At 38.6% G+C, this 144179-nt stretch overlaps 1 protein-coding gene across 1 annotated transcript; it reads left to right on the forward strand.

Annotated features, from left to right (window-relative positions):
- Positions 1-3144: 3144 nt before the first annotated feature.
- TTC21B (tetratricopeptide repeat domain 21B) lies at positions 3145-81227 on the forward strand. Its single transcript, XM_055308265.1, has 29 exons — positions 3145-3262; positions 7414-7543; positions 7633-7743; positions 10872-11038; positions 13375-13497; positions 16260-16417; positions 21206-21290; positions 23153-23251; positions 24907-25099; positions 25554-25651; positions 25970-26170; positions 29821-29950; positions 33334-33491; positions 34964-35188; positions 36731-36969; positions 38311-38383; positions 38854-38964; positions 39901-40039; positions 44808-44914; positions 51258-51446; positions 53279-53389; positions 54590-54671; positions 62519-62669; positions 62875-63036; positions 65056-65251; positions 68428-68652; positions 74523-74643; positions 78745-78812; positions 79999-81227. The coding sequence occupies exons 1-29, from the start codon at positions 3242-3244 to the stop codon at positions 80074-80076; spliced, it is 3951 nt and encodes a 1316-aa protein (XP_055164240.1). The 5' UTR covers positions 3145-3241; the 3' UTR covers positions 80077-81227.
- Positions 81228-144179: the final 62952 nt, after the last annotated feature.

Below are 144179 nucleotides of genomic sequence, written 5' to 3' on the forward strand. Positions count from 1 at the left end.
TCCTTTAACTTCTAGTTTATATAATGAAATAATGTAGATACAAGTAGCTTAGTTTAAGAATGGGAAAGAAGAAAGCCAAACAGACGCAATTGTAGAGCCCCAACAGTCCTGTAAGATTTACTAAATGCTTACAGAATCAATACCATATTCTATACTTGGAGAAGTTGGGAGTACAAATAATTAGAGGTTAAAGTTATTCAATGCTTACCATATACCTAACACTGCTGTATCCATTAAATATTAACTAATTTAATCTTCTTAACTTTCTGAGGTATTAGTTTCAGTTTACAGCTGAAACACAGAGAGGCTACGTAATTTTTCCCAATGAACAACTAGTAAATAATAGTATTAGGATATGATCTCAGATGATCTATCTCGAGGGACTAAGCTCTTACCGACTACACTACATGCCTGGCTTTAAGGAGCTCACCATATAATAGATAAGATTAAATTTAACAAAGAGTACACCAAAACCAGAGTACAAGGAACACGTGAGTGCTGCAGGTCGTGCAGAGCACTATGCGTTTAATGGGAATTACTGGTTGTAGAATGACTATTATATGTTAGGAAATTTCCATGTGTGTTAGGTGTTTAGTTTTTTCAGTTATTGAAGAAACTAAGGCTCAGGAAATTGCTTCTTCCTAAGTCACAATCGTAAACAGGTAAGAGTTCTACTTTAGGTCTGGGAGACCATATTCTTGCTACCATTCCACGCAACTTCTCATATCCATCCAGTTATGGTAATCCTAAAGCCTTCATACAGAATGAGATTTGAGATGAACTCTGAAGAAAGAGATTTTTTTCAGATGAAGATCGAGCCCAGAGTAGGGGAAAGCATTCCTAGAAGAAAGAATGGTTGTCCCATTTGCCTAAAATACAGGCTCTGGGGAGGGTGAAGCACGTTTAAGAAGACGATGAAGTGAAGAGTCTTAGATGCCACACTCAGAAGTTGGTAGGCAAAGGTGAGCCAATAGAAATGTTTGAGCTGAGGAACGCATGCCTTGGTTTTTTAGGGAAGACAGTTTTTCCTGGCCTGGGATCCAAAAGAAACTTCTTACCTTATACGGAGAACATCAAGTTCCCAGCCTCGGCGAAGAAAATTTCTAAAGTAGATTTAATCCAACAGACACTCGTGGAGTGCCAGGGATGGTGTTTTGTGTTACATAATTTAATCATCGAACAAAACTCAATGAAGGAAGTTCTATAAAGGGCTAAATTAACGTGGTCCAAGCATGCAGCCTTCCAATGGTCTGATTGATGGTCCAAGTTTAGACTTTAAAGTTCTCAGAACAGTAGCTGGATCACCTGTGCCTTTAACCACATCCTTAAATATTTTCTTTCCAATGAACTTTTAACTTAGAACCAGAACCAAGGAGTTCAAGATCCTGCACTTTGATGAGCACCATGACTTATAAGTGCAAATTATACTACAGGCTTTGAGATTCAGACCAGCACTTACACGTTGTCCATCAGCGCAGTTGTCTAGTTTCGACTATAAATACTGGAAACAAAAAAATAATCCTCATGAAAACAATATGCGACTTTGGGTGGAGCAATCTTTATACATAAACCAATGAAGAATGTTACCCAGCCATGGAGTCTGAGAAAGTAACCACTTTTTCCTTCTCGATTGTCATTACCTAACCTACTAGCATGGAGAAAAGCTAATGTTCATTGCCTCCTCAGCAGATTTTTTTTTAATATTTATTTTTTGGAGAGAGAGAGTGTGTGTAAGTGAGCATGAGTGAGCATGAGTGGGATGGGCAGAGGGAGAGAGAATCTGAAGCCGGCTGCCTTGAGTACCAGCCAGACACTGGGCTTGACCTCAGGACCCTGATCTCAGGACCTGAGCAGAAAGCTCAGCAGAGGGAGCCCCTTAGGCCCCCTTCCTCTTCAACGAATGTAAAATCTGATTATGGCATCTTCCAAACATATCAACTAAAGTAAGATTACTAATGATGGGATGGAAATTTATAATCTACCAAGAAAAACCCACTTAAACCTCAAATCTTTACCACCGTTTTCAAAGTAACTGTAAGCTGAAACAGGAAATGTCTTAATTCATCATATTTACATTTTTCCGACCTAAAGAAATCTGTGAGCAGCTGTCAGAGTTGCCCGATGGGTACAAACATAAACATCCGCAGAGGAGTTAATTCTTTGAAGTGATTTCTAGCCGCGATGTGGGCGCAGAACTGAGGACTGAGAGCAAGAGTCGGAGGCTCCAGGACCGAGCCAGCCGGGCGCCTGCCTGCCCCGTGCACGGGAATTCAGCTCGCTGGCAGCTTAAACTCAGCAGTGCATCATTAAAATAAAATCCTGGGGAAAAAAAAACAAAAAACAAAAAAACAAACAAAAAAACTTCCATCAGTGTCGGAGCTCGTAGAGACAAGAAGTGATCCAATGCGCATTTATTCTGACAGCAAACACGGGATTGCAGCAACGCGTGCACAGAGGTGAGCTCCCGGAGCTCCGCGCCGGTGAAGAACCGACTCTTCTGCGCCACCTGGCGGCGGCCACGCAACTACGTGAAAGCCCAAGGTTTTTTTTTTCTTTTTCAGGATTTTATTTATTCGTGAGACACACAGAGAGACAGCTTTTTTTTTTTTTAAGATTTTATTTATTTATTCATGAGACACAGAGAGACAGAGAGAGAGAGGGAGAGGCAGAGACACAGGCAGAGGGAGAAGCAGGCTCCACGCAGGAGCCCGTTGCAGGACTCGATCCCCGCACTGGGGCCACGCCCTGGGCCAAGGGCAGATGCTCAGCCGCGGGGCCACGCAGGCGGCCGCGCCCCAGGTCCTCCTCGGCGCCGTCAGGCCTCCCAACACCGCGTCGCGGGCAGCGGCCTCCGCACCGCCGCGCAGATGGTGTCTCCCTGTGGCCGGACGGGAAGCACCGGGCCGTGCTATTTCCTTCGCTCCTTCCTCCCCGAGGCTCGGCCCGCCCCGAGCCCTCCCTCCGTCCGCACCCGCAGGGCGCCGGCCCCGGCCTCTCCCGGGTCCTCGCAGCACCGCCCCCCGCCCCCGCCCCAGCCAATCCCCGCGCTGAGGACCCGCCCCCGCCGCCGGCAGCCAATGGCAGCGCAGCCACGCCCCTGCCACGCCCCTGCCACGCCCCCCGCGTCCCGGAGCGCGAGCCGCCGGCTGGGCCTGGGCTGCGCGGCGCTGAGCCCGGGGCTCCGGGGCTGAGCTGCAGCGGCGGTGGGTCTCGGAGGCCGCGATCCAGCCCCGGGGGAGCCATGGATTCGCAGGGGCTGAAGGTGAGCGGGGCCGGGGGAGCACCGGGCAGGCGGGGGCGTCGCTCCGCGGCAGTGCCCTTGCAGCCGCGCTGCGCCAGGTGCCCGGCGGGGCGTGCGGGCCGCAGCTGCACCGCCTGGGCTGCACCGCGGGGCTGCACCGCGATGGGCCCTGCCTCGCGATCCCGGGTCGCGGCCGCCCGCGCGCACGGCTGCCGGCGAATCGCCGTCCGTGTGCTTGTCCCCCCCTCCCCCTTGTGCTGTTTACTTGGACTTTGCGTCCCGTAGGCTGGGACAGCCGGGGTCGACGGATAACCCCTCCTGCGCCTCCCGGGGCGAGCGTCCAGGCCTTCGTTAAGCCAACTGGGGCCGGTAAACCTGGCGGATGGAAGGGACTTTTGCAGAGATTCCGTGAAAACAAAGAGGCTTGGAAATGGAAGCGTCTTCGTTTTGGGGTGGTGGTCCCCGATTCATCTGTTAAGCAAATCTTTTAGCACCGACCACTTAGGAAATGATCTAAAAACAGGGACACGAGGCTTGGGAATTCAGAGTTTCTTCGCCAGCACATGTTGATGGGGGAGGGGGGGGCTCGCTGGGTGTCCCCTGGAAGCTGGAGATAGTGATGAGAAGTGAACAGCCCCTGCCTTCACCGACTTTGCAGTCTACTGCTGGGCAAAAACCTACACTCGGTAAAGAGCTGTTGATAAGCAAACATAGATATTTAAAAAAAAATTTTTTTATTGGAGTTCAGTTTGCCAACATATAGCATAACACCCAGTGCTCATCCCCGCCAAGTGCCCCATTGAGAGCGCGCTCTACTGCTGGCCCTGTCCTAAGCCCTGAAGAGGAGAAGCCCTGGATATCAAAACCAAGAAAAATTCTCCCAGGCTTGGAGCTTGCCTTTGAGTAGGAGTCAGATACGAAGTACTATGTTAGATGATGGTAAGTGGAGGAAGGACAGTTTGGCAGTGAGAGGGACTGCTTGCTGCAAGGTCTTTTGCTTTTTTTTTTTTTTTTTTGGCCTGAGTTACATTATTTTCTGAAATCTTTTCCCATCTCTTTATTTTTTTCCATCACTTTAAGTTATCCTTTGCATGACCACCCACATGAACTTTTTAATAAAAACACTTTCGTGCTGGGGATCCTTGGGTGGCTCAGAGGTTTGGTGCCTGCCTTTGGCCCAGGGTGCAATCCTGGAGTCCTGGGATCGAGTCCCACGTCGGGCTCCCTGCAGGGAGCCTGCTTCTCCCTCTGCCTGTGTCTCTGCCTCATTCTCTGTCTCTGTGTGAGTCTCATGAAAGAATAAATAAAATCTTAAAAAAAAAAAAAACCACTTTCGCACCAAATAGTTAACCTGGTGCCTCATTGATACAAGAGAGCTTGGTTCTTGTCTCACGGAGTCAAAGAAATTAATCTCGTGGACACAGCAGAGTGAGCAAAGCGATCGAAGTTTACTAGGCCGAGATACAGAGGAAGCTCTCGGAAGTGACAGGGGTCCCGATGGGGTTGCCACTGAGGGCTTTTAGTGGCCGTCTTCTATTGAGAACCTAGCAGGGGAGCCCATGGCCTTGAGATTCTTGTGCTGTCTTGGTTTGAGCAGGGACTATTGATAACACCTTAATGATCTATTTCTTTGCAGTCTGATGAGTTTCTGTGATTACTTGGTAGCCGATAAAGGGAGATACTCCCTAACATTTTGGAGCTAGGGTGCCGAGTTTATTATTTTCTCTGGTTTTACTGTCTTATCTCTGTTTTCTTGGGATAGTTAGGAGCCTGACTCGGCCTTTCCTTATCTTTCCTTGCCTAGTCCCATCTGCCCCTAACTCATCCCTACATCATCCTCACTTAGTCTAGAGGAGCAAATCCAGGTCCTTAATATGAGTGAGGCCTTGCTCGATCCTACCTTTCTCTCCAACCTCCTCACCCTGTAATCTCTGTCCTAAGACTCTAAAACAAGGAATGACCAACTTTCTCTATAAAAATAGTACATTATCTTGGGTTTTTCAGGCCAAAGTGTCTGGCATCTAATCTGCCATTGCAGCTTGAAAGCAGCCCTAGACATACTTAAATGAGCATGGCCCTGTTCCAATTAAACTTTATTCATGGACATTGAAATTTGAATTTCTTAAAATTTTCATGTTGTGTTTTTTTCTTTTTTTTTTTTTCTTGAAGGGGCCCTGCCCCTTTCAACCATTTGAAAATGTACAAACCATTCTTACTTTGCTGACTGTACAAAAAGAGGTGGCAGGCCATAGTTTTTTGCCAGTTCCTGCTCTACAATCTAGAATGACTTTCAGACTTCCCCGTCCCCACTCCATCCTTGTAAAATCATTGCTGATTTCTCATGTCTGTTGTTGCGGTTCCTCTGCCTGGCTAACTCCTCTGCCTTCCTCAAGGATCATGAAAGGAAAGTAGGGAGAAAGTGTATGTGTGAAGGGGGGGTGAGGCATTCACCAGGTAGGAGGCAGTTCTGAAGTCCCCCAGGAGACTCTTTCCCTTGATTTTATTCTTTCGTCCTCCCACACCCCAACCTCATTCTTCTACGTCTCCAAAGCACTTTATAAGCTTTTTTTCCTGCTTGTATTTCCTGAATTGTATTGGTTAGTCTGTAGATTCTTAGTCTCAGTTGTAGAATTTAAGCTGGGTCAGAAACCATGTCTTCTCCATCTTCACATCTAGCCCAGTGCCTGGCACTAGTAGTCAGTAAACGTTTGTTGGACCGAACAAACCAAGGAATGAGAAGGTATGAAGAGTAGGAAGTGGGCTAGAGGAGCCGAAGAGCCTTACTGACTGGTTAGAATCAGGGGGACTGGGCAAACTGGAAGGGAGGATGCCATGACTTGATTTCTGGCTTGGGGCAAATAAATGGAAAGGTGAATCTGGAGCTTAGATGAGAGGTCTTGGCTGAATGCTACATTTTTTACTTCATCAATGTATGGGGTTCAGAGGAACTTTTTTTTAGGAGTTTTACAGTATGATGTTACAATTAATCCTCACAATGATCTGTAAGTGATTAGCAACATTGTACAAATGAGCAAACTAAGGTACCCTAAGATGGACCAAAATTTTGAAATCTTTCCACCTTTAAATCCAAGTCCTTTTTATGTTACCTTTCCGGAGAGTTATGGGTGCTTAAATGCTGAACAGAGGTCCTTAGTTGTGGCAAACTAAGAGGTTATCTGCGATCTTAGGAGAAAAACTGCACTTTACTAAAGTGTGTTGTGGGCATCCCAGGAACCAGAGGGTGGTAACCACAAGGAGGTAAGTGGAATAAAAGTTAGGAATGTTTGCCTAACTGTTCTAGAGAAGCATGGGGACTGTAGCCCCCCAGAAATAACAGGCTGTAAAAAAAAAAAAGAGCTAAACAGACACTCATATTTCAATCCTGTCGGTCGCTGCTTCATCCCTACTTCTCGCTCCTGCTATCCCAGCTGCAGAGTCAGAGTAGGTGAGTATGGGATGGCCCACATTGGTCAGTGGAGGGAAGTCAGGTGTATCACAGCCGTAGTGAAGGTGGCTTCCCTCTTTGCTGAGGTTAGCAGCTAAGCCTTGGATGTGATCCTGAGAAAAAGCTGTAAAGCATAGACCCAATTAATCATAAGTTAGTATCTCTTGATACTCGTTTTCTGCTGTGTAAATCTAAATAATACAGTTTTGAAAAAAGCTTACAGATAGTAATTTCCACTAAAAAACAGTTTAGCACATTTGTTGCTACTGACAGTTATTTGTTGTAGAACTCAGAAAACAAGACAGCATTTGACAATGAATTGCTGAATTTGATTTGTCATTACTTTGTAATGCTTTAAAAACAAAATAGAAGCAAGATTTTTTTTTTTTTAAAGAATCCTCTGGTCTGGCAATGGAAGGTCCTTCTTCCTGTTTTTTGTCTGTTCTCCCATCTTCTAAAACCTTTAATAAAATGTGGGCAAAAGAAGGGCAAGAGGTGAAAGTAGCCTAATTTCAGCAGTGTTAACAAATATGTTAGAAAAAGGCTGAAATTATTAGAAAACATTGAGTTGTCCCAAAAATTTTGTGTTCATTGTGTTTTGCATACCTTAATGTTAAGCTTTAGCCTTTAACAATATTTTCAGGAGCTTGGAAGAAAAAAAATCATGTTATCTGACTTTAGATTATTCAAGATTTTAGATTAATATCTGTTTCTTATTTCCTTTTAGACTTTGATTCATTACTATTGTCAAGAGAGATATTTCCATCATGTGTTACTTATTGCCAGTGAAGGAGTTAAGAGGTATGGTAATGACCCAGTGTTCAGGTTTTATCATGCCTATGGTACATTAATGGAAGGTACGTGCTAATTATTAAACATGTTCTATACGTTTTAAATTCTTGTTTTGTACTATGACAGTGTTTCACCTTGTACTTTTGATTTTCAGGTAAAACTCAAGACGCTCTTCGTGAATTTGAGGCTATTAAAAATAAACAAGATGTATCCCTTTGTTCTCTGATTGCACTGATGTATGCCCATAAAATGAGTCCTAATCCAGGTATAGTATTTAAGTACAGTGCTTAGGACAATTTTTCTACTCATTTCATTTATTTTTCTCAATTACCACAGCATTTAGTCTGATAATGTTTTATTATAATTTCCTGTAATTATTATTTTATCAGTTTGTTTTATCTGCCTGGCAAGGTTACAGATTTATCAAGCACAAGAAATATATGTCTTAAATCCCTTTCATATTCCTTATATCCTAAGATAGAAGTTCCATTAATATATAGGGATCATTTAAATTAATATCAAGTGGAATGTATATTAGCAATTATTAAACAAAGGACAGCCCAGAAGAAGTATATACATAAAGTGCTCTGCAGCAGCCAACTCTGTAGTTTATGTGCAAAGCTGTAGCTACGTGCAGTTTATCTCTTCCACTATATCTTAAGCTTCTTAAAGGCCTGTACACATCCGCACAAGGGGGTTGCTAACTCTTGGAAGATATTCAGTAAATTTCTATCTAGTGATAGGCTGGGAAATATGAGTCGATTATGGAAAGAACTTTATGCATAAACCAGCAATTAAAATTGTGTGAACTGTCAGTATATGATGATTCTTAATGGCGGAAGCAGAATATCATAATTATAGGTAATAAAGAGGAAATAGTACTGTATTCTTTTATATATATTCAGTAACAGCTAATAGCATTATAAATATAGATCATGTTTCAAATAATTAGACAAAAATCAGATGTTACAACTTTCTATAATATTAGAAAATTTTTTTCCTAAGCAAAGTATCATATACCTCCTTCACCCCACACGCGCTTGCACAGATCAGCAAAAAAGTTAAAGCGTTAATATGTTTAACAAGTAAACAAGTCTAATGACTAGACTAATGCTTACTATCTGCAAGGGACCACATCAAGTATGTTAAGAATACAAAAGAATTGTAAGAAGTGATCCATGACATCAAGTTTATAGTCTCGTGAAGAAAAGAAAATGTAAAACCCACAAAGGTTAAATTCTAATGTTACTATTAAATAAAATTATGAGAAAACAAATGAGTCCAAAATGAACTGAAAATGGTATGAACTGCTAATCCATAGAAGAAATGGTATGTACTGTTAATTCATAGAACATGTGAAGGTTTTGGGGAAGATGGGGCCTTTAATCTGGTCTTTGAAGGACAAGTAGGATTTAAATATATAGCAACTTGTCAGGATCAATCGATGGGCAAATATGTGAAGTGGTTCAGGATTAGGCTCCTTTTATGGATCTCTGTGATCCAGCAGGAGTGTGTTTAGGTGGAGCAGAGGATTTTCACAGAGAGATATAGCCAGTAAATCTAAAAAACACAAATTAGTGTAAAACATTTTCCTTTTAGGATCAAGTTTTCACTTAATTGATTATTCTCAAGAGTGTTAGTTCTGTTTCCAGGACACCAAAAAAGATGGAGACAGAAATATTGTTTAGAAACACCTAAGTACTGACTCTACTTTCTACCATAGATGATTCTGAGTGGGTTTAAGCTCAGAAGGGACCCAGATATCCATAGAAAGGGCCTCGGCCATTCATGTCCATTCTTAAATGCTGACATAAGCCCTGATCAGAAAAGGACTTTGGTGCGTTAAGAACTTGAGCTGATATCTGGAAAGAGCCAGCTTTGAGCAGATGGTGTCACAGCTAACATATCCCCCACTTGGGATTTGATGGGCATCTGGCAGGAAACTGCAGATCCTTCCCTGCCCTGATAAGTTCTGTTTCTATAGAGCTCTGTCTCTATACCATGACTACTTAATGAAAACTTATGAAGGTGTTCAAGTGGGTGTATTGGAGGGTCTTCTTGCCAAGCAATCTGTAGCCTTCCAGAAACAGTTTTGTTTTGTGAACTCATAAAGTTGTGCCTTGGTGGTTCCACAATTAAGTTTAAGTTGATATCATTAGAGATAAAAGGAAGAGACAATACCTTTTTCTGGATGGCCATTTCCAGAAAGGTCATTGGTTAGAATCACAGCCTTCAACTTTGATATTTCTTGTAACTTATTGCATAGTTGATCCATATTCTGATTCAATTCAGGTTTTGGATATAATCAGCATTTGTGGCCTAAGCACACACGTAATAGATTTAATGGTTAGAGTTATTACAGGTAGACCATCTTTTTAAGGGAGCTGCCAAGCAGCTGGTATTAAACCATGCAAATAATAGTAATTGTATTCCCTTTCACTGGCCTATGACAACAGCCAGTAATGTTTACATATTTTAGAATTGGATTAAGGAGTTGGGTAATTTGGGTACTAGTCCTTGATTTACCTCTAATAATTTTAGAATCATTGCTAGTTTTTTCAAGTTACTTACTGTTTAAAAAAATTGCCTATTTAGCCTTTATCTTGAGAATGACATAAACTGTAGAACTACTGTACATTATAGTGGTCATTAATCACATGTGGCTGTTGAGTATTTGAAATGTATCTAGCTTGAGAAACTGAATTTTAAATTTAATTCTAATTAATTTAAAACTGCTATTTGATTCAGTTATTAGAAAAGTTATGTTTGGAACAATGAATATATGAATCTGCTGTTTTCAGCTATAAATTTTATGGAATCTAAGTACAAATCAAGTATTTTTTTATTAAAGACTTTATTTACTTATTTATTTGCTAGAGAGTGAGCATGAACAGGGGTGGAGGGATGGGCAGAGGGAGACCCAAACTCCTCACTGAGCAGGAAGCCAAACAAAGGGCCCAGGCCCCTGAGATCTTGACCTGAGCCAAGGTAGACACTTAACTGACTGAGCCACCCAGGTGCGCCCAAATCAAGTATTTTTGGAGAAAGTTTAGCATCATAGTTGAGATGTATTTTGTATAAAATACATATCAGATTTTAAAAATTTAGTAAGAAAAAAGTATCTCAATAATTTTCATGTCAATTTTGTGTGGGAATGATAACTCGGATATATTAAGTTAAATAAAATATATTATTAAAATCAATTTTACTTGTTTTTTTTTGCTTCTTTGATGTGACTACTAGGAAATTTTAAATTACATATGTGGCTTGTATTTTATTTCTATTAGACAGTGGCGCTATAGGGAGGACTATATTCTGTGCTCTGTTAATTGATCCATTATGAACACTTGGTCTAGAATTTAATTTTCATTTAATGCCTTTTTCCCCTCCTAGATAGAGAAGCTATTCTGGAATCAGATGCCAGAATGAAGGAGCAACGTAAAGGAGCTGGGCCAAAAGCTTTGTACCATGCAGGCTTATTTTTATGGCACATTGGCCGTCTTGACAAAGCGAGAGAATATATTGACAGAATGATCAAAATGTCAAATGGCAGTAAAGAGGTAGTTGGGTTTCTTATTTTGAAATAGGTATACTACTGAAGCTTATATTCAGTAGTATTCTTTGTTATTCTGCTCTTTTATCACTTTGTAAAGAGCAGCTTTATTTTAATATTATTTTATAAAATTGTGGTTGTCTAAGGTTGTTTACTCTTATGCTATTTATTAACTCTTGGAACTCTTTGGTTCCTTCCCTCCCTTCTCTCCTTTTCTCTGTCCTTCCCTCTCATTCTCCTTATTGAGCTGCTCTAGATACAAGGCACCAATATTTGCACTGTTAATAAAACAAAGATGAGGAATATACATAAACTTTACTACATAGATGGATCAATCCAATAGTGTCATAGAGCACATACCCAGCTAATGTTGTGAGACCATTTATCAGTGGTATGAGAGACATGTGGTTAAAGTATAAATAATTAATAGTTCTTCCTCACTTTGTGCTAGGTACTATTCTGAGGACTTAAGGAGAGCTTGCATCTGTAAATGTTAGGAGAATGAGGAAGAATTTCTTGAAGGAAGTAGCGTTTTAAGCTTAAACCTGACAGATGGATACAGTTTCCAAATGCAAAGATGAAGGGAAAGGGAAACAGGTACTCCCAAGGTGGGAAATAATAAATGGGATGAGAAAAACAAGGAGACGTGTTGGTTCCAGGTATAGTGAGAAGCTCACATTTGATGGAAACACTGGGTACACAGATGAAGAAGGTGGAAGGAAAGCTTAGAGAGGTCAGTTGGGACAAAGTGAAGGGCCTTGGCTGCTAGCTACATGCGTATATTTATATCTAATGTGGAGATTAGGCGTGGAGAGGTCATTGAGGTTTTTAATCGTGATGGTGGTATTATTAGAGCGCAAATTCACAAGACTGAACGATGGTTTATAGGATAAACTGACCCTGGGCAGAGTGCAGCCCCCAAAATGGTAGTATATACTTTCTGGCAGAAGGTTTTGAGGGCCTACAACTAAAATATTGTACTATGGTATGAGTTTGAGAATATTTAATACCCACAAGAGCTGCCAACTGATTATAAGTGGCGGGGGCAAAATTTTGAGGTGTCAGATATCAAGAATGTCTCTCTGAGGTCTTAAACCTGGACAGTTTCAGAGACTGGTTAACATAGAGAATATGTTGGGATGAGAAGGTAATCGTGGAGGGGGTAGGTGATATATTTGGTTCCAGGCATGCTATGTTTCTGGTTTCTGTCTCTGGTGGAACAGTGAGATGGAGATAGTAGATGAGCTCTTGGGGAAAAAAAAAGTTTAAGAGGTATTGGACTAGAAATAAAGACTAGGAATCATCCATGTAGAGGCAATAGTTGAAATGATTCAAATGCAGACATTGACCTAGTGAGTAGAGATTGGATTGTTTTAGGAGTGCCTGGGTGACTCCGTCGGTTCATTATCTGCTTTTACTCAGATCATGATCTCAGGGTCCTCTAGATTAAGCCCTGCATCTGGATCCTTGCTCAGCGGGGAGTCTGCATCCCCTCTTCTGCCCTTCCTCCCACCTCCTACCCTCATGCCTGGGCTCTCTTTCTCTCTCTTTCTCTCAAATAAATAAACTCCTTAAAAGAAAAAAGAAATAGTGTTGTTTTAGTATTTATATACGTCTTTTCAGGTGAGATAGAGGGAGATAAATATAATCCTGAAGACTTATAAGTCTATGAATTGGCCTAGAAATTTTTTGATAGAAGAACAGATTTTACAATTTTTTATTTGACAATGAAAAGTAAATTAACCTGTATCTATCTTCTTTTTAATCCTATAAACCTTATAAGCCACTGACTCACTAACATTTCTGAAAGTAAACATCTGTGATTTCTTCAGCCTTTGAGTTCTGAGGCATTGATCTTTTCATTTGAAACGCACTGGACTATCACAAGGATTAAGATAGTTGTCAGATTATCTTAATTTTTAATATGTATCAAGCAAGACACTGATGTTTTTCCACCTTAGTTCACATGGTCTGTTTGCCCAGAAAAGAGGTAACAGATTCTTGTTTGTGTGTTGAGTTACATATTTAACAATTATGATTAATGATTTATTAGCAAAGTCCCAGATAAGAATATTGTTTATTTAGGATTCATGGAATATTTGACAAATTTTTTAATATTGAACACGTTATAACCGTAAAGGCTGAAAATACCTAACAGTTCACAAGATTCTAGGCTGGAAAAGATTTGAAAACAGTTTAACTGAACACTTTTATAATTTGTAACATTTTTTGACATTCTTTACTAATCACAAAAAAAGGACGTCAGGTCTACCTCTTTCATCTATACTTATTTCTTTCATTTCCAATAAAATGGATGTGTGATTAGAATTGTTCATCCTACAGGGACAGATTTTGAAAGCATGGCTTGACCTCACAAAGGGAAAAGAACCTTACACTAAAAAAGCACTGAAATGTTTTGAAGAGGAATTACAAGATGGAAATGATATTTTTGCTCTGCTGGGTAAGGTGAGTTGGAGTTAGGGTAAATCATGTTTTAAAATGTATTCATAATATATTTGAAGCCCAACAAACCTGAATAACTCAAGAAAGATAATAATTGTCTTGTTACTTTTTTCAGCTCTCAACTATAGGAGGGACTTGGATTTTGTTTGTGTAGGTCAGTGAATGACAAACCAGAGGAATGTATTCCTTACCAACTTCCTGAATCTAGATTGGTTTTGTTTTTGTTGGTGGTGGTATTGGTTCCTATATTAGTTACTCACTAAACATTCATAGTTTGTCTAACACGTGCAAAGCATCATTCTAGATACCAGGGATACCCTGAAGTAAAATAAAATTTCTTGCTTTTAAGGAGGTTGTACTCTGTTATTGGAGACAGACAAAAAAAATAAGTAAATTACATAGTATAGAAGAAGATGGTAAGTGCAGTGGAAAAATAAATGTGGTAAAGGGGGAGACGTAGAGCTGGGGTACGAATTTACAGGTTTAAATGATGTGGTCAGAGAAAGTGACATTTGATCCAATACTTCTAGGATGTGAGAGTTAAAGTTCTGTGGGCACCTGCAGGAAGCATTACAAATAGAGGAGATAACAAGTTGAAATACTTTAAGTCGTGTTCTAGGCATTGCTGGGAGGCCAGGAGATGAACATGGAATGAGCAAGGTGGAGGATAGAAGTGGAGGCTGGAGGAAAAGAAGGTGGGGTGGGGGCAGGTGGGCATGGGGGTAATGAAGAGAGGCAGGGTTAATTGTATAAAGCCTTTGGCCTTTAATTTGAACCAGATAGATAGGCAGCCAGTGACCTTACATTGTGAGGGATCAGCAATTAATTGGCAGAGTCATTAGAAATCATTGGTAGGTAGGAATGTATTATTCAGACCTTTTTCTTTAGTTCCATTGATGCCTTCAGAATGCCTTAAAATTTTTTAAATTTTTGGTTTAGCAACAGGAAATTAAAATTATACGTTAGGAGAACAGCTTGTTAGATAAGTAGTAATATGGGGGGGGGGATAAAAAAGAAGAGGAGAGGATTATTAGTGTCTTGACTGTTAATATCCCCAACTCGCTCTTGCCCATTTCTCTGGCTACTGAACTTGTTCAGAAATTTGCCTTTGGTGCCACCACTAGTTCTCTAGGTGATTGGAGTCAAGTGTTAACTAACGTCACTGCTAGAGAAATTGAGTTTTATCGAGTTTTTCTTATCATTTCACCTCCTCCCTATTCCTTAAAGAAAAGCTAGTTGATAATCTTCTAAGGTGGACCTCTTTCAGGTGTTAACATAGTTTAGGAGGGATTTACCTTTTTCCTCCAATACTTAAGATTGGTTTAAATTCTTTTTCTGATACCACCCACCCCAGTTATGTGTTTATTTTTCAATTAATTCAAGAGGATGTTTGCATTAGCCTAATTCCAACTTGTAATAACATGAACCAAATACACAGGAAATTTAGTTTCATTTAATATATGTGGCATCATATGGGAAGTGACGGTCTAAGGAAGTAATAGATGTGGTCTTTTAGCATGATTTTCTTTTTTTTACATTGCCAGGTAGAGTCTAAAGATCTATGTAATTTGAAAAAATTCTCTGCATTAATCTTTCTCAGTTACTCTGAAATTTTAATGATTTATTTTGACATAGTGTCATCTTTGGATGGTCTCAGACTTTCTTTTAATTATATGGGAATATAATTATATGGGAATATTACATGATATAATTTCAAACAGATTTTAGGATTATATTGCAATTATATATCTTTTGAAATGGTTGTTCATTTTGAATTGAGATATTCCAGGACTAGATTTATTCCTAATGGAGATCTTGAAGAAAATTTTTAAAAATCTGATATGTGATATCATTCATAAAGTGCTAACTCTATAGCTTTATTTTTTTACTATGAAAGTAATACATAGACGTAAAAATATTCAAATTCAGTAATATCTGAATTAAGAAAAAATATTACCATTAGAGATAACCAGTTAAACTATTATATTAAATGACATCTCTTCATTTCAGTAAATACAGATCTATAAATCTACATAGCCATCTAAAATTTGGTTAAATAGGTATGCTATAATTTAATCCAGAATGGACATTTTGGATTTTTTTCTATTATATTTATTATAGGGACGCCTGGGTGACACAGTGGTTGAGCACTGAGCTCCTTGCAAGGAGTCTGCTTCTCCCTCTGCCTATGTCTCTGCCTCTCTCTGTGTGTGTCTCATGAATAAATAAATAGAATTTAAAAAATTTTTTGGATTTATTATAAATCTGTCATGAGTATAATGTACTATTTTAATGCATGTTCTTATTCAGTTATTTCCTTAAGATACTTCCTAGAATTGAAAATGTTGAGCTAGAATGAGTTGCTTGGATTTTATTTGGCTTATTCTTTAAAGTCTTATCTTCTGTAGCCAGAAAGTAATTAAAAAAAAAAAAAAAGATACAGAATCTTCATTTTGGATACTATTTGCAAATATCCTGGAAATATTTTATTCTGAATGATAATCTTTCTGTTCTAGTTATTAGGGTTTTATAACAAAGCCACTTACATAAAATATTTTTTGTTCTCAAGTTTTAACATTTTAATTTCTTAAAAACTTATTTTGTATTCCTCATTATAAAAATGATAACTGTTCCTTACGGAAAAGTCAGAAAAAAAAATACAGAACATGTTAAACACTAGTATTCTATGTATCCCAGGATAACTGCTGTGAGAAGCTTGGCGTACGTGATCACAGTTTTGATGTCATGTTTTTTTCTCCCATTAGGCACAATGCCTTGAGATGCACCAGAATTATTCCAGTGCTCTGGAGGCTGTGAACCAGATAATAGTGAACTTTCCAAGTTTCCTTCCAGCTTTTGTAAAGAAAATGAAACTACAACTCGCCTTACAGGATTGGGACCAGACTGTTGAAACAGCACAGAGGTTAAGTAAAAAAAGATAATACAAATACCTTGAATGTGGTTATATAATTTCCATTAAAAAAAAAAATCTGCGTGTATTTTTTTATCGTATTTGAAGTTTGATTTTTTCAAACAATAGAGAATTGAAGAAGACCTTAACACTGCATTATTTTTTAAAAACTGAATTTATTGATTTACATAAATATCTGAAGAGCTGTTCTAAGACACTCTTATGCAAATACCCCTGCCCTTGGGAAGCTGATATTCGAATGAGAGGTACCATATAATAAGCAGAACAAATAAGAGGTTATGTAGTATGTTAGAGAGCTCTGAGTGCTGTGGAGAAAAGAGAAAGCTGGAAATTGAGATAGGGATTGGGGAGAGGGATTCAGTTTTATGGGATGACAGTTGAACTAAGGGAACAAGCCATGCAGATATCTGGGGGAAGACTTTGCAGAAAGAAGGGAAAGCAAGTGCAAAGACCTAGAGGCAATAGTTTGGGTCATATTTTTAAGGAGTGGGAGGGGATAAAACGGCTGGGCAGCAAAGTCAGCAGAAGGTGGACAGGGGAGCCAGCATGTGCAGGGTCTCGGTTACCTTAAGGATTTGGATTTTTCTTCTGCAGTGTGAAGTCATTGGAGGAATCCTTTTCTCCTCCTGCCCCTCCTCCTTTTCCTTCTTTCTCTCTCCACTTGCCCTCTCACTTCTCCACCTTTTTGTTGCTGTTGTTAAGAAACCAGCCTTTTATCCTGTCAGTTTTCTGTAAGAATTCTATTGATTACATGCCACATTATCTATATAACTTGTTGCTTATCCTCTGAAGTTCCTATAAATTGGTACTGGATATAAAGACTTGGTTAGGTACATGTTCAATTTTTTTTTTTTTTTTGCAGTTACTTTGTAAGTGGTGATGTGTTCTTTCATCAAAGGGACATAATCTTTCCTTGTCTTTTTGTGGTATTAGTAGATTTTTTTTTTTTTTTTAAAGAGAGGTAGTGCGGGGAGGAGCAGAGGTAGAAGTAGAGATAGAATCCCAAGCAGGCTCCACACCTACTGTGGAGCTTGAGCTCAACAGTCCCAAGACCCTCACCTAAGCCAAAATCAAGAGTTGGACACTTAACTGACTGAGCCACCCAGGCACCTCATTAGCAGAAATTTGTGCTAACTACATAGGTGCTTTAGAATTATAATAGGGTTATGTTATTCTTTCTTCATTTCTTAGCTGGAATACTATAAAAAAAAAACCTTCTAATCTGGTTGGTTATTTGGTGTTATGGTTCATATAAGAAAAATTAAATGAATGCTTCAGTCTTTTATTTCTGGGTTTCAAAAAAGAAAAAAAAATTAAAAATTCTGTGGCATCCTGCAATGGTGACTGATTAGTCGCTTGGATTTGTTTGTATGACATGGATTTATTAACTTGTGTGTTTCTAAACATTTCGGTTATTTTAGGTGCTCACATTGTTTCATCTTTGGCTGTTAGTAGCCTCTTAAAATTAGTTCTTAGGTTCTTTTCATATGATCCTAGTAGTCTTTCGTAGTTTCCTTGCTATTTTGGTGGATAGCAAGATATACCTGGGTCAATTTGGATATTTACTGCCCCAAACAAGTATTAGCCATTGTGGAATACAATCTAATCCCTTTTAGTGGGAAATGATATTTGGAGGCCACAATTTGGGCATTGGTAACTCTTTGATGTTTAGATTTTTCTAGGTTTCTTTTCTGGGCACTGTGTGAGTGAAGGGGTTAGGAGGGGTATCAATATAATATATAAGAAATATATTTTGAGGGATGTGTGTAAAAAAATAGACTTGTTATATAGTTTTTAAACTTGATTTTTCTTTTTTTTTAAAGATTTGTTTTAGAGAGAGAGAGAGAGTTCACAAGGGGTGGGGGGAGAGGTAGAGGGAGAAAGAAACTCAAGTCGATTCAGTGCTGAGTGTGGAGCCAATGTGGGATTCAGTCTTAAAATTCTGAGATCATTACCTTAGCTGAAACTGAGAGTTGGACACTTAGCCAACTGCACCACTCAGGTGCCCCTAAACTTGATTTTTCTTTAGTGTTTTGTGGATATTCTTTTATATCCATTCACACAGATATACATAATTATTTTTAACAATAAAAATATCTATAAAATAAACATACAGATAGTTGATTTTTTTCCCATTGATAGACATTTAGGCCTACACACACACACACACACACCCCTCTATGCACATATAGGTGTATTTCTGGAAGATTGCTTCCCAAATGCTTTAAAGGGAATCATATTTGTTAGGGTGGGCTAAGATCCTATAAAGAACAGGTCTAAATACATAATTTTTTTTTCTTGTCATATGTAACTATTTTGAGTGGACGTAAATCTCAATGAAGCAGCCGTCCTCCACACTGTCATTGAGGGACCTGGTCCCTTTCTGTCTGTGATTCTTCTCATCCTAAAACCTCATACCATTGGTATCCAGCTGGTGCAAAGGGAAAGAGAGTGTGGAGGGTTCATTCTATTTTTCTTAAAAGTCCAGGCCCAGGCATGGCAGGCATAGCTTTGTCTCCTGCGGGCCGCATCTAATTCCAAAGGTGGCAGGAAAATGTAGACCAGCTGTGTGCTCGAGCCAATGGGGAGATAGTAGATTTGAGGAGACAGTTTGCAATCTCAACCTCAGGAATGCATTTGAATCTTTGGAAGACCTACCAAGTTGTTCTCCTAAGAAGTTATACTAATTTGTACTCCTATCAGTAGCCTGTGTAATGCCCCCTCCCTCCTCCTTATCAATTCTGGCTATTATCGGTGTGGTTTTCTGTTTTTGTTTTTAACAATTTTGATAGAATAGTAGTAGTAGAATCTGGTAAAATAAAACCTTATTTTTATTTTCATTTCTCTGATTATGTTGAGATTGAGCATCTTTTTTTTTTTTAATATTTTATTTATTTATTCATGAGAGACACAGGCAGAGGGAAAAGCAAGCTCCATGCAGGGAACTTGATTTAGAACTTGATCCTGGGACTTCGGGATCATGCCCTGAGCCAAAGGCAGATGGAGATTGAGCATCTTTTTAATCCTAAAAGCTATTTTTCCCCCTGTATAGTGACTGGTCCTTTTTTTTTTTTTTTTTTTTAACTGGGTCAATTCTTTCTTATATTTCAAATGGATTTTTGTATTTTTTAGGGAAAGGTCTCTATCATGTTTCTTTTTTGATAGTTTTCTTGGCTCTTTTGCACTCGATTAACTAATCAAGTTAAAAAAAATAGAAACCTTATGATTTTGGTTTGAATTGCATTAAATCTATAGATTATTTAGGAAAAAAAATTTTTTAACCAAAAATGAGTATTATCATGTGGCAGCTATTGAGGCATAGCAAACAGCTACAGATCTCAGGGCATATGATGGTAAGCACTCATTTCTCATTTTGGTGGGGATCCTCTGACCTCCACAGGCTTGCCTGGTGTTCTGCTTCAAATTTTAGATCCAGCTGGGTGGGGAGGCACCTCATTGCAGTTTGGTCTCTGGTCAGCTCTGAGGGTGTTCTTCTCTGGGTGCAAGCCAGAGAGCACCAGCTACCCAGAGGAAGCTCTGCTCATGGTGATAGCAGAGATGTAAGGGACAGCCAGAAATATTCAGTGCCTCTGAAACTTTGGTGTGGCACACTGCCACTCCTACTCACATTCCATTGATCAATATAAGGAAGATGTCCAGGGTCACAGCCAAGAAGCAGTAAAGTACAAGTCAGCATTCATAGGAGCAGTGGCTCACTTTCATGGCAGAAAGCATGTATTAATGGAAAGTGGGAAAATTAAAGCTAATAATTCAGCGTACCACACCATTCATGATAAGAAAACCTAAGTGTGTTAGTTACCCCATTTGTTCAGTTTCTTTTTTAAATGTTTTTGCGTAAAGTTTAGGAATTTATATATCGTTTACATATTTTTTTTTTACTAAGTTTGTATCTTTTTGGGGGAAGGGGAGCTGTTCCTATTACTAATAAGGTATTTTTCCATAATATTTTCTGATGTGTTTTTATCACATAGAAATCTGTTTTCAGGTTGTGAACTACATTAACAGATTTTTAAATGTTTAACCCATCTTTTCATTCCTGAAATTCTTGTAATAAATCTTCCTGGTCAAGGTGAATTCTTTTTTGTGAGAAGGAGAGGGTGGTGGAAGGAGGAAGAGAGAGTCTTAAGCAGGCTCCACATCCCACACGGAGCCTGACGTGGGGCTCCATCTCACAACAATGAGATTATGACCTGAGCCGAAATCAAGAGTAGAATGCTTAACTGAGCTATCCAGGTGCCCCAAGTTCTTCTTCTTTTTTCGTTATTTTATTTATTTGAGAAAGAGAGTGCACGAGTGAGCGAACATGAGCTGGGGAAGGGAGAGGGAGAAGCAGACTCCCCACTGACCAGGGTCCCTGACATAGGGCTACATCCAAGGACCCTGGGGATCATGACCTGAGCAGACACTTAACCAACTAAGCCGTCCAGGTGCTCCCAAATTATTCTCTTAATATACTGTTTTATATGGTAAACTAATACTTTATTTAGGATCGCCAAAGGATTTAAAGAGACTGATACAATCTATTCATATCTTTTTTTTTATTCATATCTTTTTAAAACTAATATTAAAGATTAATATTCAGAGGTATTTTTTAGCTTAAATAATGAGGTTGGTAATCTTAATAAGATATATTATTTTACTAATTAAAATTACTATTTAGACAGTGGAATAGTCAGATCAGAAAACTGACTCTTCAAACCCTCATGAAAGAAAGCACATTAAGCTATTTAAACATTAAGCGAAACGTTATTTCTGCAGGTTAATGCTTCAAGATAATCAAAATGTGGAAGCGCTAAGAATCCTGGCTCTTTACTATTTGTGCAGGGAGGGGGATATAGAGAAGGTAAGTTGTATTGTACTATTTAAGTTTCCTGTATTAAAAAAATATGTAGTTACACCCACATCTGCACATACAGTAGAACCTTGAAGAGCTCTTTCAGAATGTGTGCCATGGGGATCCCTGGGTGGCGCAGCGGTTTGGCGCCTGCCTTTGGCCCAGGGCGCGATCCTGGAGACCCGAATCGAATCCCACGTCGGGCTCCCAGTGCATGGGGCCTGCTTCTCCCTCTGCCTGTGTCTCTGCCTCTCTCTCTCTCCCTCTCTGTGACTGTCATAAATAAATAAATAAATATTTAAATAACAATAAAAATAAATAAATAAAAAAGTTATTTAAAAAAAAAAAAAGAATGTGTGCCATGGTAGGTTTTACTTGATTCCTAGAAATATACTTGAACATATTGATGAGCTTCTTAAATCAACTAATAAAGCAAAATAATGGAATAGTTAAAATACCTTGAAAATTCCTTAAATCATTAAAGCATAAGTGGTTTTCTACATTAAAACTCACATCCAGTAGTCTACATGATTAATGTAACTGGTAATGCTAGGTATGAAAGAATGTGTATACAAAATATAATTCATAGTATTTTTACAGTTTAACTGAGTTTGCATCATTTAAATGGGCTTAGGATGACATCCCACTGGACCTTATAATAAGATACACATTTTTCTAGTAATGAGCATGTTGATTATGTACTGCATTATGGAATGCCAAAACCCAGTCTGAAGCAAACAGTGTCACAAAATAGTAGTATAACAGTAGTAGATTTGAATTGTGTTTAGTCTGGTTAAATTGTTAAATGTGACAGCAACTAACTAAGAAGTTCTTCAGTAAATACTAGAGGAATTTTACCAGGGGCAACTCTTCAGTAAATTTTCCAGGCATTAAAATTACTTACAGTGTCATAATGATTTTTCTGTTCTAGAGAATATTTTAATATAAGCCAGAATATATAGTTAATCCAAAATCTGATCTCATATAATACCAATGTTTATATGTTGTTGTGGATATCTCATGTGTGTCATGAAGTAATTATTGAAGAGGGATCTTGGCATATATAGTTAATTGAGCATTATGGATATCTTTGCCTACCCAAAGGTTTCCATTCAATAACAAATATTTTAAAAACACATAGGGTTATTTTATTTTATTTTTTTTCAAGTTTTATTTATTTAAGTAATTTCTCTACCCAAAGTGGAACTCATGACCCTGAGACCAAGAGTTGCATGCTCTTCTGACTAAGCAAGCCAGGGACCCCTAAAAGACACATTTTATTTTATTTTATTTTATTTATTTTATTTTATTTTATTATTTTATTTTATTTAAAAATTTTTTTTATTGAAGTTCAATTTGCCAACATATAGCATAACACCCAGTGCTCATGCCCCTCTCAGTGCCCATCACCCAGTCACCCCAGCCCCCCTGCCCACCTCCCCTTCCACCACCCCTTGTTCATTTCCCAGAGTTAGGTGTCTCTCATGTTTTGTCACCCTCACTGATATTTTCACTCATTTTCTCTCCTTTCCCTTTATTCCGTTTCACTATTTTTTATATTTCCCAAATGAATGAGACCATATAATGTTTGTCCTTTTCCGATTTACTTATTTCACTCAGCATAATACCCTCCAGGTCCATCCATGTCAAAGCAAATGGTAAAAGACACATTTTAAAACTCAATTCCTTATTCATAATTCTTGAACTTTTTAAAAGAACTTTTAATACATTTCGCAGCATAGAAGATTTCACTGGACAAGAGGGAATTTATAAAAGCAAAGATTTTTTAATATTAACATTTATTAGTGTATATGTCATATATTCATTTTATCATAGTTTGTTTTAAAATTATCCTGATACTTTTGTTTTAGGCTGCCACCAAGCTGGAAAACTTAGAAAGTGCATTGGATGCCATGGAACCACAGAATGGTCAACTTTTTTATAAGATCACATTAGCCTTCAGCAGAACTGTAAGAACGCCTGATATGGAACAGCTCTGTTATCTGTGGCTGGGAATATAAAATAAGTCACAAAGGTTGAGGTATCAAAGAGCCTTTGGACCAGAATGAAAATATCATACATATATAAGTGTGTGATACACTTCTTAAAAAGTCAGTTCAGAGGAGATATGATTTTCAACCACAAGAAGGCATCATGGAGGCTTGTTGAGCCTTTAAGAATAGGGAAATGGGAAATTCCAAAGAAAATGGAAAGTCATTTATTTTATTCAGAGCATAGGATTTATAACTAGGATTATTCTTTGTTTTGTTTTTTGAAACTACAGTCAACCCTTGAACAGCACAGGTTTGAACTGTGTGAATCCACTGAATGCAGGTGTTTTCAGTCAAGACAGTACAGTACTGTAAATGTATTTTTCATATGATTTTCTTTTCTCTAACTTTATCGTAAGAATATATAATATACAAAATATGTGTTAGTAGACTGTTTATGTTATCAAGAAGGTGTGGTTAGTGGTAGGCTATTAAGTGTTTGGGCATGCAGATTTTCAACAGTGAGGGAAGAGGTGGTATGTGGGTGATAGCACCCTACCCTGCATTATTCAAGGGTCAGTTGTATTTGAAAAGAAGTTTGGTGGGGCAAATCGTTGGGATCTTGTTCTTTTAAAAAATATACAATAGTAAAGAAATGTTTTTATTACAACATCCAATAAGAAGATAATCAGGAATGGAATAGGAGACTTTCAAAACCAATACAAGGAATGAGAGGTTTGGAAAGTTCTTAATTAAACTAGGAAAAAAATAAGGAAAACAGTACACACAAGTAGGTAAAATACTAAATATATAATTGAAAGAAGAAAGGATCTTTATTTTTTTATTGTTTAAATTTTTTTAAAGTTTTAATTTATTCATGAAAGAAACAGAGAGAGAGAGAGAGAGAGAGACAGGCAGAGGGAGAAGCAGGCTCCATGCAGGGAGCCCGACTTGGGTCCCGATCCCGGATCTCCAGGATCACGTCCCGGGCCCAAGACAGTGCTAAACCACTGAGCCACTGGGGCTGCCCTAGTATTTTAGTCTTAAAAGTTATTATGTTAGGACATTGCATACTTCCTTTAGCAGAGTAGCCATTTCTGGAAACATATTTGAAGCTTTTTTCACAAAAATTCTAACGTGATCTTTTAAAATATTTTCCCTGGTGGCGTATCTTCTCCTTAGGGGGAAAACAAATCCTTGTCCTGTATTTTGATTAGAGTTATGGATAGATAGTTTTAGATATAGATATAGATATAGATTTATATGTGTAAAAATATATAAACACACACACATATGTATAAACTTAAAGTAACAATTTTCTTGTCTAATTTGTAAAACAATCATGAGACAGTGCTAAAAAATATACTTGTGCAGCAACATCATTAGAGTATACTTTTCAAAAAGCTATTGTTTAAAAGCACTGCTCATTAGGACTTTCATCCTGATGGGATATAAACTTTCTTGCTGTTATGTACTGTCTAGATAGTAAATAGAGAAGTTTTAGGTTTTTATTATTAAATAATTTTAAGTCTATTTCTATGAAATACAAATAATTCGTTATCTTTAGGAAAAAATAATCCTCCCACCTGAGTAGAAATGTTTGACTTTCTAGTCTAAAACTTTTTTCTTTTTAGTGTGGGCGAAGTCAACTCATTCTTCAAAAAATTCAGACATTACTGGAAAGAGCTTTTAGTTTAACCCCTCAGCAATCAGAATTTGCTACAGAACTTGGATATCAAATGATTTTACAAGGAAAAGTTAAAGAGGCACTGAAGTGGTATAAGACGGCCCTAACACTTGATGAAACTAGTATTCCTGCGCTAACTGGTATGACAGCTGTTTATAAATGTTCTTCAGATAGGTGCAAGTAACAATTCCTCTTAAAACCTGCTGTTAAAAAAAAACGATGTATGTTGTGGATTTCTAAAATTAGACTGTCCTTCATTATCCACAATAGAAAAAAAAACCCACAGATCTTTAAAACTAAAGTTTTTATTTCTTAAGTAATATCTTGAGAGAATATATTTTTATGGGATAGTTCCTATAAATTCTGAATTTCTTACTACCTGATTTTAATTTGCATACAAAGCTGCCCATTTTCTTTTCATTCTTCTTTTTCCTTTTTTAAGAATCTGAGGTAGTACTACTTTAATGTATTATAGTTTATGATAATGTATTAATACTTTAATATATTATGGGGGAAATGTGTTTTATTAATGTTTGAAGTGTACAAGGCTGAATTGATGTGGACTTTGACTATTTTTGTCCTGTTTGGTTTTAGGGTTTATCCGATGTCAATTAATAGAAGGACAGTTACAGGACGCAGATCAGCAGCTAGAGTTCCTTAGTGAAATTCAGCAGTCTATTGGAAAATCTCCGGTACAGTATTTTATTTTATCAGATGGTAGATCCTAGCTACTGTTTATAAAATACGAGATTTTAAATTTTAGTACTAGTAATGGATTTAAGGACTAATATATACAAATTTTAATATATAATTGCATTTACTAACTTACCTCCATGCACAATTAGACTTTAAATATTCTCGTGTAAGATTCTTAAAGTTTGTTCAAGCTACTACTTGAATTTGAACAAATATTTCACATAAATAGCACTTCATATACCTTTGAAATATAAGTAGAAATAAACGGCTTTGCAACTGAATGGGATAATTAATGACAACTACTTAATTTCTAGGAATTAACCTATTTACGTGCGATTCTTGCAATGAAGAAAAATAAACCACGAGAAGAAGTTATTAATTTGTTAAACGATGTTCTGGACACTCATTTTTCACAGCTAGAAGATTTACCACTTGGCATACAGTATTTTGAGAGCTTAAATCCTGATTTCTTGCTGGAAATTATTACAGAATATCTGAATTTCTGTCCAATGCAGGTAATTCTGGGACTTATTTTCAGTGAAAATATTTACAACATCATTTACATGGTGTCTTTTAAAACATGCTAATAAATTGTCTTTCACATGTTAGATTGTATCAGCATTTGACAGTGGCAGTATTGGTATCTGTATTAGTTGAAATAGTTTTAAAATCAGAATGTTTATACCAATGACTCCTATCAAATAATAAATGTATTTGTTTACAAATATTCACACGTAGTTCATAAAATCTTAAAATCCTAAGTTCAGAAAAAATATTAGAAGTCTTTTAATTCAGATGTGCTTGCAATACTTGAATGTGCTGCATAATATCCACATCAAATCCCCATCCAGCCTCTGAGTACACTAAAAAATGCAGTTCTTACTGTATGACTATGACTGTTACACTGTAGTTCCTATGTTGCCAGACTCAACTTTGTCTTATAAAAAAAATTCACCCTTTTCTTGGTAGTCCTGGTCTCTGAGGTGGCACAGAGCAAGTTGTTACTTCGCCAAAGCAAGAATTATTCCTCATTCATAAAACAGACTTTTGGATTTTAGAAATTAGTTTTCATGTTCCCCCCAAACAATTCCAGGCTTTTAGCTATTTATTTTTTATGTGACATAATTAGAACCCTGGTGGTGAGCCTGAGGGTAGCCTTCATTTTGTTAGTCAAGTCTCAGTAAGCTCACGCGCTGTTGCGTATACAGGTTTGACCTTGGCAGATCCTCTGCCTCCCTGATTCTGGATGTTTCTCTAGCTTTTTTCTGTGAATCATTATCAACCCCTGTAGAATTAATAGTTAATGTAAGTCCTAGGTCTATTATTCATACAATTTAGGACCCACATGTAGACTGTATATTTATCCCTATGAAATTTTATCTCCTCAGATTCATCTTGTAACTCCAGGTTACCATATTCTTTTAGATCCTGATTATCATCTATTTATATGATCTTTATTGTCATCTGCCATCTGCCTTATCTACCTCTGAGTAGAACTGAGAATGGGTCCTTTTATTCTACTATCAGAGACTTCAGTTGAAATTTATGTAGATAGTTAGCACTCTTATTACAGACAGTAAGCAGACGCCTTAACGTTACTATACTCAGCTCACAGTTCGGCACAGGAATATCATAACGGTAGTATCAAATAGTTCATTGTTAAAAGCATAGTATTCTTAGCATTTTCCCTGATTTACAGCTTCCATAAAGGTGTTAACAAGGATGAGGATAATGGCCTTTCTTTAGGGAAGCCATGTTGCTTTTTTGAGCACCATGTCCTTTTCCAGACTTTCATCTTCTGTTTTAAATTAACCCTTCTTAAGAATAGAGAACAGATGGAGGGGTTGCTGAAGGGAGATGGGCAGGGGATGGGCTAAATGGGTGATGGGGTTTAAGGAGGGCACTTGTTGTGAAGAGCATTGGGTGTTACATGTAAGTGATGAACCACTAAATCCTGTTCCTGAAACCCTATTGTACAGTATGTTAACTAAGTAGAATTTAAATAAATACTTGAAAAGAAAGAAAAATAAATTAACCCTTCTGGAATAACACCTAAGATTGATCCCAGGCTCCCCTGTTATGATCTGTTTTCGGTTGCTTAGAGTTGGAATTCATTTTTCACTATTTGTGCAGCCTTCAGAATTCACTCAACAAATGCTTGTAGAGTACCCAGGCCTCTGCCTGGAGCTGGGGAGGTGGTTGTGTAGGAGTAAACCACAGCCTTTGCCCTCTTGAAGCATATATATCTAGTAGGAGCAGACAGATAATATAATCAAGTCAATTATATAATGGAAAATAACAGAATGGGTTGGAGGTTGGTAATTTTAGGTAAGATGGTCTGGCTAGGCCTCGTTGAGATGCTTAAAGGTGAACAAAAACCTGAAGAGTTCAGGTAGAAATATGGTGTACATTGTCTCAGGCACAGAAACAGTTGCACAGCGGCCCAAAGGGACTCATGGAGACTAATGTGACCGGGATGGAGTAAGGAGGAGGTCACAGCAGAGGACAGCAGACCATGTAGGGCCTTAGAGGTTGTTGTTGTCGGTCCCCTGGCCTCAATTTGATTTCTAGCATGATCTGACTCAGCAATTTAAAAGGATTTCCCTGGCAGCTATGCTAAAAATTAATTGTAGGTGGAGCAAGAAATAATGTATTAAGTGCCAATTGTGTCCCTAGTCTAAAACATTCTGTGTTCCTACAATATAACCTTTGTCAGCATGATGACATCTAATTAGTATTTATCATGTCATTTTCATGGGGAAATATCGGAAAGACAGACTTGTCTCTCCAGCTCTGTTCCTTGGCGCTTTTATATATATATATATTTTTTTTTTTAATCAAACAGCTATTAGCTTAGGGATTGTCCACAATCAGCCCCCCTGAAAGTGTTTACAGTAAAAAATGATGATGGTTCTCTAATAAAATAATATTTTTTCAATAAGTAATTCTTAGCAGATGGCAAAGAACCTTAACCTCACTATCACCTATACTTTCACTATTTTCAAGTACACTGAAAAAATAATTTACTCCGTACTCATTACTGTGTGAAAATGTGTAAAATTCCAATCTTCAAGGCACATTAAAGATCCTAGCCCTGTAAAAGAAGCAGAACAAACTGTGAAACTACTATGGAGTTGTATAAGATATTATAGAACGCTCAATTTTATTACATAGATTAAAAGTGCTGTGGAAATTTAAAGAAGTTGAGGTGTTCTAGGCACCATTGAAATTCCTTTTGAGCATGCATTTTTTCGTGCTTCAATGTAGTGAAGAGATGAGGCACTTTCTTGTCAGAAACAACATCGCGTTATAGACTGTCAGTAAGAGACCATACTCTAGCTAACAGTTTGTATTTGTGGGGTGCAGGAGGACAGTGGGGAAGATTGCTTTTCAGGTAAGGGAATCAGCATTGGTAGGGCAAAGCCAGGAGAAGGAGGATTTGACACTTAAACTTTAAGATCACATTCGTAGCTTGTGAGTTTGTATCCATTGGGTACAGCTTGGTTGGGTAGACAGCCACTAAAACAATAAATGTCCTAATACTGATTCAGTTATCATATTCACTGCGTATTAATAAAAAGAGAAAGAAAAAAAAAACTTTTGTGGGCCTTCAGCATGCCCGGCAGAAAAGCAGAGTGTGTAGGTATGAGATAGTAAAGCACGTATGAAGTGTACTACAGAAATCTACCTTCTCATTTCTACTAGGGGGAAAGAAAAGAATTTTCTAGAAACTAATCTTATAGTACTCCAGGGGGTGATGTAAGTCACCGAACTGAATAAATCACAGGGCAGGTCTACACTTAGAATTCACATTGCCTTGACCCTCAATTCCAGCAAGAAATTCTACTTCTCAATTATCTTTACTTTGAATATGTTTCCTTCACAATGAACAAACATGCTCCTTTTGTGTTAATCAAATTAGTGTAATAATTTCATGACTATTTTGCTGAATAGAAGCCATTATTTACATGATCTGTTCACAGATCCCAGGGAGATAACATAGTATTAGTTACATTATAATTAAGATACTGTGCAAAAAGGAATAACAGAAATTTTGGAAAAATACCTAGTTTTGCCCGTTATACTAAAATTTAATACGTGTGTTCACTCTTAGCTCAATACTACAATAAACGCATAAAATAATATGCTAATTTGTTTTGTTTAGCCTGCAAGTCCTGGGCAACCTCTTTCTCCACTTCTAAGACGTTGTACCTCAGTCCTGGAGACTATAGTAAGAACTGTACCAGGTCTTCAGCAAGCTGTCTTCCTAATAGCAAAAGTGAAATATTTGTCAGGTAGGATATACCTTAAAAACTTAAAAAAACCTTTTTATTCTGATGTTGACAAAAACAAGGGTAAATAAACTTTTTTTTTTTTAAGGATAAATAAACTTAATTACTCCACATATATGGAGAAAAGTCCCATGAAATGCATTTTACTTGTGGACAAATAAATCATTTTAATCCAAAATAAAAGTGCATAATAATCTTTTCTATTTAATTCTTTAAAAATTACTATAAACTTTTGTTGTTTTAGTGAATTGCTGGGGAAATGCAGTTTTACCACCCACAAAAAAGTCTGTCAGGTGATACTTAGATGACAATGAGAATTTATAGTCTTTAGTCTATAGTTAGTAACTCATTGGCATAGCCAGATGCAAAGTTTTACCAGGTTTTGGGTCTTTGTGAAATGTATTGATTAATTCCTGTCTAGTTTCTGTGATTATGTATAGCTAAAAAATTAATTCCAGATATATAACCTTAGTCTTTTAGGACACAAACATGCGTGCGACTGTTACATAATAGACCAACCTTTGGGGCTTATATTTATGTACCTTTTCTAGATGAATGCCACACAAAGTAAATTAAGTAAGGGGGTAGAAACCAATTTAAAAGTATCATCCAAAAAAAAAATAAAGTATCATCCTAAACAACTATTTCTTATATGTAATGGAGAGAATTAAAAGACTGACTTTGCTAAGTTTTTGGACCTCGATTTTAACTGTTAGAAAAAAAAAAAAAACCTAGATGATCTTAAAAGCTTGTATCAATAAAAAACCTCTAGTTATAAAATGGCTCTATACTACCTTCTTCTGGTTAGGTTCTGTTGAGCCACATAGTATTCCTACTTTCCTCTCAGTTGAAATGGTATTATCTACTAGGTAATTAAACTGGGACTTTGAGTTCTGTGATTAATCTGTTGGACATCTGTTATTTTGAAAATTGATAAAAATCAGTCTCAATATAGTTAATTCTTAATTGCCAAAGTCTCTGGAAATGAAAGTCTTGTATGTTGACCCCATTTTTAAAAACAGCAGCGTTGATTCATTTGAAATAGTGCTGGCATATGTCCGAATAGCAGTATCCTGATAAGATGGCAATTGCAATGACTTCCAACCCAGAACTACCTGGAGTTGGACCAGAGTTCATAGGCTAAGGGTGCAGACAGGAGCCGCAAGTTCTGGGGTTGCCAAGGCCATATGAACTTCTGACTGGCTGACTACAAATTTGGGGTTTCTATGAACCCTCACATTCAAAGTCACTAGAATGACTCCTAGAACTCAGGAAATCACTATTTACAATTAGAGTTGTAGTATAGTAGAAGGATACTAATCCAAACCAGCAAAAGGGACAGATGCACAGGGCGAAGCCCTAGGAGGGTCCCAAATGTGAAGCTGTCTGTAGAGTCAGTACACATCAACTCTCCAACACAACTGTATATGACAGTACATAGAGAGCATTAACAACCTGGGAAGCTCACCCCAGGCTTAGAGTTTTTATTAGAGATTCAGTATATAGGCATGGATTGAATCATTGGGCAAAGATTGATCCCCAGGGTCCTGCACCCCAGTTCAGGTAGATAGCATGTGGTTCAGGCCCCAACCCTCTACATGGTTGGTCTTTCTGGCATGGCTAGTCCCCATTGAGTCACATTCTTAACATAAGCTATCTAGGGCTTATCATTCATCTTTTCACTTACGTAAATGATCAGAGCCAACCTCAAACGGCAAAGATATTCCTCTCACTCAGGAAATTCTCCCAGGAACCTGGGACAAAGGCCAGCCAAATTCTGTGTTACGTAGGGCCGTAACAAAGACATACATGCAAGACAGAAATGTTCTTTCATTTTTCTCTTAAGGGAAATTGGGCTACTCTTAGATAAAAATGTGATGTTGATGTGTTGTTTATATGGCTATTTTCTACAACAGTGATTACCCATTTCTCACTTTTAAGTATTTAGTGACCTTGTAAATACTAACCACACATCTTTCCCCCTCCATCACCCTTAAAAGAAACAAAAATTCTGATCTCAATTATTCATACAGTCTTCATATTCTTCAGTCTCCTATTTTTAAACTCTGATTCTTTTCCTCTGTACTTTCCCCCCTTAGCAGTAACCTTCAGGTTATCTCCTTAATCCTCTTCCTCATAAAAGAACATGGGGGTGGTAATTTGCACACCAATTTATTACACTTAACCTTCCTGTTTGCTTTTCCGCCTGTTCAGTTCTTGAGTGTTAGATTGTATCATGACTAAAAAGAACCCAATATTATTTAATATGTTGATAGTTGATTGGCAAATTTTGATACTGTTTAATAAGTATTATGCAGCCTCAGCCCATTACTTGTTTATTAATCCTCTGTCTCAAACAACTGTTTTCTGTTTAAATGGACTCCGTCATTGGTTGGTTGGGCCTTTGAGAACTGGAAGCCCTAACTGTAAACCTTGTTTGGTCTATTGAAATATCAGGTGAGATTGAGGAATGTAATGGAACAGAGAGTAATTTAGGGTCTGTTCCTCCCCAATGCTTCTAGCAAGGTTGAATGGGGAGCTGAGCTCTATGTCTACTTAACGCCCGTCTGAGATGGTTTTAGGCAGATTGCTGTGGGTTACCTCACTAGGAAGTTCTTCTAGGACCTAGAGTTTATGCTCTTCTTTCTCTGAAGAGCCTCTTTCTACCCCGTCTCCCAGCCTGAGCTGAACAGATTCACCATTCCTGTCACTTTAATTTTTATCATTTCTTCCACCTACGACTCCCAGATGTACAGATGACGTGTGTCCAAAACATGGACTATTACAGTTGGCATTTAAAGGCATATTAAGTCAATAGCTCATATTTCTGAATGTCTGGAATATATCCTTATGCTTCTTTGGTTATTTTTTATACAATGGTAAAATTTCTGGCCGAGGATGATTATAAGACTATGTCCTCTTTGTTAATATAAATGATAGTACAGAACTCTAGCCACTTAAATGTCTATGTTCACAAAACTTACTGTAATGAATTTGTAAGTAAAAAGGTCTTTGGGAAAATAAAGGTACATTTATAGTCCTTTATATTATATTTATATAATATAATATATTATATAATATATATACATAATTAATATAATATATATTATAATATAATACTTATATTTATAGTTCTCTCAGTAGTGATGGTGATTGATCCTTTCACAGCTTTCTCTGATTTGCTGCTTATGACTGGTCTGACTTACAGGTATATTCTTTTCATGAAGCCTGGAAAGAGGCTACTTGGGGCAGGTAGGGGTTACGCCACTGCCTTATGAATGGAGGACTTTAGGTTTAAACACTGGAACTATATAAACTACTCATGTCCCTCTCACATCTCTAATCTTTCAACCATATGAATTCTAATGCTTTGTTTCTTTTGTTAGGTGACATTGAAGCAGCTTACAATAACCTGCAGCATTGCCTAGAACACAGTCCTTCTTATGCAGATGCTCATCTCCTGATAGCTCAGGTTTATTTGTCTCAGGAAAAATTCAAATTGTGTTCTCAGTCACTTGAACTCTGTTTGAGCTATAATTTTAAGGTAAGTATTCCACATTCAGATGGATAAGACATATTAGCCTTTTGAACCTTTAGCAAGTGTTTACATATGCAGCTGTTCTGTATTTTTGCCTATAATGTTTTGCTAATAAATGCATTTTTAATGGAAAAAAGTTTGGATTCACAAGCAGTGGGAGAAAAAGTGGGGGCAGCTGTGGTGTAATTAAAAAGCTGTATGGATTTGGAGACAAGGCCTGGGAGGTCAGTGTCTGGTTTTCCCACTTCTCCCCCCCCGCCCCCGCCGCGAACCTGTTTTCTTCTCTATAAAATTCATATAATAACACCCTACAGTTATAGTAGGCATTAAATGCGGTAATGGATGTATATAAAGATGATTGTAAACTATAGAGCATTATGCCAAATATTTTTATGTGTAAGAACTCTGTTTTATTGCTTGTTTCTGTCTTGGATTGTGGGTTCTAATAACTTTTTAGAGTCATCATCAAAGAGCACCTAGCATTTTGAAAGTTCATATTTGGTTTGAGGATATAAACACATTAGATTTCTATGCAGGATATTCTGTGTTACATCCCATATCATTAGGGAAAATCATAGGTTCAGGTGCTTCCTGAACTACCTAGAGTCATGGAGGAGCTTCTCAAACTTTTGCTTTGGTTCACAGGGTCTTGAACCCTATTTGAGGGCCCTTCTGTGGACTGGTCAATTCAGGATTTGCAGAAGATAGTGCCTGCTTCTTAGGTCGGTAGTTCTCAAGACTAGTGGCACTTATCCCAGTGCCAGTATCCCATCCCAGTGGATCTAAATCTCCGAGAGAACAGAAGCATGAGAATTTACACGAAGCTTACCAGAAAATGTGATGCCTACTAAGGCTTACAGCCATGACCTTAAGGATGATTGTAGCCATCCTAGACATTACATGGCTACCATATCACCTCATTCTGGATTATCTCCTGTCTTTGACTCCTTCGTTTATTTTGTCATTTTCATATTTTTTTCTTGATACACTTGATAGCCAAAATAAAGACAGAAGCTTCATTACTAAGTATTTCAGAGTAATATCAGAGGGTAAAACCATGTTTGCTAAAGTGTTCTGAGATTTTCAATCTTAATCTTAAAATTAAAAATTAAAGGGAAAAATGTATTTCTAGAAATCTAATGACTATATTACTGCTACTAGAAGTCCCAGATAAATTCCTTTCCTGAAAACTAAATTTCTTAGAATATATTTGGTAGCTTTACAAGTTTTTTTTGTATTTTCTCTTCTATCATGGTAAAAGCCCTTAATGACCTTATCTGTTATCCAGGAAGATGCTAGGTAGTGGCAGATTGCCTGAATCTGATTTAATACAATAAGTGATCAGAAAGTTAATAAAAGGACAGAAATAGACCTCATGTATAGGCTATCCTCAGGGATTCTAATGCTTGGTGGATTGTAAATTATGTGTTGGTGTTGTAAGTACTCTAAGGAAGTATTTCTGAATATTATTTTTTCAGGTGAGGGAATACCCTTTATATCATTTGATAAAAGCTCAGTCACAAAAGAAAATGGGAGAAATAGCAGAAGCAATTAAAACTCTGCATATGGCCATGAGTTTACCAGGAATGAGGAGAATTGGATCTTCTTCAAAATCAAAATACAGAAGAACCGAAGTTGATGCCAACCATCGTTTATCAATCTTTCTTGAGTTGGTGGAGGTCCACCGCTTAAATGGAGAACAGGTAAGTCAGATTTTAATTCAGTGGTTCAGCTCTGAACTTTGTTTTACAAGTATGTATGTTAGTGGGAAATGAAAAAGCTGAAATTATTTTCTTGCCCAACTGGTAAAGCTTAGAAAATTTATTTATCACTTGGTGCAAAATCATGCCCTTTCTGCAGGTTAAACATAATTTGCACCTGGATGACCTTAGGTATCCATGTACTTTCATTAGCTACCAGGCAATATAGTAGTATATGTATAATATAAATAAGAACAGGAATATAACTTAATATGTACCATAAAAACATTAATGTAATATAATGTATATAATGTATATAGTAATATAATATTTGATGACCTTGGCTATCATAAAAGGTAATAATATAACATGGTTATCATTCTGTGGACTCCTGGAAAGATTCATACACACACACACACACACAAGTACTCCTGGAATCCAGTGATAATACGAGCCTAAAATTCTAACAGTTGAGAACAGAAGAACCACTCGATGAATGCAGCTTTGGTAAACTCAGAGGATGATCATACAATCAAATACTTAAAATAATATATATAATAGTATAATATAATATAGCAATGTAATGTAATAATAAAAAGAAAGCAAGCAAGCATGCACTTCTGAGCGAAGAGTTAAAGCCTTGTAGTAATGAGGAACTTCACATCATATCTGTTTCTTAGATTGTAACAGTTGCTCATCAGTTCTTTTCATATTTTAGTAGAAATTAAGAAGGCTGTGTCTAGATACTTGCCAAATCTCTGAATAATTTCCATTTCACTAATATATTAACATAAATATATATTTAAGAAGAACCAATTCTCCCATAGATAGCTGATTCTAAAACACACTTTTTTCCCCACATGTTACCGTTTCTGAAATCAGAATGTCTTAGAGATGAATCTTAAGTGACATTTTAGATTCATTGAGGTACAGATTTGGAAATGAGGTAATGTATTGAGCTGAGGCATAACAGAAATGAGATCCTGCCCTAAGGAAAAAAGTAATCTGCTACTTAGTGAAGAGCCATTGGGTACAGGGGATGATTGTGGACTGGATCGCTTCAAGGAGGCAGTAGTGAACATGGCTGAGAGTTTAGGCTCTGGGGTCAGGCTGCCTGAGTTTGGATTCTGAGTCTGCCATTTGTTCTTAACTCTCACTCTCCCAATTTCAATTTCCTTACTGCAAGGTGGAGATAATGATAGTAACTACTTCAGAGGATCCCTGTGAGAATTAAATGCACTAATATGATGCTGGATGCAAAGTAAACTCTTCTTAAATTGCCGTAGCCGCAGCTCTTGTGTAGCCACTGCCATTGTCCTAGTCATAAAAACACTTTTCCAGCTGAGTGACATTTATACCGTCATTTGAATTTAGTCTTGGGCTTTAAAGTTTTTGTACTTTTTAAAAATCTGTCAATATTTCATGAATATCCTAACTGTGCTAACTAGCACTTATTGTTCATTCTGGGTCAGGAGAAAAGCTCCATTTCCAATGGAACTTGTTGAATATTTTGAAAGAGTGTTATTTTAACTTCTATCTTTACAGCACGAGGCAGCAAAAGTTTTACAAGATGCCATCCATGAATTTTCTGGGACATCTGAAGAATTACGTGTTACCATTGCTAATGCAGACTTGGCTCTGACCCAAGGAGATGTCGAGCGAGCTTTAAGCATGCTTCGGAATGTTACAGCTGAGCAGCCCTATTTCATAGAGGCCAAAGAGAAAATGGCAGATATTTATCTGAAGCATAGAAAAGAGAAAATGTTATATATTTCTTGTTATAGGTAAATGGTTATTTTTAACCCATTGTATTTTGACACACTTCTTAAAATTAATCCCCAAATTTAATTTTTTCTTCCTTCTAACTGCTTTAGAGATATTTGATTGACCGCTTCCTTAACGTGTTCTACTACCAACTGCAATCACATTAACCAAGTAACTCACTCTCCCTAAAGACATAAATCGTAGTGATAATAATTATTTCAAACTGTGGCTTACTCAGGGTTCTTAGCTGTCCTCCTTCATTAGATGTTATTTCTAGACCTTAAATCTTCCTGTTTGGGTTGGGCAAGAGCAACAGTTACATGTATTTTAATAGCTTAAGAAAGCTGTGTGATGTCACAATTCAGGGTCATTTTCAGTGCTCAGCATAATAGCAATAGGAAATTATGGCTTAGTATACACCACACCAAGGTCATGGATTCCAAATTTTCCTTGGTGAAAGGGCAGGGACTTTAAAAGCTGTGTCATGCACTGGTACCCTTAGGAATTATTGGGATACACAGCACACACAGACACGCACACACACACACACACACACACACACCCCACAGGTTGCTCTTACTTTTCTCCCCAGACAAAAAGATAAACATACAAGCGCACACTTTTATGTAAGAGAAAATCAGCATTTTTATCTGTTGAGAACAGAGCAGAATGCTGGTGAGTTGTAGGTTCATCTATATTATGTAAATATCAAAATGTGGAAAGCTGCTCTGGTTCTTTGTGGTTGTTGAGTGATTCAAAGAAACTGAGCAGCATCCCATGTATAGATGAGTGAACTGGAGATCCTAGATCATATTTTCTATGATGTTTCCCAAAGATCAGCGCCGTCATCTCTCATGAGATTTGTTTTGGATGCTCTATAATATCATAGTTAAAAGCATAGGCTTTCAGGAAGATCTGACACATTAGTTGTAGACTTCAATTCTTTAGCATCATCTATAAAATTATACTTCTCATATAGTTTTCGGACCAGTTGCATGAGAAACTGTATGTTACAATAGCATCACATCATAGCTTTGTGCTTTCACTCCCACATCATTTCACATCATTACAAATAACCTATTTCTGTATAGTGAGAATTTATATGTTTATTGTCTACCAGTACTCGTTACCTGCATTTCAGAAAATGGAAAGACTCAATGAAAAAAAGGTTGATCTAGCATAAACAATCTGGGTGTGGGTACGGGTGGGTTGTTTTTTCTTTTACAGTGTTACACTGTTGGAACTATAGAAGGGACTCTAAAGGCTGTTGGTTAATTGAAATAAGTGAGCTTATCTTTTATTTAATTGGTTTAGAAGATATTTGTATTCAGTGTACTAAATAGAGCTGGTCTGATTTCTAGAGAAATTGCTGAGAGAATGCCCAGCCCCCGTTCTTTTCTTCTCCTTGGTGATGCATACATGAATATACAAGAGGTAAAATTTCTGATGCTACTGAACTCAGATTTTTTAAAAAACATCAAAACTCTTTTTATTGTGATTAGCTTCATATTCTATTAAATATTAAATGTTATTTAATATTTAATGATTCAGTCATCACAGTAAAATGGAGATAAGCATTACGATATAGCTATTGTTTTCAAATTGAGATCCAGTAATTCAGCACTATCATTTGAAATAGAGATGGTGTCAGAAGCAAGAGTCTCTTGTAAGCAGCAGAATGAAGAGAGCTACTGGCTAAAAAAGTGTTTACTAATGAGTTACTCGTAACACTAGTGACTGTCACCTCTCTAAAATTGTCAAGTGTCTAGACTTAACTATGTGCTTTATTTGTCTCACTGAGTGAATAGTCCAGGGATAGAACTCAATTATAGAAATGTTGCCCTTTAGTGGGATACAGCTCAGCTGTTTATTCATTGCTTATTTTTTGTATCTGCCAACATTAGCCCGAAGAAGCCATAGTAGCGTATGAGCAAGCATTAAATCAGAATCCCAAAGATGGAACCCTGGCAAGCAAAATTGGGAAAGCACTTGTCAAAACTCACAACTATGCAAAGGTAAGTACTTTACGTGTTTGAAATATATGTGTATTGGATGAAATGTTTCAAGCCCTGCTCTGTGAGAAGTCTTCAGCAAACACTGTTTTATATCTTGATGGTTATAAACTCCAAATTTATATTCACAAACTGGAATTTATGTTAAAGACTTTCTCAGTGTCTCTTCATCGCTGCATTTTACAAAGACTCTTTGGACCCTAAAATATACTTCTGCAACCTAACCCTAAACCCTGCAACCAATCAATTATGAGGAAGTTGCTCTGGTTACATCATTTTCATTATATGACAAAGCATGATAGATGTCCTTTCTGTTGAACCAGTTTCGGTAAGCTGTGCGTTATACCGGCCCTCTAGCGGGGATAGTGGATTTTCCTTTAGTTGTTACATTCTTATTCTTTTCCTGGTACTATTAAACATATATACAACGATTAGTAGAGTATTTGCATCCATAAAGTTCACTGGCCACTAGAATAAAACTAGTAAAAAAAAAAATTTCACCTAGGGGCACCTGGGTGGCCCAGTCGGTTAGACATCTGCCTTCAGCTCAGGCCATGGCCCCAGAGTCCCTGGATTGAGCACTGCGTCTGGCTCCCTGCTCAGCAAGGAGTCTACTTCTTCCTTTCCCTCTGCCCCTCTCCCCACTCATGCTCTCTCTCACTCGCTTACTCTCAGTCTCTCAAATAAATAAATAAGATCTTTTAAAAAAAAAAATTCATCCAACACTTTTCATCAGCTGCATTTCATAAGAAATGCTAGTTGCCTTGTGTAATGTTTGATTGTCTAAGAAAAATGTATGCTTAACTAATAGGTACATGCCTAAGCTTCTCCTAGGGTATTTCCAATTTCTATATGCTTTAAGTATATAATGTCTAAAACATCAGTGCTTAACACAATTCTCATTGCCTTATTTTCCTAACTGAAATGCTTTTTGTTTAGGCAATTACTTACTATGAAGCTGCTCTGAAAAGTGGACAACAAAATTGCCTTTGCTGTGACCTGGCTGAGCTTTTATTAAAATTGAAATGGTATGACAAAGCAGAAAAAGTTCTTCAACATGCTCTAGCTCGTGAACCTGGTATGAAAGTCTTTCTGATTTGGAAAAAAAAAATGTGCCATACCTGATATGTCAGATCTATTTTATTTTTATATTATGTAAATGTGTATTCGTATTCCCAGTTTTATATATGTGAGGTTGATTATTTCATTTATGAGCATGCCACTCCACTAAAATAAGATATTTTAATAATCTAATTTATTTCTTTTTTTTATTATTTTTTATTTTTTTAATTTTTATTTATTTATGATACACACAGAGAGAGAGAGAGAGAGAGAGGCAGAGACACAGGCAGAGGGAGAAGCAGGCTCCATGCACTGGGAGCCCGACGTGGGATTCGATCCCGGGTCTCCATGATCATGCCCTGGGCCAAAGGCAGGCGCCAAACCACTGCGCCACCCAGGGATCCCAATAATATAATTTAAACAGATGTATGAAACAGCTAATTCTGTTAGCTGTTTAGGATGGAAGGATACTTTACTTTCCAAAATGACATAAAGGGAATTTTCTTTAAATTGCAACTGCAAACACATACATACACACACACACACACACACACACACACACTAAATAAATAAATAAATTGCAACTACATCTGATGTTTTTATACATCAAGTAAACATTTTGTAATCTTTACTCCTCTTTAAGTTTTTTTTTTTAAAAATTCAACACTCTAAAAGAGTATAATATGTAAGACCCCAATTTCTCCTGTAAATTCTACTTGCCTGTTCTCAAACTGTCCTCTAGAGGTAACCATTTTTGTGTTCTGGTGTATATGTAAATATGTAAGTGCACTATGCATAACTTTTCCTTTCACATGTATTGTTCTTCCCATTCTGTACCTTTTTCACAGACAGCATGTCCCAGATATAGTTTGATGTTAGTACATTACATGTCATTCTAATGATGTTGTAATATTCTAGAACTCCAAAGTGTTTTTAAACTTTCCTTCAGTTATTGGGCATTTAGTTGATTTTCCATTCTTTTGATTTAAACTGTGTTCCAGTAAATATCCTTCTAGCTCATTAGTTGTTATGTACTTGCTTATATTTCTTAAGAGCAAGATGCTAAGTCAGAAACTGTGTGGATTTAAAACTTAACTGGATACTATAAATTGCCTTCTTACAAGTTTGTGCAAATTTGCTTTTTAAAGATCTTTATTTTTAAAATAAAATCTAGCGCTTACTCATTATCAGGATTTAAAGATTATAGAAGTGAATGAAAGTTGTTACCCCACTCTCCAGACAAAACCATATTTACCTTGTGTATCATCCTAATTAATGTCTCCACCTTGCCTCTTTGTCTCTCTCTCTCACATAATTACATACCATGCTTTTCCTTCCAAAATGGGATCATATTATACTACCCATCTGTAGTAGGCATTTTTCGCTTAATAGCTTCTATTGTTGGTAAATGTAGCTCTTCCTTATTTTCTTTAGCACAGGTACAGCATTCTACTCTATGTTAATGTCATGGTTTATTTGACAAGTCTCCTGTTGATAGACAGTTAGATTGAAGACGTTACAGGCTGTACTGAGACTGGGCCCTTGTTTACATACCTCTGTGTGCTTCCTAGAATTGAGTTATATGCTCCGGTTCTTTCTACCATGGCCTGTCATTGGGTAGTATTGCTCATAGTGGGGAAAACCATTTTAATTTGCATTTCTTTGATGGTTATGAGGTTAGGCATCATTTTATGTCTGTAGGTCACATTTTCTTCTAGGATGTTTTTGTTCATATCCTTTGTCTTCGACCCTGAACCTCTGATTCATCATCTGTTACCTGTTACTCATTTGCAGACGTCTTCTTCTAGCCTATCCTTTTGTTCTGTTTTTTCAATTGAATTTATTTCCTCAGATAGAATACTTAATTATCACATATACTGATCTTTTCTTTTTTTGAGTCCCAAATTTCCTATCATGCTCAGAAAAAAAAAAATTCCCTCATCCTAACATTGTAAAAATATTCTTTTATATTTTTCTGGAATTTTTGTAGAACTCTAATTTTTGTGCTTTAATCCACATACAGTTTTTACTATATAGTTTGCCAAGTGGAGAACAATTTTATTTCAATGCCATTTATCAAAATGCCACTTTTATCATGTAATAAACTTATTTATATGTATGACTGCTTCTGGGAACCTTCCATTTTGTTGCCCTGAGTTATTTTGCTTTTGCCAGTGTCATATCCACTGTAAATGTCTTCAGATACATGATAAGGTCAGCCCACTGTACGTTTCCTAGGTTTTCAAAATGGTATTTTAATTTGCTTTGATGAAGTCAGTATTTAAATTCTTCTGATTTTGGATGCATTTACTATATAAAGTGTTATTAGTTTCATAAAAATATTTACATGGGTCTGTTAGACCTTGCTTGAGACACTACAGATGGCCTTACATGTGCATACGCAGTTTTGAAAAGGTTATGAAAGAAGAGAGATTCAAGTGGCATGTTCTGCTTATGTGGGTGTAAGTTTATGACATTTATGTAATATAAATGCTTTCACGTAATAAATATTTGTTGAGCATTTCATTATAATTTCGTTAATGTCCACATTTGTTTTTGAGGTGATTATGATTACCCCCGTCTTTAAATCGGCAATGTAAGGCTCAGTTTCCTTGACATGCCCACCTTCATGTAGCAGAAGTAGCACCTGGGTTCTAATAAGCATCTTAAACTTGGCCTGTCTGCACAGGAATTCTTGAGCTGCCTCCTCACATCTCTTCCCCTTGTAGCCTTCTTTGTCTCAGTAACAGCTTCATCCTCTTGGCCGTGCTGAGAGCCCAAATCCTAGCTGTCACCCTGGTCCCCGACTGTTGATTATACTTTCTGAATATATTCAGAACCCCAGTCTGGGTCACTGGTTCCACAGCTGCCCCCCTGTACAAGCTGCCGTCGTCCCCAGAGGATTGTGGCGGTGACCTGCCACCTCTACTCCCTATTCCGTCCTCAGCCCCACAGCCCTGCTATAGCTTCTCTCAACCTGGCAGCTGCAGTGAGCCCTTTATTTATTTATTTACATTTTATTTTATTTTTTTCCATTTGTTTTTATTTAAATTCAATTTCCCAACATACACTATGACACCCAGTGCTCATCCTGTCAAGTGCTCTCCTCAGTACCCGTCACCCAGTCACCCCAGCCCCCCACCCACCTCCCCTTCCCCAACCCTGTTTGTTCCCCAGAGTTAGGAGTCGCTCGTGGTTTGTCTCCCTCTCTAATATTTCCCACTCAGTTCCCCTCCTTTTCCTTATAATCCCTTTCACTATTTCTTATATTCCATGTATGAATGAAACCATATGATGATTGTCCTTCTCTGATTGACTTATTTCAACATAATAACCTCCAGTTCCATTCACTTCAAAGCAAATTGTGGGTATTCATCCTTTCTGATGGCTGAGTAATATTCCATTGTATATATGGACCACATCTTCTTTATCCATTCATCTGTTGAAGGACATCGTGGCTCCTTCCACAGTTTGGCTGTTGTGGACATTGCCACTATGAACATTGGGGTGCAGGTGACCTGGCATTTCATTGCATCTGTATCTTTGGGGTAGATACCCAGTAGTGCAATTGGTGGGTCGTAGGGTAGGTACATTGAGCCTTTAAACGAAATAGATCTGCTCTTGTCTGCTCAAGCTCACAGCCATCTCCCATTTCCCTCAGAGAGTCTTCAGAGATAGCTATGGGGCCCTTCTCATGTACGCAACATTACTCCTCTGACCCATGTGACAGTCTCCTCGTTCCTGTGCCATCTCATGGCTTTTCTTACCTGTAAAATAGCAATAATGGAACCTGCCCCTCAGGCTGAGATTTGAAATAAATAATATATATAAACCACTTTGATATACATGTGGCATTTGATAGTGGAAGAAACATATTTTTGTTACTTATCTAGGGTTTTTTTATTGCTCTTAAATCACTAAGTAATAATACCAGGTATTCAAATAGTACTTAACTAGATTATTTTAATTGCTTTGCATATTGCAACTTATTTCATAACTTATTAACTTTTTAAATTTTATAGCAACCCTATGATATAGGTACTGTTATTTCTGCTATTTTACAGATGAAAGAGAAGCACAAAATGGATCAGTACCTTTTTCAAGGTTAAATAGCTAGTAAATGAGAAGGCCTAGATTTGAAACCATATTGCCATCAAAGTTGGTGCTCTGAAGGTCCATATTTCATCACATATCAAGTACTTGTTATTTTAAAAACAGCAGTTACCTTAATTGCCCATAGCAACTTGTCTCTATTATTTTTTAATGACCTCAATAAACAAAGATGTTTATAGGCTTAAAAACGAAAATTGAAATTCCTATGTGTTGTTACATTGTTATCTTTTAATACACTTTTAAGGAAAACCTTGTTGGGGCAGCCCGGGTGGCTCAGCGGTTTAGTGCCGCCTTCAGTCCAGGGTGTGATCCTGGAGACCCAGGATCGAGTCCCACGTCGGGCTCCCTGCATGGAGCCTGCTTCTCCCTCTGCCTTGTGTCTCTGTCTCTTTCTCTGTGTCTCTCATGAATAAATAAATAAAATCCTTAAAAAAAAAAGAGAAAGGAAAACCTTGTTGTTATCTAGTCCTTTAACTTTTCTTCCAGCTAGTTTTTATCCTAAATCTTTTTTTTTTTTTTTAATTTGGCCATTCTTCAGTTAACCAACAAAGTTTTTCAACTTTTTTTCACTATTAGTCAAATCTTTCTTTTGTAAGACCACTATCAAAACTTGTAGAAAATGTAAACATTCATTTAAAATGAATATTTGTTCTCACTATCTTCTTTTATAGTAAATGAACTGTCAGCTCTAATGGAAGATGGACGTTCTCATGTTCTTCTAGCAAAAGTTTATAGTAAAATGGAAAGACCTGATGATGCAATCACTTCATTACAACAGGTATATGCATTTGTTTCTGAATGGTTGTGGGGTGGGAGGTCAGAGCAGAAGGGAATATGCCACATATAAGAGGAAGACAATTTATTTCAGCCCAACTGCCACAGAAAATAAGCCAAAACAGAAATAATGATTGAATGCCAATGGATTGTACTGCTTAAATGTGTTATTGCTAATTATTATAACAGTTAGAATTAGTTGATATTTTTAATCCTCTTTTAGAGCTGAGAAACTTGGTTTAATAATTTGTGTAGTCACATGACTAGGTCACAGGCAGAATTTGAACTCATTTTTTTCTCTTTTGCTTATTTATATCTTCCTTAATTTCTCTTAATATTTTGAGGTTTTCTAAGAGGTTTTCTACACATTTGCTTAATTGTATTCTTAAGCAGCTGATGGTTTTTGATGATTTTTCGATTTCTATTCTGTTGACAATTTTTTAAATAGATGACTTAAATTTTATCAACTGCACTCTCTGCAGCTATCAAGATGCTCATGACTTTTCTCCTATTTTTACCCATTAATGTGGTGTATTAAATCGATTGATTTTCAAATGTTAAACCACCCTTATATTCCTTAAATAAATGTCACTTTATTGTGAGTTTTAAAAAGATATTGCTGAAATTTAAAGATACTAATATTTTGTTCAAAATTTGTATATCTGTGTTCATGAGGGAGATTGGATCTCTAAGACTGTTGCTATTTCTTTAATGTTTAGAACAATTCAATATTAAAACCCATTTGGATCTTGAGGCTTCATTGATGGAAGGTTTTTAATAGTGAATTCAACATCTCCAGATTTTAGACTATTTTTAAACTTCTTATATTAGTTTGAACTGTTGCATTTTTAAGTAATTGTTCATTTCATCAAATTGTCCAGTTGATTGACATCAATTTCTTCATTATATCTTATTTTTGAATGTCTGCAAGTACTATAAAAAGGACTTATTTTATGATCCTGATATAGGAGATTTTGTTTTATTTTCCTTCTACTATTAATAATAAATTATGGCAGGCATTAATTATCTTAATATTTTCAAAAAAACAACTTTTGCCTTTTCTGCTTCATTAATGTTTTTCCTTTTAGCTCATTAACTAAATTCTTCTACTTTCTTTGGATTTGGTTTGCTGATCTTTGCCTAGCTTATTCAAATAGTATGTTAGATAATGGATTAGTTGGCATTAGTTCTGTTCTTGTTCCCTTAAGGTAATGGATTTTTCTCTAAGCATTGCTTTAGCTACCTCCTTTAAACTTTAAATAATAAATAAAGTTTATTATTACTCAGTTCATAATATTTCTCCTTTCCACTTTGATTGCCTCCTTGGTTATTTCCAAGCAGTTCTGATTTTCTTACTATCTTTTTTTTTGGGGGGGGGTACCTCTTAATCAGTTTCACCTATTTTATCCATCCCTCCATACCCTCCCTTCTGGCATCCACCAGTTTGTTCTCTATATTTCAGTCCTTGTTATCTTTTGGATATTGGTTTCTTTATCTTTATCAATATCTTTTGGATATTGGTTTGATATTTCTTTCTTTGACCATTGTGGTCAAAGACATAGTTTGAACTATTCAATCCTTTGATATTTGTTAAAGTTTGCTTTCTGTCTTATAATCAATCTTGGTATAGGTTGCATGTAGATTTGAAACAATGTGTTTCTGTCATTACTGAGTGCTTAGTTCAACATGTGTCTATTAAGTCAGGTTCGTTGATTGATTTATCCTACATCTTTTCTGAGCTTGAAGTGGAACATAGAGCACTTCACTAGTAATCCTGTGTTTAGGAGACCATACTACTTGCCACCTTTTGACCTAATTTTCACGTACTCAAAAGAGTTCTGCATTCTTCAAAAAAGGTATCAAGTATTTTGACTTTGAGCATTAGCTAACAGTGGTGTGTGTGTGTTTATGTGTGTAAAATAACATATTTTAATAACTTGTCAAAATGTCCAATTTTTTTATTCTAGTTGTGAATGAATTGATTTCTGTGATACCCATCTAAGTTTATGATTTCATTACAACATGTAATCTTTAAAATGTTAATATCCTTAATTGTTGGTATGTTTTAATCCGTATTTTCTGATCACATGATAAGAAAATTATACCTAACCTTAGGTTAGCTACCATTAGCTACAAGGAACATGTAATTTTAGTAAATTCAGACTTCGAAAATATTTCAGAAGTGAATTTGGCCTGTTTTACCTTTATATGAATACTGCTAGTCCCAGCTGCCCTGGTTACATGAGTCCTTATGTTATCTGAGCAGATACATCAAGCAACACTAAGAGGAGAATAAACAATATACATGGTTAGACAATGTCAATGAACCAAATTTTACTAATTTTAAGCTTATATGTTATAGCACAGAGATTATTCATCTTTAATAAAATGTAAAGAACCATAAAATTCTTCTTGTTAACATTCTCTGCATTCTTATCTCCAAAATGATATATCTTGAGTTACAGTTCAAATAAAAACTTAAAAATGTCATAAAAGTTTTTGATATTTTAAGTTCATTTATTTAGGAGCCATTTACTGAGCCTAATCCCCAAATTATAAGACTTGAAGGGTTCCATCACAGTATTTTTGCATAGTTGCTAAACATTTTAGGGAGTGGAAAAACGTACTACATTTAAGGAAGCCCTGAGTCTTATTAATTTTACTTTCTAAAAATTTCAGATTTCTGAAATAACTCTACAGTTTTCCATCTCTGTCATCTCTGTCACCTTTTAGCCCCGTCCAGCATTATCTTTTGCCAGATGCCTCCAATAGCCTCCTCACTGATCCCTATTCTCTTCCAACACCAGCATAATTAGTCTGAAAGGCAGACCTGATCTTGTCACTCCATGGCTTATAAACATGTAGTAGTAATTGCCCTATAGAAAAAGCTTCCTTCTAGAATAAAAACCAAATAATTTAACAAACTTACCTGATGTAAATTTTCTCTGTATTTCTAGCCATTTTTCCTTCTAATTCTCTGGCTAAGCAATAGTATCCCTCACCTGTAATTCCTAATGCCTATATTCTAGTTCCATCTCCCTTCTTTCTCCCAAACTCACCTGGGTGTGACTACCAATAATTCTTTAAATATCACTTCACCTCCAAGACTAGGTTAGGTTTCGTATTATGTACTCCTACAGGGACTGGTATTTCTCAGCCATAAAACTCATAATTTGCGGTAGTTATTTTATTATGTATCTTTCTGCTAAAATTAAAATTTCCATGAGTGTGGGTATAGTCTCATGTCTTATGCCCCTAGCAAATACTTGACTCATTAGTTTTCTGTGCTGTGTAACAAATTAGCATAAATTTTAGTTGGTGAAGACATTTATTTTTTCACAGTTTCTGTGGGTCAGTATTCTGGGCATGGTTTAGCTGGGTCCTCTACAAGGTGTCAAGATAGTCAAGTTGTAACCAGGGCTGGGTCCTCATCTAGAGACTTACCTGGTGGAGGATCTACTTCCAAGCTTATATAGGTTATTAGTAGAATTCATTCCCTCAAGGCTATAAGACAAGAGCTCCAGCTTCTTGTTTGCTTCTTGTTGCAGATCCTAGAGATTCTCAGATCCTAGAAGTTCTTCAGCTCTTTCCCTGGTAGGCCAGCTAATATGACTACTTATCTTATTCAAAGTCAGCAAGGGAGGAGGACTGTGGAATGAGTCTGCTAACAAGACAGAGTCTTATGTGCTGTAATCATGGGAGTTACATTCCATCATATTTGCCATGTTCTGTTGGTTACAAGCAAGTTAAGGTTACACCTCACACAGAGAGGGGTGATGATCATACAAGGGAGTGAAGACCAAGGTGAGGATCATAAGAGTCATCTTAAAAAATCTGTCTTCCATGATAGGTGCTTAAAATTTTAGCTGAGTGACTGAAAGGAAACTTATTTTAAGTTTTTAATTGCAGGAACAAATATAGGGGGAAAAAAGTCCACTTTTGGCATGTTAACCATTTTTTTGTGAAAATAAAATCTAAATCAGATATAAACAACCTATATGCCATAAAACACTAACAATTTTATGACTTTATAACTTTATATAGTTTTCATTAATATGAACAGATTGTATTTAAGTCTGTGGAATAAAAAAAAAAAAGTCTGTGGAATAAGATGTTTATACTTCATTCTAGCCAAGGATTTTAGGGAATTTATAAAATAAGAAGAGGAAGAGAAAAGTTAAATATATTGACAATCAAAGTTAACATAGTTATTGTAACAGATAATTAAATTTAGTTCTGATCTTTCTGGAATCCAAGAGAAAACATAGGGAATGGTATCAATTATTCAAAAAAAATTTTATTCTGTATGAAAATGTTTCCTAATGAAACATATATACTTTATATACTTATTGTATATACTTATAATAATTTATGAGTATTCTTTTATGAAATGCCTTTAATAGGAAATGCTTATTGTATATACTTATAATAATTTATGAGTATTCTTTTATGAAATGCCTTTAATAGGAAATGCAAAAAAATTGTGCTCAAAAAACTGTGCCCTGATTATTTACCTTTAAGAAAACTCAAAGCATAGGAGTGCCTGGGTGGCTTAGTCAGTTAAAGCATCTGCCTTTGGCTCAGATCATGGTCTCAGGATCCTGGGGTTGAGCCCCATGTCTAGCTCCCTGCTCTTCAAGGAGCCTGCTTCTCTCTCCCTACTCATATTCTCTCTCTCTCTCAAATACATAAAATCTTAAATAGAAAAAAAAAATGCAAAGCATCACAACATCTAGGAAATTAAGCTAATGAGATCTTATCTGACTTTGTAGAGATTTAGTTGATGCAGGGGTAAAAATTAGACTATTTAGAGAATGAATTGTATATCCTTGAGACGTAGGATAACCATAGAATTTATGATTCAAATCAAATACTTTTGAAAGGGAAGAAGGTAGAATTAATAATTAAGCTGCACAACAGGTGTAAAAGATACTGTGAAAAAGAAAGATACAATCAGTCTATTTAGAACAATTGTTTCAGAGTTTTTTTGTGTGTAAGAGTGGATGTTTGTGCACCTACGTGCAAAACCATGCACACCAATATTTGCTGATACAACACAACATGAAACAATCCTGTGTACACATCCCTCTGTACTTAAGTAAACATATATTAGTATAACCAAAATAAAAATTTCATGAAACAGTATTAATCTTTACTACATGCTCTAAACACCATTATTTTTCTAATCTTTCCTCTTTCATTTCTAAGAGAACGCTTATTATGATGCCTTAAATTAATATTATGACCTCTGGTTCCAAAGAATACTCAGCTTTAGAACATCTTCATCAAAGACCAATTGTCAACCAACATTTTGACAAGAGTGCCCAGAAGGGCTCCCTGTGTGTAGCAGAATGTGTGGCAGATGGTGGCCATTTATTCTTTGTTAAATGAATGCATGAATGCATTAGTGGATGCTTATCTATAGCTCAAAGTTAAATTTTATTGTGAAGGCCTAAAACATAGGATTTCTCTATCAATTACGAAAGGAAGGTCTCAGTGTTTCAGAAATCAAACATGTAAGTAGTAAGGCCCATAATCTTCCAGCTTAACAACCTACTGTACCTAATCACCTCGAAGGCGCGCCCCCCCCCCTTCCTGGGTGTGTTTAGCATTGGACCTTACATAAACTCTGCCAGTCAATAGTCATTTCTCTGTCATTAGACATTTGAGTTGCTCTCAGGTTTGTTTTTTTCTTGTTTCTTTTTTTTTTTTTACGACAAACAAAAGATATTTTTTCCCTTATGACAGATAACATGTTTTCTTTTTTTCTTCTAAGTAATGTCCATAATAACCTTCCAAAGAGTAAACCAGCTAGATTCAATAGTCTGGTTAGTTTATCGAGTTAGCATGTTTTGTGAGGGTGTTCTCCAGAAGGATTGGATTCATTTGTATGTCATCAACGATATATGGATGTACTTACTGCCTGAGACTTGCCAATATTTGATTTAATAATGTTTAGATAGTAGTTTATTAATTTAATAAACATTTTATATTTCCACTTATTTAATTACAGCACCTAGATTCTTTTTTCAAATATTTGTTTCATGGCTGCATTTCCTCCTTAGTGAGCTTTCTGTACATAATCCTGATTACAGTGGGAAAAGACTTAGTAATTTTTGTGTACTTCAGTTGGAAAGATATGTGCATGCTGGCTCATTTGCAAACAAGCGCATGTTTAAGACCTCAATTAAGACATTTTCCTTGGATCAGGGCCAAGGAAAGATTGAGGGCCAATAAGGCATAAGTAGATCTTCTGTAAAATTATGCTGTGTGTGAGTTATTGAGAATTGTTTCATTTATTTTCTATTTCTTTTTTAAATTCCTTTTTATCCTTATTTTTTTTCTAGGCTCGAGAATTACAAACTCGGGTACTAAAGCGTGTTCAGATGGAACAGCCAGACGCAGCTCCCGCACAGAAACAGTTAGCAGCTGAAATTTGTGCAGGGATTGCAAAACATTCTGTTGCTCAGCGAGACTATGAAAAAGCAATTAAGTTTTATAGAGAGGCTCTTGTTCACTGTGAAACAGATAATAAGGTCAGTACCTTTGTAAAACTTTCACCACCTTTTATTCCAGATGTCATTTGTTATACTGTGGCCCCAAATGTAAAATTCTGACCAGCTTATTTGTTTAAAAAAAAAAAAAGAAAGAAAAGAAAAATGTCATGAAAATACAAGCTGAAAAATAAGCATCTTTTCTAGAAATTCTTCAAAATACTTATTTGATGCCTTACACTAATGTTAGAGCTTTAAAAATTATTATGTTAAAGTGTTATAAAGAAAATCCATAAGCTCTGGAGTTTTTTTATATTAATCTGTATTTTAGTAATCACTGTAAAACAATTTCTCAATCTCAAATATCTGGATCTAGATGATTCAGTTGAGTTTACTAAACTGTGGTTGCATACCTCTGTATTTCAATTGCTGTTTGGTGCTGGATATGAACAAAAGTGTGACTAGAATCTGTTATCTCAACTGGCACAGCATGAGGATAAATGTAAGGATAATACTGGTATAGAAAACTTTACGGGATCCCTGGGTGGCGCAGCGGTTTGGTGCCTGCCTTTGGCCCAGGGCGCCATCCTGGAGACCCGGGATCGAATCCCACGTCGGGCTCCCGGTGCATGGAGCCTGCTTCTCCCTCTGCCTGTATCTCTGCCTCTCTCTCTCTCTCTCTCTCTCTCTCTCTGACTATCATAAATAAAAAAAAAAAAATTAAAAAAAAAAAGAAAACTTCTTTACGTGTCTGGTTATGTAAACTAAAATCCTGTTACTCTCTCAGAACTTGATAGATGCTTTATTTCTTTAAAAAAAAAAGACGTATATTTTTCTTTTTTCTTTTTTTTTAACTTAAGTTCTGGTTAACATACAGTAATATTAGTTACAGATGTACCATATAGTGTGATTCAGCACTTCCACACAACACCCCGTGCTCATCACTCCAAGGGCCCTCCTTAATCCCCATCACTTATATCACCCATTCCCCACCGCCCCCCCCACACACACACTGGTAACCTTCCATGTGTTCTCTGTGGTTAAAAGTCTATTTCTTGGTTTATGCCTCTCTCTCTTCTTTTTTTCCCCTTTGCTTTTTGCTTTTGTTTCTTAAACACCACATCTGAGTGAACTCATATGGTATTTGTCTCTGATGGACTTATTTCATGATGTAGAACAAAAGACAACCCTATGTTAGAATTTAAGGTTTTAAATTGAACCTTTTAAAATTAATACAACTCAGATGTAAGGCGAAAAGAACCTTTAAGGCATAACCAAACAGGTACCTTGTTTAGTGGCAGCTAAAGGAGTTGGAATCATGGTTTCAAATCTGAAGGATACCTTAGAAATTATCTGCTTCAAGCTTTTTATTTTTCAAATGAGCAAACAGGTTTCAAGAGGTAACAGGGACTTGGGCCCATCGTGGAGAAGCCTAGACTAGAATCTACTATCTGGTTTAAGACCAGCATCCTTTTCACAGTGCTTTGTGTTTCTCTTTTCCTTTTTTTCCAGTATCAGAGAAAGTAGAGCCGAACATGCCTATGGTTTTCCTGCCTGTCGTACTGAGCATGTTTACTGCAATCACTTTTGGTCAACTAAAGTGTAATCCATGTCCAGACATTTTCCTTATTCATTTTTTTTTAATATTTTATCTATTCATTCGAGAGAGAGACAGAGAGAGAGGGGTAGAGACACAGGCAGAGAGAGAAGCAGGCTCCATGCAGGGAGCCCGATATGGGACTCAATCCTGGGACTCCAGGATTACGCCCTGGGCTGAAGGCAGATGCTTAACCGCTGAGCCACCCAGGTGTCCCTCCTTATTCATTTTTTATTCCAAAACAGTTTCTGACTGGTGTTGCACTTTTTCTGTACAGATAATGTTGGAGCTGGCACGATTATACCTGGCACAGGAAGATCCAGATGCCTGCCTTCGGCAGTGTGCTCTACTTCTCCAGAGTGACCAGGACAATGAGGCTGCCACCATGGTTAGTCCAGGAGACTTCAGTGCTGTAAAGGCATTGTGGTTTTGTTTTGTTTTGCTGTTTGTTTGAAGATTTTATTTATTTATTCATGAGAGACACAGAGAGAGAGGCAGAGACACAGGCAGAGGGAGAAGCAGGCTCCAGGCGGGGAGCCCGACATGGGACTCGATCCCGGGTCTCCAGGATCACACCCTGGGCCGAAGGTGGCGCTAAACCGCTGAGCCACCCAGGGATCCCCAAGGCATTGTGTTTTATATTCCATGTGGAGGTTTCAAATTTTACCCCGATAAAACTAATACTTAGGCCTAGCTTGTGTTGGCTTTTGGAAGAAATAATATTTTTAACATCATTAATACATTTTACCAATAAAGACCAAGAATCTTTTTGTTTCTTAAGAAACAAAGAATAGTAAACCCAGTCTAGCCTTTACTTACGCTTTTGGGTCTCGTTAATTTTCCTTCATGCCTAAGAGGATCCTTCGTCAGGAGGAGTTCACGGTATAAAGCTACCATTTGCTAAAGACTAAGTTTTTTGTACTTAGCCAGAGATTCTGGACTCATTTAAAAGTTTCTGTGGGACTTTTGGAGTTACAGAAAAAAACTGTCATTCTAAGATGGTGTGTTTCTGAGTTTTGCTTTGCTTCCTCATTTTTGCCTGGGTTGAGGTATGCATTGCTTTTCAAACAGCTACATAGATGACAGTGGGTAAGGTTCACTGAAAGTTATCATTATAGCTAAAAAGAAATATAAAAAGTATCCCTTCTAAAACACACAATAAGAAAAGCTCAGTAGATCTTGCTCATTTTATTCCTTTGAAATATTTAGGGTTTAAGAGTGTTTGGGGTCTTTAAAAATCTTCTTGTCATTTTAGCCACGTCCAGGGAGGCATCTTTTCTATGATAACACATAGAGTGTGCAATTCCCTTCAAATTTCTATTTTTAAAATAACCACTTGAGACATATTTTCTGCTAAAAATAAAGTTTTGTGAGCAGAGCGATCTGTTTCACATCTTTAATTATCTCCCGTTAGGCTGATATCAGGGCTAATCTGCTGAAGGTATACTTGAATTTTAAACGGCTCCTTTTTATAAACTTTGCCCTCCTCTTGTTTTTCGTGTGTGTTTACGTAGCCCTAAATCTTGACAGGAAAGGATACGCTTTGTCAATACGGCAATATTTTTAGAACCAACTTTTACCTTTCTAGATGATGGCTGACCTCATGTTCAGAAAACAGGACTATGAACAAGCGGTGTTTCATTTACAGCAGCTTTTAGAGCGCAAACCAGGTAAATATCCACTGATTATGTTTTTATAACGCAATCACTTCTCTTCTCCTCCTTTTGCCTGTTAGGGAAGCCTCGGTTGAACCCAGCTGCCCACTTATTCCACGCTTGCCCTTGAGCAGCCGGAAGAGCTGTAAGGAAAACGCAACACCATTGACTGGCCTCCCGTTAAATTATGACCACAGACCCCAGTGGGCCCTCACATGCTGCCTGGCAGCTGCTGTGTTTCTCTAGTGAATTCTCTCACTCCAACTGCTTTGTACACTTTCTCCTCCCTCCTCAAGCCTCCAGTCCCCTTTCCCCCTTCCCTGTTCTCAGCTAAAAATGCTGCCTCCTACTTGAGTCGGAGGAACGACTGGAAGAGAAGGTCTCCATCGGCCTGTCACCAGGCCTGCCTGCCCCCAGCGACTGTCCTCCCCGGGTGTGCCCCCCATGCACAGCCCCCCACCACCTCCTGGAGGGCTTTCCCCCTCCACTTCTCTCTCCTGCCCCCGTCGTTGTTTCCTCTGTCTCCAAGGAGCGTGGTGTGAGAGCCCCTTGCTGAACCCATTCTTAACTCTCCAGTTACTCTTCCTTCCAGCTGCTGCTCCATTCTTGCATTGTCCTTCCTAGCAGATTTTCTGTAGGTGGCGTCCACCCGTGCTGGCTCACCCCCGGGGCCCAGGGCAGCCCCTTCTGCAGGGCAGCCAGCCACTCGGTGTGGCTGGATCCTGCATCCGGATCCTGCATCCACTTCTTCTTTTTTTTTTTTAATAAATTTATTTTTTATTGGTGTTCAATTTGCCAATGTATAGAATAACACCCAGTGCTCATCCCGTCAAGTGCCCCCCTCAGTACCTGCCACCCAGTCACCCCCACCCCCCCGCCCACCTCCCTTTCCACCACCCCTAGTTCGTTTCCCAGAGTTAGGAGTCTCTCATGTTCTGTCTCCCTTTCTGATATTTCCCACTCATTTTCTCTCCTTTCCCTTTATTCCCTTTCACTATTTTTTATATTCCCCAAATGAATGAGACCATATAATGTTTGTCCTTCTCCGATTGACTTACTTCACTCAGCATAATACCCTCCAGTTCCATCCACGTTGAAGCAAATGGTGGGTATTTGTCGTTTCTGATGGCTGAGGAATATTCCATTGTATACATAGACCACAGCTTCTTTATCCATTCGTCTGTCGATGGACACCGAGGCTCCTTCCACAGTGCATCCACTTCTTAGCTCTGGCGTGGATTGCTGGGCTCTTTGTGCTCAGCACGGCCCCTCCCCTCCCCCCCCTCCCCAGAAGGGCTCTCACTGGCTGCTGGCCTGCTAGCCTTACCTGGGCTTTCCCCTTCCTACGGTCCACCCCTTTGTTAGATCTGTCTTCTCTTTATGACCTGTAAATCTCAGAATGTTCTAGACCGTGGCTCTTGAACTTTTAAATCTTTTTTTAATCCATTCAGCCCACTGGCTGACTTCATCCAAGCCTGTGGCTTTATGTGCTGTGTGTGTGCTGGTGTCTTGCAGCTGTGCATCTCCGGTGCTGACTCCTACACACCACCGCCTGTTTACATTCCCCCTCAGCTGTCCCAGGATCTCAAGCCTAACATGTCCACAGAGAACAGTGGATCTTTCCCTCCCTTCAAATCTACTCCTTCTCTCATTCTTCTCCTTAGGAAATAGCATCACTACTTACCCACTTAGGCCCTAACCCTTTTTTTTTTTTTAAGATTTATTTATTTATTCATGAGAGACATAGAGAGAGAGAAAGGCAGAGACACAGGCAGAGGGAGAAGCAGGCTCCATGCAGGGAGCCCGAAATGGGACTCGATCCCGGGACTCGAGGATCGCGCCCTGAGCCACCCTAGCATCCCAGGCCCTAACCCTTAGAGTGACCTTTGGCTCATCTTTCTCTGTACCACATCCCGTCTGTCAGCAGATCCCCTGTTTGCTCTACCTTCAGGGTAAATCTGAAATCCCATCACCTTTTGCCTCCTGTGCTGCTGCCACCTGGTCTCCACCATCATCTCTCACATAGATTTTTACTGCTCTCTTCTCGTAACTCACCCTGGTTTCTGTTCCTTGCCTCTGGACAGTTTAGGAATGCTTTTTGCTGAAAACAGAAAGTAGCAGAGAATGCCCTCCCCCCTCGAAATTCCAGTGGCCCAAGTAATTATTGCTTTTTAATTTTTTCTCTTACGTACAAGAAGTTTAAAAGTAGGTGATGCAGGGAGTGTCACAAAGGTTCCACAGTATCAACAGGACACCTGAGTCCTCTGCCTTTCTCTTTGGTCTCCTGAGAGTGCCCTTCCATGGCCATCCTGTATCTATAACACCTCTTACTGCTCTGCTTTCTACGTTGTGTGTGTGTTTTAATATCACCCTTGTAAAAGAAACCAAAATAAAAATTTTTTAAGGTTTTATTTATTCATGAGAGATACAGAGAGAGAGAGGCATAGACATAACATAGGCAGAGGGAGAAGGAGGCTCCCTGTGGGGAGCCCAATATGGGACTCCGTCCCAGGACCCCAGGATCATGACCTGAGCCAAAGGCAGACGCTCAACCACTGAACCATCCAGGTGCTCCCAAAACAAAAATTATAAATCACAGAACAAAAACATCAAGTGGCCCGGAAATGTCTTTGCTGCTGTGTTTCCAGGACTTAGAACAGTATCTGGTCAGCTTAGTGCTCAGTGAATATTGAATAGAAAGAAGAGTGGAAGGAGCAAAGGAAAGAAGGGAGATGGAAGGAGGGAGGGGGGAAGGATAGGGAGGACAGGAAAGGAAGGTGGAAACAGTCCTGTGTATTAGCTGTGTTTTCACCAAGGAGAGTTTGAAGGCTCAGAGAAGTCCTAGAGCTGTCATTCAGTTCTTGTCAACCCTGGTGGCTCCATGGTGGGCTGATGGCACAGGCGATCAGAGCTCTCCGGTTTGGATGGTGTGAACCCAGGGTGGTTCTCCTTCTAGTAGGGCAGCTCCAAGAACCATAAGTCCTCTATGTGTTATAGTTACTAATGCTTATACCTTTAAAAAAATTGAATTTGAGGGACGCCTGGTTGTTTCTTGCCCCCGTGGGTCCCACCTTCTGCTCTGTGTTAATTATGTCAACACCTTACCCCCTCTACTCTCTGAGAGTTCAAAATACAGGCCCATCCTGCCCACCCGGTTGCCCACAGCTGATTCTTGCTTGCTTTAAGCCTGTTATTTTTCTCTTGCTGCTCCTCTCCTGGGTTCCAGACTCAGTTTTGTCCTTTCCTTCTTCTCTGAACTGCCTCTTAAGGGAACATACATGCTATTTTCATTCTGTCTCCAGCTGTTTCCATGTAGCAGCTCTTTCCTCTGAGAGAATAATCCATCCTGGTTTCTTTAAAAAACACATCTTTGCCCTTGGTAATATTTTTAAGTCCTTGATGACATTAGGATGCTCACATAGAAGATTTGAAGAAGCCCTCATCTGTCATGTGAATTTCATCTCAGCCAAGTAACTTAGCATCAGCACTTTTTTTAAATAAATAATAGTCAAATTGACTGGCAGCTTTGGACTGTTTATAAACAAGTACAAAATAAATTGTTTGTAAATTCAGCGTAAGGACCTTGTACTCCAGAAATAGCAAACATCAAATGATGGGTGTCCACACCTCCAAATCCTTGCGTGTTTCTTTTCCCTTTCGCCTATAGTGTACTTTGCCTTCCTTATTCTTCTTCACTGTCCTTCCCAACACATAGTCCAAAATATACTCACCCTCTGCCAAGAACAAAAGCTTGTGTCTTTCTGGCACCACTTACTGTATAAGATGCCTTATGTGCTGCTGAGTAGAGTGATCATTTACCTCGATTTGCCTGAGACTGAAGGATCCCCTAGATAATGCAGGAATTCCGAAACTAAAAGAAAGAAGGTCTCAACAATCTGGGATGCATTGATTACCCCAGTCCTGGATAACTCCCTTCATACTTCTTTATTTCTTTTAGCGATTGCCTGAAAATATTTGTGCATACATTTGTCTTCTCCACGAAACTGCAAACTCCTCAAGTTTGTGGGGATCACGTCACGTTCATCTTACATCCCTGGCATTGGGTACATTGCCTGACACATAGATGGTGCAAAAGAAATGTTTATTGGCTGAATGGATCAATGAATGACTCAAATATCTAGACATTTAAAAATATAAAGTGTCAAGAAAATTGTTATCGTCTATGTCATTGATATGTTTTTAATCTTGTGTTCTATGCTTTATTCCTAGTAGGACTCCATTCACAGATCTGTTTTATCAGAACTATTCTAACACCTCTGTATTTATACTTTCCGCATGGATTATAAGTCATCCTTAGCAGCACATACCTTAAATTAATGCTGTATTTTAACTTACTTCAGAAATACACTGTCTAATTTGACTTAATCTTAGTAGAGAATCCTTCTTATGGGTGGAATTACTGTTCTCTTGATAGATGACACCTCTTCTCTTTCAAAATCTCCATCAGGCAGTCTCTCTCTGGGTTTTCCCTCCCCTCACATCAACTGCTGAACAGGGCCCATCAGGTCTGACTGCGGAGGAGCCTCTATCACACACAGGCAGCCTCTCCTAGCCCCTGCTCACCCGGCGGCCAGCGCAGGTTCCACACTCACCTTCCAGCCTCTAGGCTCCTGCTGCCCCACACCTTCATAGGACTTCATCTCACTTTCATAAATCAAAAGCTATTCCTTTGCTTAAAATTCAGGATGGCTCTCCAGGGTAGAGTCTAAAATCAGCATTCTTTTGATAATAAGATGGCCTTAAATTATTGGTCCATTTGTACCTCTTACCCCTCTTCCTCCACTTTAAGATCTAGAAACCTTGGACTTACCAGCACTCCCTGAGCACCACTGCTCTGTCTCCGCACATACCATCTGCCCCCCTCGGAATGTCTTTGCTGCCTGTCGGGATCCTCCTCTTAGCTTTCAGGCTGCCCAGAAGGCTGATACTGCGTGAAACCTCCTGCCTCCTGCAGGCAGTTAGGAATTCTGTGCCTTGTAATTCCATGTAGCACCTTATTCATGCCACATCACATCACACTATAATTATTTTGATATTTTCTCACTATCTAGCAATAAGTATGGCTAAGTTTTTTTTTTTTAATGTAATACATTTCAGTTTTCAATGGATTCCTTAAGTATGGAAATTTGCCTGCTGTCAGATTGCATGGTTAACCAAAAGACATTAATGTAATTTTATCTATCAGTGGTGATGATAACTTGAATGTATTTGAATAGTAATACATTTCAGTAATATTACAAGGTGATAATTGTCACCTAGCCTCCCAACGTTGACTTTAGAAAACATTTGCAATATGATGCACCACATGTATTAGCAATATCATAAAAAAAAAAAACTTTGGCCAGAAATTTTATTTTTTTATTTTTATTTTTCAAGATTTTATTTATTAATTAATGACAGAGAGAGAGAGAGAGAGAGAGAGGCAGAGACACATGCAGAGGGAGAAGCAGACTCCACACAGGGAGTCGGACACGGGACTCGATCCCGCGTCTCCAGAATCATGCCCTGGGCTGAAGGCGGCACTAAACTGCTGAGCCACCTGGGCTGCCCTGGCCAGAAATTTTAACCTTTATGTCCTGCCTCATCAAATACAGCTTCTAGATTCCACGAACTTATTATAGGTAGATACCCCTAGTTCCTATCAAAACTTTTGAACTTGTAAATATTCCTAATGACCATTGTATTTTTAAAGCTCTCTCATGACCTTGTTTTATTTGGTTTCAATGGCATTTTGAGGGTCAACATTATAATCCTATTTTAAGAAAATAAGTAATCTTTGATTTAGAGAATTTGAGTAATTTGCTTGAATTTGTATAGCTAAATGACAAGACTGATACATTTGAATCCTCTTTTTCTGAAACTATTCTTATCATGCTCTACTTTTTAGTGATGACAAAAAGCATGAAGAAAAAAATCTTGAGACCCAAGATTATAGGCCTAGGAAGGCAAATGATACTGTTGTCATAACCTAGATTATCTTGACATCATATGGTAGAGAGCCTATAGTGGTTTTTATATATTTTTTATTGTGGTAACATAACAAAATACATAGCATAAAAGTTACCATTTTAGCCATTTTTAAGTGTACAGTTCAGTGACATTAAGCAAATCCAAATTATTTTGTAACCATTATCATTATTCATCTTCAGAACTTTTTCATCACTCCAACTAAAATTCTGTACCCATTAAACACTAACTCCCCAAGGTTCCCTCTCCCTATCCCCTGGCAACCACCATTCTACCCCTCTATGAATTTGACGACTATAGATACTTTATATAAGGTGGAAATGTGGTATTTGTCATTTTTTGCCTGGCTCATTTCATTTGGTGTAATATTTCCAAGATTCATCCAAGTTGTGGCATGTTGTCAGAATTCTCTTCCTTTTTAAGGTGGAATAATATCCCTTATTTATTTATTTATTCATTCATTCATTCATTCATTCATTCAATGATGAACATTGGAGCGGTCTCCACTTTTGGCTATTGTGAGTAATGCTGCTGTAAATACTGGTGTACAAATATTTGCTTGATGCCCTGCTTTCAGTTCTTTTGAATATATACCCAGAAGTGGACTTGCCAGATCATATGATATTTTCTCTTCTTGGAACATAAAATCAAGGATTAAATTGCTTAAAAAGCATTTGTTTGTGTCTTTTAATTCTCACTCACTCTACAAAAATGATTGGCATAACTTATATAATGAGGATTTTTGCAAATCTCCTACTACGAATCCTGTGCTAACTGAAACTTCAGAGCCCAAATACCTAACAAAGCACAACTATAGAGAAATAAAATGTGAGCCATCAATATAATAGACTATTATGCAGCCATTGAAATCAACCATTTTTGAAGACCGTTTATTGACAGTTGGGAAATGTTTACTGTGTAATGTTGAACCAAAATTAAAACCCCAAGTGTGCCTTCAATTTTGTATATATGTAAGCAAAGAAACAAAATTTTAAGCATGCATTTAAGTATTGTCAGGATGATTTTCACTCATAAATATATGAAAGGAATTGTACCAAAATGTTTTAATTTCCAGCTGATGGGAATATGAGTGATTTTTTTCTTCTTTATACTTTTCTGTGTTTTTCCAAATTTTCTAAAATGTCCGTGTATTATTTTTATAATCTTAAAAACATTTTAAAATTTTTCTCAAAACTTAGTATTTTAGTGATGCGAAAGAACTATATAGAATTGGGAGAAGGCTTTCTAGGAACCTGCCAGGAAATTATACTTGACACCAAAGAACTAAATCAATTCTTTTTTCTTAGAAGATAAAATAGGATTAAAACACTGGGACTAATCTGTTACAGTTATATTATGGTAAGCTAACATCCAGTATATGAGTCACATATACATAATAAGGTAAGTCTAGAGTAAAATTTCTAATTGCTAACCCCAAACATTAGCACCAAAATGTACCATTCTCACCCCCTTCCTAGGTGCAGTGAGTGAGAAAGGAGGTCAGAGATAGACTCGGCCTGTGCAATCTCATCAACCCTCCTGAATTTTACAGTTAGGATTTAGATGACCAATGCAGAGACTCTTTGTAGGTTTGGGTCCCAGGAACAGCTGAAAATTAAGTTATGACAAATGTACATTTTAATAGATTGGCTTGTATTGTATAGATTGGCTTCTCTCACTGTCCAGACCAACCGAACCTTTATCCAGTTGCTCACACAGTCTCTTTAGGGCTTTATAACCCCTAAGACATTAATTTTGCTTGTATTTAAATTCTGCTCATTTGAAGTAAACTATATTTTAATGAAATTGGATTATAACAGTCAAAACAAGAAATATAAAATGTTGTCCATGTCTGAAATACTGTTTCTTTCTAGATAATTATATGACATTATCTCGTTTAATTGATTTCCTGAGAAGATGTGGCAAACTTGAGGATGTTCCAAGATTTTTCTCAATGGCTGAAAACCGTAACTCCAGAGCAAAGTTGGAGCCAGGATTTCAGTACTGTAAAGGACTATATCTTTGGTAAATCTATTGGTGATTAAATACTACATAATAGTTATTTTCTTCCTTGTGAATAAAGTAGATAACCTTTTATTTGTCTTAAGATAAAACTGCATTTCAAAATATGTTAACGATTTTATTTACCAAAGAGGTTATAAATGACTTAAAGTTTGTAGTCAATGATTGAAATAAGTGATTTTTTTTTCTTTTTTAAACATCTAACAAGGTATACTGGAGAACCAAATGATGCCCTTCGACATTTTAATAAAGCTCGGAAAGACAGTGATTGGGGTCAAAATGCCCTTTATAACATGATAGAAATCTGTCTGAATCCAGATAATGAAACTGTTGGAGGCGAAGTATTTGAAAATCTGGATGGAGACCTTGGGTGAGTTATCATTTGACAAAGTATCCCTTTTCTGGAAACACTTATTAGGGATAAGAAGCAAGGATACCTTCTAAAGGAGGGCTCAATTCTAGGACAGCACTGATGAAAGGTCAGATGAAAAAAATCATAGCTAGAATAGGTATTCTCTGAAACAAGCATGAAATGCTTTTAGGAGGTTTCCAGAACCAGAATAAGCAGGTTACGAAGACGCTCCCCTAATTACTCAAGTTGAAAACAAGGTAAGTTGTAGAATGTGATTACTTGAGTGAAAGCTGTCCACACAACAATGGTAACTGCTTAGCAAATGGTAGTTCTATGCCACACCCTGTGCTTCATACTTCATATGCGTTGTCCTATTTGCTCCCTGCTACAGCGTTGTGAACCACGCTCAGAATTAACTTGTCTAAGGTCGTAGTAAATGATGGGCGCAAGATGTGGCCTGAGCACTACGTGATTCGAAGCTCCTACTGGTAGCCTCTGTAGTGCACTGTGCTTAAATGATGTCATTGCTGTCAACCTGTGTTTGTTGCTTGTTCTCAGAATTGGGCAAGGCATGATGGGGGTATATAAGGATGTAAATGTATGAGGTATATAAGGCAGTTTCTGCCTTCAGGACCAGGTAATTCACCTAGGAGGCAAAACAATATTCGAAAACCAATCTCTGACAAAGCAGAAATGGGTGAGATGGATATTAAGTGTTATAAGAATTCGTAGAAATCTTAGCAGTGCCAAGCAGTCAGGGGAAGATGAACAGAGGAGTGAGCAAATTAGAACCAGACTGCTGAGAGATTTTAATGACAGATTTGAAAGCTTGGATTATAGAGACCATTGGAAGTTTTAGAGCAAGGGGGAGGCATGTTTATGTTTGTTTTAGAAAGGTTAAGGTAACATACTGTTATGCAACTATAGGCTGTCCTCCTGGAAATCCTTAGCAAAATAGTTGAAAATACAAAACTAGAACTCAAATGGGTGGTCACAGCTGGAGATACAGGTTTGGGGGAGTGTGTGCCCAGAGTAGGTAGTTAGAACCCAACGAATGGCCCTCTTTGCAAGTAGAATGCAGTGAGAACTAGTTTTGGGCATGCTAGCATTTAAGGGGATTGGAGGAGGAAGGGCAGTGTGGTAGAAAGGCAGAGGAGAGGAACTCTGAAGAAGGTCGCCAACAGTGTGAAGTGTTTTAGAGAAGATAAAGCCTATAAAGCCTGAGAAAAAGACCAGTGGCTTTAGTGATTAGGCTTTGAGAGTTTAGTTTCCTTTTATTAATTGGTTTATATATTTCTTTAAAAAATAAGATAATTGTTATTACATATTCAAATTGTTATTACTCTTGAAATTTACAGCCTTTTGACAGATACATAATTTTATAAGGATTTTATTTATTTGAGAGACAATGCGAGTCGCGGTGGGGGGCCGCGCCAGAGGGAGAGGTAGAAGCAGGGTCCCCGCTGAGTAGGGAGCCAGCCTAGGAGGCCAGATGCTGGGCTCAATCCCAGGACCCTGGAATCATGACCGGAGCAGAAGACAGCCACCCAGGCACCCTAGATACGTAGTTTCTTTTCTCAAAGTCTGATAGGCAGCTAAAAACACTGCAGTGCTTGGCACACAGTAGGTATTTCAGCAGGATTAGTTACTTTTTTACTCCCTCCTTTCTTCCCTTTCATTTTCTGAGTAGAGCTACCCCTTGATAATTGTATGATTCTACTTATCCTGAATTCTAGCTTGATATTAGCAGAAACGAACGCACATACCACATGTAGATACCGTCCAATGTTTGTCTTCAGTCTAAAGTGAATAAATGTTTAATGATGTTTTATTAAAGCTATATTAATTGTGTTTAAATATAACGCATTATAACTGTGGTTCACTTTGTATTAGAAGAGAATGAGTGATATTTTGCAAAAGGAGTACTTGACATTAGGAAGAGAAGAGAAACCAGTGTACCCTGGGGCTCATTCTAATCTCAATGAATTGTACTTCATGAGTAATAGACACGAGAGATTTATTTTTAATTGTACACAGTAATTCAACTGAGAAGCAAGAATCCGTGCAGTTAGCAGTGAGAACAGCAGAAAAACTCCTTAAAGAACTAAAACCTCAGACCATTCAGGGCCATGTACAGCTTCGCATAATGGAAAACTATTGCCTGGTCGCTACCAAACAGAAGTCTAATGTTGAGCAAGCATTGAATACCTTCACTGAAATAGCATCATCTGAGGTCAGTAGATTTTGTTTTTCAGCTTTATATTCTCTTTCCTTGGCAGTATAGAAATATGTATTTCAATTAGCTGTTTATTTTCTGAAGATTGACTTAATTACAAGAAAAAATTGCCTCTCTAGCTTGCCATAATTCTACACAACGTACCTTTGTTTCCAGAAGATACTCTTTTGTTGCTACTTTGATATGTTGTTGATATATTTTTTCTATTAGAATGGTAAATTCTAGAGAAAGGAAATTCTTCTTCAAAAGGGCATAAATTAACTCTCAGAGGACTGGCTCTATTGTCTGGAGGAATTCTGTGTTGTTTCACTTAACTGACTAAGTGAAAATAAACACCTGGCTGCCTTGCTAGCTCACCTTTTCACATAGGCAAACTTGAAATGTTCCCAACTCTAGGGCTAAATGAGATCAATACTGACAACTTGTAATTCAGTCATGCGAACAATGGTGGTGTTTTTTCACGACACTGAAATACCCCCCTGCAGTAATAATAGTAGTAACAACAATAATAATAATTAGAGCAAAGGCTTTCTTCTCTTTTCGGTTCGCCCAGATCCACCTTCTCACTCTCTGGGTGCCCTCTTTTCCCCTCCCTCACATAGTGCTGTATTTCTTCAATACAGCTTGGAGTAAGGAAGGGATTCTAGGTCCCCACTCCATCAGCAGTGTGTGATAGCTAGTTCTAAGCATACTCCTTGGGTTTCACGATCATCCACTCAGCAGTGGTGTAGGCCACCAAAAACCCATAATTTATGTCTCTCAGAGGATATACAGAACTCCACTGTGTTTCCGTGTGGTTCAGAGGGCACAGTGGCAGCAGAAAGCTACCAGAAACTCCCTACAGTGGCACCTTCCTCCTGCTTCCCACACCCCACGGGGGCTTTGGGGAGCTCACAGCTTCTGTTGCCATTTGAGAACAAGTATCCTAGATGGCGCTGAATCACCACTGTCAGCCACCATGGAACTAACCAGCAAGGTAGCACCAGCAAGCAGTGGCTTCCTGGAGCAGCCCTTCTGCTGACCCTGAAGTCATTTTCTTGGGAGGGGAGTTGGGTGGAGGGCCATGTGGCAGTGGACGGATGAGAGTGGCTGACAAATAGAGACCAGAAGTAGGGGAGAGAGTTTAAATTGTGAGGTTTGAGAGAACACCAAAAGCAGTGAGTGACATCACGGTGGTTTCCTAGAAACACCAGTTTTTTGTGTTGGTGAGACTGCATTATTTTTATCAGTCTTACATATCTGATTAGTAATATCCTGCCCTCAAATCTGTGTACTGACCATACCGGCCAAACACTGATGCATGAGCTGAAATTTCAGAAACAGTGAGTTTTATCTTGCCCTGTTTCCTTTTAATTCATAAGCTGCGTGTATTAAAGATACTGAATATCCATTAAGCCGCCAGTGGGAGTCGCAGAGGTGAACCAAGTGCAGTCTCTTCTGTCGAGTTTATTGTAATCCAGGGAAGATGAGGCAAAGCATACAGACTGTGTACAAACCAGATTCTAGTACATTCTGTTCTCGAGTTGCCGTAAAAGTGCTATAGGAAGTAGTATTAGGAGACTGGGGAGGCCCTTTTGTGGAGAAGCATGCTCTAAGAAGAACCACGATAAACCACATTTTCACAGGCAGAGACAGAGCAGATACACTTTAGGGGCAAGGGAAAATGTGAGCAAAGGCAAGGAGGCAGGGAAGCATCGGGCATATTCACAACACAATGTGGCATCCACATTGATGGAAAAACAGGCACGTGACAGGAAGTCCCGGGACGAAGAAGTGGAAGCTACGTTAAACCCAAGCAAAGCTTTCCACCTGCTTTCATCCTGTCACCTTGATCCAGGAGGGTGCGTTGTTTGTCGCATGGCCGTGCTATCCTCCATAATCTCAAGCTGCTGCAGCTCAGAGGGACAGAGAAAGAGAAAAGCCAGCTGAACACTGTGGGATGTCTGCACCGGAAGAGACACGTGGGTCTAATGCAGGGGTTGGAACTCGGGTTTGTACCTTTAGAAACTATTCTTGAGTTCATTCAGGAGTGATCAAGCTGTGAGGAACTAATTCTAAGCAAACTCAAGGTGTGTGATATTCTCAAATCAGAAAACTTAGTTTTAAATGTATATTGTGGGGTATTTTTAGCATGTGACTAGATCCGGACATTTTTTACATGAGTCTTCTTGTCTTGGACCGTCCTAGGACCTGGCTGACAAATTCAGAGCAGGCCTCTACTGTCTTTCCTTTCTCCAGGAGGAAGCAGAGGGCAGGGGAGCTCAATAATTGATGACATACTCCTCAGGTTTCCAAAATCTACCACCAGTTGGCTGGATTTGGCACTCAGACCTTTTGCCATTCCTTAGTTAGGGGAACCAATTACACATTGTGTGTTTGTTGGTAGGCAGAGAATTACAACCAAAATAAGATTTATCTTATTAAAATTATTAAATCTAAGTTTTAAGATAAGTTTTATCTTATTAAAATTAAAATTATTTTCATCAAGCTCTAAGGAATTGTCCTTCTCTCCTCCGGGGTTGTTTCTGACTTCCAACCCTGATGATCAGTGTTGGACAATGAACATACCACTCTACTGTCCTTTTGTAGCATTCCTTATCGGTCACCCAAACTTGTTGTCTCACAGTGCACCTTTATTACGGTCATGATTTTGTAGTTTCTGTATCACAGTTTCTCACCCTTTGTCTTTTAACCTGAAGCCTTCCTCGTTATAAAAACATCACAGTCCCTCTGCAGAAACGTAAGAAGCCACCCTAGCTTTAGCAGGGATATACACATCCTGGGTTTCCGGGGTAGATCCCTAATGGCTTCCATTTATTACCAATTCTCACTAGTTTGTTGGTTCCACAGAGTGACATTTTGTGACACTGAACTCTCTCTAAAGGACCATTGTGTTTTACAGACACTATCAAGCTGAATCGTGTGGTCATGGTATCTGCATACTTATTAACTTATTTTGGCCACGTGTTGCCTGACCAGGTTTCCTCATGGTGGCTTGAGGCTACTTGGTGTATTGATGAAAGGCCATCACACAGTGGTCTGTGCGGAGCCAGATACCGAGTCCACAGGACAGTTCTCATGTTGTGGAGCACTCGCTGCTTGCCATGTTTCCTTTTAAACACGGGGCATTAATCTAGAGTATCTAGGGGATCTGAAGTGTTGCTTTCTTACAGAAGGATCACGTTCCAGCCATTTTGGGAATCGCAACAGCTTACGTGATCTTGAAACAGACTCCACGAGCCCGGAACCAGCTGAAGCGGATTGCGAAGATGAACTGGAATCCTATTGATGCTGAAGACTTCGAGAAGGGCTGGCTGCTGCTTGCTGATATTTATATTCAATCAGCAAAATACGACATGGCGGAAGAGCTGTTAAAACGGTGCCTGCGTCATAATAAGGTAGGTGATTGAAGAGTAAAAAAATAGTCGTTAACTTTTGATGTAGAAGCTTTCTGCAATAGGTCATTAGAGAATGTTGGTCCATTTCTAAGGATTCTTGTGTGGTTTTTTTTGAAAAGTGTTTATTCTTACCACAATCAGGAAATAAACATTAATGAGAAGAAAGAAGCCATTTGTTCTTGAAAATAAAGAAAAATAGAGATTTATGCAGTTTCAAGTTTCAGCTGTGGTATGCCCCACTTACAGAAAGTGTTTATGGAATGTCAAGCATTTGCCTGTGATTATCCAGCTCATCCCAGAACTAATGAAAATTGCAGAAGAACGTTAATTGCGGACGCCTGTCCCTCCCATTAAGAAATACTCTAGATGAATTTACTGCAGCTGCATGTTGTTTTCACATTATTAGAATCCACTATGCATAATATATTTTCTGGGTAAAAGTCTTTTCAGCATTTAATTTGTTTATTAAAAAGTCCTTATCTTTAGGTATGAAATTGAGAATCTTCAAGTCCGTAGAAATCCAAGGTCTCTTAGGAACTACAGTGCATTTGGGCATTGCCAAAAGAGTGTCTTATTATAACATTTTTTAAGTTAAGAATTTATTGAGAATTTATTGAGTTAAGAATTTTATTTATTGAGTTAAGAATTAAGTTAAGAACTTATTGAGTATTTGTTGAAAAATAATTGTACTCAACTTAGAAACTTGAGGATATTTATCTTTACAGATTCATATCAATAACTTCAGTGTTTTAATCATAGTAAATCTGTTTTATTCTCTTCCAGCAAATTAGATTACAAAGTGGATTTTTTGTTTTTAAAGAGCTATGGTCGTCTAATGCTACTAAGTTACTTTCTTACGAACTTTAAAAACCTAAAACAGGGACGCCTAGGTGGCTCAGTGGTTGAGGGCCTGCCTTTGGCCCAGGGTGTGATCCTGGAGCCCTGGGATCAAGTCCCACATCAGGCTCCTTGCATGGAGCCTGCTTCTCCCTCTGCCTGTGTCTCTGTCTCTCTCTCTCTCTCTCTCTGTGTCTCTCATGAACAAATAAATAAAATATTTAAAAAAATAAATAAAAATAAAAACCTAAAACATCAAGCCATTTATCAATTTATAGTCTGTAGATCTAATTTTAAGTTAAAATGACCTTGAAAAACAGATTCTCATTAATAGGTCTTGAAAAATCTAAACTTCCAGACCCCTCAGGCAAGAGAAACAAAACAAAAATAAACTATTGGGACTACACCAAAATAAAAAGCTTGTGCATCAAGACGGAAACCTTCAACAAAACAAAAAAGCAACCTGTGAGGTGGGAGAAGATATTTGCAGTGATATATTTGATAAGAGGTTAATATCCAAAGATTTAGAGAAGTTGTACAACTCAACACCAACCCCGCCCCCTCCAAATAATCCAATTTAAAAATGGGCAGAGGACCTGAATCGATATTTTTCCAAAGAAGACATGAAAAGATGCTGAACATCACTAACCATCAGGGAAATGCGAATCCAAACCACGATGGAATATTATTTTAGACTTGTCACAAACGTTAGAATCAAAAGATAAGAAATAACAAGTGTTGGCAAGTATGTAGAGAAAAGGAAACTCTTGTGTACTGTTGGTAGAAATGTTTATTGGAGCAGCCATTATGGAAAACAGATGGACATTCCCCTAAAAGTTAAAAGTAGAAATACCATATGATCCAGTAATTCCACTACTGGGTATTTGCCCAAAGAAAATGAAAATACTAATTCAAAAAGACATATGCACTCCCATGTTTATTGCAGCATTATTTACAATAACATATATAGAGTATGTATCTCCCAAGTATGGGGCACCTGGGTGGCTCAGTTGATTAAGCATCCGACTCTTGATTTTGGTTCAGGTCATGATCTCAGGGCCCTAAGATGAAGCCCCACGTTAGGCTCTGTGCTCAGCAGGAAATCTGCTACCTCCTCCACCCGCCTGCCCCCCTTCACATTCTTCTGCCCCTCCCCTCACTCATGCTCTCTCTAAAATAAATACATCTTTTTTTTAAATAAATAAATCTTTTTTAAAAAGTGACCCAAGTGTATATAGATAGATGAACAAATAAAGAAGATGTAGCATTGTGCTCGCTTCAGCAGCACATCAACTAAGATGTAGCATACACACACACACACGCACGCACACAATGGAATATTTTTTTTTTAATTTTTTTTTTATTTATTTATGATAGTCACAGAGAGAGAGAGAGAGGCAGAGACACAGGCAGAGGGAGAAGCAGGCTCCATGCACCGGAAGCCCGATGTGGGATTCAATCCCGGGTCTCCAGGATCGCACCCTGGGCCAAAGGCAGGCGCCAAACCGCTGCGCCACCCAGGGATCCCACACAATGGAATATTACTAAGCCATAGAATGAGTCCTTGCCATTTGTGACATCATGGATAGACCTAGAGGGTATTAGGCTAAATGAAGTAAGTCAGAGAAAGATAAACATCATATGATTTCACTTATGTGTGGAATCTAAACAAACAAAAAACAGAAACAGACTCATAAATTCGAAGAACAAACTAATGGTTACCAGAAAGGTTGGGAGTTGGGGGGGTGGGCAGTGGTGAAGAGAAATGAGAGGTTCAGACTTCCAGTTATGGGATGAATAAGTCATGGAGATGAAAGGTACAGCCCAGGGAATATAGTCAATGATACTGTAATAGGATTGTATGTTAACAGATGGTAGCTACACTTGTGATGAGCATAACATAAGGTATAGACTTGTTAAATAACTCTGTTGTACACCTAAAACTAATGTAACATTGTGAGTCAACTATACCTCAATTAAAAAAAAACAGAAAAGAAAAAGAAAAATGTTAACTGCCAGACGGCTGACCCTTACATGCCTAGTCCAGGATTAAGCAAGATTATGTGGGAATTAAGGTTTCAATGCAGATAGAATTTCAGTTTGCCAGAACACTGACAGCAGTATATTGCATGGTTGAACACGAATGGCTACTTTAGAGGCGCCAGTTTGGCTGGTTAGACATGTCAATATTGGAAGCATGAGATTCAGGAACTAGAGCTTAGAAACCTTGAATTGTATAATTAAAAGATGGAGATCATCCAGATCTGGGACAGAAATGTACAAGATGACACTAGACCATCTTGTCATACCAGATGGCAAGGAAGCTATCGAAGATGATTAGAGTCAAGTCAAGGACTCAGGAGCCAACTTGAAGACACACTAGCCAAAGTTGGAACACATTAACTTTCGATAAGAATAGTAACTGCAGTGGATTGAAACTGCAAATAAGTTTAAATCTATGAGTTTACAAAGATTCAAAAAAGAAAAGAAAATCAAAAACCTAATTGGTCACCACTGAAATATGCCGATGAACTGTTATTTCTAAACCTGGCAAATAAAGGAAGTGCATTAAGCACATATCTTACCTTTTCTGTGTGAACTATACCATGGGTAACAATATAGTATAAAAGGAGATATTCTCATGATGTTTCCAGCTAATAAATGAAGAAACAGCGATAGGTTATCACAATTTTCCAATCCCTGATAAATTAATGAATAGATATAACATCATAAAAAGAGAATCTGGTATTATGTGCCTCCTAGGGAAGAACACGCCATCTGTGATGGGGCTGGACTGGGGTGAGCAAGTAAAACCCTCACTTGGGGTCCAGAATTTAAAAGGGCACTTTAAGTAGTTATCGTAGGCAGCTGGTGCTACCGTAACAAAGTGCTCTAGGCCGGGTGGCTTATGAACAACACAAATTGATTTCTCACAGTTCTAGAGGCTAAAAGTCTGAGATCAGCATGCCAGCCTGATTAGGTCCTGGTGAGGGCTCTGTTCTGGGTTGCAGGCCACCAGCTTTTTGTTGTATGCTCACACGGGGGAAGCAGAGGGTGAGAGAACTGGCCAGGGTCTCTTATAAGGACACCAGTCCTACTCATGAGAGCTGCATCCTCATGACCTAATTACCTCTCAAAGATCCTATCTTCTGGTACCATCACACTGGGGGGGAGGATTTCAACATATGAATTTCAGCGGAATATAAACATTCACTCCGTTGTAGATAATCATTTAATCAAGGTAATCAAGAGTATTATAATAAAAGATTATTATAATAAATAATGCAGTATTTTTTAAATCAAAATATCAAAATGTTAAATAGCACTGACAGTGCCGTGCTAAACAGTATTGAAACCTGAAACAAAAGGGAAAAATTATGCCTCCGAATCTATGTTTTTATGTATTTTTTGATGGGTTATGATTTTAATGAAAATATTGACATATTTCTCCCATTAAAGTCAGGAAAATAAAAATTTTTTAAAAGATTTTATTTATTTATTCATGAGAGACACACAGAGAGGCACAGGCAGAGGGAGAAGCAGGCTCCACGCAGGGAACCTGACGTGGAACTTGATCCAGGACTCCAGGATTACACACTGGGCCGAAGGCAGGCACCAAACTGCTGAGCCACCCAGGGATCCCCCAGGAAAATTAAATTATTATAAATTTTGTTTGGGTATAAAGACAATATTCAAATGTAAAATGTTATGAGTTTCAATATCCCCACTTTTCAGTTTGAGTTGTAAAAATTAATGTTTAGGGAAAAAACTAGCACTTAAAAAAATCACAAAAGGGCAGCCCAGTGGCTCAGCGGTTTAGGGCTGCCTTCAGCCCAGGGTCTGATCCTGGAGACCCGGGATTGAGTCCCACATCGGGCTCCATGCATGGAGCCTGCTTCTCCCTCTGCCTGTGTTTCTGCCTCTCTCTCTCTCTCTGTGTGTCTCTCATAAATAAATAAATAAAATCTTAAAAAAAAAAAATCAGGAATCCCTCCTGACAGTGCCACAAAAAAAAAAAAAAAAAATCACAAAAACATGTATGCAGAGTTGTGCCTTTTTCCCTTTACCTCAGGCTCCAGTGTGACTCAGTAGGGCACTGACCTATGAAGTCTTTCACCTCTTTCCCCAAAGATTGAAATCAAATTTAAATCTCTAGCTCTAATTACATTTTCCAGCTATCAGTAACATAGGAGAAGCACCACAAGGATGCACTCAACTAAATCTGGGTTGTGACAAACTGTAGGATAAAAATTCTTGTTTGCTACATTTAACTGCAAGAAAAGAGACACACAGAGAGAGATGGAGGGGAACCTCTAGATCAAAAAGAAGTTGAGAGACATTTCAGCCAGTCACAGAGTATGGGCCTTGTTTGGTTCATCATCCTAACAAATTAAAAACCAAACAAAATTATGTTGAGACTATTGAAATTTGAAAAATGACTGGATATCTGGTAATATCAAGGAGTTGTTACTTTTAGGTATGATAAACTGTGGTTATGTTTAAAGGAAGTCCTTATATTTAAAGAGACATACTAAAAGATTTATGAATGAGACAGTACACTGAGGATTTTTTATTTGCTAATACAGAAGGACAGGACAGGTATGAGGCAAGAGGTTAAAACAGTATTAGTCATGATTTAATTGTTGAAGATACAGGTTCATGGGTTTTTAACATGGTTAATTTTAAGTTGAAATTATTTGTGATAAAAACTATATTATATATATAATATACACATATATATTATATATAATATATTTTATATATTATATATATTATATATATATTTTTATATATATATAAATATACATTCCCTTGCCTGTCACCTAAGAATCCCAACTTCGGGGGGAATGGGAGTTGAGCTTGATTAGAATCTTTTATTATTAAGTCCCATAGATGATTTGATTGCATAGCCAAGGTTGAAAAACATTGTTTTATGTGCCAATTAAATGAGTTAATGTGGTCGACCTCTACAGTCCTAAGTACCCCCATAAAGTCAAGTGTAATCTATTGACACATGTCCTATTTTCCTTCAGTCTTGCTGCAAAGCTTACGAATATATGGGATACATTATGGAAAAAGAGCAAGCATATACCGACGCTGCCTTAAACTATGAGATGGCGTGGAAACACAGCAATCAGACGAATCCAGCAGTTGGTGAGTTTAACAAATTAGATACTAGATTTTCACTGGAAACTTGGGTTCTATTTGTTAATCTGCATTTAAATGCAGTTGATTTTTTTAAGAACAAAATATGCATTAAGAACCAACTTCCTTTATTAGTTCTTCTGAAAAAATAAACTTTATATTTATAATAGATTATTAGCTTAATAGTTAATATAATTTCCTGAGATTCAAACTGGTCCTCAGTCACCTTAAAGGACATCTAATCTAATTCTGCCCCTTTCTCTCCCTTAAGCCTCTGCTATTTCCAAAATGGCAATGCTGGGGGAAAAGGGGTGCCAGTGTCGGGGCAGCTAGGAAAACGTTTCATTAAATCAAGTTCTGCAGGTTTCTTTACTGCAGGATTTCCTCTGTGCCTTTATACACTCATGTATGTTGTGATGGATGTCACAGAGGGGACACGTGACCCACAATAACAGGACCATGGGACATGTTTTTTTTCCTGAGCATCTAGAAACATCAGCTTGTTCCACTGATAGACTCAAGGAATGCGGTCTGCCACATCCCTACCAGATAGACAGCGTCTGGAATGTACTTAGGGACTAGCCTCCCCCCCACATTGTGGGGCAGCTCATCCCTGTGCTCTTCCCTTTCTTTGTACTGAGCTGAAATACGCTGCGTTGAACCTGGCCAGGTCGCTTCTCTGGGGCAGCCCACGGGCCCCTTTCCCTCTTGCACATGGTGGCGCTCTAATAATTCAGCTTTCTGTCCAGTCTCACTCAAGGCGTCTCTCACCCAAGGCCTCTCTTCAGACTAACTCTGTTCCTCACCCATCCTTCCTGAAACTTGATTCCAAATCTTTCACCCTCCTTGTTGCTGTCTCCTGGAAACTCTAAAATAGTGCTTCCCAATCTGTGCTTTGGAATACTTGGTGAGATATTAATAGTTATTCCTTTACAAAAAAGAAAAAATAAAAAGCACTGAGTATGAGGAGATTAGATTTCATGGCCAAGTAAGGTTGGAAATGGCCATTTTGTTTGTCCGTTCCCCTCCTGACCTGTTGTTCCAGAAATGAACCAGGTCAAAGTCTAATTTACGATCTAATTATATGTATAATCAAGCTGTTTTTTTATTAGGCATTTTAGTAGTTGTTAACTCAGGCTTATGGTGGCATCCGTCTTTTTAGCAGCCATGTCATGGTATGGACTCAGGTTTAATTTGCAATCCAATAGGTCATCTTTACATTAACTGCTAATTGCATTAGTTCAGGACAATCCCCCCCACACACACCATGTATTTTTCTGGGGTCTCTTATTTTACTAGACTTGCTAGGGCACAGGAACTAATACAATACCATTTGTTTATGCTATTTTTCCTTCTCAAGTATCATGTGTCCTACAGAATAAAGTTAACTTGTAAAATGAAAATTCCTTAAATATCTTTAAAATATATGTAATTTTGACACTATTCCATAGATGATATATATTTAGAAGTTAAATTATTTAAACATCTTGTTCCTTGGAAGACTTCAGCAAATATAGAGGTTCCAACTCATTTGTTCTTCCATTGTGTCATCTGTGTATTTTAGAGATGATTTTATCAATTTGCTTGACTGCTTAATGGTAAGTTTTCCCTGAGGCCCTGAATTCATTCTTTAGTTTCTTAAGATTGTTGTTGCATCTAATACCCGCAGTTGCCTGGCCAAGTTCACAGTGCATTTCACCTTTTCAGTTGTCAGGAAATCCTTAAAATCAGTCATCTTCTTTCCATAAGATTGAGGCTTGAATACTGTCACTGTGAGAAGCAGCAGGAACAGAGATCCGGGGGGAGAACACATCTCTGTCTGCCCCTCTGCACCCATTCTTGGGTCATGTGACACCCACTACTAGACTGTTTATAGCGTTCATGTTCCTCTCTCCGCTCCCCTCCTCTGCTGCCTTCTTTCCCCCAATTACTTGCCACTGAGTTTTTATGAGTGTGACAGGTGTAATGCAGCTGCAGCACATGTTTTCTTTGTCATGTCTGGCCCTTTATTTCCTCTCTGCGATTTTTTTGGACAAGGTGATCTGTCAGGTTTCTTCCAGCATTAAAACGTTGTGCTTCCAATTTAGTGCTGACTAAATTGCTAATATTTGTGTGGTTCTCTAAAACTTCTAGAAGCATTTCACCAGTATTTCATCTGATCTTAAAATGGCACTAAGAGTTGGGGGCATGGGAGGTGGAGTTCAACGAGGAACTTGAAATTGACAGCCCACCTGACTTGCTGAGGTCTCAAAGCCAGCAACCAAAACTTAAATCCAGGTTTTTTGGCTCTAGTTTCCATGTAAAGTATGATTGGCATGGCATGACATCTTAAATTGTTTTCCCTTTAAAATGTCACCAACTTTATTTTTAGCCCATTTGACAATTCTTTTGTCATGATAAGTTTAACGTTCTGAAACTTACTGTTTTTATCTTTGACAGTTTTATGGGTATGTATGTTTATGTATGTTTATATCAAATTATGAATTTTAGACAATTCCTATTTCTTACCTTTATCATCTATGATTACATTAGCCAGTAATTCTTTTCAAATATTTGTTTGAAATTAAAAAAAAAAATGTTTTGGTACTTTTATTGGGGCCCAACAGTAGCATTCAAATGTCCCTAATTTATACTTGTAAGAGGTAAAGTAAGGATGTTTTAAAACTGTATTTAAGGGGATCCCTGGGTGGCGCAGCGGTTTGGCGCCTGCCTTTGGCCCAGGGCGCGATCCTGGAGACCCGGGATCGAATCCCACATCGGGCTCCCGGTGCATGGAGCCTGCTTCTCCCTCTGCCTGTGTCTCTGCCTCTCTCTCTTTCTCTCTCTGTGACTATCATAAATAAATAAAAATTAAAAAAAAATTAAAATAAATAAATAAATAAAACTGTATTTAATTTATTTTTCTTTTTTAAAGATTTTATTTATTCATTCATGAGAGACACACAGAGAGAGAGAGAGAGAAAGGCAGAGACACAGGCAGAGGGAGGAGCAGGCTCCATGCAGGGAGCCCGACGTGGAACTCGATCCCGGGTCTCCAGGATCATGCCCTGGGCTGAAGGCGGTGCTAAACTGCTGAGCCACTGGGCTGCCCTAAAACTTTATTTTAAATGTCAGTGTTTGAAACACGACATTTCAATATCAGTAATTGATAATTGTCACTAATCGTTGATGTGGGATACCTGGCAACTACTCTACCCCCTTCTGGGCCGCTCTCCTAACTGCCCTGTCCTTTCGGATACCCCAGGTCCATCTGCTTCCTCGGCTCCTACCACTGCCTTCTATCCGCGCAGTGCCCTCTGCCTGAGGGTGTTCATGCTTCCCGTTGCATTGACCCAGTTTAGGCCTCATCCTTCGGAGTTCAAGCATTGCCTGATACCTGCCCCCTCCCAAGCCAGGTTTCTTATTACAGGTGTCTTGGCCCATACCTTTCTTTCGTAGCCATTTGTTTCACTTTTGAAAGTGGTTAACTTACATAATTCCTTAAATAGTGGGATCCCTGGGTGGCTCAGCGGTTTAGCGTCGCCTTCAGCCCAGGGCATGATCCTGGAGTCCCTGAATCAAGTCCCGCATCAGGTTCCCTGCATGGAGCCTGCTTCTCCCTCTGCCTGTGTCTCTGCCTCTCTCTCTCTATGTCTATCATGAATAAATAAATAAAAAATCTTAAAAAAAAATTCCTTCAATAGCATGCTTTATTTCTTAATAGAATATAAACCTCCTGACTGTAGGTGTCAGTTTGCCCAACATCCTAAGTGCTAAATAAATCTATACTATATAAATGAATAGCTTTATTATCATTTACTGCCCGGTGATGAGTTTGTGCTATAATTTGAAATAAATGGGACTTTTTTAGTAAGTTACAAAAGCCACTCTTGGAGGACGGCAGTCTTCTAACCCACTGCAGTCCTTTTTCCAACTCCATTTTCTTTGCTGCTTGCTCTTTGTGTGGCTCCACCTTCCATCATCCCATCACTTCTCTCTTATCATGTAGTCACCAGCCTTCGTTTAGACTTCTCAAACGAGTAAGCAAACAAAGGAGGAGGCAAAAAAGGTAATGCTAGCAGTGTGCTCTATAAATAATACTACTTCATTATGGTATTTTTGTCTTAACAGGGTACAAACTGGCATTTAATTACTTAAAAGCAAAAAGATATGTGGATGCAATTGACATATGTCACCAGGTAACACTTCAATTTAGATCTCTTAAAATTTTTCAGCCGCACAGTTTCCTGCTTTTTAGTTAATCGCAAGATGTAGATGAATAGAGGTAGAGGATGTTGTATTTTGGTTAAATGACTCATCAGATACATCTGGGAGAGATTACCACTTTTCAAAGTGTAGAACTTAATAAAGTGTACTTAAATCAAACATGTTTTTAATTGGGGCTCCAATAATAAAATGCTTCTATCATGTTAAAGACAGAGACTGGAGAAGCATGTGAAATAAAACCACGGATTCTCCAAGCCATTGTTCTGAGTAGAAGCTCTTGTGAATGGGTCTGAGTCTGGGTAGTAGAGAATTCAGATTTATAAATTGGAGATAAAAATATTTTTGTTATTTAGAAGTCATTCAATTACATATCTGTCATTGATCCCTAGCTAAATGATCCCTTATTGAAGTGACAAAAATTTAAGTTGCACTTTTAGAATTTGCAGTTGCTTTATATATGCACTGCCCCGTTGATACATGAGGAATTGCCCTGTTGTTCCAGAGAAGGCATTATATATTAAACATCATTAGGAGCTCCAAGAAAAGCTCCTTAGAAAAGAATTATGTAATGTCTCCTATCCCAGATCGCTGTATCAGCATCATTATGGTAAATACTTGGCTTCAGTAATTGCTATTGATTATGGAACCTCTCTGTAAGGTAGTATTTCACATTGAGGTTAAGGTTGTACATTAACGTAAGGTTATACATTAGAATCGTTCGTGCAATTCTTTTTTTAAAATGATCATCTCCCCACTCCTAGACTCAGTAGGCCTGGAAATTTCTATGTTTCAGAATCCCTCCAGGTAAATCTGATTGTGCTCCTGGTCAAAAATTACTCCGTAAATATCATGTGAATAGCTACATTTTCTAAATATTTCAAATCACTGATACATACTTGTTTTTTGCAACTGATCTATTAAGGACTTCATTATATTTGTCGTATTTCTCACATATATTTGTGTTCTATTGTTGTCATCTAATTACTGTTACTGCGAGTCATGTCACATTTCAGGTGTCACCTTTAAGAAGTGTTGTTATATTTGTAATATTAGTACAATAAAATCTCAACAATAATGCTCATTTCCAGTAAGTTTTATAGCTCTCTAGTTGTCAGTAATCAATTACAAGTTCTTGTGCTTTTTGTTCTGTTTTTGCAGGTTCTTGAAGCACATCCAACTTATCCAAAAATCAGGAAGGATATACTTGATAAGGCCCGTACATCTTTGAGGCCTTGAAAAGTGTTTTAATTTAGTGTGTTGGTCAAGCAGGAAATGAAAGGAATCGGGTTTGAGTTAAACTTTGTAACAGAAGTGTACTTTTCTTTCTCCAGCAGAGGCTGCTATTGTATCTTAAAGAGAAATGCTATGTCAAATGGGTAGGTCTCTGATGGATAAGGTCAGTGGGAGTGGGTTTATTTGATTGACTCTTGATTAGGATCAGATTTGGTGTCTCTGTGGTAAAGATTATAACCAATTTCTATAAAGAATATTTTGTTAAATACTGGGTAGTTAAGTATCCTGCATCTTTTCTAAGGAATATTAGTTGTTTGCTTCAGGCAATATATTTAAAATGCTGTTATTCTTTGTTAAAGTTTTTTGCAACGTTCGCTGTTGTTTCAAAGGTTTGGTAAAATTTTCTTGTAAATGATTTATGAAAAAGGGAAAATATATTTTAATAAAAACTTTATAAACTTACGGTTTGTATTACTCCTAGAACTCAAAAGACATGGTCAGTTTTGCAAAGTCAGGGTAAGCTCCCCAAAACAATTTGCAGTGTTAATGAGTAGTAGGAATATGTGACATTCCTAGAAAAAAATCTTTTTGGAAAATTACAAAGAATGTGCATTTCCATTCCCTTTTTTGAACTCATTCTTTATGCTTTTGATGCCAATGTGATCATAAGAAATAATCTGTGTGTGAAATCAGTTTAAATAAACTCTTGTAGCAATAATTAACCTTAGCCCAAAGGCTAGATCTCTTGGTGTAACTTCAGACACTAACATCTGGCGGCAGGGAAGGGTGATTGAGTATTTTTGGTCAGCAGGGGCTCACCAAACAGTCTATGAAAGCCGCTGCTTACCTTGCCATGCCTACTGCCCCTGGCATAGCAGTTCTCAGCCTTTTTAGGTCACATTTAACTTAGTCTTAATAAACTCAATTTTTAGCATTATTTCCAACTTGTCTTCTGCATCTTTTTCAGTTGTCTTTAAAAATACCATAAGTAGGGGATCCCTGGGTGGCGCAGCGGTTTAGCGCCTGCCTTTGGCCCAGGGCACGATCCTGGAGACCCGGGATCGAATCCCACGTCGGGCTCCCGGTGCATGGAGCCTGCTTCTCCCTCTGCCTGTGTCTCTGCTTCTCTCTCTCTCACTGTGTGCCTATCATAAATAAATAAAACAAACAAAAATTTAAAAAAAAAATGCCATAAGTAGAGTCTTCTATTTCATTTGCATTTTTAATAAATACAGAGTATTTTTAACTCACATGCTGCTTTTAAGTGTCCTGCGTTTATTTCTTTTGAGCTATAGTCTCTTGTTTTTGATTACTTCTGCAATTTCCCAGAATTCCCAGTTGTTGTTGTTGTTGTTCTTTTTTTTAAGATTTTATTTATTGATTCATGAGAGACACAGAGAGAGAGGCAGAGAGAGAAGCAGGCTCCTCACAGGGAGCCCTATGTGGGACTCTATCCCTGGACCCTGGGATCACGCCCTGAGCTGAAGGAGGACACTCAACCGCTGAACCACCCAGATGTCCCTCCCAGAATCCTTTTAATTCCAGTTAATATATATCATAAAATCCTAATCATTCTTCTTTTTCACCTACCTTATTTATGGCGTTTCATGAAAATATATAAGAGCATTTATGAAGCATTTCACATGTCTTTTTACAGTTGATCCCCATGACCCTAGAACACAGGTGCCAGTATCCCTTTGTATGATTCTGGAACTGCGGCAGGATTAGCTCTTTGTGATTCAACTGAATGAACGTTGTTAAGGATGTTATATAACAGGGTACCACCTTAAGCAGTTCCAGTGAATTTGCATCATGGGACGCTAGAGTCCTAGAAATTGGAGAGAGAAAGTAGAATCTTTCTTCCCCCAGCAAGACACTTCCAAATCAGTCTTCCTATCTGCAAAATAGGGAGCTTGGTTTTGTTTCTTTAGTAACCACTGACTGTTTTGTACCTGCTGCTTGTTAGGTACTATTCTAGGAACTTGACTTGCATCAGGTCTTTTAATTCTCTCTCCACCCTCCAGAGAAATAATACTCTTATTTTTCAGTTGAAGAGGATGGAGCTTCAACTAAATGATTTGCCCAAGATCACAGTAAGTGTCAGACAACTTCAAAGCCCACACCCTGCTTCTTATATTAAGACATTTTGCGTAAGTAGGAGAGATTGGGTCTATAAGGACAACTGCTCTTGTCTACATCTGGCTGGCGGAAGAAACTGAGCTTTCTGTCACAGAGACAGGCAAGTAATGAGGAACAAGGTGAACTGAGTGGAATGAAGAGTTCTTACAAACGTGAAACTCCTGAAGGGAAGTCTACTTGAGGAGTGGCGTAGTGCAGCAGTGAGGTACACGGATGCGAAGTCCCGCCAGCCTGGGTTTCAATTTGCCTCTACCACTAGGTGTTTAATCTTTCTCCAGGTACGGAGGTTCTCTGAGCTTCTGTTTTCTCACCCGTAAAAAAGCATATAAGGATAATCTGCCTCAGGTTGTCATAAGGATTAAATGAGAGAACATACTTAAAACCTATAATGAATCTGGCTCACTTAGGCTCTTAATAAATAATGCCTCTACTTATTTATTACGAATGGAACAGGGCCAAGTAGTAGCTGCAACTGAGAAAAGCCCTCACGGAAGAAAAGATGAAATCTGAGGTGAGATCAAGAGGACAAGTGAGTTCCCCAAGACTGCTCAGCCATACGGGGTCCAGGTTCATGCTTGCCCTCCTCCCCTCCCTACTCCCTTTGTTCTCCCCAGCCCTGCCCCCCACCATCCTCTCCCCTCCCCTCACCAAACACTATGCTGTACTCTTTATACATGCGTAATCTCATTCCAACCATCTCTGCCTCTGCCTTGGCCTCCTCTGACCTGGGGTTCTCTCCCCACTCTCCCCTCCCTTACTGTGCTTCCTGTCTCCCAAACTTCCCACTCTAGGCTTATTCTTTCTTTTTTTAAATATTTTATTTATTTATTCATGAGAGACAGAGAGAGGCAGAGACACAGGCAGAAGGAGAAGCAGGCGCCATGCAGGGAGCCCGACGTGGGACTCGATCCTCGGGCCCCAGGATCATGCCCTGGGCTGAAGGCAGCGCTAAACCGCTGAGCCACCCGGGCTGCCCTTATTCTTTTCTTTCTTTGAGGCATCAGTTTATTGTCCCCTCCTCAGAGGCCATGTCCATGTCCATGCCCACGATCTACAGTAGCCATCCTGCATCATATCACCCTTTTTAAATTCTGATTAGCACTTACCCAGTTTCCGATGTTTTCTTGTTCTCTGAAGTGAGGTTTATGACCAAGCCTTACGTGACATATCTAAGATCATGCGTCCAGGAAAGCGGGAGCTCAGACTGCTCTGAACTACTACTAATTGAAGGACTCCGGTTAGATGAGAGTTTGGCAGCCCCGCTAAGGACAGAGAGCCAGAGGAGCATAACCCAATCTGGGATCAGAGTACCATCCCCTCATGGTAAGGAAGCAGTTACAGCTTTCATGCGCTTTGACCGTAAGCCAGCTGGTGAACTGGGTCCCAAGAAGAGTAGCTTTCTTCCCTAGAAGTCAAGAACCTCGAGCAATTCTGGAAGGGTTTTCTGCAGGTCCAGCTGAGGAAGCTAGGTTGAACTTTGCATTAGGGTATAAATAGTAGAGTCACAGTGGAAAACCAAATGGCCAATGAAGACTGACAGGAACTCTCAGTTTGGGACTGGAGACGACAAGTGAATAGCCTTGTGATGGGATTACGTAGCAGTGCTGGTGCTAATAAAGTAATAAATGTTTGATTTTTAAGGAAGGATGGGCAAAGGTGCAAGGAAACTAGCACATTCGTACCCTGCTCTGGCGCCATGTAGCGCAGCCTTCCTGAGGGCGTTTCGGCAATAGGAATTAAGAGCTTGTCCTTTGAGTAATCCCACTTAGAGAAGTTTTTCATAGGCGATATTTGGAAATTTCTCAAAGTTTGCAGTTAATAAAAATAAGTAGCAGCAGAAAGCTTATTTTTTTTGTTTTTTCGGTTTTTTGTTTTTTATTCTTACCAAAACACTCAACATAAATGAAGTGGTCAAATACATTAAAGTTTACCCAGCAATAGAGTACTATGTAGTCATTAAAAACTATTTTCAAAGATGTTTTTATGTGTTTTTAAAAAGTTTCTTCAAAGATTTTTAACTGCCAAAATTCTCACAAAATAATAAGCTTCGAATAGCAGGAAACAACTGTGTATAAAATACTAACCTACAAAAAATAGATGCATAGATATAGATATATGCAAAATCAGATGAAATTAACCCAATTCTGGGGGGACACCTTGATCTCGGGGTCCTGGGATCAAGCCCCACATCAGGCTCCCTGGCTCAGCGGGGAGACTGCTTCTCCCTCTCCCTCTGCCACTCCCCCCAGCCCACTCATGCTCTCTCTCAAATCTTTTTTGAAAAAAGAAATTAACTCAAATTTTAACTCGTTATATCTGACTGCTGAAATAACCAGAAATCTATTTCTTTGCTAAAATAATCAAATTTATTTATTTTACAAATGAACTGCAATGAGCATATACACTAAAAAAGTGTTTTGTTTTTTTTAGAGAATAACATTCTCAGACTTGCTTCTTGCTGATTTTTTAAAGTTGTTTAGCTGAGCAAAGATGAGTAGGAAAATCTAAACAAAAGCTAACATTCTTTCAACTCTTAACACCCACACTTTACTACTAATTGTTTACACAAAATGTAATCTGGTGTATGTCACTTGTCAGAGGAAAAGATTCAGGATGTAGAAGATAGAAAAAGATTCTGCAGGAGTGGTATTAGCCAAGATAACCAAAGAACATGGAAATTACTATGGAGGGTAGAAATTTTCTCTTGTCAAAATGGATGGGTAAAGAGCACAGTCTCACAACTGCAGGAAAATTGAGAGCAAAGCCAGTTTCTCTGCACTTTTGGTTCATATTCTGCTAGAGTTTTAGTGTGATCCTACCAAATTTAATAAGAAGCCATAGGAAATAACGGAAATCACACAGGGCCACAAAGTATGGTTGGGTAGTTTGTGTCCTAAATGGTAGGGATCCAGCTGAGGGGAGAGTGGGTGGAGGCTGAAATCCAGCACCCAAGTCTTATGCCCTGCAACTGCCCCCCCTCCCTCCAGGAAGAGGGCTCCCTCTTCTAATTTTTCTTTTAACGATTTTATTTATTCATGACAGAGACATAGGCAGAGGGAGAAGCAGGTTCCCTGTGGGGAGCCCGATGTGGAATTTGATCCCAGGACCCCAGGGTCAGGACCTGAGCCAAAGGCAGATGCTCAATCACTGTGCCACCCAGGTGCACCCCCCCCCGGCCCCCCGCTTCTAATTTGAACAAAGATTCCTTGTGGGTTAGTGAAAGCCCTGTGAATGGAAGGTGAGGAACTATAGACCTAGATGACGTAGGAAAATGTTTAGATACAGAGCTGAGGGTCAGGGAGTGGCGGCATGCCGGCTGCAGAGGGATGTGATGAGTGTCTTGCTTTGTTATTTTGTTTGCTAAGATAGAAGCTGCTTGGGCATCTCGGAATATTTACAGAATACTTAAAGCCAACAGACTGTGAAGGTATAAGAAAGAGGCGGAAAAACTGGAGTAGGAAAAGGATGAGGTTCCAGGGGCATTTAGATGAATCAGAGTTTGCAGGGATGTGTGATGTTTGTAAGAATATCAGAACCAAATAACAGCAGAAAAGAGATATGCTGTTCAAAGGTGGCCTGAGGAGCCCTTATGCTAATTGGTTCCAATAGTTTTGTAATAAATGAAATGGACTTTGACCTAAGTGCAGTACCACTCCTTCATATGCATGGAATTTAGGGGCTTCTGTTTTCCTTGGGCTCTGAAGTATTTTTCACTTACTTCCATGTTCCTGGTTGTGATTGCTGGAAGTCTGCCTGCCGGATTAGAGGGGGGTTACTGTAACATAATAAATCATAGTTATGGGCAGAAAAGGTGCTACCCACCTTTTAATACTCTTCTTAAAGAACCAGATGTTTTCGAGAAAAATGCTTCACTCTACAATCTGCCTTCCAGTGCACATAAATGAATCTGGCACGATGCCCATAAAAGCAATTTGATCCCATAAATGAAAGCTGAGTAATGAGCAGGTTCTAAATGTCTTCCTTCCGAGTGGTATAACCTTAGAATATATGGCGATCTTTAAACCAAGCTGTTTTCAAAGAGTGTGCATGTTATTTTTATCTTTCTTCAAACAAATTGTTTTGGCAACATAAAAGAAACACTGTTTTTAAAAAAAAAAAAACAGAAGGGTATTTTAAGAAGGTAATTACTATTTCAGTTTCCGCCAAAGGCAGGCTACTTTTATTTTTAATGGGTAAATGATGTAAGAAGCTGTAAAAAAAATTTTTTTTTGAATCATAAACAGAGCTGGGAAGTAGTCAGTAGTATCCTTATTTATAATGGGGCAGTGTAAACAGGTCCTGCTTCACAGAGATTAAAATTTCTTTGAAAAACACACTAAGTTTAAAACCTTTGCAGGAAGAAGTGCTAAAATGCTAAGCAGTTATATAAATGCTCTTTCCAAACAGTTTAAGTTAAATACTTGAAATTGCTCTAGTCAATGAATTAAAACTTCTCCTCTGCAATAATTTCTTGAAAGACGTCTGGTCAGTTTTTCATGCTGACTTAAGTCACAAATTGCAGGGGGCATTTGGAGGGGAATTTAGGAATTGGGAAAGTCCAGGATTTTGAGAACACCCAAGAGCAAAGTTAAAATGATTGAACACATGCCCCACAAAGAGGCAAGAGGAAGAAATGTTACAAACAGAGCGTGTCTGGATCCTGATAGCACTTCTCCGTGCTAAACACGTAACTCGGAGTTACCATGTGGTAGCTTTTTGTATATGTTGGATTATTGTTGCTTTCACAGATTTCTTAAAATGTCAAATATTCATTATTTTATTTCCAGTACAAATTGGTTTTGTTTTCACTAAAAAAGAATTTCTTTTTCCTTTTTTGGTTGGCTTTTAACTTTCCATTTAGAAATCTTTTCAAACTTACAGAAGGTGCGTGAATAAGACAAAGAGCACCCACCTGCCACTTACCCAGCTACATATTAAAATATTGCCTTTGTTTCACCTCACTGGCTCCATCCTTTGTGCCCTCTCTGCGTGGTTATGTATGTTTATATATACATTTATGCACACACACACTTACATACTCATACCTATACATAATGTTTCTTTCTGAGCATTGTGAGAGTAAGTTCATATATTACACCTGCCCCCGTCCTCCTAAGTACTTTCTTATGGGTTTCCCAGGAATAGGGATGTTCTCCAATCACAGTACAGTTGTGAGCTTCAGTAAATTTAGCATAGATAACAATAGTTTTAATCTCCCACTTGACTGTCTGTTGATCCCATAACACCCTTTATAGCATCCTTGTCATCCCGTCCGGTTCCACTCTGGGATCAGGGACTGCATTGCTTGTCAGGTGTCTTTAGTCTTGTCCAATCTGGGCCAATTCCCACAGCCTTTCTCTGTCTTTTGTAACACAGCCAGGTTTGAAGGATGCGGTCATCCAGCCCTTCCTTTTCTTTTGTAGAGTTGTTTCCCCCTTTGGGGATTGTCTGATATTTCCTCATGATTAGATTTACACTGAGCATACCTGGCCATAATACTATATAAGCAATGCCTTGTCCTCAGGGTATCTTCTGGAAGCACACAATGCCCATCGGTCCTCATTGGTGACATTTATTTTGATTCCCCAGCCAAATTATCCCACCCTGACCTTGTTTTTTCCCCTGTAACTAGTAACCAATCTGTGAGAAGATACTTTTAGATCATACAAATAGTCTACTTTTCTTCAAAAATATCCCCTAGATTAGCATGATTCTTGCCCGATTGCCTCTTTACGTGATGGTTATAAAAGACTGTCTATCATCAGCACTTCCTCCACATGTACCAACCAGCCAGCCCTCAGCATTTTACTGCAAGCAAGAGCCCCTCCCTTTCTTATTTATTATTATCTTTTACTTTTTATGAATCAATCTATTATTTATGGACTATTATTTATGAATTCTTTTTTCCCCCCAATGACTCATAAGTCATTAATGTCCCTATTTTGGTGCTCAAATTGTTTCAGATTTTGCCAGTAGGAGCTGCTTTACACTGGCTCCTGTGGCCTTTTGACATGTCCCTGTCTTTTTTTTTTTTTTTTTTTTTTTAGTACTTCCCTACTTTCTAGCATAACAAAATGTCCTAGGTTAAACTTCTAATTATCCTGCTCCAGGCCTGCAATCAGCAGTTTCTCTGAGGAGCCATGGTTCACTTTAGTGAAGGAATGGTATTAGAGATCAAGATCTTACTGCTAAGTGCTCACTGCTACTAGGGTAAATTGCTTCTAAACACTTGGAGCAGGGGCGCCTGGGTGGGGGGGGGCACAGTTGGTTAAGCATCTGGCTCTTTGGGCTCAGGTCACAATCTCAGGGGTGTGAGATAGAGTCCCATGTTAGGCTCTGTTAGGCCGGGAGTCTGTTTGAGATTCTCTCCCTCTCCCTCTGCCCCTCTTTCCCTGCCCACTCTTTCTCTTTCTCCAGTAAACAAAACTTTTAAAAAGAAATTTAAGGGCACCTGGATGGCTCAGTCAGCTAAGCATTTGCCTTCATCTCAGGTCATGATCCTGGGATCCAGCCCCACGTCCAGATCCCTGCTCCACAGGGAGTCTACTGCTCCCTCTGCACCTCCCCATGCTTGTGCTCTCTCTCTCTCCTCCTCCCTTCCCCTTGCTCATTCTCCCAGATAAAATCTTTAAAAAAAAGTTTTTTTTTAAATAAAAAGAAATTGGGCATCCCCGGTGGCTCACCAGTTTAGCACCACCTTCAGCCCCGGGGTGTGATCCTGAAGACCCGGGATCAAGTCCCACATAAGGCTCCCTGCATGGAGCCTGCTTCTCCCTCTGCCTGTGTTCTGCCTCTCTCTCTCTCTCTGTGTGTCTCTCATGAATAAATAAATAAAATCTTTAAGAAAAATAAAAAGAAATTTAAACACTGAACAAATAAAAAACATGCATGTATATGTACACGGACATGTATATACATACACATAGGGTACACGTGCGCACACCTGTACTCCCATATTTCAGAAATCACAAAATGACATCCATTTGTCTGATTCTGGTTTATTTTGGATTCTTTCTTGCTTTCCCCTAGTCTTCATTTGTACATCCCTTCTTCAACAGTGATACCCCAAGTCCCAACAACCTCAACATATTTGTTCATTTCTTCAACCCTATAATCCATCTAAAATATTTTCAGAATTGGTTCACCCAAAACTCATGACAAAAAAAAAAAAAAAAAACTACTGAAAGACCTGAAGATGGATTTGCAGTCCCCTGCCTTCCTGAGCACCACCAATTTTGATTGATTTTAATGTTGATAAATTTAACAACCTATCATAACGTGTCGCCATGAGCATTTTGCAGTGGTACGAGGCATTTTTTAAATCAAACTAAATAATTTATTGCTGACTAGAGTACTTTTTTTTTTTTTTAGAGTACGTTTTGCTCCATAAACCAGCTTTGCAATTTCCCTCCAAGTATTCATCTACTTGCAAAATAAATGCCATCCCTTCTCCCACCAGCCAGTGTCACATTAATGATGGAGTGGCGGGAAAGAGAATGGGAGACTCTGGAGCTTAAGCAAAAACATCAGGTGCTGAGGACTGAGACTTGAGCTTTTCATGAAAAGAAAAAAAAAGTAGCAGGTCTCATTATCGTAAACTGGTTTCTCTTTTGTTTGCCCTTATGTTATTTAAACATAACATATTTGCAGACCCTTTGCTGTGATAGTTTCCGTGGCGGTTATCAACGTCTCCAAGAACACGGGAAGGGTTGCTTCCTAGATTATTCAAAATACAAGTTTCTGGATTTACAGCCACTAACACCGTTTTTCCCCTCAACCTACTATTTTTTGCATACTGTTGCCATTTTTCATTAAGAGAATCCCGGTCTTTCTTGGCTTGAGTAAGTTAGATGCATGGCCCGGAGTCTTTATTTCTGTGTTTACGTTTTGTAGCTATTTCCCCGCGTGCAGGGCCTGGGCCGGGGCCTGGGGCCGCCGAGGCCGCGCTGCCCCCAGGTCAGCCGCGCGCTTTTCCAGGCGCCCGGGGCCTGCGCGCCGTTGCCTAGCAACGCATCTCCCAGCATCTCCCAGGCCGCCTGTGCGGCTGCGGGAGGGGCGCGGTGCTTCTCTGCCCTCTCAAGCCGAGACGGTTTTATAAAGTGAAAACCCTTTCGCAGAGGCTCCAACACAGCCCGTCCCCGCTTTTCTGCCCACTTTGTACACTTCACACGCGACGAGAGAAATGCCCCCCCCTTTGATGCCTCACGTCTCCTAACAGAGCTGCACCCGTGGAAGGGACCTGTATCCCTATGTTAAACTGAGACACGTTAATTAAGCCGCTCGCCTTTCCCTTCCTCTTACATGAAAGCGTACTTTCCCCGCAAGTTCTAAAAGCCAGTCCTGTTCAAGGACTGCGCCGGCCTGCTGAGCATCGGTTGCCATAGCGACGCGGGCAGGCGCCGGAGGGCTGGCTGGCGTGCAGCCGGGATCGCGGGCCTGCGGACTAGAAATCAGGCGTCTGGGAGGAACCTGTCCCAGTCCCTTTTCCCCCCACACTGACTTGAAAAATAAATAAATAAATAAACAAACAAACAAACAAATAAATAAATAAGTAAATAACCAACCAACCAACCCCTCTGCTGTTTTGCCAAAGCTATTAGCTTTCCAGCGGTGAGCTTCAGTGGGTGGCAGGATTGCCCTAACTTCAGGCCTATGGGAGAAGGGGGGACAGTAACGTTGTGCCAGTGACACCCACAGGGACCCCGAGACACGTACACGGGAGTATTAGAGCAGATGCGCTGCCCCTAAAGGCATTCTGAAAATACAAAGTCAAAAACAACAGCTAGAAATGCATGTGGCTTCGCACGGTGAAAATATTTTTATGCCCGATGTTTTGGACCATTTATTTACGCTCCTCTCACTCTATTTTCTAGGCACACAGTGCTCTTCGGGAGAACGTTGCAGCTCAGATCAATATTAGGTAATGGAGGGTCTTTACAACCGCTAGGTCAAATCCGGCAGAGGGCCAGACGCCCTTCTCACTTGCCTCCAATTGTGGCTGACAAGGGGGAGGCAGGAGAGCATGGGGGGCTCTGGAGTCAGGCAACCTGGCTTCACATCCTCTGCCACTTTTCTAGCAGCGGGGTTCGGGACAAGTTGCTTAAGTTCTTGAAGTCCCTCTTTCCTAATGTTTGAAATGGGAGTTAAAAGAAGATTGTCAACAGTGCGAAGAAAATAGATGCCAAGCACCTGACACTAATAAAAGTTCAAACACCCATGGCTGTCACTATGAATTTGCCTATTGACCACATGGTACAGGCCCAGCCCTGTGCTTTAATGTGAGAGGGATACCGAGGTCCCATCCAAAAGGAGGGCAGCCACGTGTGAGCGACTGCGGCAGGTTATCCCCCCTCCAGACCTTCCAATCTGGCATGGCATTGTCACGGATGATTCCTTCTGTCTCAGCGTGGCACTTCCCGGGGTCTGCCTCCAGGGCCGGTTCAGGGGAAACCTCATTGCTATTTTACAGCCAAATTTTGCCTTCTGCCCAAACTGGTGTTACCAGCACCCTCAGTCACCTTTTCATCAGACTGGAGGGCTGCCTCGGTGGAGGGAGTTAAAATAATGTGCGACCACCTCGGAATGCACTTCCAAAAGAGCCGCCCAACTGTATTCAGCAATGACACAACACGGAAAATATAAGAATTTCCAAAGTGCCTGTCTTGGGCACTGTTTTCTGGCAATGTTATACCTTCTATACAAATCATTGGCATAATTCCTAGAAAGCATTACCTCTTAAAAATTCAAATCATTTAATCTAATCCCTTCATTTTACATATAAGGAAGAGAGCTCAGGGATGCTGATTTATCTGGTTCATTTGGAGAGACATGTATGTACATGATACTGTACACACACCCACATGCACACATGTACATTCATATGAATATACACATATATAAAGAGGGAGAATAAGTCCTATAGATTTTTTTCATGTCCGTCACAAAGTAGACTCTAAACTCCCCCATTATGAATGATTACAAGTTTCTTAAAGATTTTATTTATTCATGAAAGACACAGAGAGGCAGAGACACAGGCAGAGGGAGAAGCAGGCTCCCTGTGGGGAAGCCTGATGTGGGACTTGATCCCTGGACTCTGGGATCATGACCTGAGCCAAAGGCAGACGCTCAACCACTGAGCCACCCAGGTGTCCCTAGTGGTTACAATTTACAAGTAACAGAAACCAACACAGAATGGCCCAAGGTAGACGGGAGGTTCCTAGGACCTCATGGAGGGCTACCAAGGTCAGCCCTGGAGCTGGAGGCAGGAAAAACCTGGAAGCAGGGCCTGGAATGTGGGCAGGACTCTGCCCTTTGCCTCTGCTGTGTTCTGCATGTCTGTATTCATTCATCCTTCTAGCATCCATTTGCTAATTCATGTCATTCAACAATGTTCACTGGAGACATCTGTGCCAGACAAAAGAAGCAGCTCCAACAGGGAGGACATGCTCTCTCCATTTCTCACGGACATTTCACTGCTTCCTTGTTAGGGGTTTAGCCGCCTGCAGGGACGGATGTACGGCCCGTTGGTCCCACCTCTCTCCCACTCTGGCCACGAGAGAGGCCACCCAGTGAAACAGGTACCCATGCCTACCTTTTTGCAACAGAAAGTTCTGGGCAAGCAGCCCAGAGGCTCCACTATAAGCATGCCCTCTGACCTTTTTTGCACATCTTCCTCCACAGTATTTAATACAATATATATTTTTTCAAGGCACTCAAGCAGGGGCACCTGGGTGCCTCAGCGGTTGAGCATCTGCCTTCAGCTCAGGTCATAATCCCGAGGTCCTGGGATCGAGTCCCACATGGGGCTCCCTGCAGGGAGCCTGCTTCTCCCTCTGCCTGTGTCTCTGCCTCTCTCTGTGTGTCTCTCATGAATAAATAAATAAAATCTTTTTAAAAAGAAAAAAGAAAATAAATAAAAATAAAAAAGGCACGCAGGCACTACTATCACTGACCAACTACATGAAAGAGCACAAACTTCAGTTAAATAATGGGAAAAATTACTCAAGTTTCACTGATACCATAATTTTTAACATGGTAAATTATTTGTTCAAAGTCATAATTCTCCCATCTGTTTTCTTTCTCCCAGATGTCTAAAAAACCCCAACTGGGACATACCGGGGTGCTGCACCACTTCAGTGCTAGCTGGGAGTTCAGAGGGACCTGCCTTGCTGACAGTCTCCTGGCTTCACAACTGTCCGGGCCTATCCTTTTCCAAATCAGGGGAAAGGCAGCCATAATGACCAGTGCTCCTCCATACTGATTAACAAGCTATTTCAAAGAAGATGTTGAGCTGTAACAAGACCTTTGACCTGTATATCCCCTCTGTGCAGGAGAGCCCTTATATTTACATGTTATTATCATGTACAAGGAGGCCATTAAACATTATCCCAGCTCAGGTGAAAGATCCTGGGAGGGTAACCACATTAGGCTGGTTGCGTTCAACTCCCAAGGATTTGTTGATGCCATCCTGTCAAGTGTCCAGGACTCCAACCCACTTTTCTTGGGCTCCCGTCAATGTCAGGAGATGCTTATTTATTTATTTATTTATTTAGCCTTTTGGGGATGCTAGCAAAGTTTTCTTTCTTCTTGGAGTTCAATTTGCCAACATATAGGATAACACCCAGGGCTCATCCCGCCAAGTGCCCCCCCTCAGTGCCCATCACCCAGTCACCCAACCCCCCACCCACCTCCCTTTCCACCACCCCTTGTTCATTTCCCAGACTTAGGAGTTTCATATGTTTTGTCACCCTCACTGATATTTTCACTCATTTTCTCTCCTTTCCCTTTATTCCCTTTCACTATTATTTATATTCCCCAAATGGATGAGAACATACACTCTTTGTCCTTCTCCGATTGACTTACTTCACTCAGCATCATACCCTCCAGGTCCCTCCACGTCGAAGCAAATAGTGGGTATTTGTCGTTTCTAATGGCTGAGGAATATTCCATTGTGTATACAGACCACATCTTCTTTATCCACTCATCTGTTGATGGATGTCGAAGCTCCTTCCACAGTTTGGCTACTGTGGACATGGCTGCTAGAAACATCGGGGTGCAGGTGTCCCGGCGTTTCATTGCATCTGAATCTTTGGGGTAAATCCCCAACAGTGCAATTGCTGGGTCGTAGGGCAGGTCTATTTTTAACTCTTTGAGGAACCTCCACACAGTTTTCCAGAGTGGCTGCACCAGTTCACATTCCCACCAACAGTGCAGGAGGGTCCCCCTTTCTCCACATCCTCTCCAACATTTATTGTTTCCTGTCCTATTAATTTTCCCCATCCTCACTGGTGTGATGCTGATTTAGATAAAAGCTAATACTTGCCAGTGAGGACTGCTCCTACGGGGCTACTGGTGGCAGTTCCACATCGTGCTGGGACACACCTGAGGTGAGAACATCATGGCAAGCTTGCTTGAGGTCCCATCTACTCCGATATCACCACCTGCCCTGACCCCTTCTCCTCCCTGTCCCAGCCCTGATTTACAGACACACGGTACTTTCCTCTCCCTTTTTCTTGTCCATCCCAATGACAGCGCCCCTTTCTTCCCTGTCGTGAAGCCCTACTGTTTTCTGTTTCCGTTTAAGATATGTTCTTGGGCCCACCTTCTCTTGTTTTGGCTTCTAGCAGAAGTATTTTGTCCTCTTCCTTATAAGGAGTTTTAACAAACAAACAAACAAACAAATAAAAGCCTCCTTAATATGTTCAGCTTTTTTATAATAAAACGGGTGGCACACCAGACCCAAAATCTAATCGACAGGAACAACAAAGAATGCCTATCTTCGTCTAAGTGCAAGAGAAGCTAAAACTCTAAACTCTTTAGTTGCAGCAAGGAGAGGAAAAACAGAGTAGTTGGTCCTATGATAAAATATTGGGAACATAACAATATTCACAGTTCAAAGAGAATTAGTGAAGAATCTGAAAAGCAAAAAAAAAAAAAAAGCGTGCTTCAAAGAGATCTTGGGTCTTGCTGGCCTCCTCCGTATTAATCATTTCTCTCCTCCTCCCATGTAGATGAGCCCGCCTGTCCTAGACTTCCATCTGTCATTAGGAGAACATGACCATCTGGAGCCAGAACAAGATCATCAATCCTTCCACATATCCATGTTCTTTAAAAAAAAATTTTTTTTTCATATAACACAACAGAGAAGTTACTGTTAAATTCCTCTGCTGGTTCTGTCGGATTTCTGTTAGGGATTCATTCCAACTCTGTGTGATGTGACCAGTGCCGTGATGTGGGGTCAAAGATGCTGCCTTTGGGATCGTTTTCCTTTTCTAGTGCTGCCGTAACAGATTACCACAAACCGAACGGCTTAAAACAGCACAAACTTATATTCTCAAACTTCTGGAGGTCAGAAGTCCAAATGGGTCTTATGGAGCTAAAATCAAGGTGGAAGGAGAACCTTGTTTCTTTTGGATGCTCTAGGGGAGAATCAGTTCCTTGACTTTTCCAGATTCTAGAGGATGCCTGCATTCTTCTTTGGCTCATGGTCACACCCCTCTGTCCTCTGCTTCTATCGTCACATCTCTTTCCCTAAAAAGGACCCTTATAATTATTATATTGGAAATGCAGTATAATCTGCCCATCTCAAGATCCTTGATGTAATCACATCTGAAAAATCTATTTTCCCAGGTCAATTAACATATTCATTGGTTCTGGGGATTGGGATGTAGTTATCTTTGTTGGAGGGTGGTCCAGGTGGGGGCGGGTATTATTCTATCCGCTTCAGGGTCTGACATAATCAGAGGATTGCTTTCACTGTTAGGTAAATGCATGGGGATTGTTGGTGTCTGGGCTTGACCTTTGGCTATTTGACAATAGTCCCAAATTCTGATCCTAGTCTATAGGATGTTACAAAGAGGAACACTGGCTTCCAGTTAGAGACATTCCTGGGTTCTCATCCCCACCTCTTAGGAACTGTGAGAACCTGGGCAAGTCCACAGCTTCTCTGAGTTTTGATTTTCACCTCTCTTCTATGGGGATGTTTTAGGAGAAACACACGCAGAGACAGACTCGCCTATAGGGGTGTTCTTTGGAATAACCCTGGGAAGGTAATGAGGGAAGAAGGATTGGACCTCAATGAAGTCACAAGAAAGGCTTCAGCCAGTCCTACAGGGACTCTGTCGATGGGATGGCCCTCCAACACTGTCCCTCTCTCTGTAGGGCAAATGAGCCAAGCCATGGTACCACCTGCCAGGACTGGGACTAGGGTGAGGTAGGGGAGTCACTCTGCTCAAGGACAAAATTTAGGGGTGCCAAAAAAACTCAGTAACCAAGATAAATATTTTAATGCACTATTTTTCAAAATCTAAATTAATACAATGTCCACAATGAACAAAATATCGAACATATTGAGGATGGGATCAGTAAGAGTGCTGTGTGGAGCCATATTGAAGCCTCAGGCAAAAGGAGAAATTGGCTATTACCCATGCTGTCTTTATTTAAAATTGTGATAGTTGATCATCATGGATGCTTTAGATTTGTTATTTTTAAAAATAGCGCATTAAGATATTACTTGACTACTGAGTTTTGTGGCTCCCCCTTAAATTGAGCGCCAAGGCCAGTTGCTCACTTGCTCCACCCTCTTCTTGGCCCTGCATTGTGTGCAGGCTATCCCTCCCCCGACTCCAGTAAGAGATATATCTTAGGCCAAGGATAATTCCAAAAAAAAAAAAAGGGCTTAGCTGTGAGCCAGCAGCAGCCAGGGTCCTGGCAGCTGGGGAAGGAATGCTTTGATCCTAAAGAAGAAGATGCCTACTACAGGATCCACTGGTGGGATGCGATGCCTATCTATAAGGAGATTACTTTTTTGTACAGTTTTTCGATCATTGGGATAGAAAAATAGTCATTAAGCACTTAAAGACTTAAGTGGCTACCAAAGCTAGTTGTTTCAGGTGCTAGTGATGCTAAGGAATGTCGTCACAGCCAAGGCTTGCCTGACTGCTTCCTTCATCTTCCTAAGATCCAAACATCTGAATGAAAGGCCCAGATAATTTCCTTAGAACGGAGGTTGTCATTAATATCACTGTAAACATATGACTTTGATCTGTGGTATATTAGCTTTGGTTAGAATTGCTGAACGGATAGGCCAAAGGGAAACTTTATTCTATCCCATGGCCTGTCTATACCCTTAGTCCCAGACAACTTTCTTCTGCTGGTGATCACAACGAAGTGATGGATAGGTATAAGCCTTTCATTGGTATAAGAAAAAAAAATTAAAAAATATATATATATCTCAAAGTTCAAGCCCTACCAAATGTGGGTTAGTGAAGGCCGTTGGTGAATCCAGCATATACATAACATGTTTTGGAAGCTTGTTAACCTGGCATGGAGAAAAAAAAATGTGAATTCTTTATCTTCATTCAAAGATCAGTTATTCTTAAGAGGGAAAGGAGTTTATAACCTTTGAGAAGATTGGGGATTCTCAAAAGGGGAAAGGCTTACAACACCTGGGTGTCCTATCAGAAGCTCCTGAGCAACATGTTTAAAGCTGCAGCCCCTTCTCAGTTTCCCACTAAAAAGTTCTAACACTTAACATCAACTTCTCTGAAAGGATTCATGATTACTGTAGTGGTGCCTGTTACTGCTAGGAGAATAATATTTGCATCAGGTGTAATGGGACATGAAAGGACAAGAACCCCTGTTGCAAATTTTGACTCAGGTGTACCTGAAACAAAACAGTGGCAAGATCCTGCACAACTAACTGGGGAGCCTCATGTCCTTTGCCTCATGAAATGTGTAACTGCAGCTTTTTTGACTTTTTTTTTTTTTGTACTGAAGAATAGTTGAGACAGAGTGTTGTATTAGCTTCAGATATAGGACATAGTGATTGGACAAGTCTAGACTATGTTCACCACAAGTGTAGCTACAATCTGTCACCACACAGGACTGGTCAATGCCGCGGACTATGTTCCCTGTGCTGTAACTTTCATCCCTGTGACTTTTTCATTGCAGAACTGGAAGCCTGTATCTTCTGCTCCCTTTGCCTGTTTTGCCCCTGCCCTCTGGCAAGTTTTTCATGAGCCAGATTTCAAAAATAGCTTTTTTTTTTAAAAGATTTTATTTATTCATGAGAGACACAGACAGAGAGGGGCAGAGACACAGGCAGAGGGAGAGGCAGGGTCCCTGCAGGGAGCCCAACGTGGGGACTCAATCCCCAGACCCTGGGTCACAACCTGAGCGAAGGCAGATGCTCAACCACTGAGCCACCCAGGTGTCCCTCAACAATGGCTATTGAATGTATTTAAAATGTGCATCGTTTGCAGAAATAATCTCTTTCTGGAGTCCTGGAGATTTTTAACTTTTATACCTTAGTTGAAGGAAAAAGAACACACTTCATTATATTTCAATAAGCCCTCTCCACGTTCGGAAATAAACATTGTTGACCCTCTCTTTTGCTTCTTGGCTTGATACTCCTTCTCTAGCTTTCTTTTCTTCCCTTCCTTCTCTCCCCTGCCCCCCTCCTCCCTCTCCTCCTCCTCCTCTTCCTTCTTCTTATAAAATAACTTCACCATCGTTACTAATGCAAACCTCACATTGATTCTAATGAAAGAAGCAACAGAATTTCTGGACACTGTGTACTCTCTCAGATAATGCACCTCGACAATGAATCAGTTTCTTTTTCTAATTTTGCAGACCATTTAGCAGAGTGCACATGCTAAAATGGATTGTGTGAATGCTTTTTCATCTGTGAGCTTCTTAGATTTCCTTTGGAAATTTTTCTTTGTGATTTTAACATCCTCTGGGGTAGGGTGCTGATGTTTTATATTTATTTTTGTTTTTATTTTTCTCTGGTTGCCTTTTAAATCCAACAGTGACTTCCCTTTCCTCGTGATGATCATTTTCTTTTACAATCTGAAAGCACTTTGTTTTTCTTCACTGTAATCCTAGTTGATTGTACAATATCTTCATTGTTGCTCAGTGCATAAGTCTTGAGGTTTCAGCTGCAGTGTCCAAACCATGATGAGCCTCAGTCATGGCCACTGACGGAAGCTCTGGCTTTCGGAGCCTTAGGAACAACCTTATTTACTGCCTTTAATATAATGTTGGTGGACAGTCGTTCTAGATGATCTGATGGAGGTTCCACTTCAGAATCACTTCCTTGGAACGCCAAAGATTTATTTTCCTCTCATTCATTAAGGAGGGAAAAAGAAAGAAAATATAAAATGAAAGAATTGAAGAGTCTGCATGACAGATATCTTTTTGTGAGTATTTCCCACCACCATCCCCTCTCATTTTAAACTAAAATAGTGTGTAATTGGATGCCCACTCATGTTTCACATGTGGGTTTTTTTTTTTGAAGCAACTCCCCACCTCCAAAAAAGTAACTCCTCTATACAAGGGGAAAAAAATATCAATATTTTCAGAAACCTAGAAAGAACTTTGAATCACAGAACGAGAAGTTGCAGATATGTTAATTCTGCAAGTATTAAATTGAGGTAAATTACAAATAAATTATAATTACATGAATTAATTATTGACCTTCAAGGTGGAAAGTAAAAGAATATTCTTAAATTTAATCAACTGTAGATGTTTTAATTATTGTCATATGATGCTTTAAAAGTGGCTTTCCACTGAACATTCTTAAATCAAATTTAGAGATTACATACAACTTTTGACTGACATGAGAGTTCTTGTACTTACATGTATATCAGAAGACAAGTATTAGATACACACACATTTATTTTTTGCATTTTCCATGATTGGGAAGTTATTAAAGTATCACAGAATACATCAGGTATGGATTATTTTATTTCTGCTACAAATGGTAAACTGATTCAATTGTTTTCTGTGATTTTCTTAATTGGAAATGGTCACTTATCACTTGTTGGTAATCTTTATTTGAATGTTACTGCTCAGAAATATGCCTAAATGCTTTGTCATTTTTTTTAAGGAATGGAATTCTTTCTTTAGGGACTATGCATTGCATATAAATTTGTGATATAATTGTATTTGTGATTTGAGAGTGTAATAGATGTTAGATTTACACAGAAGCATTGTCTCAGTATGGCACCAGAGTTTACTGTACATTATTTTTTAATAATATTAAAGAAACTAGGGATCCCTGGGTGGCGCAGCGGTTTAGCACCTGCCTTTAGCCCAGGGCGCGATCCTGGAGACCCGGGATCAAATCCCACGTTGGGCTACCGGTGCATGGGGCCTGCTTCTCCCTCTGCCTGTGTCTCTGTCCCTCTCTCTCTCTCTCTGTGTGTGACTATCATAAAGAAATAAAAATTAAAAAAACATTAAAAAAAAGAAGTAAGACTCATCTATATAAAAAAAAATAAATAATATTAAAGAAACTAAGATAGGAATTAGAAGATAGTCTTCTGACATGTTTTGTTCCTTTCAGGAAAATAACATGTGAATCCCTGAAAAGACCTTTCATTAATACTGATTGAAGACCTTATTGAATTGGAGTGTGACTGTAGGAGTCCAGCATATTGCAGTTTAGGATTTTTAGACCTTTTAAGCGTTGTTCTCTTGTGTACACTCTGACTGTGCTTACAAACTCAAATCACTCATGTGGGCATTCAGTTGTCCTCACGCTGTTCTGATGGCCATCTGGTTGACTTGGCAGTACATGACATGGGGCACAGCCCAGACTTCCCAACACTTCCTCAACTCTAGCAGTTACAGTTCTGCAAAGAGGGATGGTGGCCGATACTTAAGGAAGCCTCTAAGCTGGAAGAATGCAGACCAGTTCAGAAATGGTTTTACCACTGAGCTTCTATAACCAGCGTGGGTAGTCGGATGTACCTTCTTTCATTCTGACCAGGTTGGGCTGAGTGGTTATTGTTATTTTTAATTTCCATTCTGAAAAATGAGGTTGAAATGTTTACTGACTGAGGTTATTTTAAGGAGTAAGGAAAGGGAAGTGGAGCTCTACTATTTATAAAGTACCTACTATGAACAGGGCATTGTATTTAGTGTTTGAAAGGTTTATGTTTGTGGGTCATAGTTTATGTAGGCCATGCTAAAAGATCAACTTTAGAGGGCCTCCAATGAAAAGTTGCTCACTGAAATTTTGTTACAGTTAAGCATGTAGATAGAGAGAGAGAGCTTCATTCATGAGGCTTACTCTATGTCTCTGGAGAGTAGCATTCTAATGAGAAAAAAGCCTGGGAAGTTTTATTCATATCTCTTCAGCTATGCTAAATTTTGCTGTTGCTATAGCTAGGACCTTATTAAGATTCAGATTTTATTAGCCTCTGGGAAATTTTGGAGTTAGCAGAAGAGAGCAAAGAAAATAAAACTTATTTGGAACTCACTAGTAACATGCAGGAATAGCACGATAAAGTAGATACCGATAAAATTTTGTCTGGTGTCCTGGTTGATCACCTTGTAGAATGAAATGAACTATACAGTCCAAATGGGGCACATTTATCTATCAGCAGACAGGAAATACTAATAAAAGTCATCAGAGTTTGATTTAAAATAATTTCAATCAGAAAGGATTTTCCAGGGATCCCTGGGTGGCGCAGCGGTTTGGCGCCTGCCTTTGGCCCAGGGCGCGATCCTGGAGACCCGGGATCGAATCCCACGTCAGGCTCCCGGTGCATGGAGCCTGCTTCTCCCTCTGCCTCTCTCTCAATCTGTGACTATTATAAATAAATAAAAATTTAAAAAAAAAGAAAGGATTTTCCAATCTGGATACCACTATGCTTTTAGAATTTCCCCTGGGTATTTGAGGTGGATACACAGCAGGAAGTAAGAAGAAATAACTACTCTACATGGTTGTCACAAAGTCCATGGATTCTTTTCTTTTTTTTTTTTAAGATTTTATTTATTTATTAGAGACACACACAGAGAGAGAGAGAGGCAAAGACACAGGCAGAGGGAGAAGCAGGCTCCATGCAGGGAGCCTGACTCGATCCCAGGTCTCCAGGATCACACCCTGGGCTGAAGGGGGCGCTACCGGCTGAGCCACCAGGGGCTGCCCCATGGATTCTTTTCTGATGGGAGAGCATGTCAATGTGGTAGGCATGGGGATGGCCAAGAAAGGGTAGAACAGCTAAAACAATCATGGAAGAGGAAACGACAGAAGACTGAGAAGGGAGATACCAATAAAAGGCAGACGAACTTTGTAAACATGTGGAGTTTAATGGGATTTGTATGATGCTAAGCCTTTACTCCCCAAAGGCCCTGACAGACATTACTATGTTACATCACAGTAAAATAGTTGATGGATACTTGGAGATCCTATGCTTAAAGGTATATCATTAATTTCTATTCACTGTACAAACTAGAAAGTTCTACAGAAAGTGTTTATATTAAAAAAAAAGAGGTGAGTGAACTAAAAAGAAGTAGTCATCAGGTTAAGTGATGAATCTCTTATATAAAACATCTCATCATTCCCCAAAGATACAGAAAAATGGAGTAATTTCTTTTTTTTTTTTAATATGGAATGCTTCATGAATTTGAGTGTCATCCTTGTGCAGGGTCCATTGCTAGTGTTCTCTGTGTCACTAAATTCCTTATTCACCTTTTTTCCCCCCCATCTATCTACTACTTGTCAAATAGGCAAAAATTCTTTTCAGCCAAATGATAGCATTTATTATGGAACATAGTCCCTCAAATTCATAGCCAAGGGTGATAATTGTATTTATAACAAAGACATGTACCTTGTATTTTCTATTTTGTTTTCCTTGCTTTTATTAGTTTATTTGTTCATCATTCATTCATTCACTCATTCATTTATAATTTGTCACTTCCTAAGTGAGTTCTAAAATACTAGATTGAAAGTGTATTCTGAACCACATGTCTAAACAATGTCAAATATGTGTAATGGTTTGGAAAAGGCAAACATCAACTATTCCTTGTAATTTCTTCCTTGTGAACTAGACTGACTAGGATAAAAAAAAACAATCCATTGATGTGCCCTGTCTTGTTGAGCTGGGAATTCATATAGATGTATGATCCCACAGTTAGAGAGTATCTAAATTAGAGAGTATATAAATGGGATGCACCATGACCAGGCTGAAAGTCTCTTCTGGCTGTTTATATAGAGATAGAACATTACTTTAAGACTGCTCTGCTCAGATATAATGATTTCATCAGATTCTCTTCCATTAAGACAAAACTAACGCACAAGTTCTAACACTTGCCAAAACATTTGCCAGTGTGTTTTCTCCAAGTACAAATCTAAGAAATTACCCACTTTATTTTTAGAAAAAAAAAAAAAAAAACCTCTATTCCCCTCAGCATTTGAGAGTGCATTATCCTGATGTGATTCTTCTTCCCAGTAAAAAGTTGAGTACCCATATTTTTAAATTCAAATATCCCAAATCAGTATAAGGTCTTTAGCCAATAACAATAAAGCTTTATTCCACAGCATTTTTAGTTATCTTTTGAGGGATCTCAAAGGCTGAGGGATGTGCTAATCAGACCCTTCAGTTCATAATGAACAATTATTAGTCTGGTCAATATCCTACCTTTATTTTCTTTCATATGTTTTTTCCTTTCAATTTATTCTCTCTTCCCCCCACCCACTTCCACCATCTTTCCCTCTCCTATAGCCAGCCATTTTTAATGAGTTCAATATAGATTACTGTAAATGTCTTTTAAAAATATATAAACTGGTTATACGTATGCATGTCTTAATATATATGTGGTACCGTAGATCTCTTGCATACTTTTTATTCATTCAGTGATGTATTTTTAAGATGATACTATGTACTAACTCATTGCTTCTAAACACTGAATTTTATTTCATAGGAGGCATCAAACACATTTTAATTAGCCATTCCTCCAACGATAGATCTAGGTTGACACCAGGTCCCAGCTTCTATAACCTACGTAGCCGGGCCTAGTGTTAGGTCTCGGATATACACAGGGTGAATCTTTCCAAATACCTCAAATTTATCTCATCAGTTCTAGGTAGCCACTAGCCTTGTGCAAGGGTTCCCAAGACTCACCAACACTTGGTATTATGGAAAGTTTTAATTTTTACCAACCCAATGAATATAAACGTTTCTCTGCCTGCTAGTGATGGGTGATCGTTTGCATACTTATGAGCCATTTGCAGTTCTCTTCTGTGAGTTGCCTTTTTCACATCAGCAGCAACCTTTGGCTTAAAATATGGCATGAAAGTTGGAAATCAGATTGTTTGGGGAAATTTCCAGGTAGAGAAGAAGACTGTTAATTACGTATTTGAATCACAGTTTCACAACTTCATTGCTGGTTCACTTGCAGCAAAGCACTATCTCTGTGTGTCTCTTTTTGCATGCAGGCTAAGCATGTGAGTACACATGTCTGTGCATAAAATGGGGGGAAATAATACTCGTGGCTTATTATGAGAGGCTTGTTATTTACTATAGGATTATTTATATAAAGTTCTCAGTACATTACATGGACAATTACTTGTAAGTGCTCCATAAGAGTCCGTTGTTTCCTATTCTGTGTGACATTTATGAGGTGCACACTAAATGGAAGCTCATGGTATTCATGTCATCTTCGTCACTGTATGTTTGGGAAGGTTTAGGAAGAACTTTGCCTGAACACAAACATAAATCCCCTATCTTCTTAAGATCTTTTTCAGTCCCATGTACTCTCAGAATTCATCCATAAAAATTTGCCTAAACCCCCAGGTCAGATAAATATTTGATGTTTGCTATATTCTTAAAGTTTTTAAAAATAAATTCTCTGGGTGTTTTCTATACTTGTTTTAAAAATGACCAAATAAATCTTTTTTAAAAAATCTAGAAACTTTAACTCAAGTTATATGTCTTTCTCCCTTCCATCCTTCCTTTCTTCCTTCCAATGGGGGGCTAGTTATTTATGTAACATCTTTATAAACTAACACCTTATATTAGTCATCTCTTGCTGTATGATGAATTACCACAAATTTCAGAGCTTAAAACACCACATATTTATTATTTCACAATTTCTGTGAGTCTGGAGTCTAGGCATGACCTTGTTGGGTCTTTTGTTTACGGTCTTACAAAGCTGCAAGCAAGGTGTCAGCTGGGCTGTGTTCTTACCTGGAGGCTTAAATTGGGAAGAATCTTCTTCCGAGTTTATTCAGGTTGTCGGCAGAACTCATTTCCTTGTCGTTGTAGGACTGAAGATCCTGGCTTGTTGTGTGTCAGCTGGATGTTGCCCTGAGTTCCTAGCAGCCACCCCCTAGAGGCCCCTAGAGGCCACCTGCAGCTCCTTGCCACATGGGCTTTCCTGTGGCTTCCGCCTCTAAGCCAGCAAGGACAGCCTCTAGAATAGTCTGTTGCCAGACAGTCTTCTATAAGGTAACATAATCTCAAGAGTGACACCTCATTCATTGGTTACAAGAAGGTCAAAGGTCCTAGCTACAGGCCAGGGGAGAGAGAGAAAGGTGTGAACCTCAAGAGGCAGGAAACATGGGGGCTCCCCTGGATGATGGCTGCCACACATCTCCAACACCCCCACATGTAAATAGACACATAAAGGCAAAGCCAGGGAACTCCAATAACAAGTTTTATGTTCTGTCCTACTTAGGTTAGAAATCTTAGGACTTTGTAAATTAATTTTTGTAATTAGAAATTGTAATGGTAAATTTTTATATACTTTGTAAGTATTTAATTCTTTACATTTATTTGTACCACTCTTATTCAGCTCTTTCACTTGATAGAGGTTACAGGTTATAGGGAATCAAAATTAAATGACAGCTACAATATGGTGTCACAAATGTTATCAGAGAGAAAGTCAAGGTGTCTTGATTGGGTTATTTGTTCTTTGGGTGTTGACTTTGATAAGTTCTTCAGGGATTTTGGCTACTAGCCTTTTATTTGATGAATCATTTGCAAATACTTTCTCCCATTCTGTCGACTGTCTTTTGGCTTTGTCAGCTGTTTCTTTTGCTATGCAAAAGCGTTTTGTGCTTTTGTGCAAAAGTCCGAATAGTTCATTTCTGCCTTTATTTCCCTTGCCTTTGGAGATGTGTCTAGCAAGAAGTTGCTGCAGCTGAGATCACAGACAGAGGTTGCTGTCTGTGTTCTCCTCTAGGATTTTGCTGGATTCCTGTCTCACATTTAGGTCTTTTATCCATTTTGAGTCTATTTTTGTGTATGGTGTAAGGAAATGGTCCAGTTTCATTCTTCTGCATGTGGTTGATCACAACATTTTATATTATTCTATTTTAAAGATTTTATTTATTTATTCGTGAGAAACACACAGAGAGGCAGAGACACAGGCAGAGGGAGAGGGAGAAGCAGGCTCCATGCAGGGAGCCTGATGCGGGACTCAGTCCTGGGACTCCAGGATCACTCCCTGGGCCGAAGGCAGGCACTAAACCCCTGAGCCACCCAGTGATCCCTGATCACAACATTTTAACTGAAAATCTTGAATAGTAGTAAAATAGCAGAATATGAAAGTCTGTACTGGGAACCAACATTTTTTATGACCTAAACAGTAAGCAGAATTGCCTTTATTTTCACCTGTTTACTTGAAATTACAGCTTAAACCTTAGTAAATACACAGTAAAGTGTTAGTGACACATTAGTAAAAATGGGACTGTGAACAAACTCATAAAAGATTATATTATAATGTCATTGAATAAAATTATTAGCCATCTAAACTTGGGCAAAACTCTTCTCTATGGCTCAGTTATCTCATCTATAAAATTAGCTCAAATTGGCAATTTCTAAGATATTTACCAAGTTCTAAATTCCATGATACTATGACCTTAAAGGCTTGAGAATGGCTTCATATAAACAAGTATGATGGTGGTGGTGGCAAGCACTTGTGCTGAGATCCAAACCTAGCTCTCTCAGCTAGTTGAGGACCTCCACCAGCCAAGACTTTCTGGGGTTTATCAAAAGTCTCCTGGTGGATCCATTATAGAAAGGCATCCCTTCTTTAAGACCAAGAGTTTTTCAAGAGCAGTGAGGGATGGATTTCAGGGCCTGGAATGCTACAAGAGTGAAAAAGTATGTGATGCAGCTGAAACCAGTGTTATTTCTGATCCTGGTATGACCATTCAAGGCTCCAGCTTCACAAGAAATCAGAAATGTTCTGAAAAAAGATACTACCAACCTCAAATACATATAAATTCCTGAATACTCCAGTTTTAGAAAATGAGGTGCTCTTGGATTTTTTTTTCATTTTGAAATACTATTTTATTTTATTTTTTTAAATAATAAATTTATTTTTTATTGGTGTTCAATTTGCTAACATACAGAATAACACCCAGTGTTTATCCCGTCAGGTGCCCCCCTCAGTGCCCGCCATCCAGTCACCCCCACCTCCCGCCCACCTCCCCTTCCACCACCCCTAGTTCGTTTCCCAGAGTTAGGAGTCTTCCATGTTCTGTTTCCCTTTCTGATATTTCCTACCCATTTCTTCCCCCTACCCCTCTATTCCCTTTCACTATTATTCATATTCCCCAAATGAATGAGAACATATAATATTATTTACCTGAGCACCTAACATTTTTGAAGGCAGAATGTGTATTTGTACAAAGTAATTTGATTTCATTTTTTTCCTTTATTCAGTCTTTTGTTCAGGCTCTGGTATAATTATATTTAAGATATTTGGGGAGTGGCATAATTAACAGATTTACAAGGTGAAGGCTACCATCTATCAAGGTGGATATCTCATTTGCCCCTTCCGAGTGATCTAGCTCTTGCCACGGAGCCATCAATCCATATCAGCTAGTCCCCTTCCTGGAAGCTGACACCCCCAGTTGGTTCCTCCCTGGGACTTGCTATCCACTGCACCCTGTGACTCATCTCCCCAGAGCATGCTGTGTCACCAGTTGCCTGGTAGCTATTCAGGAGCCATTAGGCCCATTTAGTCCCCACTGATCCTGAAGGTCCAACCCAGCAGGCGTCTCTCCCGTCTCTCCTTTTGACAAGGGATCATTTAGGTTCCCAAATGCCCTAGAAGCTAAATGCCTTCTTTGCTGCCTCAGCAGCTGGCAGATGGGAAGTCTATATTTTTTTGTTCAGTTTTGGCACTCTGCTGGATAATCAAAGGCTGAGCAGATCCTGGAGAGAATCAGCTGGAGTCTGACAGTCCTCCAGAACATGACACCCACCTCCACCATACAACAGAGCCCAAGCAGGGTCTAAACTGAGAGTATGAGGAATATTACTATATATTAAGTAATATTTTATAGATATAGGGGATAAGAAACCACTTCTTTGACAGTAGCAACTTATTGAGGTGGAGCTCAGAGAAATGACCAACTTTAATTATTATTATTATCATCAATACCATAATGGTTTATATACTTAGTAATCATTTACTATGAGCAGACTTTTTGCTAAGCACTCTCCTGAATCATCTAATGAAACCCTCACAGGGCTTAGAGTTGCTGCCTACGATTATTTTATTTCAAGGGCAGTCTCCTTTGTTTCAAATAACTTTACAATAAGTAAAAAGTTTAAATGACTCACTAGAAGATGTTTCGAAATGAGCTAGACGGATATGTACTGACATGGAATGATGTACAAGGGCTATTTTAAATTGGAAAACAAAATGAAAACAAAACCCAAAAGCTATTGGAAAAGTTTCTTTTCTGCAATTTTGAACTTCCCGCAAAAATGATTGCATTTATTTTGTAAAGAGAAAGTGTACATCTATGTCACATGACAAAAAAATATTTACTCACAAGGAATTCTGAATTAAACTGTTAATATAGTCCATTCTAAAGGAAGGAGATAGACTCCTCTTTTACTTTACTCAAGTTTTTGTAATTGTACTTGATTTTATTTTATTTTATTTTATTTTATTTTATTTTATTTTATTTATGATAGTCACAGAGAGAGAAAGAGAGAGAAGCAGAGACATAGGCAGAGGGAGAAGCAGGCTCCATGCACCGGGAGCCCGATGTGGGATTCGATCCCGGGTCTCCAGGGTCGCGCCCTGGGCCAAAGGCAGGCACCAAACCGCTGCGCCACCCAGGGATCCCCTGTACTTGATTTTAACCACAAACACTACATTGAGTTTTGTAATGGAAAACTTTTTAAAGGTAAAAGTAAAGGAATAAAAGATGTCATAGTTTCATTAGAATTTATATATTTCCTTTATATTACTCAAATGAGTACTTCATCAAAGTTTTAAAGCATTAATATAATGACAAGCCTCTAAACATTCACAATCGACTAAAACTAAGTAAACCTAACAAGTCTGTGTCTATTTTTTTATTGACCTAGATAGATTGATCCAAGTAGAGTGTGCTAGCAGTTAGCTAATTCCTTATAATAATTTAATAATGATGGTGACAATTATGACCAACATTTAGACAGTAACTTTTAGATTTAGAGATAAAAGAACATATTCACTTGTATTTTTCATTTGACCCTTAGAGTGACTATAATGAAGCTATTTTATCCTAGTAATAATAGCAGTGATCAGATATTGACACTGACATTCCCCTATGCCAGGAACTTGCATACAAAGTGCTTGACATATACTATCCCATTTAATCTTTAAAATGGCCCAACGGATTAGGCACGCATTAGGTTCAGCAGCAAGTAACAGAAAATAAATAACACCTCAAACAAAATAGTATGCATTTTTTTCTTCTCTAAAACCATGGTCAAATGATCTAGGGTGTTTGTGGTGATGTCATAATCATAAGTGACCCAAGCTTCTGCTCTTGCTGTGCTATGCTCCCCACTCTGCTTGCTTCTCATTTTTCAAGATGACTGATTCAGCTCCACCTGCTGTGTCTGAATCCCAACCTGCAGAAAGGGAGTAGAGGGAAGCCAAAAGGCAATCTCCCTCTTTCTTTAGGGAAACTTCTGGAAGTTTCAGACACCGCCTCTGTTTTCACCTCTTTGGGGAGAAATTAATCACATAAACACATCTAACTGCAAGGGAGACTGAAAATGTAGACTTCACTTTGGGCATCCTGGTGTCTAGCTAACGTTTGGGGAATTTTAGCTCATAAAGGAAGAATGGATATTGGGATAAAACTAATGGTCTCTGTCATGGTATGTTATCATTCTCATTCTATAAGTGAAGAAATTGAGATGAAGAGAAGTTAACAAATACTCCCAATGTCACACAGCTTGTGAGCAATAGAGCCAAGTGGCTTGACTGATGACCATGCTCTTTTCACTGTGATACAATGTCTCTTGGACACTCAGTTCATCTATTTCTCAAAATAGAATACAATTAATCAGATAAAAATACTTTTTAATCCAAAGGCCAACAAAGTTTGCTTTTGGTTTGAGTACCTGTTTGCTGCATTGGCTATTACCATAAATAAACAGACACTTTGCACATATTTACTTTTGGTCAATATATAGTTTAAAAGAAGAGTGCCTAGGATGAATTATGATGTTTTCATCGAATGGCTGTAAAGCTAACATCCAGTCACTTTTAAAAATAAAGAATACGTTTTCTCTGTACACACACATACACACACACACACAGACACATATGGCTTGTTCACTTAATATTAGAAACTATGACACACGGGGTGCTAACTGCCTCAGTCAGTTGAACATTTGGCTCTTGATCTCAGAGTCAACATGCATTCAAGCCTCATGGTGGACATGGAGCCTACTTAAAAATAAAGCAAAACCAAAAAAAACCTATGACACACATAAGATGACATTAAATAAGATGAAAAGATGAAATGACATTAGTTTGATGATGATTGCAATAACATGGTAATGCAGTTACCTAATCAAATGTTATGCATCTATCTTAGGCTGTAACAAATAAAAATTTGATTTCAGCTACAGTTGTACTGCTAGGCACTTGAAACGTGACCAGTCCAAATTGAGGAGTGCTAGAAATGTAAAATAGCACAGATTTTCAAAGACAGTACAAAAAATAAGAATGTAAAATAACATTAAAAATTTTATGCTGAAGAAATAATTTTATATTGACGGCATGTTGAAGGGAATTTTAGATATAATGGATTTAAAAATATATCATTTAATCTCAGCAGCTTCTCTTTACTTTTTAAAATATGACTACTAGAAAACTTCCCTGCTCACATTTGAGGCTCATGTTATATTTCTTTTCAACCCTGATGATTTATATAAACAGCAAAAAAGAAGATGAAGACAGGGGGTCTCTACCATTGGTCCAAGAGGAAATAAAAGTCTTGCCCTGGAGTGCAACGAATTTCCCAGTCACTGGAGAGGTGCTCTCTGTCTCTGAATTTCTGAATAATTCAATGGCAATTCTAAAGACTGAGTTAACATCCTCCAGAAACTATTGCATAACTCTCCCATTCCCTTTTAAAAGACTCCACTCTCAGAAAGGAAAAAATGAGAAAGAGAAACAAAAAGAGAAAGGGAAAGGGAAAGGGGAATAGAAAGAGAAAGAGAGATAGAGAAAGAGAAAAGGAAAGAGGAAAAAATAGAGAAGCAGAGGTAGATATAGAGATGGGGGGTTCGGTGGGGGTAAAGGAGAACCATCTGATGACTAATCTGGCTCCCTAGGTCTTTCAACATAAAAAAGGGGTGTCTAGAATAGGAGATAAATGCATTTCTGGTTATAAAAGGAATTTGCTTCAGGGAAGTAAATGCATTGATGTTGAACCAGTTATGTTTTTAACCACAAGTAATAGAAAAACTGAGCAATGAGGAAACACATTGTCTTAACACCAAGGCCAGAGACAAGGCCGACTGGGTAATAAGGCTACGTCCTGTTCCGTGTCTCTGCAGATTTCTCTGGCTCTGCCTTCTCGGCATAGTCACTTTATCTTCAAATTATGTCGAATCACAGAATAAATGAATGACTTCATTTCTTCTTACTATTCTGTTTCATTCTCGCCACATTCCGCATCATTACAATTCCAAAACTATAACTACATGAATCTTTTCACAGGTTTTTGCTGGCATTTATTTATTTACTTGCTTACTTACTTATTTAGAACCTGCAGTATGCCAGGGAAGCACAATCCTTGCTTTTCTGGGGTTTTTGCTGTCTCTTTCATATTAGATAAAATAGATAAATGCAAACAAACAATACCCTCAATTTTGTCAACACGGTAGGGTTTTCTAGTATGTTTAAAGCTACCCAGGACCTAAACACACCTCTAGAAGTTCACATCTTTGAAAACTGGTAGCCAAATTGAGTGGAAAAGCCAGGTTGGTCAGTCCAAATTATTCTTGACAAGAAACTGGTATCAACAGGTTTTTCTGTTCTTCAGTGATGTGGATCTCTCAATGACTAATGCTTGTGGAATTACATGGTGGTTCCTGCCAAATGTCTTTATCAAAGGAGGAGAGTGAGGCTTTAATTCTCCATGAAGTTCCCTTTCTCTTTCTACCCAGGAAAAAACATAAAAGGAAAAAGGCCACCTGATTTTACTGCCATGGCATCATTTCTCAAAACACACCGAGTAGAGGGGCCCCATGGAGGAACTAATCATCCCCCTCTTTGAACTGGTGAAGCATTTTGTCTGATGCTCTTATATGGCATTTTATTGCAATTTGAAGCAGACCATCCTGGTTCAAGTTCCTATTTTAGTGATTTTCGATGTGTTCTCTCACATTCGATGGTCAAGTTCCCCATGGAAGCTCTCTCTTTAATTCTTTGTGAAATAGGTTTGGTTTCATTTTGATGTCCATTTAAAATCTAGGGGGAAGGGCGCCTGAGTGGTTCAGTCAGTTAAGTGTCTGTCTTTGGCTCAGGTCATGATCCTGGAGTCCCAGCTTCCTGCTCAGAGGACAGCCTGCTTCTGCCTCTCCTTCTATCCCTCCCCCCCCCCATTTGTGCTCTCTCACTCTCGCTCAATCTCTCGCAAATAAATAAAATCTTTAAAACAAAACAAAATGCGGTGGGGGGGGGGGGGCAGCGTGGAACCCTAGGAAACTGAAGTCCAGAGAGTGAATGTCTCCCTAACCTTCCAGATCATGCTTTGTACCAAGAGCACTTGGGAGTTACAGTGACCCAAGACCCTGAATGCCTGCCTCTTCTAGACATCCAAGAATTCAGGAATTCCCTGGTCATTGCACAATAAACCTTATACCTTCATCAGGTAACCCAACTGGCAGGAGGGACAGGGGTTTAGGGGTTTCTAAAAACAGGAGGAAACAAAAACCAAGCCCCGCTTCCATTTCAATTTTCTGATTTTTCATTACCAGGCATTATTAGATTGTGAGGATTAGGCTGCCACTCATTTTTTGCTTTAACATTCAATGAGAAAACATAGAATGCTGTGCCACCTAGAAATCCTAGAAAGCCAGTAAATATTTGTTGAAAGAATAAATGAATGAATAAGCCCAGACTTTCTCACTCTGGAGATTGCTATGAAGTTCTGTCTTCAAAGATTAGTTTAATTTCAGGTCAGTCTCAGAAAGAAAAACCAGCCTCTGTGATACAAGGGTGCTAATAAGGTTTCAGATTTTTTTTTTTTTTACCTAAAACCCTTATTAAGTTTCATTACTATTTCTCCATAACAGATGACTTTATCCCAAGACAAGGAGAAAAGAACATGTCCTTAGTGCTCCTCAATTTTACTACTATCTTTGCTCAGCAAATGAGAAAACAAAAGGTAGTAAGGATGACTGGCTCACTCTCAGCTGGCTCCCTTCAGGTCTGGAAGGAAGGTGTTTTCATGATTTAGAACAGTTCTTTGGGCTTTATGCAGCTAAGTGAACTATGGGGCATTCTTCTTGGCATTCTAAATGGAATTGGCCATTGAAGCTGCTGAATCTTGAGTGGAATACTTAAAGGCTTTGACCACTCCATTGACTGCGGTTCTTTATAGGAAGTTGACTCAGCTTTGAACCCTTTGAACCCTTCATTGATCGTTGAAGTTCTCTCCTGGTAGGCCATGAGACCACCCCACTCCATTTCCTGGCAGTCTAGGCCCTTTGCCTTGACAGATCTTACCTAGTGATACAGATAACTGTCCTCATTGATGCTTAATGTTTTTAGTGATAAATTTATAACACACACACGCGCGTGCGATGTTTACAGCAGTGACTTTGACTTTATGACACACATACATATATGTTTATAAATACAGAAAGACTATGAGTAATAACTTTCTATTTTATCACTTATAACGATCCACAATCATTAATAATTTTTCCACAATACTCTTGATCCAGAGGTGGAGTCATTACAAATAAAGTGAGGGCCTTGCAGCAAAAGAGGATTTCTTTTCCTCCAAACTACTCTCTGCCACACACCCTGCCATTCTGTCTCTATATTTTTTTCCCCTGCTCTAAAAAGGAGAAATACAACAAAAGCTTTTCTAGGGATACTTGTCAGTGATGAAAATTCCACTCCAGCATTTATTCCTTTGTACAATGTGTTCTCACTTGATGATGTGTAGATTACTCTAGAGAGAAGTTAAAGTTTGACCTTGTCATCTTGGCTTTTTATACGATTGAGAAGAAGGCAAAGACTATGAAGATGCTAAATAAATCTCCATGGTGCTCTCAGAGGTAGATTAGACTTTAACAGGCAACCTGGAGTATCAAGGAAAACCTTTGCCTCCTGAACATTATGGGCAGGGTTAGCACTAAGTAAAACTGTATTTTTTTTTTTTTTGCCTATTTCATATAGCTAGTGTGGAATATAAAAGTGTTATATAATGGTGGAAAGCTCTTAAAATAGCATCTGGCCCTATAAAACTTTGCTTAATTTTTTATTTGAAATTATATGAATCAAAATTTTACTGTTAAAATATCCATTATCAGAATTATTTCACTGTAAAGTTTTGGGGTCAGAAACACTAGGATTCTTATACTGCCTTTGCCACTTGTTAGCTGTGTAAATGTCAAGTCTCAGAGCCTTATTCTCGGGTAAAATAGATTTAAGTGTACCAATCTTACAGTGTTGCCTTTAAGTAAGACAATGTATGTTAGTGATCTAGCACAATGTAAATTCATTTAAATAATAAAGATAGTGGTGATGTTGATTATAATGATGATGATGATGATGATGATATTTTCTATTTGAGAAATACTCATCAAGATTTTACCGTTTTCAATGCCTCTAATTGCGTTAAAACCCCTTAGATCCCTCAGTAGAGACATCTATGATGTCATAATAATGGTTTTTGAACATTAATTTCTTTTGACTTAAATTCGATAAATCCAAATCTGCATCTATTCCCAAGGCCCAGCCTTGATCCAGTATTATGACCTTCATGCATGCTTTGTGCTATTTTCAATATAAACTAGTCAAAGGTTACATGTTTTCTTATTTATTTCCTCAGCTCTCCATAAGCCCTTTGAGTTCTACCCTGAGGACTTGTCTAGTCTGTGCTTTCTTCTTTACATTGACAGTTTCCAAAGACAGCTAAGAGGGTCTCCTTGCTCAGGAAAATTTGATAATACATGCACGTACCATTTACGGGTCCTCATAATGATTCTGAATGCTCTATTTCAGTGGTTCTCAAAGTATGCTCCCTGACCTGCTGGGAGCATCACCTGGGCCCTGGTTGAAATGTAAATTCTCAATCTCTTTAGATTTATTGAATCAAAAGCCACAGAAGCTATATAAGTGTCTTACCCAGCCCTCCAGGTGATACTTACACATGTTCAAGTTAGAAACCACTGCTCTGTTCCATAGTTTACAACTGCTTAGACCACAACCCATAGCTCGCATCCACTTCAAAAGGAGATGAAAGTGGCTGAATTATTTTTGAGGCAGTGTAAGATTTTGCAAGGTATAAATCTGTTTTTCTTTGAATCTAAGTCACTTACAGGATAGATATTCATCCTCTGCATATTCTTACACATAGCACTTAACTGCTGAAGGTTAAGGTTCAACCAGGAAATGGTGATGATAGTTTCAGTAAATATCTTCCAGGAAGCTTACAGTAGCTCCCCATAGTTCACTATAATTGAATAAAATCAGAATAGGGGAAATTTCCCCCGCTAACCTAATATATTATTCACTTAAACTTGAGAGTTTTGAAACATTTCAAATAAACACCAAGTAAAATTTTCAGTAAGTGTGGCTGAATTTGACAGTTACATTCCGAATGGCTGATTTCATGGTTTGCAACTGTTTAAGTGTCTCAGTTGGGTGCTTAGTTACCTTCTCCCCTGTGAGATCTCCTTGACTACTCTCTGCTTTTACCCATCCTTGTAGCACTGACTTCTTTAGAGAAAGACTGATCTCATTCTCAGTGGTGGAAATAAAATAAACAGTGAAATGTAAGCAATGTCTATTGACCTGAAATAAATATGTTTTAGACACAAGGTCTCTCTCAAGATGTCCAAAGTCCAAAAATCCCTATCACCGGGTAATAACTGCGCCAGAGCTTAAATAAATATACTCCTAGCAATTACGTTGCACATAATTTAATGCTGAATTTTCTGATTCTAAAAGTCAAGGCTTAATGTTTGTGGTCATCTCATTTCAAAGAATTGTTTTAGCTTCTGAGAAGCTTTCTCTGGCACTCTCACCTCATCTTCTTTTCCCTTAATTTGAAGTACTCTTTTGAGTTTGTATAGAAATCTCTTTCCTGAAATCCTGTTTCTGGCACAGGAATGAATTTAGATGAGTGAGAGAAGTGATGAGATGCAAAGAGAAAAAGAGTGTTATTGATCCAGATAAAAATGATACTGTGTTTGTTGTGGGTGGTTTATTATTATGTATTATCTTAATATTAAAGAACAAGTGATTACTATGCGTTAGAGGGGCTTCTCTTCTTTTGCCTCCCAGCTGTGGTTCTATAATTGACTTTGAACTGAAGAGAGAGAGAAATGTTTTTAATGTCTATGGAGAATCAAACAAGGATTTTCTCTAGTGGACTCTAGGAATAGAGATCAGAGGCAGCTTCTGGACAATTGAAACTTACAAGTCATGAGATCTGATGGTAGGTGGAGCCTGTGCTTATTCTGGAGCCCATTCTCCTCCTATGTATTATTTCTCTGTGTTGCGTAACTTTGGTGGCATAAACCAACAGCATTTGTTTATTATTATTATTATTATTATTATTATTATTATTATTACTTCTCATGGCTTTGGGGGTTGACCGGATTTGGCAAGGTGGGTGGCTTGTAGCTGCAGATAGTGATTACAACAGTTTACACTCCTCAAGCACCTCTCTGGACCATCATGTGGTCTCTACAGCATGATAATCTTGGGGAATTGGGTTTCCAACATGGTAACACAGGTCCAAACTGGGGTTAGTAACCTCAGTTTAACCCCAGTTTAGTAACTCCAGTTACTAAAGGTAACTCTTTAGTCCAAAGGCATACAGAGCTTCCAGACAGCTTTTTAATTATTTACCCTTAAATGCGAATACACAGCCAAGGATCATCAGGAATTGGAGGAAAGCATTTAACACAAAAGATGAAGACTAAATCAAACAAGACAGGAAAAAGGAACTCAGAGGAAATGGATACAATAACACATTATATAGGCTTACTATTTTCTAGGGACTCTTCTAATTGCATAGTACCTATTAATGTAATTTGTACCTCCCAACAACCCTATCCCATGGGTACTCTTATTATCTATATTTTACTAAGAAAACTGATAAACAGATGTCAGACAACTTGCTTAAAGTTATTGGTCATAATCAATGGCAGTACTAGCATTTTAATTGGCTGCAGAGACTAAGCTCCTGACCATTAAACTGTATGCTATAAGCTATTCCATGGAGCTGTAGAAGTGTCCATATATACCTTTAGAGACAAGAGTAGAATTATACCCATGAAACAAGAACAAAATACTATTTAAAAGGAACATTTAAAAAAGAGGTTTTTTTTTTTTTTTAAAGATTTAATTTATTCATGAGAGACACAGAGGGAGAGAGAGGCAGAGACACAGGCAGAGGAAAAAGCAGGCTCCCCATGGTGAGCCTGATGTGAGACTCAGCCCGAGGATCCTGGGATCATAACCTGAGCCAAAGGCAGATGTTCAACCACTGAGCACCCAGGCGTTCCTAAAAAAAGAGTCTTAAAACTAAAAAGAATGCAACAGTACAAATAAAAACAGAGGAATTGTTTTGAGGAACTTTTTCAGAAACTCAAATACAAAGCAAAGAGATGGAAAATAGGTTAGAAATGACAAGATAGGGCAGCCTGGGTGGCTCAGCAGTTTAGCGCCACCTTTGGCCCAGGGCATGATCCTGGAGACCCAGGGTTGAGTCCCATGTCGGGATCCCTGCATGGAGCCTGCTTCTCCCTCTGCCTGTGTCTCTGCCTCTCTGTCTCTCTATTTCTCATGAATAAATAAATAAAATCTTTTAAAAAAAATGACAAGATAACTGGAGGCTTCATAGCCAATGAGTAAGAGTTCCATAACCAGAGAAGAGATAAAACAGAGGAGACATCATTATCGAAGAAGTGACAGATTAAAAAAAAAAAATCAGAGTTGAAGGACACATTTTTTTAAAATTTTTTTTAATTTATTTATGACAGTCACACAGAGAGAGAGAGAGAGAGAGAGAGAGAGGCAGAGACACAGGCAGAGGGAGAAGCAGGTTCCATGCACCGGGAGCCCGACGTGGGATTCGATCCCGGGTCTCCAGGTTCGTGCCCTGGGCCAAAGGCAGGCGCTAAACCGCCGCGCCACCCAGGGATCCCGAAGGACACATTTTCAAATCAAGGGGGCAAAGGGTCTAGCACAATAAAGGAAGAAAAACCAATGCTAAGGCTCATCATCAAAAGCCAAGCATAAAGAAGACTTTAAAAGTTTTCCAGAGAGAAAAGTCACCTCTCATGACAAGGATGTAGAATCGGGATTAGATTCCATTGAACTTGTCAATAGCACCATAGGCCATGTTCCAGTTGGAGCACTACATTCAACATTCTGAGGGAACGTGATTTCCAACCTTGAGTTCTGTGCAGTGCCAAACCACAATCAAACCTGAGGATGCCATAAAGATATTTTCTGATTTGTAGAACTTTAACATGTGTACCTCTAAAGTCTTCATTCTCAATAGGCCACTGAACCATGTGTTTCTTCAAAATGAGGGAGCAAATAAAAAAGAGGAGGGCATGAAATCCAAACTAAAATGGGTAGATGGCAAGTGAGAGGGGATGGGGATATTCAGGATAGGAGCAGAGGAAATGTCCAGGACTGCATCAGCACAGCAGCCGTGAGTGCAAAGAGACAGACAACCCCAGGAAGACTGTGTGCATGAAAAAAGGAGTACTGAGAATTCACTAGTGTGTCTCATTTCACTAAGGGCTTAACAACAGTGTCAGGATAGTGAGGGTGTATGGATGATAGGTACCTTGGGAATGAAGGAAGCCAAACAGCGCAGGGTTGAAGTCCACATAAAGCAAAAATTAATCCAAGAAAAGAAATGTAAGTTACAACACATGACGTGGTTCAGCTGTGAGTGGTATGCACAGTTATCTAATATAAATATTAAGCATGGACTTAACCACAAAATATGCTACAACTATAGAAGGAAGATGGAGAGAGGGACATGGATTTGTGGTGCGTGATGAGAGGTGTGCATCAGACTACTTGGTCTTCATTTTTCATGCAGGGAAATCAAGAGTGGTATCTCAAATTGAAAAGTCAATAGAGTAGGTAGTAGAAAAAAAATTGAGGGATCCATATTATGGACAAATCTAGAGCTGCCTTTGAGAAGGGGCAATGGGGCAGGGGCTAGCTATTTTTATTTTTAAAGATTTTATTTATTTATTCATGAAAGACAGAGAGAGAGAGAGAGAATGAGACAGACAGAGACACAGGCAGAGGGAGAAGCAGGCTGCATGCAGGGAGCCTGATGCAGGACTTGATCCCAGGACCCCAGGATCACTCCCCAGGCCAAAGGCAGGCGCCAAACCACTGAGCCACCCAGGGATCCCTAGCTATTTTTATTAAAAGCCATAAGTGCTCTTTTTCCTTGTTAAAAGTATGCATACATGGATTACTCTGGTAAAGTAAAAAAATTAAATAAAATTAAAGTTCTGTTGAATTGTCTGTCAGTATTTCTCCACCAGAATCTGTTATTGTGAATAGAAACCAAGAGGTGTTGTCTCATTTGGTGTGATTGTGGGTTTACCTGAAGACATCTTTTTGGAAGAAGGCTGATTTCCCTTTATAGAAGGGATTTTTTTTTTTTCCCACTAAGGCAATGAAGGCCACTCTTTAATTGCTGTCATTATCAGCAGTAGTAACACACTGAACTACCCTCCATCATTAATTTTTGAAGTTCATCAGATGAGTAAGTACATTTAGAAGCGCTCCAAGGAAACAAAGTCAAAGACTAAAGCCCTCAGTGCGTGTAGAGAGTGAGGCCAGTAGGATCCTTGGGGCCCCACCTGAAAGTCCTATCTTGAGCTAGGGTGGAGGAGGAGAGCCCTGCAGGGACAGAGTGGAGGCAGCCGGAGAGGTTTGGCTCCTGAGAAAGGGTAAGAGGATTGACCAACAGTATCCAGAAGGATATATTTTTCTAATTCCCAGGTTTGCAAGACTAATGATGGTTTTAGCCATTTAAATAAACACACTTCAATTTAAGTATTTGTAGAAGTGCAAAAGGTGTCCTAATTCACTTTGGAACAATTTCTAAATAACTTTCATTTTTAAATACATTTGCTCCTGTAGGACATTTGTTCACTCTAGACCTCTAACCCAGCGGGTTCCTGTCCAAACTGAAGATGTATGGAGGGAAAGAGAAGACAATGCATTTTTTAAGTATTGTAGGAGAAGGAGGGCTTGTTTTTACAGCCCATTGAAAAGTTGGAAGTATTATATTTAAAAATAGATTTAGGCAAGATGTCCTGCTATCTGGTACAATCTCTGGAACAAAACAGTAACATTCCAGCTCATTCAAGCTAAAACTTTTGGGTTTCTCTCCTCTAGGTAACTCATCTCACATGAGTGTTCTCTCAGCAATTGCTTTACATTGGTGCCTGACTTCACGGAACACCTGACCTTTTTCATTATAATTTTTTAAAAATCTCCAAACTACACTCTTTTTTTCCTACCTTCTTATAGATGACTTTTAGTTTAAGAAGTAGATCTAGCATCATCTCCATCTCTTAATCCTCCATCTCTCCTCGTCACCTCCTTTAATCTGAAGGCTTTTTCCAAGTAACTTTCCCGTGAAGCAGAAATGACCTGTAAACAACATTGAAACCATGCAATTATGTGTTTTAACATTTTTGGAGGGCAAGTTGAGAATATATTTCAAACATTTTAAATATTCATAGTCAGTAACCTTCAGAAAGAAAATCTAAAGAGATAATCAAGGGGTGACTGAGTGACTTAGTTAAACATCTGCCTTGGATCCAAGTCATGATCCCGGAGTCCTGGAATCAGACCCCATGTCAGGCTCCATGTTCAGCGAGGAGACTGCTTGAGATTCTCTCTCTCTCCTTCTGGCCCTCCCCCAACTTGTGCTTGCTCTTGTTCTCTCTCAAATAAATAAATATCTCTTAAAGAAAAGGGAACGTTTTTACAGGAGGGTGGGGTATGAAAGTTAATAGCCAAAGAAAAGGATTGCTTGAGACAAGGTCACCTCCCTTAGAGGTAAGGGGTCGGGGGAGTGTCTCATCATTGGCCTACCTCATCTTCCTTTGGGAGATGGAGAGCATCCCAGTGGCAGACTCAGTTCCATTGATCAGAAAATTCCTGGTTGACTGGTTAAAATACATTTAGGTGAGAGAAATGGGGTAAGTTGAAACTGTAATTAGATTTTATATTAAGCCCTGTTTTGGAGACTAGGCCAAAGTGATGCCATTTTGGGTCTCTGGTTTTCTTTTTAACAATAATTTCATCCATTTTCTCTGGGGACTGTATTTAGGGGTAGCATTGGGAGTGTAATAAAAAGGCCAACCACGAGTCTTAAACAGGTTAGCATTACCCTTTCAACAGAGGCACTGACGATGACAACAAAAGCAGAGGCAGTAACTGCTTTTGTAAACTTAGAGATGATCAGTGATGAGAACATTTATTGCCTGTGCATAACAGAAGGTCAATATCTCACTGTCTCCTTAACAAACCGCCTTCTTATCGGGAACCTTGTAAATACAACTGTGAGTTTTACAAATTTCTAGAGTAAAACAGAGATTTGTACCAAAGTTTTGAGGATACCACACAAATCCTTTGTGCTCCTCAGCCCCAGGCGAATAACTTGATTAAGATCATTGACCACAGAGGAAGTGGAGCCTCTAGAACATAAAGAAACCTTCCACTGACAAGTAAACCTCAAACCCTGTGAAATGGAAGTGAAGTAGATCCTCTCAGAGCTTTCAGAGCAACCAGTGACAGGTTCCTCGTTTTAGCCAAATTTCCTTTCCTGGCAATAAACATGTATTACCTTTGCAAAAAAAAATGTTTACTTCTATCCTTGAGTCCATCGTTACTGCTCTTATTACGCATACGGACAAGGAGCCTGGTTTAGGTCCAATTTAAGGTCTGTGAAAATTAGTTTGGTTCCTTTCCAGGCCAAGCCAATGAAAATAACTGGTTCCATTCATTTATTAGTCCAGATAAACAAAGCCAGTTTTATTCTGGGCATAATGCTTATCTGTGTGGCTGACCTGCCCTGAAGCCGAGAGAAGACAGAAACCATGAAAAGCAGAAACTGAAAAACTGGCTCCTTTCCCCAAGAGTTAACCATGTTCCAGAGCAAAGAGAAATATTACTCAAATGACTTAAAGTTAAGAGTGATAGGCTCTCTGGTGTTTTTGACCTTTAAATGTAGGAAAACTAAAGCAATTTTGCTCTGGCATCCATAAGAACACTCTTAGTTTGTACTTGGTTTGAAGATGTGCAGGCATGCAAATGGATTGTTCCCTAGAACACTGCTCCCTTTTTGAAAACACCTCTCTTTCCTAAAGTGTTTCCCTTTAAAACTAAATTATCATTTATTTTTATTTTAAGATCTTTAAGATAATCCTATACATAGTTGAGCTATCTGAAAATGCCCTTGTAATAAAGCCAGGGCTGGGAAATATTGGTTTATTAATATGGGGATTAATGTCAAGATTGTATAAACTCCTTAGTCTCCAACAAACCACTGTATAATTGACAAAAATGGCTACTGTCCATTACTTTTCCTTCTTCAATTAGATCATTTTTAATGAAAAATACATTAGCATGGTAAAAAATGAAGAATACAAAGGAGATACAATGAAAAGTATGCTTGTTGCCTTGTCCAGATTCCCATCCAGAAGTTCTTACTACTTCTACTTTCCTGTTTATCTTTTCAAAGATAAGTGCATACACAGCATTAATATGCAATAAATGAATATATAAAACATAGAGATAAATATTTATATATCTTACAAATGGCAATTTTCTTCCTTATACCTATTCCGTAGTTTATTTTTCTATTTTTCATGGTTTTTAAAAATGTAAACATGTGTCCAAATAAGCCCATATAAATCTACATTATTATTCCTAATGACTATGTAATATTTAATTATATGAATTACCATAATTTACTTAATCAGTTCCCTATTAAAGTGAAGGGTAGATGGGTTGTTACCTACTTCTTTCTTTTTCCTACAAATAATTCTTCAATAAATAATAAACGTTGAGCTATATATGTCTTCCCATGTACACGTAAGTACATGTAAATAGGATAAATTCTAGAATTAGAATTGCCCAAAGTCTCCACCTCCTTTAAGAATCTACCTATTAAAAAAAAAAAAGAAAAAGAATCTACCTATTTAGTAGATTTGACAAAATTTGTTTTTTCAGTTGAATAGTTTCACAATGAAAATATGAAGAAGCAAAGAATTCACTGTATAAAACAGAAACAGTGATGGGCACTGATTTGAGGTCAATAAAACACTCATTTGTGAACATTTAATGCCTAAAAAAAATCAGCATGTAGATGCTGTCAAACTGGAGAGGAAGGATCTCCACAAGCTTATGCTCCCATAAGAAACACCAAACTTACAGTTCCTGAAAGAATTTGCTACCAAGTTGTGAAGAGGATACCTTCTAGAGCATTTAAGACCTCAAAGCAATTCAATTCTGCAGTTATTTATTGCCTGTCTGCTCTTTACTAAGCCCCCGTGGACTGTAAAAAGAATTGTTCACTGTCCAAGCCCTCCAGGGATATGGCAGTCAGAGAAGACATCTGCACATACAAGGTATTTCATGAAAGAACCCTGTTTGAGGTCACTGTAACTTGGAAAAAATTTTATTTGACAAAGATATGTCATAAGGAAAGGCACATTTCTCTACCACATTATACCTATCAATAAATATATTTTGAAGGAAAGGGGAATGGAGGAGGAATAGGAGGAAGGCAAGGGAGAAAGAATATGAGAAACAAGAAACAATCTTCAGTATGTATCATCCAAAAAGACTTCTTACCATGTCTTATTTATCTTTGTGTCTCCATCAGTCAAGTGATGACCCCAAGTTTATACCTCATGACCTATCTACCTTGAATGATTTACTTTTCTCTGCAACACTCAGAGCCTCCCCACACCCGCTGTGTGTCTCTGCCTTTGAACATACTTGGTTTTGCCAGGAATGTCTTCCTTACATGAGTTCATCCAGCAACAGCCTACTTACCCTACCACTGCAGACTCAAGGATCATTATTTCTCCTTCCACTCAGGAATACACACCCACTCCTTCCCCTAGACTCTCAATTATAGTTTTTCTTTCTTTTCCTGACCTCCTGTTCTTCTGTACAATCAATAGAACGTTATCGGTTCTTCCCTGCAACATTTATCATACACTGTCTTAATTGCGGTTATTGTGAATATTACTTACAACTAGGATATCGTTCCTTTCACCGTCTTCTCTAAAAATACCTTGTATCTCTAAAAATACACTGTTTAGCAAAGTGCACTATATTTGATTTAAAAAAAAAACTTACTGGGCATCTGCTATCCAGGCAGTATACAAATTTAATGGATTATATTACATCAAACACTTGGTAATAATAGCAAACGATTAGAGGGCTTACTATGTGTGGGCACTCTTTTAATTACCTTACATAATTAACATTTAATTCTCATGGCCATGGGATGTAGGTGTGCTTTTATTATCACTTCCATTTTCAGATATGGAAACTGAAGTACTGATAGGTTTAATAACTTGCCCAAGTTTAATAACTCCGTGTTGGCAACGACCATTGAGCTATCATGTGAGACTGACCAGAGTAAGCTTAAGCATGTTTACATTAACACTTAGGGCGAGGCATTTCAGTAGCAAGGCTCAGAGAGGCAAAATAACTTGTTAAAGGTCAGTTTGTTGTCAAAGTTAAGTCTGGAATAATGTGTAGCTCCCAAATTGTATTTTCCACTGCCTATGCTTCAATTCAAAGAAAAGTCCTTTGGCCTAAGGCATGACTCAAGTTTCAGTTTGCATTTTTCAGCAGTAGTTTCTGTCTGCCCACCACCCATTTCCCCTTTTTAAATAGCACTTAGTTATCTTTACAAGGACCTACCACCCCACCCAACGCTCTCAGCACCCTCCCCCCACAAAACTCTCAGTCCATGGAGGTAACACATGTATTGTTATGCCATTAAGTTTACGTGTCTTCTCTGTGAGAAGGTCTGAAGTTCCCTGAGAGCAGGGATAGTCTCTCCTCCTCCTCCCCATCTCTTTTTCTTGTAGATGAATCTCTCACACATGATATACATAGTTGAAGTTGAAAATATTAAATGAATGTCTTGCACACTACTTGCTCGCTCAATATTTGTGGGAGTCAGCTCTTTGTTGAATAAGATAGCAACTAAAATGGTCTTCATCAGAGTCTTAGAATCTCAGGCAGCAGAGAAAGGTCAAGTGTACGCCCAGGTATAGTCTACTTCCTCATACTATTCAATGACAGAGTATTTGACTCACTGAAAATTTCTAAGGCAGTTTTCTTTCATGGGAGGGCCTGTATGGAATACCTGAGCATAATCCAACCTATTAGATATAAAGGAGCAACAATTCCACATCTTTTTTTGAGGAAAAACAAATCAGCATTTTCCAGATGGAGAAGTAAAGGGTTTATGATACCTGTCTCAACAGCAAAAGGCAAGCAATCTGTATGCAGTATTAATCTAAATTTAATTAAGACATTTAGAGTTTCTGGCAGTGAAATAATTATAATGTCTACCCATTTCCACCTTTCAAAAAAGTATAGTTCCAAAGACTCTAAATAAAAAATAAACATAACAAAGTCCTCTAAAATTCCATTCCCCCCACCCCCACTGATGAGTACTTTTAGGCTTTTAAAAAAGGATCAAATATCACATTTCTTCCAAAGAAATATTTGGAGGAGTCCGCTCTGCTGTGCTCCACACATTTCTTTGGTTTCTCTTTGGGATAGTGGTGTGCTGTGTCTAAGAAGAAAGGCAGCAGTGATGCAAGTGCTGGCCCAGCCATGAGAAGAGAATTCTGCTTCCATCTCCTCTGATTCTGCACAGTGACCCCCCACTTGAGACCTACTGATCTAGATGGTCTCTCTTTCTTATTCAGTAGTTTGACATTCATTTGCCTTGTGCAAAACCCATTTGTTTCCCATTATCCATGGAACCATTGCCCTGAGTATTTTCTGAAGAAAACAGCCCTAAATAGATGCAATTTGAAAGAATGCATTGAGGTCACCCATGTAGGGGGCACTCTATTTCATACTTCTAGGGATACCATGCTATCACCCTGCCTATTATCATTTAAAGATCCTATTGGGAAAAGAAGATGAACATAGTGATAATGTTGTTCCAAACCCCTGGCGCTCAGATACCACAATTACTATGGAACAAAGGAAAAGTGAAGAAGGTTCATATAAATGCAGAAGTTAGACAAGATGCAAATAATTGGGACCACACTTTAGTCCCTACTTTTGACTAAGGACCCTACTATTTCAGCTAGTTCTCCCCTCTGTTGAGTCTAAGAGCACTAAAACTGTTACTGTACATAGAAATAAAGCTGTGGGAATTCAGGGAGGGGGGTGGTATGAAAGAGGAAGTGTTTGCTGAGAAACAAATTAGCATAGATCACCATTACATCCTTGTGCAGCCATTCATACTTCTCTTTTTGCTAATTTTGGTCTAGATTTACTATTTTTTTTTAATCTCTGCTGAAAGGCAGCACTGAGAAGAGCTGGGCCTGAAGATGAAGTAGCCCAGAGGATAGTTTTAATAATGGCTAATATTTCCTAAGTGCTTACAACGTGCTGACCCTGAGACCCAGGCTGTCTCATTAAATTCAGTGCCTCATGATATAGGTACTACTGCTAACCTAAATTGACAAATGAGGAAATAGCTTAGAAAGGTTAAAAAAAAAATTCCAAAGTCACACAGCAGTGTTTTAATCACTATTCTAAATGACAGATGAGCAACATAAGCATCATAAACTGAGGTGAAGCAACAGCTGAGTGAAAAGGATCTGCTCTAGGAATAAAACCCTTCAGACTAAAGTTCTGCTGTCTCAAACTTTTTGAGCTTCAGTGCTTCAAGTGCTGAGATTATGCAGTTAGTATGAAAATTCACTAAGATAACGTTTATTTTAAGGACTCTAACTTCACACAAACCATACAAACAATGCATTACTGTATTACATATAAAAGTGAAGAGTTGTGAGTTAGAAAGCTTCCATTAAAGGACCAAAATTGAAGGAAACCAGGTTGGATATTAGGGGAAGGATGGCTATGTGGCAAAGTATTCTGGTGTTTGGAAGTTGGGGCAGAGGAAGACACACCCGATATGCTTTCTGGGAGAGCAAAAGAGGAAGTGCCAAATGGAATATGGGTAGCTGCTGACCGGCAGAGGAATATTAGACCAAGAAGAAAAAAGAAGGAAAGGAAGAGAGAAAGGGAAGAAGGAAGGAAGGAAAGAAGAAAGGAAGGAAGGAAGGAAGGAAGGAAGGAAGGAAGGAAGGAAGATCAGTTAGCGAAAGACAAATACCATATGATTTCACTCATATGTGGAATTTAAGAAACAAAACAAATGATCATGGGGGGAAAAAGACAGAGAGGCAAACCAAGAAATGAACTCTTAACTGTAGAGAACACCCTGATGGTTACGGGGGGTGGGGGGGGTGGGGGGGTGAAATAAGTGATAGGAATTAAGGAATGTAACTTGTCATGTTGAGCACTGGGAGTTGTATGGAAGTGTTGAGTCACTATATTGTATACCTGAATCTAATATTACACTGTGTTAACGAACTGGAATTTAAATAACAACTTAAAAAAAAAAGCAAGGCCTTTAAAATACTATAACCCCAAGGGAAACCAAGCAAAACCAAAGAAAGTAGATTATAAATGAAAAAGATGGGCAAAAGTGAATAACTACAGAAGCTTAGTGATGGGTATGTGAAGGTTCATTGTACTTTTCTCTTTGCACATTTGAGAAAATTCTGTAATAAAAATGAAAGCAAAAAAAGAAAGGAATTAAAGAAAGAAGGAGAAGGAAAGGAGGAAAAGAAAAAGAAAGAAAGAAAGAAGACACAGAAGAGACAGTTAAGCCTCAAGGCGAAGCTACCTACAGACTAGCATGAGAGAAATAAGGACACGGATTCTTCTCTGGCTACTGGATTATTTACTTTTGCTCTTGTGACCTGCTGGAACAAAAGCTAACCTATTCTGAAAAAGAGAAAACTGTACCCTTGCTCTTCTGCATATTTATTTTGGGGACTCATATGAGCTACGTAGGTTTTTTTCTGTAGCTTGTTTCGTTTTTTGTTGTTTTCTTTTTTTCTTTTTTTTCCCCTTGAGAGGAAACTCATGAAGTTGAATTTGACATTTTTGCCAAATCTCTTATATCAGCAGTTCTCAAATTTAGTAGGCATCAAAATCCCTGGGATAGGTTTGCCAGATTTAGCAATTAAAAATGCAGGATGCAATGTTTCAACTATATTTCAATAAAAAAATAACTAAATACACAATGCACAGTTAAATTTAAAATTCAAGAAAAACAAAAAAAAATATTTTTTAGCAAAAGTATGTCCCAAATATTTCATGGCACATATTTTAAAAATATGTTTTACATGAAATTCAAAGTTAACTGGAAGTCCTGTATTTTATCTGGCAATCCTACCTTGAGGGCTTGGTTATAATGCAGACTAACCAGGTCCATACTCAGTAAATTTGAAATAGGGCCAAGTGATCCACCAGGTGATTTCAATGTGGCATGTTCTTTTTTTTTTTTTTTTTTTTTTTTTTTTTTAAGATTGATTGATTTTAGGGAGAAAGAGAGGGACAGAGAGTGTGGGCATTTGTGCAGGGGGGAGCAGCAGAGGGAAAGAAAATCTCAAGCAGACTCCCAGCTGAGTGAAGAAACAGACGTGGGGCTCAATCTCACAACCCTGAGATCACGACCTGAGCAGAAATCCAGAGTTGGACGCTTAGCAGATGGAGCCACCCAAGTGCCCCTCTGCATAGTTTGTTCTTAGACAACACTTTGAGAGATACTGGTTGAGCTTGGATAAAGAACAAAAATTCAGCTGAGTAAATTTAAAGATCTAATTGGCTATATTAAGCAGTTCATGAGTCAGGCAGTGTCCCATCTAACAAAGGGATGGGATCTAACAGAAGGGAGCTCTGAGAAATTGTAGAAAATGGAAGGGTTTTATAGGAATAAGGGTGGGGCAAGGAAGTTAAGAGCAGAAGAGAAGAAAGGATTCTTTCAGGCAAGGTCATCTTCCCCTAGGGAGAAGGGCAGGGGGTCTCATTAGGTGGATCACCTCATCTTCATTTGGGGGATGGAGAGGCTGATGTGATAGATTACCTTATTGGTGTTGACCAGAAAACTCCAGATTGATAGTGTTAAAATTCCACTCTTGGAAAGGTTGAAAATGCAATTAAATCTTGGTTTACTGTCTTGGGAGTAAGTGACTCTACCTTGGCCTTATAGTTTTACTTTTAACATTGGGAATGAAAGATTTCGTAAGGCCAGAAGGGTATCTTGGGGAGAAAAGGTGTGCATAGCTATGGAGAGGCTTGGGGGTGTGAAAGGACCCGTTCCTTATGTGACAGCAGAGATAGGTTTGAGTGTTAGGATCCCAGGATGGTAACAAGAGAATACATTCATTGAGCTCCACTGTTGTGTCATCTAGTCCTCTCAAAAACCACATGAAGAAAATAACTATTATTATCCCAATCTCATTAGATGAGGAGATAAAAGCTCAGGGTTAAGTAACTTGCCCAAGGTCACAAAGGTAGTATTTAGTGGAGTCAGGTTTGATCTAAGTCCAATTGTTTGCAAAGTCCACACTGTGAACCAGTCCTATTCAACAACCGGAGGCTTGGGCAATTTTGCCAGTGCAACTACTTTTTCCCATTCAGAGCCCTTTCCAAATAGCTAAATTAACTAAAGTGTGGTCAAGGATATGACATCTGCCCTCAGAAGTACTCATAAGATTTCCACGTTCTGATGTATAATAGCCAAAGGACTTTGGAAGTTTGTGAAAAGTTTAAGCATCTGAGCTGATGAAAAACACAGAGAGCTATAAAATAAGGTATTTTTAAAGGAAAGCTTCTTTCTTTTTCTTTTCTTCTTTTCTTTTCTTTTTTCTTTTCTTTTTTCTTTTCTTTTCTCTTTTCTTAATGGTCTTTTACATTCAGCATCAGCCAAAACTGGTCATCCCAAGTCGGGAAGTCGGGGCATGTCAGGAGATGCCCTCCTTTGGAGAATAAACCAACAATTTTCTCACCAGGGGACCTAAGATGGCTGAACTGCTCTAAAAGAGGATATTAGGTGAGAGCACTAAATATAGGGAACAGGTTGATGAAAGAATTGGAGCTGAGTAGACTAGAAAGGAGACAACTCAAAGAGAATATGACTGCAGTTTCCTAACTCGGAATTGGTAGAAAGAAAAGATGATGAGCAAGAACCACAGGTGGGATGTTACTTGGAAAAGGATTTTGACTCAGTAAGTACGTGGTAGGTTGTATTATTCAAAATATTTGCTATCTTTCTCTGGGATGTTTCTCCCTTTCCTTGTTCCATCCCAGGTTGGATTTCATGTGACTTTTGCTGGCTAATGAAATGGAGACACTTCAAGTACAGCCTGGGATTTGCCCTGAACTATTTTACTCTTTTCCTCTTTTCCCAGAGGGGAGTCAAAGTGGGGCAGGGCCAGGGTGCCTGGTGTAGGCACATCATGTCAGCAGGAAAGAAGCTTCTGTGCTTAAAAAGTCACTGACATTTTAGGGCCTTTGTTATTGTGCAATATCTCCGTTATCCTGACTGGCAAATAAAAAAAGCTGTCTTGGAAAGAGTTGTCCAAAGATGGAAAAGACTAGCTGCAGGAGTGGTGAACCCCCTGGATAGGAAGCATTCAGATATACCTAAAAGACCACTTTGGAGAATGTTAAAGAGGGATGGGAAGATCACAGTGCTGGCTGAGTGGTGGAGACCTTAAGCTCCTTTCCATATATGAGATCCTGTGCTACATTAATCGTGGAGTAAAAGGAGTGGCAAGTTGGGCAAGGCTTTCCGCACATCATTCTTTAAACTCACTCGAAGAGGAGGAACACAGTGACATTAGGGCAGATTAATCTCAGCTTGTGGTTACTGAAATTTAGAGCATTGACTTATGCTTGTTTGAGAACAGGCTTCTGGAATGTAACTAAAAGGAGAGTTAAATATGTATGTGGTTTCAGATTAACCATAAAAGACCTTCAAGGGAGAACTGGAACCCAAGAATAGCTAGGGAAAGCGTAATTCAGTCACTACCACGAGCCTCTCCCAGAATCCTGCTGGTAGAGGTACAATGCCAAGCCACATGCATGGCCAGAGATCAGAGAGCAGGGCCACGGGGTGGGATATTGCTATTCTGCTGACCCACAGCCGGGAGAAATACCCTGTTGGAATTCAATCCTTTTTCTCCCCTTTCCTCTTTGCTCCCTTCAGAATCCCAAGAGTTTTCTCTTGGCTCCTCTTCCACCCTTTCCATCACCTCTCACTCTGATCATTGTCTCTCTTCACAATCTCACCGCGCATCATTTTTATCACCTCCATAATCTGATCTGGTTTCCAGTTGCCCTTTTACCTAAGGCACCCGTGAAAAAGCTAGGAATGAAAAAGGGGAAAACAAAGCAACGTTATGAGGGAAGCTTCTATTTACACAATGAAGTAAGCAGCCTGTGGTGGTGTGTGTGCTATGCACAAGCGTGGCTCTGGGGAAAAAGAGAGCTATTCCAAACTTCAGATCCATTGCTTATGACTTGGATGACCTGGAACAAGTTGCTCAGCCTCTCAGTATTCTGTTTCCTAATCTCCACCCTTTTTAAAAGCTTTTAAAAAAGTTATTTAAGCAATCTGTATACCCAACATGGGGCTCAAACTCATGACCCCAAGACCAAGAGTCTTTCAACTCCACCAGCCAGGTGTCCCTCAATTTCCTAATCCTTAAGATGAGGTCAACGTCTTCCTAGCAGCATTGTTAGAAAATTCTAATAAAATAAAAATACGTTATATTACTAATATGCAATAGCCATCAAGTAAAAAGGCTGATATTATTATATAGATTACATAACATTTTAGTCCAGCTTGGATTTGTATTTATAGCTTTTACGTCTTCGCTTTAATGTCTTAAAAGCTGGAACTCTTTTCTATTAGCATTTTTCAGTGTCTATAATTTTTTTGGGTCATGGGAATACATAATAAGTATTCAGAAATTTGAAATCAAAATCTGCATATATGTTACTATACACATTTATATATGTAATCTTGTATTTTACATTTATATATATTATGGGTTGAATATTTTGGTCCCTCCCAAAATTCCTATGTTGAGTTCTAACTTCTAATGCGATGGTAATTGGAAGTAGGGCCCTTAAGAGGTAATTATGTTTAGCTGAGGTCATGAAATGGGCCCCTCATGTTGAGATTAGTGTCTTTTTTAGGAAGAGTGCTGTCTTTCCATCATATGAGGACACAGCAAGAAGGTGGTAGGCCATCTGTAAACCAGGATATGTGCTTCCACCTGAATCTGGTGGCATCCTAAGAAACTGAATCTGGTGGCATCCTAAGCTTGGACATCCCACCGTCAGAACTGTGATAAATAAATGTCTTCTATTTAAGCCACTCAGTGCATGTCATTTTATTAGAGAAGTCCCAGCTAAGTTTTGTATAGTGCCCCTCCTATTAGTACAACTGAGTGAAATTTAGTGATACTGCCTTAATACACAGAATACAGTCCGGGGCACTTGGGTGGCTCAGTTGGTTGAGTGGCCAACTCTTGGTTTCAACTCAGGCCATGATCTCAGGGCTGTGAGATAGAGCTCCAGGTTGGGCTCCACACTCAGCACGGAGTCTGCTTGTCCCTCTCCTTCTGCCCCTACTCTCTCTCTTTCAAAAAGACAAAATCTTTTTTTTTTAAGAACATAGTCCATATATCTATATCTGTATCTGATACAGGATTTATACTGTCAACAATTTTTGATATGAACTCAGTCCTACATGTAAGGAAAGGACTAGACACAATTGCAGAATTTTCTATTTCAAGTGATAAGGGCATTTAAACAGATTCTTTCTTGCTGCCTACCAAATATCCGTTCCCCTACCTTCTTTGCTGAGAATTTATAGTTTTGTGTGATGACAACGTACCCATCTCTGGGCAGTGTCTCAAAATAATCTTATTCTTGAGAATCTTGTTTCCTGCTTTTGCAGCCTCCTTTGAAACTCTTGGTGGCCTTAGGATGTAAGAAGCTCCTAAGAGGGCTTCTGGGAAAGCTTTTGCCTTTCTGAAAAAAAGAGACAGAAGTGGCTGAGAGAAGTAACTCTGTCCTGTCTTAGCTTGAGCACGCATGTGCTGCTGGCCAGTGGCAGTCATTTTGTGACCCTGAGATGGTAACTAGGGGGGAGGAAAACCAACACGTTAATGAGAGTGAGGCAGAAAAATAAATGTTATTGATTATACTACTAACTAAACCAAAGGCAGCAACCACCTACTTCCAGACTAGCTATGTGAGAAAATAAACCTCTATTTTTTTTCCTTCCAAATCTTTATTTAAATTCTAGGTAGTTAACACAAATGCAATATTGATTTCAGGAGCAGAATTTAGTGATTCAAAATTTACATACGACACCCAGTGCTCATCATAACAAGTGCTCTCCTTAATACTCATCATCCTCTAGCCCATCCCCCACCCACCTCCCTCCATCAGCCATCAGTTTGTTCTCTATCATCGAGTCTCTTATGGTTTGCTTGCCTCATCCATTTTCCCCTTTCCCATATGTCCATCTGTTTTGTTTCCTAAATTCCACATACATGTGAGATAATATGGTATTTATCTTTCTCTGACTGACTTATTTTGCTTAGCATAATACATTCTAGCTTCATTCACATGATTGCATACGGCAAGGTTTCATTCTTTTTGATGGCTGAGTAATATTCTATTATGTTATATACCAATTTTGCCATATCTTCTTTATCTATTCATCAATCGATAGACACTTGGGCTCTTTCTACAGCTTGGCTATTGTTCATAGCGCTGCTATAAACATTGGGGTGCACGTACCCCTTTGAATCAGAAGACAGTAGGCCTTTAGGTAAATACCTAGTACTGTGATTGCTGAGTCATAAGGTAGTTCTATTTTTAACTTTTGGAGGAACCTCCATACTGTTTTCCAGAGTGTCTGTACTAGTTTTTATTCCCCTTTCTCCCCATCCTCGCCGACATCTGCTGTTTCCTGTGTTATTAATTTTAGCCATTCTCACAGGTGTGAGATGGTATCTCATCATGGTTTTGATTAGTATTTCCCTGATGATCAGTGATGGTGAACATCTTTTCATGTGTCTGTTAGCCTTCTGCATGTCTTCTTTGGAAAAATGTCTACTCATGTCTTCTGCCCATTTCTTAACTGGATTGTTTGTTTTTTAGGTGTTGAATTTGATAAGTTCTTTATAGGTTTTGCCTACTAACCCTTTATCAGCTGTGTCATTTGCAAATACCTTCTCCCATTCCATAGGCTGCCTTTTAGTTTTGTTGATTGTTTTCTTTGCTGTGCAGAAGCTTTTTATCTTGATTAAGTCTAATAGTTCATTTTTGCTTTTGTTTCCCTCCCCTCTGGCTATGTGTCTAGAAAGAAATTGCTGTGGCCAAGGTCAAAGAGATTGCTGCCTGTGTTCTCCTCTAGACTTTGGTGGTTTCCTATCTCACATCTAGGTCTTTCATCCTTTTTGAAGTTATTTTTGTGTATGGTGCAAGAAAGTGGTCCAGTTTAATTCTTCTGCATGTTGCTGTCCAGTATTCCAAAAAATAAACCTCTATTTGTTAAGTCACTATTAGTCAGATTTTTTTCTCATAAATTGCAGTTAAACATATTCTTAATAGATACTAGATAAAGCTAAAATATATAGTGGAATTTCTGTTGCTGTGAAATTTCAGAACAAGTAAGCACTGGAGTGAAATATCACTGGTATGGAAACAATTAGACGCTCTTTCTGTCATAACAATACAGTCTATTTGAGCAAATATAATCTTCAATATTTAGAATATTCTTACAGTAGATATAGTAGGGAACATAAAACTTTATATTTTAATCCTGAAAGGAGAAAGAAAAAATAATATAGATTTCAAAGCATAAACAGGGAATGCTAAATGTATACAGATATCTGATGATGAAAGAAAATTATTTGGAAGAAGTATTTTAGAGTAATTAATAGGTATGTGATGTTGGTAATTAACACATACCATTTTACCAGCTGTATCCACATTTGTCAACATCAGGTATTGAGCTGTTTCAAGGAAACTCACACTAATGTATTTAAATTCTTTTTCAAGTTTGGCTGCAATCTGGTTTCTTATTCCTTCACCGCCCTACCATCTATCAGTTTGAGTCTCCATGTGGATTAGATTTTAGAGCGCTTACCTTACTGTGATTTTCTATTGAGACATTATCATCTTAGAAAAAATCCAGTAATCTTCTTTAGTTCTGCATTTTCAAAAATCTCTGAGTTTTATGTTTCCAAGCCTATGAAAACTTTTAATACAAGCAAGTCTTACCACATAATTTTTTTCCATAAAGGTAATTGACTATAGTCAGGCAATTAGTTAATATACATTTCCTGTGGACCTCTTTTTAAACTGGCTTTCCCATATTTGTGATACTTCTTTGTTCACTACAGAATTTTCCACTCAAATAGAACCTTGTGATTTACTACATTTAGAGGAATCAGAGTCAAGAAGTTCCAAAGACACCCCCTCAACATGGGTATCTATTTAGTCACAGGAGCAGTTTGGATTGTGCTAGGAACTAATCTGTAAAATGTAGCCTTTGTCTTTTTGATATTTGTCCCACAGAGTTCTGACATGGAATGATATGCCTTGAATGATCAAATAGCAGTTTTAATAGAGATTGAGATGAATTTTGTAAATCACCTGTACTAGAAACTACATATCTGTAGATGTTTGCATATCTGTAAACATAATCAGTGAAGTTCAGATTTATTATTTACTTTTTTAAAATAAAAAAGACCATTATTTAATACTATCTTAAAATAACTTTTAATGGAGCCTCAAATTATTCTAAAACAAAACGTTTATTTCTAAAAAAAAAAAAAAAAAAAAAAAAAAAAAAAAAAAAGCAATCAGAGAAAATAAACCAGAGCTTTAAAGTTCTTTTCTACTCAGAGTCTTTGCCCCTGTTCTGGGCACAACCATCACTTTGTCACTGGTGATGAAAATTGGCCTGTTTCTCTGCCATCTGCCTTTAAGAGTTATGAGGGCAGGGAATGGACTGGCCCTGTTCCCCCCGAGCATCTATCTAGTACAGTGCCTGGCACACACTAACACTCTGTAAATATTTATTGAATGAATAGTGTCACTCCCTACTTCAAAACCTTCATTAGTTCCCCTTTGTCTAATAATTTAAGACAATTTCTTTATCCCTGGTATCTAGGTCTTCTTTATACATAATCTGTCCTAGCTCAACCAAGTTGAAATAGAACATGCCCAATATGCCTTGAGCTTTTGGATGCAGGGAATGCTTTGTGCAAAATCCTGACCTTCCCTTTTACCCCCTCAAAAGATTCATGTCACCTGCTTTCAAAGGCCCTTCATGTCCCTCCCTCTAGCCAAAAGGGTTTCTTTCCTTTGTGCATCACCATAGTATGTTTCATATGAGACTTGCCATATTTTGCTTATAATTATATGCGTTTGTGTTGTATCCTCTCCTGTCCCTCACTGACACTGTAAGCTTCTTGGGGGAAGGGACTATGAATGAGTCCTTGTATTACTCCCCACAGCACAATGTACACAGTAGTCATTTCATTCACACATAAGCATATGTACCTTGTTTTTGGACCACCAGAGTTCTTAGATGTGAGAAAGAAGCTACCTCTAGAAAACTCACGCTATTATTTAGAATTGCACAATGTGATTAAAGACACAAGCTTCTATATCAGCCTACATCAGCTGAATCCTCACTTTGCTGCTCAATAGCGTTCTAGTCTGGAGTAATTTACACAATTTTCTAAATCTCCCTTTCCCCATCTGTAACATGGTAATACTGTTACCGGCCTCATAGAGCTTTTGTGCAAATTAAATGAAATAAGGTTTGTAAGATGCTTCGTACACATAATAAGCATTTGCTAATATTCACTCTTTTCTTTAAAAAAAAGATTTGTGTATTTATTTGGGAGACAGAGAGAGCATGTGCATGCATGGTGGGGAGGAGCAGAGGGAGAGGGAGAGAGAGAGAGAGAATCTCAAGCAGATTCCTAGCAGAGCTCAGAGGCCACCCGGGGGTTCGATCTCAGGACCCTGAGATCACAATCAGAGCTGAAACCAAGAGCCAGACCCTTAAGCGACTATACCTCCCAGGGCACCCCTCATTAATATTCACTCTTAATATCATTATTATGTGAGCTTGAGATACTTGATTTTTTAGTGGCTGATACGTTCGCTTTGCAATATTGGATTGTAGATTAGAAAGCATCTCTGCACTGAGTAGCCCTCCATCAACAAAGCAATAACAATGACCAAATAACCTAGGGCCCATATATATTTTGCTTGGAAATCTTAGAAAATTTCTGCAATTCTCCATTTAACTTTTAGCAGAGACCTGCGATATGTTTCTTATCACAGTGTTCAATGTCCAATAAGTCCTCATTAGGTTAATAACAGTAATTTCTTATAAATAACTCATTTAGTATTTATAAAACATTATCAGTGAATACACTACCCCACTGGAATGAACACATCATGAAATATCTAAGCCACTGTGCCACTAATCGCAATATAGGGTTATACAGCTTTCTGGTCCTAGTGCAAGAGATCTTCAGGGTGCACACATTAAGCAGTTGAACACATGAGCTGGGATGATACCATTCAAGGAATTTTTCAAGATAATATCATTTGTTTGATTCTAATTTAAACACTTTGGAATTCTTACAGCATTAGGAAACTTTGAAAAGTAGGATGTTTACACAAAAAGGAGTTTTTTTTTTAAAAAAAAAAAAAAACTCTTTCTTGACATTTTACAAAATGTTTCTTCTAAAGAACAACACATTTTTATAGGCCTGTACTGATTAAAGAAATCTTATTAGATATAAATGAGAAGCATGTGCTTCTGGTGGTATTGTACCCAGAGGATTTTAGTTAAGTAAAGTCTAAACTTTTAGAATATTTGAAATATACCCAGTTGAGCAGTTAATGAACCTTCTTCAACTTAAAGTGGAGGATTGTTACAAGAGAAAATAAAAAAAAAGTACAAAAAAATTATGGAGGAGACAAAAAGACATTGGAATCTTTTCCAGTACTCCCATTCTGACAATTTTTAGGAGTTATAGCTAAAGAAGAGCAGCTTTCCCTCCATCCCTGAAATTGGTTTCTTGCATAACACATTACTTTGAATGTCAGCAATCAGTCCTTGGACTTCTTTAGAAGTCCAAAGACCAAGATTGAGAATGGAGCAAATGCCTATTTCAGTCCTAGAAATGAAGACATCAGTAGTGTAATGGGAAGGCAAGTGAAAGATAAATACATTTGTTTTTCCATCTGTTAAGACATGACTGAAACATTCTTTCCATTTTTTCCTTAATATTTTGTTTCCTGGCAACAAATAACAAAAATTCCCAATCAACCACATCTTTCACAATTCTTGGTTCTTTAAAAAAGCAGCACTAATCCTATTATTTATATTTCTAGTATATAAAATTATTTTCAGAAAATATTTTTAAAATAGTAATATATTTAACTATATGTCTGTACATATATGTGTGTATATGTGTGTGTATATATATGTGTATATATACACATATACAGTATAGTTCAGTAAAGGAGCATGACATCAAAACCATAAGGATGTGTTATATAATCATTCTGGAAAACAACCAGGCATTATCAGGTAAATTTGCTAGAACCTAGCAATTTCACTCCTAGGCATTTATCCCAGAGAAGTTCTTTCACATGTACCAGAAGGCAAGTAGAAGAATGTTCTTACCAATATTGTTTGTAATCTCTTTCTCTCTCACACCACACATGCACCTGGAGATTTTTCAAATGTTGATCAAGAGCAGAATGGATAAAATCAGTACAGTGTGAAATTAAACAGTAACAGCAACTTGAGAAACACACGTAGAAATCTCATCTAAATAGTGAACAAAACAATCAAGTAGCAGAATATTATACATACATTTCTATAACATATAAGATGTAAAAATGTGCAGGGGCACCTGGGTGGCTCAGTCAGATAAACTTCTGACTCTTGATTTCCGCTCCGGTTATGATGGTCATGGGATCAAACATTCAGTGGGGAGTCTGCTTCAGATTCTTTCCCTCTCCCTCTACCCCTTCCCTACTCATGCATGCTCTCTCTCTAAAATAAATAATTAAAATATGTAAAAAACGTATGAAAGGAGGTGGATGGTAAGATGGATGAAATAGATAAAGAGGCTTAAGAATACACTTTTTGTGATGAGTGCAATGTATACAATTATTGAATTTTTGGGGTGCCTGGGTGGCTCAGTTGGTTGAGGGTCTACATTTGGCTTAGGTCATGATCCCAGGACTCTGGGATCGAGCCCGCATTGGGCTTCCTGCTCAGGGAGGAGTCCACTTCTCTCTCCTTCTTCCTCTGTGCCTCCTCCTGCTATAGTGCTCTCTCTCTCTCTCAAATAAACAAAATATTTTTAAAAATTGTTGAATTATTATATTGTATACCTGAAACTAATTATTATTAGGGTATATATTAAGGGCAATTATTCTTCAACTAAAAAAAAAAAAAGGAACTGACCCTAAGGAAAAGGTGTACAAAAGTAACCAGTATTTTGCTTAGGTATACAAACATCTGTGGCAAATTCTAAAGAAAAGCAAAGGAATGATTAATACAAAATTCAAAGTTAGGAAAGGGTAGGGTCTAAAATGGTCCCACAGAAGGTATCAGAATAATATTCTTTCTCTTTAAGTAAGTGGTAGGTACACGGTTGCTTGTTGCCTCATCATTCTGTATATATTATATGTATTTAATAAACACTCTTTTGACACTGCTCACTAGTTGGTAAAAACAATAAAAAGCAAAAACCGCAGCACAACCATTGCCATTATTATATTTAAGAAAAATATTTTGAAAATATAATTTTCAGTCCTTTATAACTCATCTACTTGTATGTGGTCTGGGACATTATTTCCTGATTTTTGTGAGATTATGGTAAGATTTAATTGCTGCTTAAAAAAAAAAACAAAACAGCGAAACTAGTCAGTCCAGTTCATTATGGCCTGTGATACTACCAAAGGTCAAATTCCATAAAACTAATTGATGGTCTCTCTTAGGTCTTTCATGTTTGACAATATTTAGAAATAAGAGTTATTTTGAAAACTATTTCATTGAGATATTGTAAAACATATTTATGCATGATGATTCTTAGTTTAGTCTACTTTGTCACTGAATAGCTTTATATTATATGCTTCTAGAATGATTTCAGCGCACATGCTGCAATTCCATACATTATTGTGTTTGTATGGGCTCTAATACAATTAAATTACAAAACTCACAATTCCATTTTTTACATTAGCGAATTTTATTGTATCTTCTCAATTCACATTTTTGCTTCTGTCAAGAGATTGGATTTAATTAAGAATTATTCGTCCAAAACTCTTCACAAGCGTTTCACTTTCAACTGAAGCTGTAGATTACTTAAAAGTAGGAGAGACTCATATTTTTATGTCAAAATACCAGTTTGGAAATATTTTATTTACAGTTTTCTAGTTATAACTAGATGGCCAAAATTTTACTATTAAATAGTACAAAGTATTACTTTGGGGGATTTTGTTTTTAAATATAACATTACCAGTTATTATAATTATACCACAATTTTAACTTTGGGGGAATTTTTATTATACTTAAAGTGCCCAAATGAACAACTCTTGTATTTATTGCTAAAATGGAAGACTGTATTAAGATAGCTTTGGGCCCTCTTTTATCCTCCTGTGTGATCTAGAGATGCCTGGGATTCTCGATGTTTTGATTACAGAAATCACTGTGTTTGCTTTTTTGGTATGACATTGTTTCACAGCATCTTATATTTAAAAGAATCTCTATATGAAACAAAATTAACCACTTTGGATGTAATATATTTGAAGATATTATAAGATTTACATGTGGAAAAATGTATATTGCTTAACTCTTCCATATGTTATTTACAAATAAAATAGAAACTGTGAAAATAGAAATTATCAATGAATGCCTTAAAGACAAACTGATGATACAAATCATTCATCCTTGGAATCAGGGAAAATAATCTTATAGCTTTTATGACATGATGTGCTTGTCAGAGCATGGATTTTGGGTCTGATAGACCTGTTTTCACAGCCCAACTCTATTAACTGTGTGTCTTCGATTAAGCTCCTCTTGAGGTCTCCTGCCCTGAGAGATTGATTGTACAGGGGTTTTGTGGAGACTAAATGAGATAATGTAGGAAGAACTGCTGGGCCAAAGTGAGTACTTAGTAAATGTTCTCCCTGCCTCACATCCCAGCTCAAAGCAGGAAGCAAATTTTCTCAGTACAAGAACATAAAGTCATCTCAACAGATTATAAGCAACTTCCTTTTCATCCAAAGCTCTTACCAGTGTTCTTTGTTACATAAACCACAGACCTCAAGACCCTTACCCCGCCGTCTCCTCCCACTCACTTCATATGTTTCCCAACCACCATTCTCTTTCACTTTGGAGGTCTGGAACAAGAGAATGGTTGTTGCAAGGAATTAAAACCACCACCACCACCACCACCCACCAAAACAAACAAAAAAAACCCAAAACAAAAAATTCACAATGGAGGGAAGAATGGAACTAAAAAGGAATGTGCATCATCATTATCAGAGAAAGCTTAGATAAGACATGAGTTGTGACTACATACCTCCTATACAAAAAGGCAATGATGCAATCCTGCAGTTTTGTAAGGTAAGCGACCAAGGAAATCCCCCTGAGGCTGACCATTTGACATAGATCTCTTTTGCACCAATCCTGTGCTCACTACTATGGAAGGCCTTGGAGTGGGTGCTAATTTCCAAAGATAGAATCACATAAATAAGATACTCAATGTAGAATTATTTTTTGATGTCTATACTCAAGTTTAATTTCTCCTTCAAATCCCTAGAACACCCCATGGTAATGACCTATTAGTAACGCTGAGATTTATCCTGTTTCATGAGGAACACAACTGCATTCCATAGGTCCTTCCTAGGATGTCCCAAGGTATGGAATGGGAGTCAGGAAATGTATTTGTGTGAGACAACTGGCATTAGGCCATCACAGGTATCCAGGCTGTCATCTGTTGATGCTACATCTTGGTCCCAATGCACCTTTTAGTTATGGCTAACATTTCATTTTTATTATGGGTTATTGTACAAAATTTAGGTTTTCCTAGCTCTCTGTGCTTCATCTGAAGCAAGGATTGGCAAAATTTTTTCCCATAAAGGGCCAGGTAGTAAATAACTTGGGCTTTACAGACCATGCAGTTTCTGCCACAACCACTCGACTGTGCCTTGGTAGCATCAAAGTAGCCACAGACAATAGGTAAAGGAATGGGTACGCCTGTCTTCCAATATAATTTAATTTACAAAGACATCCAGATCTAGATCATTCTATCCTACATTGGTAAACATTTCCGGGGCTCTCTGAATCTTCCTGGGGTACAAGAGCCTTGGAGCTGTCCAGTACCCCATTTAGAAATGTTTTCTGTTCTTATCATTCTTCAACATTGGGCAAGACATAACCCAATGTTGGGTTACTATCCTCCAGAGTAGCTTCTTTTTTGCTCTCAGAGTCCCCTCACAGCCTGCATTTTAGGGTCAAGTTTGCATTCCTGCACATCTTCTTCTGTGAATGGTGGCCCGAGTAGTTATGCAATATGGCATTCCTGAATGGTGAGGTTCCAGGGCTTCTGCTCAGGCATGCAGCCAACGCCCCTTATCTCCAACCCCCCCCCCCAACTCTCTTCTCTTTCCCCATTCTGCACAAATTTTATCAAGGTTTGGGGTGGAGACAGAAAGCTGCTTCAGACTGAGCACATACTTTTTAAAATATATGGTTTATAGCACATATTTTGTGTTTATTCAAGGCTTAAACTTTCAAAATTCTAGTAAATCCAAGCTTTTGCATCTCAAAACCATCCTCTGGAGAGTACAGAGGGTGCACAAATGTAAAAGGTGCTTATGTTTTTGTTCTTGTTGAGACACCAAGTTTAGATGAAATAGTTAAATTTTTAAAAATTCCCCTTAACTTAGTGGTTTAAAACAACAACGAACTATTTCTCATGGCTTTGTGGGTTGACTGGGTGGTCCTTCTGCTGTATTTGCCTGGGATCAGTCACAAAGTTGCATTTAGCTGGGGGTTGCCTAGGGTCTGAACTCAGCTGAACATCTGGGACAGCTAGGCCTCTCTCTCTACAAGGTCTTTCACTACAGGCTTCTTTATAGTATCACAACATTCCAGGAGAACAGAAGCAGAGGGTAAAAAAATCACTTAAAGCATAGCACTGAAAAAAAAAAAAGCATAGCACTGGAAGTGACACAACATCACTTCTACTGTATTCTATTGGTCAATGCAAGTGGAACAGACACTTCAGATACAGAGGGTGAGGAAATGGATTCCACTTGATTGGACACCGGATTTTATATGCATAAAAGCATCCCACCAAAGGGCAAGTAGGGTTGAAATGCAGCCTGGGTTCCTTCCGTTCAGCCCATTGGATGCCATGGAGTAGATCTGCATCTACTTTGAGGGAGGGGGTCATCCACTT

Source organism: Nyctereutes procyonoides, unplaced genomic scaffold, assembly GCF_905146905.1.
Source record: "Nyctereutes procyonoides isolate TBG_1078 unplaced genomic scaffold, NYPRO_anot_genome, whole genome shotgun sequence".
Taxonomy (NCBI): domain Eukaryota; kingdom Metazoa; phylum Chordata; class Mammalia; order Carnivora; family Canidae; genus Nyctereutes; species Nyctereutes procyonoides.

Bases quoted from the DNA above. Each gene is read 5' to 3' on its own strand.
- TTC21B (XM_055308265.1), top strand. From the start codon at position 3,242: ATGGATTCGCAGGGGCTGAAG. The intron at 65,252-68,427 runs GTCAGTAGATTT...GCTTTCTTACAG, and splicing joins CTGAAATAGCATCATCTGAG to AAGGATCACGTTCCAGCCAT. The intron at 78,813-79,998 runs GTAACACTTCAA...CTGTTTTTGCAG, and splicing joins CAATTGACATATGTCACCAG to GTTCTTGAAGCACATCCAAC.